The sequence below is a fragment of the Capsicum annuum genome, chromosome 4 (genome assembly GCF_002878395.1).
Source record: "Capsicum annuum cultivar UCD-10X-F1 chromosome 4, UCD10Xv1.1, whole genome shotgun sequence".
Classification (NCBI taxonomy): Eukaryota; Viridiplantae; Streptophyta; class Magnoliopsida; order Solanales; family Solanaceae; genus Capsicum; species Capsicum annuum.
Window position 1 is genome coordinate 80,195,171 of NC_061114.1, and position 144,179 is coordinate 80,339,349.

Genomic DNA, 144,179 nt, shown 5'->3' on the forward strand with positions numbered 1-144,179 from the left:
ACTGACACAACTTCCTTATATCTTAGCCTTCAGACCTGCCTGTCAAGTATCTTTACTAGAATTTCATCATACCACAAGTTATCTTTGACCTCAATACTCTCTATGGGAACTACTAAGGACGGATTTCCAATTTACTTCTTGAGCATTGAAATATAAAACACTAGATGAACCACAACTAACTCTTATGTAATATTTAATTTGTAAGCAACCTGTCCGACATACTTCACTATGTCATATGGACCTACAAATCGAGGACTCAACTTTTCCTTATTTTTGAGTATCATAATTCCTTTCATAGGAGACACCTTTAAGAATACCCAATCGTCTACTTCAAACTTAAGCTCTCCCCTTCTTACACCAATATATGATTTACGATGGCTCTGAGTAGTTTTCAGCCTATCACAACTTAGTTGAACCTTTTCCATAGCTTAAAGAATAGAGTCCAGCCCAATCAAATCCATTTCACTAACCTCAAACCATCATATAGGGGATCTATACCTATAACCATTCAACACTTTAAATTGATCTATCTGAATGCTAGCATGATAACTGTTGTTATAAAAAAACTCAATGAAAGATAGATAGTAATCCCAACTTCCATTAGAGTTAAAACACATGACGTCAACATGTCTTCTAATGTTTGAATTATAAATTTAGCCTAACCATTGATCTGTGGATAAAAAGTAGTACTAAGCTAAACCTTTGTACCAAGGACCTTCAAAATAACTACCAAAACTGTGAAGTAAACTTTGATCCTATATTTGAAATAATGGATAAGGGTATCCCATGAGGTCTTACTAACTTGCAAATATACATTTTGGCATAATCCTCTGCGGTATCTGAGGTCTTGATAGGTTCAAAGTAGGCTGATTTATTTATTCGATCTATTATGACCGAAATTTAATAATGTTGTCGTCTTGTACGATGCAACCCTGTGATGAAATCCATATTCACTAACTCCTACTTCAAAGTAGGGATACAAATCCCTTGGAATGTACAACTCGATCTCTAGTGTTCAACCTTAACTTGTTGATAATTAGGACATTAAGAGCAAACTTAGCTATGTCCTTCTTAATACCATTCCACCAATAAATTTCCCGTAAGTCGTGAGATATCTTTGTATCACCCAAATAATAGGAATTCCTCAAACCATGAGCCTTGAATAGTATCCTTTCCATCAACTCGTCTACATTTAAATTAGAGAGTTTACCTTGATAGTGAAGTACACCATCTCCCCTTTCGAAGAAAACTTAACCTTTTGCTGCTAGATTTCTTCTAATATTTAGTTAAGTATGGGATTGTTTCATTGTTTCTCCTTTTGTTCCATTACAAAAGATGATACCGAACCATTCTGAACTACTACTACTCCATCATTAATATCGAGTAAATATTGTCCCAAATGGGATAACCTATGCAATTATTTATCTAACTCTCATTCCTTATTTTTTACATGAGACATACTACCCATAGACAACCTACGTAATGCATTTTCCACTATGTTCTCCTTACTCGGATGATAAAATACATTCATGTCATAATCTTCCAATAACTCCAACCATCTTCTCTAACGAAGATTCAATTCCCACTAAGAAAATACATAGTAATAAATGTTATAGTCAATGAAAACATTAACATGCACATCATAAAGGTAGTGCCTCCAAATTTTTTATTCTTTTTATTAGTTTGGTAATTCTTTTCGTAATCCTTAAGTTTCCTAGAGGCATACGCTATCACTCTCACGTTGTGCATTAACATGCAGCCTAACCTAATTATTGAGTCATCACAATATACCGAAAATCCATTTAATTCTTCTAGCAGTACAAACACTGGTGTTGGCATCAATCTATCCTACAACTCTAGAAACTCTTCTCACACTTATTTGACCATATAAACTTAACTTTCATTTTAGTCAACATAGTTAACGGCGTATCTATATAAGAGAAACCTTTGACGTATCTTCTATAATATCAAGCCAAACCTAAAAAGCTCGTGACATCAGATGGAGTGATGGGTCTAGGCCAGTGCTTCACTGCATTAGACTTTTGAAGATCTACATAAATACCAGCCCCTGAAATAACGTGCCCTAAAAAGGTAACAGATTCCATCTACAATTCACATTTACAAAACTTTGCATACAATTGATGGACCTTGAGGGTCTACAACACTATTCACAAGTGGTTCGCGTGTTTTTCGTCACTCTTGGAATACACTAGCACGCCATCTATAAACACTACGACAAACATGTCCAAGTACTTCTTGAAGACCCTATTCATCAAATCCATAAAGGCTGTAGGGGCATATGTTAGTAGAAATGACATAACCACAAAATCTAAATGGTTGTACCTTGTTTGAAAAGCTATTTTTGGAGTGTTTTGCTACTTGACTTTCAACTAATGGTATCCTGACCTAAGGTCAATCTTGAAGAACCACCGGGCACCCTAAAGTTTATCAAATAAATTATTGATTCTCATAATAGAATACTTATTCTTGATGGTAACCTTGTTAAGTTGTCTATAACTTATATATATTCTGAAAGTACCATCTTTCTTGCACACGAAAAGAACTGGAGCACCCTATGGATAAATACTAGGTCTAATGAAATATTTATCTAAGAGGTCCTTAAGTTTCTCCTTTAACTCTTTAAGTTTGGCTGGAGCCATATGACATGGAGCAATAGGGATGGGATGAGTATCATGAAGAAGATCAATATCAAATTCTATTTCTCTAACCAGAGGTATCCCTAGTAGATCTTTGGGTGAAACCTTAGAAAACTTATTTACTATACAGACTGGTTGAACTTTTGAGGCTTCAAAAATAGTATCTTTGACTCAAACAAAATGTTAAATACATCCATTTTTTATTAACTTTCTGGCCCTAATATAAGTGATGAAGTAAGCTTTGGGAGACATAGAACTACCCTCCCACTCAACAACTGACGCATCAGGAAACTAAAACTTTACTACATGGGTGCGACAATCTATTGATGCATTGCATGAATGGAGCAAATTCATCCCCATAATGACATTGAAATATACCATCCCTAACTCTATTAGGTTCACTAGTGCAATCTTATGAAGGATGGTGATAGAAAACTTTCTATAGACTCGTCTAGCAACAAATTGACTCACCCACTGGAGTGGAGACTGAGAAGGTCTTAGAAAGATTTTCAGGACCTACCCAATAATTTATAGCAACAAATGGAGTTACATAATAGGGATTCGATCCCGAGTCTAAAAATGCATATACATCAAGATCAAAGGCACAGAGCATACCATTCACAACATATGGTGAACTCTTCTACTCCTGGCGAGATGGTAAAGCATAGTATAGATTCTCGCACTAATCACTATCGGTGCTTGATAAAACTAATCGACCTGGATAAGATGCTGCATTAGTAACTTAAGTTTGAGGATGAACATCCCTACTTCCCTAGACCTCACATGGTTCTTAAGACTATGAATAGACCTAAGCTAATCCATGACATCTATTTAGCTTAAAACTTTTAAAAAAAGTGACTAACATATATAGAAACAGAAGATAAACTATTTTGTATCTTAATGGAAATCTTTAACTTGGAAATCATTAAACAAATTCTTTAAGCTGGAAACTTAATTAGTCTGACAAGCCTCTACTAATGTCTAGAGAGCCACTAAGACAAACTCAATTGACCCAAACATAAATGGAAAGCAAATATTTGAAACACTATTATCAACGAGCAAAAGTCTGATAAACTGGGTCCTCGGACAATGAGGACTCACCAAAAGTCAGGATGTAGGTAATTATTCCCACAGTCAATCATGCTATTGGAAATGAGCACTCAAACCTACATTATAAGACTATGTAGCACATAGACATATGTATGGGTCAGTATCTTGAACGTACTGAACATGTGGGGGTGAATGCATAAGTAAAACAATAACTAAATATATAAGTAAACTTTCTAATAATGCATGCTGAGCGTAAATAACTGTCTTTGAATCTAAATAAAATAAAAGACTGCAAGATCATAAACACAAATGATGAATCATAAGGATAAACTTTGTGAGCCATGACACTTAGTTTCTAAAATCTTTACTTTTCATTCTTTCTTATGGGGGATTGTTCTAACCGACCTAAACCATGTGAGCTACTAGGGATTCCAATGTCTTACCCATATAGGGGCGAGCTGTTCTATCCTTTCGATTAAAATAGAACATTAGCTTAAGTGATCATTGAACTACATCTATATTAGGGAAAAAGCTTAACCTATGGTGGCTCATAGTTTCTAGGAATTTAGGTATGTTGATCTGCATTACCTTCTCAGTTCTAAATACTAGCCCCAAAATACTTATAACCTCATACTTTGAGAAACTCATATTAAAATAACATAAAGTCTTATAGAATGAAAACCAGTCATGCTTTTTTTTCCTTCAAAATCATAATCAAGTTAAATTGTTGTGGATTTCATATCTTATCCTTATATCAAAAGTTTAATCTTTCTTGAATCATGCTATAATGTATGTGAATGAAGTTTCAAAAGCTTAAAATTCCTTGTAAACTTAATGCTTGTACTTGGGACTTGGAATTCATCTTTTATTTCATAGGATTTCATAATAAAACATCATGAGAAATTTGTGTAAGAAACCCTAATCTTGATATTCTTGGTGTTGGGAGGAGGTAAGTGTTGTTAATTAATGGGATGTATGAGAAAAATAATACATATTTGAGGGTTATAGGTCATGGGTTGGAGTTATATGAGGGAAAAGAGCGAAAATCCCTTCAAATGAATATTATAGAAATTGATCAACAGTCTTTATGACCTAACCATAAGACTCATATAATGTGGGTATGACTAGGCTTATCAACTCGTAATCTTGGAAGAATCAAGGATGCTATACACTGATCATTATACGAGTGGTAACATACGACTAGTATCATCTCCATACAACATGTAACCCCTACTCGTATCTTGGACAAAATCTTAGGGAGCCTACACTAATAAACTTTTAACTTACTTTTATACGACTCGTATGGTAGTCTTATGACTATAAGGGTCAATTCATACCTACAATAGAATATCTACCATACTACACTATCTTGGATATGACTACAACACACTGCTCGTATATTATATGTATGACTCAAGGGAGTGAGTCCTATGATGCATAGAAACTTCCAAACATAGGGCATATCAAGAATAATATTATATATATGCACAAGAGGGACTTGAACCTCCAAACATATACTAAGGTGACTTAATAATCCAATCATGTAATGATTTACAAGGGACTCAAACCTCCCTAATGATGAAATAATAATAAGGGGCACTCAAACTTCCCTGGTTACTTTGAATGTCGTATCAGCCAATGTGAATTCCAATGTTGGTCACCAGAACCTACACTTTCACGACTCAGCTACACAAACCTTATTAGAGCCCAATTAAAACATTTATCACACAATCCCATTCATGAACCATATTTCATATTAAGTCATACATTGTTTTTATCATCATATCAACTACACTTAAAAGGTAAAAACAACATGCTAAGACAGTTTTCCATTAACTTGGGGAGAATAAATCCCTTTGCTCACTAATGCAAGGTGGGGGACACTGACTCCCTTTGTTCATTAAATTAGACTATTGTGTTCCAAATACCTCTTTATATCATGCAATAGTCCAAGACTAGTTGAATTTTACAAATTTTCACCTTTCTCATAATTAAAACTAATTTCACATTGTGGGATTAGGGTCATAACCACTTCAAAATTCACAAGTTTGGGAAAAGCAAAATTTTCTAGTTCATCCACCATACCCATGCACCCACATGTTCAAAACCATATTTAAAGCATGAAAATCGTATGTAAAGTATGAGAAACACTGTTCACTCTATAAGCATTTAAAAACCCCAACCTTTGTTTCCAAACCAACATAACATCTCATGAAACCACACTTTAAAACACATGTTTTTTTATAAATTAAATATGAGAGAGGAGTCATATGCCTAAAATAATAAGATGTACGGAGAGAAATAACCCTTGAAATCCCTAATTGATCAACCTCTTGAAAATCCTAAGTATTCTTGACCTTGAGGAATTTGAGAGCATTAAAAAGTTACCTTGATTTTATAATGAGGGATAATGATACCCTAAAGAGGTTGTAAGATGTTGTTTTTAAGTTTGTTAAGAGGGAAAAAATTTTAGAATGCCCTTAACTTAAAAGCTGAAAAAGGGTTACCTTTGATTATTAGTTAAGTATTGACTCATAACCACTCCTTATGAATCATCACCACGAGTCATAGCCATATTAGTAGCACAAAGGTACACTACACTATTGACCTTATGACTCAGCCACAAGAATCATAAGGGGACCTTACGACACTTAGGGTGCAGTCATAATCAACACAGAACCCAAATTGGGACTTACACTGGAAACCCTACAATTACACCTAACAACTCATAACATATCCTTATGTTTCTTAGTGAGTCACTCATAATTAGAGAAGAATCTATCCACAAACTTACTAATTTAGTTATGACTTATCCCAGTGACTTTTAAGGACACCCTACAACTCACAGGGAGAGTTGTTACCAAGGCAAAGAGCTCAAAACTCAAGAAATTTCAAAGAGTCAATATCTAAGGTGTTTCACCTGATAGAGCATACTCAAATAAAATCACTTAAAAAAACTTTAGCGGCCGTCATTATACTACCATTTTGAATACCAAATTGAGAAGAATAGAAGGACTTAAGAATGGACTACATTTCCAATTCCATAACACACCTCATATTTCCTAAATAATGATTGTTTGTCCCAATAATATTTATTCACAACATAGAGAAATCACTTTATTTGATAATGATCATATCTTTCGGGGGTAAACCATGCAACATAATTTATATACTTCACATACTAAGGTTCCACTCCCCCAAAAATATCCATGAGAAGCACAATGGAAAACATTATTAATGTCGATAAGAATAATTACTTTGGCACCTAATAAATAGGCATATACTTTTTTAATGCGCAAACCACAACTAACAATTCTTGTTTTGTAATTGTGTTATTTCTTTGTGAATATTTGATGGACTAACTTGCATAGAAGACCAGCTAAAGACCTTGTCCTTTCTTTGGTTGAGAACCAAACCTAGTGCCAATCTTCTTGCGTCACACATTATCATGAATAGAAGTGACCAATTTGAGCATGTAATGATCGAAGCCATAATAAGCCTCTCTCTGTGGCAATTGAATGCTCTCACACAATACTCATCAAAATCAAATTGGCTTCTTTTTCAAGAAACTTCTACATAGGAAGTGCTATCTTGGAGAAATCCTTGATAAATAATTACTAGAAGCTGCCATGTCCTAAGAAGAATCACACAGCCTTAATGGAGATCAAAGGAGGCAATTTGGAAATTACTTTAACCTTATCTTGGTCAACTCAAAATCCTCGTTCCAATATCGTTTTCCCAAGTATAATTCCTTCCTTTACCATGAAATGGAATTTTACCTAATTTAGAACAAGGTTTATTTCCACACACCACTGGAGAACTATTGATAAATGATCAGGACATGCTTTAAATATATCATCCACTACCAAGAAGTCATCCATGAATTCTTCCACCATGTTTGAAATTACTGATAATATGGACCTTTGGAAGGTGATAGGATTACTGCATAACCCAAAAGGCATGCATTTGAAAGAAAATGTATCATACAAATATGTGAAAGTATTCTTCTATTGGTTGTTGAGGGAAATGAAGATTTGGTTGTACCTAGAGTACCCATTAACAAAACAATACCAATCACACCTTGCCAAATGACCTAATATTTAATCCATGAAAAGCATAGGAAAATAGTATTTTTCTATCCATGAGTTGAGTTTCTAGTAATCCGTTAATACACTCAAACCCCTAAATGGACTAATTAGGAAAACTACATTATTGTCATTCAGAACCACCATAATTTCTCTATTCTTAGACCTGAATTCTACTTGGCTCACCCAAGTTCTATCTGAGATGGAATGCACTACACCATATTAAGCTACTTAATGATCTATTTCATAAACATCTCTTACATTGAAGGATTCAATCTACTTTGATATTCCACATTATTCACACATTAGGGCTCTAGCTTATTTTTATGAGTACTAGTATTGGGAAAGATCTTGATAATGTTGCAATAGTCCACCCAATAGCCCTTATGAATTTCTTTAATACTAATTTAATGTCTTAAACTTTATACCACAACAAGTCTATTAATATAATGATGGTTAAGGTGCTTTCTTGACAAAAAATACATAAGAAGGATGAGAAGGTAACAACATGAGTTTAAGTTATAGAGGGTCTTTTATTTGTTACTTGGTTGGTGGACTCACTCGATTCTTTAAATTAAGGTCAATCTTATATGTATTCTTTTTTGATAAACCAAGAAAAGTTAAAAAATCTAATACCTCATCATATCCTTTATCATATCCACTCTCATATTTCCATCAGACATCTGTTGATGGATTATTTAAAAGATCTACCTCTAATACATTGTTAAAATTATCATCAATCATATCAATAATTGATATCAAGGTTGATTTATGGACTTGCATAAATTAAAGGTGACTTTTTTACCATTGACCCAAAAGTTATACCCACTATAGTCCATAACAATAAAATCTCTTCTGGTAGCTAGGAAGGGACAACAACAAATGTTGGAGAACTGATAGTAAGTCCAAATATCTAGAATAAAAAAATTTATGGGGAATAATAACAATTTAGAATAAAAAACTTATTAGTAATATAAACCGATCAACTAAACCAAGCATATAACAAAGGTCTCCCACATGTCTCTTTATCAATAGATCCATCATCAATAGCCTTATAGAAGTGACTTTAGGATATTTAGAGCCTAAATCTTGAAAATAGTCAATGTGATCAAATTTATGCTCGCTCCTAGATCAAACAAGGATTTTTCAAATTGATAAATCTAATAGTACAAGGAATGGTAAAATCCCCTAGATCTTTTTCCTTTACAATCATGTTACTAGGCATTATCAGTCTGTAATTGTGCGACACTTTAACCATTTCAAAATCAATTATTCTATTTCTTTACCAAGTCCTTCATAAGCTTGGCATAACCTTGAATTTCAAGAAAGCCTCAATAATGATATATCTACAGATGTATTTTTTAACTTAGAGAGAAACTTCATTAATCTAACATTGACATATTTCTCCTTGAATCTTTGTGGGATTGGAGGAGGTATATTAATTTTTGAATTTAAGGAAATTGAGCTTTTTAGTTTCTCAATATTTAACTCTTCGGGAATAGGAACTTTTTCATTCGGCTTTTTAACCCTTTTTATCTCTATATGCATGCTTGCTCTTCAACTTACTTATCATTGGATTCATTGTCAAGATCAAATATCTCACAACCAAAATTTTTTTAGTCCTACTGACAATGGCCATATAGTGAGCACCATTCTTGGGATTTGTCACAATTACATAAAGGAGCCCCTCTCTTTTTTCCTAGGATTAAGTTGAGCTGAGATTAGGCACAATTAGTTCTGAAGTTATTTAATAAAAGACATATAAGAAATGACCATTTGTTTTAATTAAGAGAAGTAACTTATTATTTCTTTGAGCGTTTGGTCACTTCATTCTACTCTTATGAGAATTCAAGAAAGTACATCTTCATTCTTGTAGTTTTTAGAATCTAAGGAGGTGGATTCTTTATCCTTATACCTATAATAAGATGGGAAATACCTAAAACAATTATGATCATTATTCCTCAAATGATGATCTATCTCTTGTTTCTTATCCCTCCAATCACGATCATGATTATGATCTGTCTAATATCGATCCTTGTCACTCTAATCTCTACCTCTATCCTTTCAACCTTAATTCTTACATTCCCTTTGATATGTATATTAGGAATCACTTCTCCCAATTGATTAAAGAATAAATAGATCTCTTTATCCATTAAATCGGTATCATCATCCTCATGATATTTATTTCCTCATAAATCTAGGACATTAACCATTTTGGGGGTTGACCCTTATGAAATTCTTCATCAAGAGATCCATTTGTGTTATGATTTTTTCTATGTTTTCATCACTCAGTTCATCCTTTATTACTTGTTAATGGATTACATAAGACTTGTAAGGATACCCCATGAACACCTCGACATCCTGTATTTGCCAAGCTCAACTTTTCTTAATAATTTGGTCAAGATAACCCATAGTAATTCTAAATGTTTGGTTCATTATAGATCCATCCGCTAGTTATCTTCTATGGTCTTATTCAAAGAGTCAAAAGATCTATAAAATATTTAGAGCAACATCTTATCTGAAATTTCATTATTGGGGCAACGAAGCAACTTTTTATTAAATCTTAGCCACGTCTCATATAGAGCATAACCTCTTACTTAGTGAGAGTTTACTCAAAGTTGAAGCATAAAAAATAGAGCAAGAAACCTATCAAGAAAGTATTCTATTAGATCGAGCCATGACATAATAAACCATTTGAGAAACTCTCTTAACCAAGTCACCTCATCTACCATCAATAAAAAAGGGAATAATCATAGACGAATAGACCCTTGGGATATTCTTGCTACGTTAAAGTGTGCAAACATTAGTTAAATTATTTAAGTGCATATTTGCAAATTCTTGTGCTTGACCACCAAACACCCCCTTCATTAGATGAAATAAATCATGATGCGAGTGAAATGGAAAGCTATATTTCCCATCTTGGGTTGTAGAAAAATAGAACTAGCACTTTTGGCATTTCCAAATTGGGCCTCACCATTAAATTTCCCTTCCTAAGTCGTGGTATCATTATCATGTTGACTCATATTACTATATTGGCTTATATTCTTATCTACGTAAAATTTAAAAAATAAATGAAGTAAATTCAAACAAAAGAAAACAAAAGTGATTCGATATACTAAAAAAACAAATGATAATTTTTATTCACTAGAAATAAAAACAATTTTAATGATGCTCAATTACATTGTATGATGTATACCATAGCTAGCAATATATTTATCCAACTCTTGAGTCAGGATCGATCCTACAGGGAATGAATTAGAGAGATTCACCTTTGAGTGTAATAAGAAAATAAAAAATTGTTTGTAAAATTTAAAATGCAATAAAATGTAAAATGAGAGTTGTTTCAATGCTTTTGTATTCAAATAATCAATTGTGAGTTTGGTTCGTAGAAACAAGCATTAGAAAGTTGTAACCAATTAACAAGATATCTTATGGTTAATCTATCATGAGTGTGAATGCCTAAATAGGTACATGAATGTGTGCTTTAATTTAACTAACATCATTGGTAGGCTAGATTTAGACTTTCAATGTTTGCTTTTAATAAAACACTAAATTTCACATGTGCGTTCTTTTGAACACCTCACATATGTTTCTTCATAACCAATCAAATACCGTCATTTGTATATACTCATATCTACTAATCATAAAATAATAAGAACCATATGCTTATGATCTATTATTATATTGATAAGAATTAAGCCATTGCTAACAAGTACACCTCCCTTTATCCTCTTTGTCAAGGATGATGAGGATATAATCTCAATTAGAGTTTGTAACCTCTAATTTTAGGTTGATAACATAGACTAATGGCTATAATTATAACAACTAATCAATTAGAAAAGAAAATAAACACTATCCATGCAATAATCACTTCTTAATCATAATACAACCCAATATTGGAGAAATTAGCCAAGCATGGTACGAGAAAGAGAATTTACACCTCTTTGCTCATTCAACTACTCTATAAAATCCAAATATACACAAGTAATAATCTGAAATCAGTGTAAAAATAGAAGAAAAGACTAATATTAAATCTAGGGTTTCAATTGGAATTTTCTATATCTTAATTTTTTGCAAATGATAGGCTTGAATGTTGCTAAAAAGCCTTTTATAGTTAATGAAAAAATGGAGTCAAGAGTTAATGAGACTGCTACTATACTCATGTCGACGAAAGAGAGACAACATTGCCAAACTCAGTGACGACACGTTGAAGTGAGTCTTGATCATCTAATTGACATTTAAAATGAACTTATGTGGTTAGAAACTATTGACTTTAGAGATGCATTTCTACCATCAATGAACTATGTAATAATTTGTCCAATATTCAACATAATTGCTGAACTACTTCTTTTTGAATTTGAATGAAATGTTAACAAAAGCGAAGAACCTTTAGGTTGGAGATTATCATGATGTTTGGCAATTTGACAAGCTATTTAGGTGATGCCGTCTTTGTTTTTTACTTCTTTATGCTCTATTAACCACTTCTTAGATTCAAGAAAGAAAACTAAACTTACTCACATTAAAACTAACTGAAAGTGGCATTGAGGACTTGATTTCTCATCAATTTTAGGTAAAATGAGTCATATATTGTCAACTCATCACGCCTGGACCTTTTATGATTCAAGAAATACAAGAAATAGGCATATAATACATAAACTCCTCAGAAAAGAGTCAGGGTACATCTCAACTAGCCTTAAGTACAACTTGCAAAGTCAAAACATAGCTTGAAGGACTAATGGGAGCTCTACTCCCATGAATCACCACCAAACACATCTAATCTAATCAAATATTAGACGTACACATAAATACAAACCAATGGTACCCATAATGTCATACTATTATTCTTGAAAAAAATCACCTCAAAGTCAACTTCAAATTTCACTGGGTAAAACTAATATTTTACTAAATATTTACTTTACCTATTGTGTAAGGGTTGTAAATCTGAAATTTCATTTAAAATTAAGTTCAAAATTGGGTTTGAAATCATAAAAAACTCATTTTTTTTACTTTATCGAAGAACCCCTAGAAGTTTATGTGCAAAAGTGATTTAACAATGAGAAAACGATAGAGGAATCAGTAATTTTTTCATCACTATCCATTTTTCTATAACATAAGTATCTTAAATATGAAATTTCAACAAAAAACTTAGTTTGAAATTATAGAACACCAATTTTATTTGATAAATTCAAAAATAAAGAAAGAAAACTAGCTGTAGAAATCATGGAAGAATACCAATCTAACCATAAGAGACTTTCCCGTGATTAATTGAGAAGAATTTTGAGCTCTAAAACTCACACTATGATCAAAATACCAAATAAACATAGTCCGAAAGTTAAATACACTATTTAGAAAATTTGCACTAGTTATTTATACACCAGATTATTCACACCAACAACATTATTTCTCACTAAAAAGGTCATAAATTCCTCATGCAATAGTGTAATTCCCCAATTCTTTTTCATGTATTAATAAATAATGATATGGACATACTCATTTTAGCGGAACTCATTTTCATGCATGTTTTACCAGGCAAATATTTATTTTTCTTATTATAAAATTATTTCATATTCTACAATAAGAACTCAATATTAACTAATCGTAATAACACCAAACTTTTTATATCATTCCTATAATTCATTCATGACATTTCAAAATTCTCAAAATAATTTTTTGATCTTTAAAAAATCTTTTTGTAGACAAATTTTACTTAAACAAGGCAAAAACACTCAAAATGTTCTAAGACTCATTTGAAACCTCCTGAACAAAAACCAAAAAAACTAATAGCAAAGAAACAAAAATACTAACACAACAGTGCAGTTTGGATTTTCAATGGAGGTCATTATCAACAAGTTACCCCCCAAAACCAACTCTAGGAAATTTAACCAACTTCTCATCTAAATACTTAAAATCAAATGAAAGCCTCATAATTGGAGCCAATCATCCTACTAACCCAAAATCAATATTATAAATCTAATGGCACTGACAAGATTATCATTTGATGATTGGACCACAGAAAGTTGACCAAAGTAAAGTATATAACTTTGAAGTATACTCAAAATGATAAAGTCGCATAAATTACTCTAAAACATTTTAGGGACCATGTCAATCATCCTTGCAACTCATAAATGACATAATAAAAATATAGGAAGAGCAAAATATTCTAAACATAGATAAATCTAAATATCCTCACAATGATAATTACATCGTAAAGTTCATGTTTAAGTGTGTCATCCCTGATTAGAAGCTCCCTAATCAGATAAAGAAGGACTCGATGAAATATCCTTCTTTAGTGAAATAGAAGAAGAATGCTCTGATTCCTCAAGACTTAATGAAGATGTGGCCTCTATCAAGATCCTTGAACATGTACATTAGACTAGCTCCTCTTACTATTTTTATTACTTTTCTGTATTTGGGTTGCCCCTACGGGGCATCTAATAAACAATTTTTAATTTCCCACACTCTTAGATTTATTATATTTATATTTATGACCGTGTGCATAATTTTTATCATGCTTCATACTTGATAAACTAATTTTATTTAGTATAGCGACTTATAAATATTCTCAAACATATTGAGAACAAAACACAAAAATAGGAGAAATAAGGCAAGGTTACTATCCAGGTCCCTACTATAGCGACCTGCATGCCGCTAATGCGGCACCACTATAATAGGGTCACAACAGAGGTATTCGTCCTTCTATGGTGGACTTTTCCCTGTTGTCCATTTCTCCATATTTTCTTCTCACAAGACTTTATTTAATCATGGAAATACTTGAAACATAAATACAGGATCAAAACTCAGCTATACTTAAGGTTAATAAATAATTGAAGTACCAATTACACAATCCTAATTACTATTATGAATCCAACATTAATGTACAATTTAGGATTCCATAATCATTTAAGAATTATTGCACTTCAGTATTTGCATAACAACAACATAATGGAAAGCAAGGTCCTAACAATTATTCAGTTTCATTTACTACCTTTACTCGTACCATATATAGTGACTAACACCCAAGCATATAAACTTTATTTAACTACATATTAAATAGCTTCCTTTTGAACAACACATGGTCAATTTACAACTACTTAATTTATCACAAATTTCTCTAAACTTAAAAAAAATTAAAGCTTATACTAACATCAAATATAGAGAAATTCAACTACACAATCAAATCAACCTAGCTTTTCGTATACACATTCAATGCTAAGTTCTTGATGACCTCATGTTGATCATCTATATTTTAGTCATGCCCCTTATAGCTGAGTAGAACTTAGAGCCTTCTATGTTCTAATTTGATGCTAGCATTTCCCAATGGAATTTGGTAGTCATAATTAGACTAGTTGAGATAACAATTAGAATCATGGATACCAGTTGGACTCAACCCATACAAACACTCATTGGAATGGCACAGGAGAAAATAAAGAACGGAAAAATTCCTAGAATGCCTCATTGCTTCTTGAATATTTAATCTAGATTCCTACATACCAATCAACAAGAATTTATTCAACATTTTCTCATGTACTTTTGAGATTAGTAACCTATGCTTGGACACCAACTATCATAACCCAACTAACCCAATCAAGTGGGCCCTACTCTAGTCCCCTATTTAGGAGAACGTTTTCCACCCAATTAAAATTATGAAGAAGACATAAAATAAAATCATTAGTCTATTCAAAATTCTTTAAACACATTACAATGTCCTTCAAATATAATAAGGAAATCTATTACCCAAATGATCTAGTTTATACATGCATAAGAGCTTCTACAAAAGACCAAAATAATATAAGACTTAGGTTTTACCATAAGGATTAAAGGATAGAAGCTGCTGGAGATCTCTAACTATAGCAACCAAGAAACATCAACTGATCTTACAATCAGCTATACCTCAAAAAGGGTATAGCAAGAGTAGAATTAGTAATACAATGCCCCACATATTTGAACACCATTATAGATCTTAAAAAAACCTTTAATACCTTACAAGTGAGTAGAAATCTATTGAGAATGAGTTGGAAAAGATAGAAGAGTTTTTAGTGAGAAAATATAGAGTGGTTGCATGAAGACAATAATGCATTGGCCCTACATAACACATGCCACCATAAAGGACTACTACATCGACACATATGGTGTAGTCACACCTCACAAGGCATGGAATATAATAGGGCTCATACTTAATGAACCAAGATTTGTATTGAGACTCATGCCACATAGAGAGAGGTCATACATTACAGAGTGTATCGCACTTTACCTCCTCTTTACCTGACGAGATTTAAAAATTGTAAGGTATTTTTCAGGGAATTTTAGTCCTTATGCATCTAAAATCATCCTATAATATCCTATCACATTTTTGCTAAGTCTCATTCACCCTAAATCAATATCATAACTCTCTCCTCTTCATTTCTAAGTCAATAAGTAAGCTAATTCTATAAGAGAGCCCAAACTCAAGATTTTCTCAATGTTTCTCTATTAAAACAACATATTCAACACTCCCTATTTCTAATTACTATTTAAATTATGAATTTAAACTATTGTTCATGTATTATTTCATTTGGTAGTATGAAATTAGGGTTACAAATTCCTTTGATAAAAGTTTATGGTAGTTTCTTCTCTGTACTGAAGTGGTGAATGTTTAAATATGTCTACAAATAATAAAACCAAATTGACTAATTGAAAAATAGTGGCCTATTTTGTGTTTCTAAAGTTATATGTTCAAGGTAACACTTTTAAGCAATAGATATGGAAATTTATTGGGATCTTGAATTTAAGAAGAAAATTATTATTTTTCCCATCCATTGTAGTTATTAAATATACTATATTTTGAATTTTATTCAAATTTTTAAGATGAATTAAATAAAAATTACACTTATGTTTTCAAATGAAGGGATAAATAACCTATGATATTTTATAGCAATGATTTTAGGCATGATACTATGAAAATTCATATTATGGTGAAACGGTTAATGGAATGGATGATTTGCAAGTATTGATATAGAGATACAAATATTGGTCCTTATCCTGAATAGAAAGAAAGAATATTTGAATTATGTTTGATAATATAAAAATATAAAATCTGGGCTCAAATAGAATTAGATAGTTAATAGAGAATGCATGAGTTTGAAGGGCTCATTACCTGAAAACATGTTTTGTTGACAAGTGATTGATTTTTTCCTAAAATATGGATAATCATTCTATACTTGCTTTATGCTTTGGTATACCAGAAATGTTAATCTTGATTAATGTGACAAATATGAAGTGGGGCTTATCTAGTTGTGCATTGATTGAACCCGTCCATGGTGTTTAATGGAAGTCGATGATGCTATCTAGTCCAGAACTAATACCCAGACGTGTGGTCATTTAGCTGGAGTCAACAATTTAAGTTTTACATAATGCCTTGGTCATTTCCTACTCCATTGTATGTATATCTTTAAAATCTTTACTTGTCATATTTTTTGTGTTCCATATGTCAATATATTCCACGTATTGACTGCTTCGGTGTCTGCATCATTTAATGATCTAGTTTTGGAGATAAATTTCCATAATATTCCCAGTAATAGATATTTCCCAATCAGATAGTAGCTAGTGGTAAGCTACTTATCATCCAAAAGGTGTAAATTATTTTTCGCTAGTACTTATACATTTTTTATTGTATTGCTTAGGCCATGTTTTGTCTTAGAACCTATCTTTAATTTTGTTAGAGTCTTTGCAAACTACCATAGGCAGAAGTTACATTTCCAAAAACTGTTTAACTCTTATGTCATTGAGTTTAACTCCTTTTGCATGGGTTTATTTCTGTTGTTTAATAATGACTATGCTTATGATATAATGCTAAGGGGCCTTTCTGGGCATTTATTAGTTTGAGATGCCTATTATTTCCATGGACTCAGCTTGGGCCATGACAATATTCATATTAGAGAAACGTTTAGGGTCTCAATGTATATGAAAAGCCATGTCGGGTAAAGTTCCATTTTATGAGTGGGCATCATGCCACACTTATAAAAAAGGGAGGCTGCATGATATTTAGGAGTGTTTTTTTCTTCATTTTCTAGTTTGTTCAATAGATTCTAGTTTCGATTGAATTCTCCTAACTTCTAATTTTATTGTATTTTAGATCATGCCACCAAGAAAATTAGATAGTTAATGAGCTTCGACTGGAACCTCTTTCCCTAGTAGGTCTTACGCTGAAAAGGTTTACCCTACTTATGGAAAGAGGACACATAATAGAGCCTATATTATTAAGCCCCCTATTTCTATTAGGGTTTCTCCAGCATCGGCTAGTCCCTACCGAGCTCCTAAGATACGTGTCTCTTTTACCCAAAACTCTTAAGGTATGATTTCCAATGTAGAGTTTTGATAGTCCATTTATATGTTTACTTAGATTATGTCATCGTAGTCACATCAGTCTAGAAATGAGTGGTGCTATTTTGGTTCATAGAAAGTCACTCGATTTGGTCAATTTATGTGACTAAATCCATTAAATTTTATGGGTTCCAAGGTTGACTAAGATCCTTAAGAGTTTATTGATGAGATGGAGAAGATATTAAGAGTTATTCATGCTAGTGAAATGGAGGAGGGTAGAATTAGTGGCCTATTAAATAAAAGAAGTGGCTTGCTTATGTTATAATGAGTGGGAAGAAATGGGAGGTGTTAATGATGAGTCTATTATGTGTGAAGAGATCTTTGATGCTTTACTTGAGCACTTCTTCCCTCGAGAGTTTAGGGAAAACTAAGGCTGAGGAGTTTTTTAATCTAAAAGAAGGTAGGATGAGTGCTATAGATTATGCTCTGAAGTTTACTCAGTTGTCCTATTATTCTCCAGAGTTAGTATCTACTATGATATCCCATAAAAGTTAATTATTCTCTATGGTTGGTGTGTAATATAAGATATCATTTGAAGAAATATCCATCTAGTCTTTCTAATCATTTGGTGTTGAAATATAAAGGGGTAATGATAAATAGTGACATGGACATATCCAAGTTGGTAGTGTATAAGAAATAGGTGGAGGATGAGAAGAAAAAATTAGCAGATTTAGAAGAGAATCAGACCTAGAGGGCTAGGCCAGTGCATCATGACACTAGTTAGAAATAGAGTGGTAAATGAGGCAATAAATAGTTCAAGAAGAGATCTCAAGGTAATGAAAGATATTTAAATAGTACACGTGTTCTCAAGACATCAGGTGACAAATAAGTTTATCATATCAACAACCCCAAAATGCAGGGTACTCACTATCAAGCTAGCATGACTCACTTGACACCATCTTTTGCTCTTTCCCAACTTGTGGAAAAACTCACTATGGTAGATGTCTTATGTGTAATAGTTTTGGACAACCTTGTTACTTACATAAGAAATATACTAACGTGAAAGTCATTTTTGGTGGCAATAAATCCCTAGTTACTACTTTTTCAATCCTATCTATAAAGGGCCCCAATTCCAGTACAGGCGAAGGTTGCAATCATTTATATGCCTTGTCTACTCACTAGTATTTAGAGGGTTTACTAGATGTTTTCATGGGTATATTACAAGTTTTTTCTACTAATGTTTATGCACTTCTTTACCCCTATTCCGATCTATCTGTTTTGACCCTTATGTGGCTGTAAGTTTTGGTTTTGGAACAAAAAAGTTTTTTGATCCCTTCTCAGTTTCTACTTCTGTTGGTGATTCTATAGTTTCAAAGGGTGTATAAGAATTATGTGGTATTTTTTTATCAAGATACTATAGTTGATCTGGTAGATCTTGAAATGATAGATTATGATATCATACTAGGTATGGATTAGCTCCACTCCTGTTATGCCACATTGCAGAAGTAGAAAAATTAGTTTGCATTTTCTGAGTGAGATAGTCTTAGAATGAGAGTGTAGTTCCCTAACATCAAAGGAAAAAACTATTTCTTATATCAGAGCCTGGAGATTGATGTCTAAAGTATGTTTTTATCATCTAGTACGAGTCAAGGATTCTTATTCTGATGGTCCATCCTTGCAGTCTATTCATGTAGGTTAATGTGTTTCCCAAATTTTTTCCCAATGATCTTCCTAGAATTCCTCGTGATAAGGAAATAGACTTTAGGATTGACCTCTTTCTTAATACCCAGCCCTTTTTATTTTTTATAGTCCATCACTGCAGCCTGTTCCTATAGTTAATAAGTTTCCCAATGATCTTCCTGGAATTCCTCCTAATAGGGAAATAGACTTTGGGATTAATTCTCACCTGATTCCCGACCTATTTTAATTCCTTCATATATACTGGCTCCGTCTAATCTAAAAGAATTGAAATAGCAGTTAAAAGTTCTCCTTGATAAGGGATCTATCAATCTTAGTGACTCTCTTTCATATTCTCCCAAACACTTTGTGTGAAAGAAAGATGGTTCCCTTTCTATGTACATATACTACCGTCAATTGAATAAGGTTACAATGAAGAATAAGTATACTCTTCCCAGAATTGATGATCTCTTTGACTAGCTTTAAGGTGCTAGATGTTTCTCTAAAATAGACCTTTGTTTAGGCTATCAGCAGTTGAAGGTTAGGGGAGATGACATTTATAAGATCCCATTTCAAACCCGATATGGTTAGTACGAATTTTTGCTTATGTACTTTGGATTGACTAATGCACCTGCAGCTTTCATGGGTCTTATGGACATGGTGTTCATGCGATTTTTTGATTTATTTGTCATATTATTTATTGATGATATTTTGGTGTACTCCAAAAGTGAGGAGGACCATGCCAATCACCTTGTATTAAAAAATTTTCAAGTGAGAATTCTAGCTTAGTGTTGTGACTTTTCATGGACATATTGTCTCCAATGAAAGGATTATGGTTTATCCACAAAATATTGAAGCAACAAAGAAATGGCCTAGATTGATGACTAAAACCGACATTTGGATCTTCTTGGGTTAGGTAGGATATTATAAGAGATTTTTGGAAAGTTTTTCATCAATGCTGCTTAATAAACTAGACTAACTTAGAAGAAGGTGATGTTTTTGTGGTCTGATGCTTGTGAAAATAGTTTTGAGTGGTTGAAGGATCAATTAACTATGGATGGTCCTATTTTGACTCTTCTCGTGGGTATTGAGGGATTTGTGGTCTACTGCAAGGAATCTTGTGTAGGACTTGGTTGTGAGCTTACACAACATAGAAAAATTGTAGCTTATGCATCCAGACAACTTAAAGTTCATGAGAAGAATTATCCCACCCATGATATAGATTTGGCAGTTGTGGTATATGCGCTTAAGATCTGGTGCCACTACCTATATGGGGTTCATGTAGACATTTTCACATATCATAAGAGTCTGAAGTATGTATTCACTCCGAAAGAGCTAAATCTTAGACAGAGGCGGTGGCTTGAGCTATCGAAAGATTATGACATGACTTTGCACTACCACCCAGGTAAGGCTAATGTTGTTGCGGATGCTTATAGATTGTTATCCATGGGTAGTATTTCCCATATTGAGAATTCACAATACACTATTAATAAATATAGAAAATAAAGATGTCAAGAACTAATAAATACCTTAATCACGATTTCCTAGAATAAAAAATAGGAATGGATACTTGTACTAAATGTCCTCCTCGTCTTCCTATATAGCTTCTTCGAACTTTTTGTTATTCCGTAGAACCTTCACCAAAGCCATATCTTTCGTTCGCAATCGACGAACTTGCCGATCCAAGATCCTTACCAGGATCTCCTCATAGGACAAGGAATCCTAAATACCAATGTTCTCCAAAGGAACAACCAAACAAGTATCACCCACGTATTTCCACAAAATAGATACATGGAATACTAGAAGAATGAAAGTGATGCTAGAGGTCAATTCCAACTTAGATGCAACAATACCATCCCTTATCAAAACTACATACGGTATAACATACCAGGGACTGAGCTTCCCCTACTTCAAAAACCGTATTACACCCTTCATGGGTGATACCTTCAAGAATACCCAGTGTCCAACCTCAAACTGTAAATCCCTTCGCCTTACGTCCTAATAGGAATTTTTGAGACTATGGACAGTTTTAAGCCTATCCTGAATTACCTTCACCTTCTCCATAGATTAGTTAACCTAATCCGGGACAGATATTGTTACTTCACCAATCTCGAACCACCTAATAGGAGATCTACACCTCCTACCACACTATGCCTCCAATGGGGCTATACTAATGCTAGAAGGATAACTATTGTAATAAGTATACCCATCAAAGGCAAATGGTCTAACCAACAACTACCAAAGTCGATTACATAAGCTCAAAACATATATTCTAGAGTATGAATAGTCTTTTCGGCTTGCCCATCCGACTGCGGGTAAATGGCCGTACTAAACTCAGTTTAGACCCCAAACCACGCTGAAAAAAGTGTCAAAAATACCACAAGAACTAAGTACCATGAGCTAAAATAATCAAGACAAGAACACCCTACAACTTTATAACTTCCTGAAGGAACAACTATGCATTGTCATCAACAAAATAATTAGTCCTCAATGGAAATAAATAAGCGAACTTAGTCATTTTATCCACGATGACGTAAATGGAGCCACACTTATCCAGCAAATGCAGAACGCCTGTAACGAAATCCATATTGATTATATCCTACTTCCAAACCGACAATTTAATCTTTTGAAGTCGGCCACTGTGCCTCATGTGCTCCACCTTCACTTTTTGACATACCATATACTTAGCCACAAAGTTGATTATATCTCACTTCATATTATTTCACTAGTACATCTCTTTGAGATTATGATACATCTTTGTAAAACTTGAATGAACCATGTACCATAATTTGTAGGCCTCGGCTAAATTCTACATCATAAAACATCCACATAGGGAACATACAACCTCTCTTGGTACCTCAAGTACCATCACCACTAATTTCGAAAGCCATCACCTTCTACTTACCCATATCATCCTTGATCTTTATCAAAAGAGGATCCAATACTTGTTTCTCCTTTATTTTTGAACCAAGTGATGATTGATTTACCTGGTGTAAAAACACACCACCATCGTTATAGTCTAAGAGATGAACACCAAGGTTAGCCAATGGTGAATGTCCTTCACCTATTCCCTCTTATCCTCATCTACACGAGCTAAACTCCCCATGGATAACCTACTAAGAGCATCGTCAACTAGATTAGATTTACTTGGATAGTAGTGAAGACTCCTATCATAGTCTTTCAGCAACTCAATCCACCTCCCTTTCATAACATTAAGCTCTATCAGAATGAATACATACTTCAAGCTCTTATGATAAGGAAAGATATAAACATGCACTCTATACAAATAATGACACCAAATTTTCAATGCGAACACCACAACCAAAAGCTCAAATTCATGAGTCAAATAATTATTCTTATGAACCTTCAACTATCTAGAGGCATAAGAAACCACCATACTATGTTGCATCAATACATAACCCAATCCCACCCAGGACGCATCATAATAGACAACAAAACCTTCGATACCCTCAGGTAGAGTCAAGACTAGGGCTGAAGTCATCTTATCTTTCATCTTCTTAAAACTACCCTAGAAAGCATCAAACTATAAAAATTTCACCTTCTTCCAAGTCGACTTGGTCAATGGAGCAGCGATAGAAGAAAAACTTTTCATGAACTTCCTATAATAACCAGCTAAACTCAAGAAGCTCTAAATATCAATTGGATTCATGGGTCTAGGCCACTTCTTAACCACAAAACTTTTCTGAGGATCCACCATGATCCCTTTACTAGACACAACTTGAGTAAAAAATGTAACAGCGTTCAACAAAAATCCATATTTAGAGAACTTAGCATACAACTGCTCCTCTTACAAAGTCTGCAACACAATGCAGAGGTTATTAGCATGATCCTCCTCACTCTAAAAGTACACCAAATAACCTCAATGAAGACAATCAAAAACAAATTCCTATAGCAAGAACAAGAAACTGCCTTAAGGATATGCACCTCCATAATCTTAAACTAATGATACCCAAAACAAGGATCAGTCTTTGAGAAGACTTATCATCCTGGAGTTGATCGAATATATCATCTATCCTCTAAAGAGGGTACTTATTTTTATTATTACCTTATTCAGTTATCATTAATCATTACATATTCAAAGGGAATAATCCTTCTTACCTACAAATAGCACGGGTGCATCCCATGGAGGCATATTAGGATGTATGAAACCCTTATTTAAAAATCCCTTTAATTACTCCTTAAGCTCCTTTAACTTAGACAGAGCCATTCTATATAGTGGAATAGGTATAGGACGAGTATCCTAAATAAGATCAATACATAAATCAATCTCCCTATCGGTAGGAATATAGGAAGTTTATCTAGGAAGACCTCATAAAATTCGTTCACCTGCAAGACGGTATGCATAAAAGAACCCTCTGAATTAGAATCTTTATACTAGATCATATAATAAGACACCCCTTAGAGATCAATCTATGAGCTTTAATATATGATATGAATTTCCCCTTAGGAGCTAGGGAACCACTCTCCAACTTAATAACCAGCTCGTTAGGGAATTTAAAGATGACCTCATGAGTCCGATAGTATAACGAAGCATTGCACGAGTGTAACAATTCCATCCCTAAAATAACATCAAAGTCAACTATGTCTAACTCTATCAAGTCTAGAAAAGTTTATCTACTACCAATAGATACCACACTCCCTCTATAGACTCTTATGATAACCACAGAATCTCCAACCAGGGTAGAAATAAAAAAAGGTCTGACAGATACTCAGGACCAAAATCAAAATGAACTACCACAAATAGGTTAACATAAGAGAGAGAGGAACCTAGATCAAGTAAATAGTATACATCACAGGAAAAAGATTTCAACATACTAGTAACAACATCAGGAGATGCCTCAGAGTCATGACAAGAAAAGAGGTCATACAAGGAATTTGGCCAGTGTCGTAGCCAAAAACAGTAGCAAAAGAACGGAATACACCCTTTAGTGTAGGATATAATGACGTAGTAATAGGGACCTTGTCGGTCCTAGAATCAACCCTAGAAGGAAAATCACCCTGCATATGGCGAAGCTGACCACAATTTAAATATCAGTTTCTCCCCTTCTCATACTGACCACAGTGCAACTGACCATAAAATCTGCAAGTAGGATATGATAAATTATATTGAGCCACACTATTCTGAGATTGGGCAACCTCTGCCCTGTACCCTCCACCATGCTGAGATAAATGATAACTTGACTACTTCAGATAAGAAGTACTAGCTGATGAGATAGAACCAAAACTCCTTCACTTATTCTTAGGACACTTCCCCCATCTCTACCTATTTATTGCTGGCCTTCACCCTGATTAAAAAATCTAAACTTCTTACTCTTCCTCTCACTAATCTCAGCTTTCTTCTTCTTTTCTTTATCAAATTATTGCATATAAACTACAAGTCAACAAAAATCCATATCCTAGTTCAACAAGGTAGTCTTGCTCTCCAGAATCAAGTCATGGGTTAGTCTAGAAGCAAACTTATGCATTTTAGCTCTCATGCTAAACACAACCTTAGGATAATACCTGGACAAACTAATAGAATTTCAATGCATACTTCTTGACTGTCATTCTATCTTATCCTAGATTCACAAATTCCTCTGCTTTCTCTTCCCAGCTCATTAGAAAAGAAGTAGTCTACAAAGGCACTAAAAAAGTCAAACCACAATGCAATGTTAGTATCACTTCCCCAAGACTACTCCAATTCTTTGTACCACTGGTGCACCATATCCGTTAATTAGTAGGCAGCAAACTCTATAGCTTTAATATCTGACACATGCATAATCTGAAAGATCACCTCCATCTCATCAATAAATGCTTAAGGATCCTTCTCTACCTTAACACCAGTAAAAGTTTAAGGAATCAACTTCAATAATTATTCAATCCTTGTGGCCTTGAAAAATGGAGTAACAGAAATGCCACGCTCAGACTAAAAATTAGGAACTAGACCCCTGATTGTGTCTGTACCCCATAAATAGGCTGTGTCCTATCAATAGTGTCCCCAAGTGGAATAGAGGCGTCCTTATGATCTTCAGTTAGTCAAGGAGGCATAATATAAAAAAATGAACAAATGGGAGTTAGAGGAATCAACGACCTTAAAATCTATAACTTCAAGTAAGACAATAAGAAAGGTAAACATTCCTAGGTGTCTCATCGACTCTCTTTTATATGTGTGGTACACTACGCACTTATAAAAGAGACTCTACTTAACATATATTTGTGGACACCTAATTGTCCAGGAACCTCTCTTTGATACCAACATTGTCACGACTTGAACCAGGGCTTGGCCGCAATAGGTATCTCAAGTCCCACGTGGATAAGATAACACCCCTTTCACCTAACCTAACAAGTATAACAACCAAAAGTGTCGAATGACTTCGGAAATATAACAAGATAATGAAGGATAAGACTGATCATAACTCATGAAATATCTAAACCAATCCGCTATAAACAACAAACCCAAGTACACATTAATCCAATAAATTCTCTATGATTTGAAGTAAGTAAAATGTCAGGGCCTGCCCCCGATAAAAGCCAAAATTGAAGTCTAAGTGTAACGCCTCGATTTTCTAAACCAAAATGCTAAACAATGCTCATGACCCTAAAGGACCACAAGCTAACCCATGACTGATATCTGTACCTGTAAACTGTATAATATCTCATAAAATATATGCAAATATGAACTGTAAGGCCTTAAGGTTCAATACTAATACATATTTGAAAAATATGGTATAACAATACCAAAAAGGAACATAAATACTGAAGTCTTAACATCTAATCTGACATCTAGTCTGAAATCCTCTAACTGAACTGAATAAGGAGTTGATGGGACATGTCCCCAACTAACTCTAACTACTGAAATAAACTAAAATCATCATGTCCTCGAAGGATGAGGACTCACATCTAACTCTGACTGCTGATCCTGGAATCTACTATTGATTTAGAGCTCAGGCCTCTGAACGTATGGTGTAACATAAAAGAAAGCACCATAGCATAAATGCATCAGTACGTCTGAATATACTGAGTATATGAGTGAGGTAGGCTAAATGCAAAGGGTTATATGCATAAAAAATACTAACTGATATGAACGTGAGAGTACATACATGCATATGTAATTGTAACTAAACTCGTGGAGATACTGACTACTGAGTCTAAATACTAACAACATGAGTGTACTGATAATGAGATTCTAAAAAATTGAGTTTACTGATATTGATATGTAAATCACTAATAAGTGATGGATCTGATATTGTATTACTGAATACTGAGAGACTGATACTATATTACTGATAAAGGAATGATTGTTTGTGACAGTTCGAATTATGAAGAACTGGTCTGATTGACTGTATCTGATGGTCCTAAAGCTGAGTACTGATACCATGAGTTCTGATAACTATTGTGATTGATAGCATAAGTGACTATATCTCACAGTCCATAAATCTGAAGAAAACTATCTGAGTTCTATTCTATTTTTGAGTTGATGTATCTGACAGCCCTGATGTACTAAAATCTTAAGAGCTATCTGAGTTCTTTACTGAGACTGGGTAGCTATAGCTGACAGTCCTAAAATTTGTAACTGAAATTGTGGGAAGTAGTGTTTAACCGACATGCCCCTTATATGCCGTTATGTCTAAGCTGGGGTCCAATCTCTGCCCCGACGGGAGGGGTGTTAATATCTTGCCACGGGTAAAGACAGCCTGTGAGTGACCCTTATCTGGCGGGTACTCAATAAGAATGGTGGGAATCCTAAACTGATGGGTTAAGCCACCTCATCAACCCTAATCTAACGGGTTAAGATGTCTCAACCTACGCTGGCTACATAGTTCTGTAACACAAGGATGACTACTAAGAATCACACCCTGAACTGTCGGGTGAGTTCCCATCCTTGGGTTCACTCAGTGCTAACTTCTACTTCCATCTAAAGGACACTGAACTGAATAACTAAGTTGAACTGAATAACTGAATTGAACTGATTAGTTGAACTGATACTGATTTACTGGATTGATACTAGTGGTATTGTTTAGTAGAGCTAAACTAAGTTTACTGGATTCCAATGACTGACGAAACGTACTGAGTTCTGAGGACTGGTTGAGAGTACTGAAGTTACTGAGATTGACTGTGAATACTGAGGTTGCTGAGGTTACTGAGCACTGAGATTACTGAGATTACTATACTACTGAGATTACTGAGATTTCTGAGTTTTCCTGAGTCACATGACTGACTGAATTCTATAGATCATGGCTTAACTGAGAGTATCGTGAAAACATGACATGGCTCTAGGCACATAGTTATATTTTTTGGGTACAAGTACCCCCAGGACTCAATGGAAGGAAAATGACACAACTTGAATTTCTTGAGTACACGACCATCAACAAAAATCCATAATACATGAGTGGGGGATTTCATGAAGTACATGGTCATCATAATATCTATCATGAATAAGAATGCTTATAATCAAGTCATAAATCTCATATTCTAATATCATGGGTATTCCGACAACATATACTATTCATAGCAATCGCATGGAAACCATTCAAGTCTAAAGGAACGGCAACCTGTAACGTTTAGTTCATATTGTGATGATTTGGGGATATTATACTTCATGTATTTATTCAACATCTCAAACATGGTAGGGAAAGCATGGATATATTTTGTGTACATAATTTATATCTCCATTATCATACATGCTTTATACCACAACAATAACAACACATAATTTGCATGGAAATTCATATTGGAGTGTATCACTAACATGAACTTGTTATTTAGATATCATGAAATCATGTAAATATGAAGTTCTAGCATACTAGGCCTTTTATCGAACGCCTTGCATGCCTTCTTTAAGGCATAGGTGGATTTCATACTTTCATTCTATCAATCCATCTAAAGATCATGTTTTTCAACTAACAACATAACTTTCATGAGATATACAGTCACGATACTATTATATAGAAAAACAAACAAGAATCAACATGGGTATGATTATATCACCACAATCAACCAAGCTTTTGTCTTTTAAAGATTGATTCTTGAACCCCACGAACAAAAGAAATCCGTGGATGAACATTACACATACCTTGGAAGGGAGGTTCTTGATGATTGACGGAGGAATTTCCTTGAAATTTGATCTTCAAGCTTGATTGTGCAACCCTAGCTGTTTTTCTCCTATGGAGCTCTTGGATGATGAGCTTTGAGATGTTAATAGGGTTGTAATGTGTTTACAAGCTATATATTTCGTAGGGTTAAGTTTAGGGACGTGTAAGGAGTGTTAAAAGACATAATTACCCTCAAAATAACTCAAAACGGAGTGTTTTTGGCATTGGAACTGACTTAGGCGGTGCCTAACCAATCGCCTAAGTTTGGTTGGGCGGCGCCTAACCAATCGTCTATCCTTACTGTCTCTCACGAAAAAGGGCATAACTTTTCATTCGGGTATTGGATTAAGACAAAATTGGTATCGTTGGAAAGCTAATTCAATTCTCTACAATTCAATGGTTCTAAATCAACCAAAATAACACTTTATACTCATTCAAATATGACCCTTGCAAAATCAAACACTAAAACTTGATGGATTCAAAAACTCTTAGCTTGTATTACCTTAAGTGACTCATATAAACATGCTTAATGTATCATAAGCTATCTTATTTCTAGGATACTCATTGTAAGTCATGCACTAAAATGCCACTCATAGGATAGGAGGTTTCATACGTAGGGAAAAATGGTTCATCTCCTAGCTTAGAAACATACGGGGTATTACACTAAGACATAGAATATAAAAACTAAAAATGAAGCCTTCCAAAGTATCGAAGATCACCACTTCAATGTCAACTCATGAACCACTCAAATACCTGATCGCTACTTACGTAAAGTATAAGAAGTTTTGGAACCTCCATCGCAGGGGGATACAATCTTCAGAGATAGTTAGTGATTTGATTTCTAGCATATAACTTATGGATAAAGGAATAAAATAATGTCATTATTCCAAACCAAGTCAAATCATCATATGCAATCATATATATATATCATGAAAGGATAGGGAACAAGGCTTAGCATGCACTTTGAAAACCACAACCTGGGATACATAACATAACCAACATATAACTAGGCACCCACAGTCTATATAGGCTTATCCCCCTAGCTTAAAGGGCCCTAGTGTATGTAGCTACATGAACTAGAGAATATCCACAATTATACATGCCATTATGGGGAACTCAAACCTCCCGACATAATCAAGGTGACTTAAGAACATATGTATACAATATGGGGGACTCAAACCTCCAATTTATATATCCATTTGAGGGACTCAAACCTCCCAGTCATATAGATATCTACACCGGCTAGGGCATTTTTTCTAGTATTAGTCCGTTGGACTCCACTTTCACGGCCTAGCTAGACATCCTGCTTTAAATCCCAATTTAAAACATTCATAACACATATACACAACCATTAATCCAATTACTTACCAAAGGCATCCCGTTAGTATATTCATACAAACCTCAATTGCAAGCGTATAACATGCCATGACCATTATCATTCAACATTAGGACTCGAACTCATTGTCTATGCAAGATATCAATTCAATTAAACATTTAGGCACTCTAACCCATTTTTCTATTTAAACCATAGAGGATACAATTCAAATCTATTTATTGCAGACAAGCCCCTTATGAAACTATTTACCAACCATTTACATTATAAGGCCAATGCTTTGTTCAAATCACAATTCAGTTTAATTTATGTCATCAAGACTTTACAAAACCATTCATCCTTCATAAACATTCTTATGCCAAGAATTAGTTCAAAACACAATTCATTATATGACAAGATTCTTTTTATAGACATTTTCACAAACAGGTTGAAGGAATTTCATTATCAAACAACAATTTAAGTCAAAAACATCATGTTAAGGTTAACCATGACCCATTAATCAAACCGCAACTCCCATGCACCTACATGTCCCAAACCATCATAAAAACATGCATGAACATAAGTGAACTCATGAGAGAATGATACTCAAAAATAAGCATTCAAACCCTCAACTGTGGATTTCAAAACCACAATTTATGATTCAATAACAATGTTTAAAACACATGATTTTTGCGAGCTAATAATTAAGAAAGAGTCATATGACTAAGTTACGAAGATTCACGAAGTGATTTTGACCCTTAAGGCTCTAGATGAACACTTTAAAGAAACCGTAGCCCAATCTCCTTGTGAGGTTTTTAGGGAGTTTTAAGAGAGTATTTGATATTTTAAAGTGTAGGATAAAGGGCCAAATAGTGTTAAAAGGTGTGGGGTCTTAAGGGCTTGGGGTGAGAAATGTCTAAAATACCATTAGCTTATAAGTTGTAAAAAGGACGTAGGAGGGTACGGCTGACCCCTCACTCATATCCACATCATATGACTGGTACCCTCTACTCATAACTTGATAAGAAAGTTAGACATCATATTTTGTCCAACATATGAATCCTTAGTCTAACTAATACCCTAACCATACAACTACTATCCTTCAATTCGTACCCTAAGCAGAATATCAAAGGCTATACACTGGACAACATATGGTTTGGACCCTACCTCTCATATCATATACATACGACTCGTATGATGTCTTCTCATACCAAGAACATAACTTGGACAATATGACACAGAACAACATATGACTAAGGTCCTAGACCTGTACCCATACTATATGAGTCAAGGGTGTTAGTAGTATAATGATAAGAGAGTTCAAGACACAAGAAGTTTGTAAGGGCCAAAGTTTGGAGTGTTTCAGTCTCCACCATTTAGGATCATTTATCCTCGAATGATGGTACGGGGAAATACAAGCACCATTAGACCCTTAAACATCCCTACTCTAACTTTTAGGATAGAAAACAACGTGCTAAAGAATTCAAGATCCACCATTAACCAAGATAGAAAACAATGATATCAAGAACTGACACATACCTCAAGCATAATTTCTGAAAATTTAAAATAGGAACGGACACTTTGACTTTATATCCTTCTCGGATTCCCAAGTAACTTTATTAAACATTTAGTTCCACCATTGATCTTCACCACAGCCACATCTTTTGTTTGCAACTGATGAACTTGTCGACCCAAGATCATTACCGGGACCTCCTCATAGGAAGAGGAATCTGAAATACTAATGTTCTCTAAAGGAACAACTAATAAAGGATCACCCACATATTTCCACAACATAACCACATGGAATATAGGAGAAATATAACTTATGCTAAAGGTGAATTCCAACTCATATGCAACATTACCAACCCTTCTCAAAACCACATAAGGGCTAACATACCGAGGACTGAGCTTTCTATTCTTCCAAAACCGCATTACTCCTTTCATGGGAGATACCTTTAAGAACACGTAATTTCTAACCTTAAATTACCTTCACCTTTTTCATAGCCTTGTAAACCAAATCCTTGCCAAACATTTCTACTTCGCCAACCTCAAGCCCCCAATATGAGATCTACACCCCCTACATACAATGCCTCAAATGGGGCAATATCAATGCACGAATGGTAACTATTATTGTAAGAAAACTCAATCAAATAAAAATGGTCAAACAAACTACCACCAAAGTAGATTACATAAGATGAAATCATATCTTCCAAATTTTAAATACTTCTTTCATCTTGTCCATCTGATTGTGGGTGAACGGTCATACTAAGACTCACTGTAGTCCCTAAAAATACTGAAAAAGTGCTAGAAATGTGATGAGAACTGAGTACCACGATCTAAAATAATCGAGGCAGGCGCAACATGTAACTTTACAAATTCTTAAAGTAACAACTTTGCACAGTCCTTGGAAGAATAATTAGTCCTCATTGGTAACAAATGAGCGAACTTAATTATCCTATCCACGATCACCCAAATAAAGTCACACTGATTCCGCGACCGTGTAAGGCCAATAATGAAATCTATATTGATTATCTTCCACCTCCACATAGGCAATTCATTCTCTTTAAGTAGCCTGCTGGGACTCATATTCTCCACCTTCACTTGCAGACACACCATACATAGAGCCATAAAGTCGGCTACATCCTACTTTATATTATTCCACAAATACATCTCTTTGAGATCATGATACATCTTAGTCTAACCAATATGAATAGCGTACCATGATTTTTAGGCCTCAGTGAAAATCCTTCCTCACAATTCACACACATCAATAACACACAACCTCCCTTGGTACCTCAAGATATTATCATTGCTAATATCAAAAGCCATTACCTTTTACTAACCAACGTAATCCTTATTTCTATTAGAAGAGGATCCTATACTTGCTTCTTCTTTATTTCAACCAAGATATGATTGAGCCAACTGGTGTACAAACACACCACCATCCTTAGAGTCTAAGAGTTGAATTCCAAGGTTAGCCAAATGGTGAATATCCTTTACCTATTCCAACTTATCATTATCTACATGAGCTAAACTCCCTATGAAGAACCTACTAAGAGAATCAACAATTATATTAGCTTTAACTAGATGGTAGTGAAGACTCATATCATAGTCCTTTAGCAACTCAAACCACCTCCTTTGCCTAAGATTTGGCTCTTTCTGAGTGAACACATACTGCAGGATCTTATAATTAGAAAAGTTATTAATATATATATTATACAATTAATGATGCCAAATTTTCAATGCAAACACTACATCCAAAATCTCTATGTCATAAGTTGAATAATTATTCTTATGAACTTTAAACTGTCAAGAGGTATGGGCAACTACCTTACAATGTTTCATCAACACACAACCCAAACCAACTCGGGAGACATCATAATAGATGAAAAACCCTTCAGTACCTTCAAGTAGAGTCAAGACTGAGGTTAAAGTCAACTTATCTTTCAGCTTCTCAAAACTACCCTCTCAAGCATTAGACCACAAGAACTTCACCTTTTTCTGAGTCAAATTGGTCAATAGAGAAGTGATAGAAGAAAAAATTTCCATGAACTTCCTACATTGAAAAGCTAAACCCAAGAAGCTCTGAATATAAATTGGAGTTGTGGGTCTTAGCCATTTCTTGACCACAAAACTTTTTGAGAATCCACCATGACCCTTCACTAGACACAACATGACCCAAAAATGTAACAACGTTCAACCAAAATTCACATTTAGAGAACTTAGCATACAACTACTGATCTTTCAAAATCTAAAAAATAATGCAGAGGTGGTCAACATGGTCCTTCTTACTCTAAGAGTACACCAAGATATCATCAATGAAGACAATCATAAGTTGATCAAGAAACTGATAAAAAAACCTAATTCGTCAAGTCCCTAAACATCATTAGGGCATTATTAAAACCACACAGCATAAACAAGAACTCAAAATGCCCATATCGGGTATGGAAAGCTATCTTAGGGATATCCACCTCTATAATATTCCACTGATGATACCTGGACCAAAGATCAATCTTAGAAAAGAACTTAGCATCCTGAAGCTGATTAAATAAATCATCTATCCTCAGAAGAGGGTACTTATTCTTTACTATTACCTTATTCAGTTGTTGGTAATCATTATATATCCAAAGGGAACCATCCTTCTTATTTATTAATAAAACTAGTGCACCCCATGGAGACACACTAGGATCAGATCCCGAGATCACCCGTCAGATAGGCTTGATCTCAGTCTCCATTTTAGTTGATTATTCTTTCTATCAGATCTAGAGATCACCCATCAGGTAGGCTTGATCCCAATTTTAGATTCAGTTGAGTATTCTTGCTATAAGATCTAGAAATCACCTGTAAGATAGGCTTGATCTCAGTCTTAGATTCAGTTGAGTATTCTTGCCAGATCTAGAGATCACACGTTAGATAGGCTTGATCTCAGTCTTAGATTAAGTTGAGTATTCTTGCTTTTAGATCTAGAGATCACTCATCAGATAGGCTTGATCTTAGTCTCAAATTCAATTAGGTATTGTTGTTGTCAGATTCAGATATGATCATTTCTTATCATTGATAGTAGATTCTAGAATCATCCGTTAGAGAGGTTTAATCTCTGATGCATTCAGCAAAGAGTAGAATGCACAGAATTCAATCATTGATATGAGTAGATTAAATTAATCATTTTTAGTATTTTGAGTCATGATGATTTTAGTTATGGTGCATGCATTCATACATGTGTTCTCATTCAGTACTCTCATGATTATTCAGTTAAGTAATTGTTCATGCATAATCCCTTTTATTTAGCCTTACCTCATCTTCATACTCAGTATATTCCCATACTAACACATTTGCACTATGGTGTTTTATTTGACACAATAGGTTCAGAGGCATGAGGTCCAGAGTACCCTTAGCAGCTCAGTCCCAGTTAGCAGCAGTAGACATAGCAGTGAGTCCTCTTCTGTTGAGAATGATACTTATGTTTATTATCATCATATTAGATATGGTTTAAATTTAGTAGACAAAGTTAGTTACAGACATGTCCCATCAACTCCAGAGTTCAGATAGTTTAGAGGCTTTGTAGACAGATGTATTAGTATTGTGTTTTCAATATTAAGTATTTTTAGGTGTTTTGAACCTTATAGCCAGTTTTCGCATTTATTATCTATATTATGCAGTGTTCAGGTACAGATATCAGTAGAGGATTGGCTTGTGGTCCTTCGAGAACATAAGCATCATGTGATGTTTTGGTTCTAGAAAATTGGGTCTTTATATGCTCATAGATGTGGCACGCTACACACCGATGATCAAGACTCTACTTAACATGGCTTGTTAGATTCCCTAGGACTCCTTAAAACTTAGGCTCATATACCAAGTTTGTAAAGTCCCAAAATCCTATCCTGAGATATCACACGGTGCTTAAGGCTACAAGCAGCCCTATGCTAACCCTTTGAGCCTGTTACTACTTCTAATACTTTATTTAGGATAAATAAGGTAAACAATAATACTTTATTTTGTCAAATATAATCTAAAATAACTAGAAATAATGTCTGAATAGAAAAAATACAAATAGTCTGGAATACAACTTAAACTGACAGTCTAGTCTGACAAAGCCTCTACTACTCAAATTGGAGAGCCATTTGGACAGACCCCCAACTGACTCTCAATGATATGAAAGTAAAACTCAAAACACTATGAAAGAGAAAAAACTGAAAATATAGGTCCAAGAATCCTAAGGACTCACCAAGGATATGTATGTAGATAAGATGCTTGGAGATCACTATCACTGCTGGGACTGAGCACCTGAACCTATATTATGAGACAATGAATCAAACAGATGTATATATTGATTAGTACTTTTATGATGTACTTAGTATATGGGGGTGTATGCATTAATTAATACAATAGTATCAATCTTAGTAGAAATCATACATACAGCAATAAATGACATGAATAACTTGAATAAAACTGAAAATTAAATATCATAAATCATGTATAGTAAGGCATAAATCATCAATCTCGTGAGTCATTATATTAGTTCTAAAACCCATATTCTCTATCTTATTCTCCAAAAAGGTAAGCAAGAGAAATCTTAAAACATTAGTTCTCAAAACTTAAACTTTGATCTCATGGAGAATAAATCACTTATTTAAAACTTAGAGCTTATAGAACTTTAGGACTTAGGAAACTTTTATCTTAATTAGAGTAGGGGAATACTTTGGGAGTTTCTCTTAACCGACATAAACCATATGAGCCACATGGAGTCCCACGCCTTACCCACGTTGGGGAGAACTATTCTATCCTTCCCATCAGAGTTGAACCTTAACTTTAGTAATACTTATCTTAACCTACTTGGGGTAAATCAGAAACCTATAGGGGCACATAGTTCTTGGGTATGAAACCTTGGAACCATACCCAACTCGATGCTAAATACTACTCCCATACTTAAGCTCAAAACTTTTAGGAAATCCATCTTCAAATAATTCAAGGGTCCATAATAAAGACCAAATACACTTCTCTTGTCTTTAAAGCATAACTAGTATGGACTCCTATCTTAACTTAGACCTAAAAGGGTAAAATCTTTACTTAAAATCAGAAAAATATCTTCGCTATGGGGTACTTATGACCCAAACAATCTTGAACAACAATCTTAAAAAGGGGGTCTATTGACCCAAATAGTAATTCTCAAGTTAACATCTAAAAATTTATGTTTAAGAATGCAATTACTCATAAAGTATCTTGAAATCTAAAATTTTTATCAATAGGAATGGAATACAATTAAAATCATGTAATTCAACTCTCAATTCATGGTAAATATCAAAATCTTGCAATTAATGGAAATGGGTGTAAACCCTGAATTGATTTTCATGGAAAAATCTCATAAATCATAGAAATTTTTAATTTAAAGTAAGCTTTTACACATAAGAGTGAAAGTGTTACACCTGTTCAAACCCCACATACATTAGATTTTAACCTTAGATGAATAAGCTTGCTTGTGGCTCTTTTTTGAACTCTTGAGTGAGGTTTCTTGAAGATTTTGACTAGGTAACTTTGAATCTTAGCTCAATTTGCAGAAATTATGGTGGAATATTGAAGTTATTGGATAAGGAATTGATTTTGCTCTTGATGGAGAAAACCCTAGGTCTTGATGTTTTTGATGAAAATGAAGTTATTTCCTTTGTTCTGAATATATCTAAGTGTTAAAAGGGTGGGAAAACACCAAAAATTCCTTTTAAAAATGACTTAAAAATACTGAATGGGATCTGCAACAGTTGTTCCGATGGTCCGCCGCTGGGTCGATGGTTCGTCGGACTGACCGTCGCACCTGGACAAGAATAGAGGTTCACTTTCTTGTCAGTGATGGCTTGGATGATGGTCTATTACACTTAGCTAGAGAGTGTACTCACTCCCTCAACTACGATGGTCTAGGAAATGGTCCATCGCTAGCTCGGCGGTCGGTCAGACCTCTCCGTCACAACTGGGCAGTTCAGACTGCTCTTTGTAAAACAGCCATATCTTTCTCTTCTGATGTCAGATTTTTATTAAAAGGGTATCATTGGAAAGATAATTCAATTTCCCACATAATAAAAAATCATTTTTTAGGAAAAATCTATATGGTTTAAACACTAATCATTTTGGAAGTCATTCCTAAATTTTTTAGAGATAGAATGAGGCTTCACTTGTCATGTTCTAAAGGCTTAGACTATGAGGGAACTTTACTGGGTTTTACAGGTAATCTGTACAATTTTCCACTTAACCACATAAGGACCCACGACTTATAACTCTATTAGGACATCACTTACCTTATTATTCTACTCTTAAATACTTAAAAATTCTCTCTAATTCTTTCTAAGGCTCTTGGGTAAATAAAGGCTAGGATTTCATTTAGAGGGGTAATTTTGGGTGATTTCATTCCACCATCTTCATAATCTAAGGAATTTAATCCTCCCTCATTGTTAGTTACAACTATAGGAATGTTTTATACAATGTTTTCATGGCTTGATTATTTTACGGTTTTGGGGTTTTCAAATATATGTTGGGGTTTTGGTAATAAATGCTTAGTTATGGGTTTTCCATATTTTAATTATATTATTACATACTTTAATGGTGGTTTAGTAAATTTCTTGCATGGGAATGGTTAATTGGTAATTGGAATTTGTTTTAGAAATACTATGGCCCACCACGTTTGATAAAATGCCTATGAGAATGCTTTTACTATATTATTGGACTTTTAATGAAACTATTGCATGGTATGGTTTTGTAATGGACTCCTAAATGGTAAAATAGTTTAGAATGGCTAAATAGTAAGGTTTGATGTTCGTGTTTAAGGTTGATTAAACATCCTTCTAGGGTACAAGGGTATCCCCCAAGTAAAAATGTTAATGAAAAACTTGTGGGGTATACGAGTTTCCCCCTAATTATCATAATAATGTAATCTATGTGTACATGGGAATCCCTCTTCATCAAAAGGTTGTCAAGTTATATTGCTTGCAAGCTATAGTCAGTATGTCGATACTACAACTCATACTTTTCATTAATAATAATAATAATGGAATAAAGGTTGGTTGGATGGTAATAGTTTTAATTAGGCAATAATGGCGGGGTGTGACAGCTAACTGTGAAGGTGTGAGTCCAATAAACTAACACTAGAAACTCATGTTTGCCTTTATGAAGGGTTAGTCATAGATATCATATATGATACTATGAGGTACATAGGTATTCTCTTATTACACTATACATATATATCATGGAACGGGAAGGGTACTTGGGAATCCCTTACTCTTATAGTATCATTGGTTCATGCGGTCACATTCTTTGGGGCACGTTTAGGGTGTTCCATTAGAATTATATATCCCATAGGTTGTTTTAGAATAGTAAAGCTATACATACCCATGTTAATTATTTATAAGGCATGCTAAACTCGATCCCTTTCCCGGCATGGTTATATAGATATATGTATGGTTTGCATGTATATGGTTGGTTTACTTAGTTTTACAAGATGGATTTATTTTATACTTATCGTGGGTTTGTTCTAGCATTCACTTGCTAATCCATGTTCAGGCAGATGTATCCCCATGCAATGCAAGAACCAACCATTCTACTACTCCTATGTATTGATTGGATCTTGGGTTCTGCTCACTTGAATTGAAGTAGTGATCTTTCATATTCTAAAAGTCTCCATACCATATGATAGATATATTTGCATACTTTGGATAATTTATGGATATTAGTTTTTGCTATGGTTGGGGGTATGTCCCAACCGAATATTATTTTCTTTTGGTTAGAGGCTTGTGTGACTACTATGGGTTAGAATGGGCGGGATCGATATTGGTTTCAACCATAGTATTGGCATTAGTATTAGGGAAACTATCGTTGAACTATATTTATGATTCTTCCATAATCTTATATTATGTTATGGACAAAAACTTGGTTATTATTTTGGTTGTTCGCTTATGGTTTTGGTTAAGTACTTTGATCATTGATTGGGTTTTTATGGTTGGACTCCTTTAGTTCGATCCCAGTTATAGACCTATCCTAGAGTCTAGAAATTGAATAAATTATGCTGATTTATTATATGTTTGGAATTTAGTTGACACAAGATATGCATATTGGATGGTTGGGTTGGGTATCTGGGGTAGTTTCTAGTCCTGGTTGAACTTTGGATGCCTATTATGACAAGTCTCTAGGTCGGGTCATGTAAAGTTAGTATTAAAGATTTACGTTCATTGTCAATTGGGAGTCCACAAGTGATGTTGAGTAGAGTCTCTTTTAAGGGCGTGTATCATGCTACACCTATAAGGCAAAGGATACAAGACATTTTGGAATGTTTCACTTTCTTGGTATTCTATTTTTAAGGTTGGAGTCTAAGTCTTGGAATCTTCTATAGTCCTAGTTCGTTAACTTTTCAGGTCATGCCTCGATGATCTGAGATGTAAGATAACTCTAATGTCTAAATAAGGGACAATATTGAAGGGACATATACTACTCAGGGGATCCATACTCGGTCTAAGGGATTAGTCCCTAGTATTTTTGGAGTTCCATAGGGTAAGGTGACTAATGTGGCATTTCATCACTTGATTCATATTATTTCTTAGTTGGTTATTTCTTAGGTTGACTGGGATGCATCTAGTGTTTCATCTACTGGGTCTACAAGGGTTAGCCAATTTATAAAGATAAATCATACTACTTTTATTGGTTTCAAGTTGGAAGAGGAACCCCAGGGCTTCTTGGATGAAATGGAAAAAATCTTCAAAGTGATATAGGCCACGAATGTGGAAAGGGCAAATTGTACTGCCTACCAGCTTAGGAATATGGCATACCAATGGTACAAGGAGTTGGATAGGGTGATAGGTGATATTGAGGAGTCAACTTTATGGGAGACTTTCTATAACATTTTTACAAGGCTATTTCTTTCCCCAGGAGTTAAGGGAAGCGAAGGCAGAGGAATTCGTCAATATGAGATAAGGGGAAAATATTTGTCAAGAAATATTCCTTGAATTTTCATCAGTTGTCAAGGTATGCTCTAGAACTAGTGCTTGATATCAGGGTAAGAATGAAAATGCTTGATTTTGCACTGTCTCAAAACTTGATCCTTCAAAATAAGGCTACATTACTGAGCAATGATATGGATATGTCTAGGTTGTTAGTTAATATGCAACAAGTGGAGTAAGAATGAAGATGCAGGCCAAATTTATGGAAGGCAAGGTAAGAAGTTTAGGTCTTCTGAGCAAGGTGGTGGGAAATAGCAAGGTTTTCAAGATGGCGGTAAGTGCCCAAAGCACTAGTGGGGTAGTTTTGGTTCCTTCTTTACAACTAGTGCTCCTTACTCAAAATAGTTAGGTGATAGATGTCAGCAAGGCGATGATAATTTTAGGGCACAGAGTGCTAAATCTTAGGAATATGGGGCTCAGTTTGCCTTATTATGCCCTTTTTTTTGGTTCTGTGGTAGGTTGCATAGGGGTTCCTATGATGAGGGGAGGGACAGGTATTTCAAATATGGCTAGCCAATCCATATGCTTAGAAACTGTTTGGTCGGTAAGGGTGCTTCAGGAGCGAGTAAGGCTTTGGTTGCTTTATCTTCTGCTCCTATACCAAAGGGTGCTACTTCTGTATTTTTCTCTACTTCTTATACTGGCGTAGGTTAAAATAGGTTATATATTTTTGATACTTGGTAGGAATTTAAAGCATCACCTAATACCATTACTTGTACGTTACAACTTTTTTCTCATGACTTGTATTGTTTTCTTGATCAGGGTACCACTCTTTTTATATGAACCTATTTTTGTCTTTGTACTTTGGTTTTGATCTTGAGGTTATTTCAGATCCTTTTTCTATTTCTACCCAAGTAGGAGACTCTATTGCTGCTAAAAGAGTCTATAGGGGGTGTGGATTTGTTTGAACTGGATATGGTGGATTTTGATGCCATTCTCGGTATGGATTAGTTATATTCGTGCTACATATCCTTTAGATTTTCTGACCCATAAAGTTATCTTTAGGTTCCCTGGTGAATCGATTATTAAATAGGAGGGTGGTTACCTACCTCCTAGGGAGAGGTTTATTTCGTATATTAGAACTCAAAGGTTAATCTCTAAAGGGTGTCTCTATCATGTAGTTTGGATTAAACTTTCTAACTCAAGGTCCTTATTTTCATATGGTTTTGGTCGTAAATATGTTTCTTGAAATCTTTTCGGATGATCATCATGGTGTTCCTCTTGATAGAAAGATTAAGTTTGGTATCGATTTGGTTTTGGACACTCGTCCAATATCTATTCCTCCTTATAGAATTTCCCCGACAAAGATGATGAAGGAGAAAATTAAGGATATTTTGGATAAGGGTTTTATTCATCCTAGTTTATCCCTGTGAGGTGCGCCGGTATTATTCGTGTGAAAGAAGGATGGTTCCTTTTGAATGTGCATTGACTATCAGCAATTCAATAAGGTAACGCTGAATAACAAGTATCCTCTTCTAAGGATAGATGACTTGTTTGATAAGCTTCAAGGTTCCAAAATTCTTTTATAAGATAGATCTTAGATCTGGGTATCATCAACTTAAGATTAGGGAGGAGGATATCCATACAGCTTTTCATACTCTGTACTGGCTTTTTGAATTCTTGGTTATGTCATTTGGTTTGACTAATGCCCCAATTGCATTTATGGATTAAATAATAGGGGTTTTAGGTAGTTTTTTATATCTTTTTGTCATTGTATGTACTGATGACATCTTTATGTATTCTAAGAGTGAGATGGATCATTTCAATCACCTCAACGTGGTGTTGTAGACCTAAAAGGAGAAACAGTTATATGTTAAATTCTCCAAGTATGAGTTTTGGCTAAACATTGCAACATTTCTAGGTCATATTATTTCTAATGAGGGGATAGTGATGGATCTACAAAAGGTGGTTATTGTTAAAAGGTGGCCTAGACCCACGACTCTAACCAACATTTGAAGCTTCTTGAGTATGGCAGGGTATTATAGGCAGTTCATGGAAAGTTTCTCAATAATAGTTGCCCCATTGATTGAGTTGACTCAGAAGAAGGTAAAATTTTCTTGGTCGGATTATTTTGAGGGGAGTTCTGAGAAGTTAAAGAATAAGCTAGCTTCGGCTTAGGTTTTGACTTTTCCTGAAGGCACCAAGTGATTTGTAGTTTATTATGATGCATCTTGAGTGGGACTTGGTTGCATTTTAATGCATCATGGGAAGGTGATAGGCTATGCTGCCTGGAAATTAAAGGTGCTTGAGAGGAATTATCCTACTCATGATTTGGAGTTTTAACGGTGATCTTTTTTTTAAAATATGGTGATATTAGTTTTATAGAGTACACATCAACATCTTTTTTTATCACAAAAAGTCAACAGTATATGTTCACTCAAAAGTAGCTAAATCTCAGGCAGAGTAGATAGTTGGAGCTTCTCAAGAACTATGATATAAGTCTTCACTACTACCCAAGTAAAGCTAACATAGTAGCTGATGCTCTTAACAAGTTGTCAATGGGGAGTTTAGCTCATGTGGATAAGGAGAATCAGGAATTATTAATGGATATTCAACGCTTATCCAATCTAGGAGTTTGACTCTTTGGCTCCAATAATGGTGGTGTGATGGTACAGGAAGTGGTTGAGTCATCTCTTTTTATAGATATCAAGGATAAACAAATGTTAGATCCTATCTTGATAAAAATTAAGCATGATATAGGTGGGAAAATGGTGATGATGTTTTAGATCAGTGATGGTGGTACCTTGAGGTACTAAGGGAGGCTATGCATTCCTAACATCAATGGTTTGCGACAAAGAGTTTTTATGAGCTGCATGAATGGAGCTATGTTGTTCATCCTGGGTTCGACAAAAATGTATCATAATTTCAAGAAGATATTTGGTGGAATGGTATGACGAGGGATATGGCTAATTTTGTGGCAAAATGCATGGTGTTCCAACAAGACCAAGTTGAGCATATGAGGCCTGGAGGTTTGTATCAAGAAATTGAGTTACCTGAATGGAAATGGGAGGTAATCAATAATGATTTTTTAACGGCTTTCCTCAGTCTCATAACCAATTTTATTCTTTTTAAGTCATCATGTATAGGATGATAAAGTTCACTCACTTCTTTCCACTATGGACTAACCTTTCGACAGAGGATTATGTGAGGTTATATCTTCAAGAGATTGTAAAGATGCAAAGGGTACCTATTTTGATTATCTCTGATCGTGGAACACAGTTTTCTTCTCACTTTTGGTGGTTTTTTCAGAAGGGGTTTGGTACTAAGGCTAGTCTGAGTACTACTTTTCATCCACAGATGGATAGGCAAGCAGAGAGGCATATTCTAACACTAGAGGACATATTTCGAGCATGTGTGATTGATTATGGTAGAAATTGGATTATGTATCTACCTTTGGTAGAGTTTGCTTACTATAATAGTTACCATTCTAGTATTGGAATAGACCCTTTTAAGGCATCGTATAGTATAAGGTGTAGATCTCCTATTAGGTGGTTTATGCTTTGTGAGGCAGATATATTCGATCTAGGTTTGGTTTATCAGGCTATGAAAAAGGTAAAGGTGATTTATAATAGGCCTAAGGATGCCCAAATTCAAAAAAATTCCAATGTAGATGAAAGGCATAGAGACTTGGAGTTCAAGTTTGGGGATAAGGTATTCCTAGAGGTATCTCCCATGAAGGAAGTGATGCGGTTTGGTAAAAAGAGGAAGCTCAGTCCCCAGTTTGTTAGTCCTTATGCATTTTTATGGAGGGTTTGTAATGGGGCATATGAATTGGAGTTGCCTTCAAGTTTGAGCTCTATTCATCCGGTATTTCATGTCTTTATATTGAGAAAGTGTCTTGGTGATCCTTCTTTGGTGGTTCCTTCAGAAGAAATGGATAACTCAGATTTTTTATCTTATGAAAAGGTCCCGATTGAGATATTAGATCGGCAGGTTATCATTTACGTACCAAGAATATGGCCTCGATTAAGGTTCTATTGTGGAACCACAAGGTGGAAGAGGCTACATGGGAAGTAAAAGTAGACATAAAGTTCAAGTATCCACATTTGTTTTCTTCTTTAGATATTCGTGCGGAAGGATATGATCTTGATCACATCTTTATTTTCTAACTTAGTTAAGGGTTAGAATAGATCCTTTTATCTTTATTTTCTAACTTGGTTAAAGGTTGGATTGATATTTAATAATAAAAATGAATTATGCTTCTGTTTGACCAACCTTTTCTGTCATTTGGTGATGAATGATCCTAGTAAGGGACACTGAAATACCTTGGGCTTGCCCTTAGAAAAAAATTTTAGATTTTTGGTTTCTAGATAATATACGACTAGGGGGTACAGGTTGTATGATGGTGTAAAGTTGGTAAGGCTTGGTCATAGACTAACCTATCTTGGTTGTTGGGTTGAATTGGGTTCTAAAATAGGTACGACTTGGAGGGTATGGGTCATACAGTTTGGTTTTTTACTTCACTTAATCTAAGTACGAGTGGCTCACCATGAGTTGTGAGATAGGGTACAAGTTGTATTGTCCCACTCATATGTTAGGCAGTGTTAACTTGTCTTAGTTTTGTTATGGGTACGAGTTAAGGGTGCTAGTATTATCCTTAGATGCAGTTTGGCTTGCATATTTCTATGTTGACCAGTATGGGGCTCTAAGGAAAGACCTAGGGTACGAGTGGTGGGTACCACTCGTATTGGTTGATACGACTGGTATGAGATGGTCATACCTAATGGCAGGGATTTTAAGCAGTTTAAGTAAGGGTAATTTGGACATTTACCCACTTAACCACATAAGACCTCGCAACTTATAACTCTATTGGACATCATTTACCTTATTATTCTAATCTTAAATACTTAGAAACTCTTTATAATTTTCTCTAAGTCTCCTAGTTAAAGAAAGGAAATAGTTTCATCTAAAGGAGCAATTTAGGGCTTGTTTGGGCGATTTCTCTCCATCACCTTCATAATCTACGGCCTATACTCCTCCCTCGTTATTAGTTCTAACTAAAGGCATGTTTTCTAAAATGTTTTCATGGCTTAATATTGTATGGTTTTGGTTTTTTCAAAAACATGTTGGGGTTTTTGTATTAAATGCTTAGTTATGGTTTTCCCATGTTTTAATTATGTTTTTACATGCTTAAATGGTGGTTTGGGCAATTGATTGCATTTAAATGGTTGATTGTTAATTGGAATTGTTTTTTGAGGACTATCCCTTCAACATATTTCATAAAATCTTTATGAGAATGCTTGTACTATATTTATAGAATTTTAATGGAACTATTGCATGGTATGGTTTGGTAATGGAACACTAAATGGTATAAATGGATGAGAATGTCTAATTCGTAAGGTTTGGTGGTCATAGCTATATTTGTTTAAATATCATTTTGGTGTACAAGGGAACCCCCCAAGTAAACATGTTAATGAACAACTTGTTGGGTACATGGTATTCCCCCAAGTTAACTTGTTAATGTAATCTATGGGTACATAGGTATCTCTTTACATAAAATGGTTGGATAAGGACATTGCTTGCAAACTATCGTGTGTATACTGATACCATTACTCAAAGCCTTGGTTATAATAATAAAGAAATAGAGGTTTGGTTGGATGGTAATGGTTTTAATTGGGAAATAATAACAGGGTTTGATAGCTAACCGTGAAGGTGAAAGTCCAACGGATGGACACTAGAAACTCATGATTGATGACATAAGAGGTTGGTCATAGTGACAATATATAATACTTTATGGTACACATAAGTCTTCTAAGTGCACTGTACATATGTATCATGGAGAGCTTAGGGTACTTAGGAATCCCCTACTCTTATGGTATCTCCGGTTCATGTAACTACACATATCGGGGCTTGTTTAGGAGGTTACACTCGACCCATATAGCCCGCAGGTCGTTATTTGACAGTTAAGATACACATACCTAGGTTAATGATTTTAAAGGCATACTAAACCTAGTTCTATTTTCCTGTATAGTTTTATAGATATATGTATGGTGTGTATGCAGATGGTTGGTTTACTTAGTTTTACTGGATGGCATTATTTTATCCTTATCCTTGGTTAATGCTAGAGTTCACCCTCTAACCAATCTTTGGGTGGCTGTATCCCCATACGATGCCGGAATCCGCTATTCTACTCCTCTTGCATAGTGACTGGATCTCGGTATCAACTCAATTGGATTGAAGTGGTGAGATTTCATATTCTGAAAGGATCCATTTTATATCATGGATGTCTTTACATATTTTTGATATTTTATAGATATTGATTTTGACTATGGATGGGGGTATGTCCAAATGAGATATTATTTTTCATTTTGTTAGAGGCTTGTGTGACTATGATAGGTTGGAATGGTTGGGATCAATATTGGTGTCAGCATTAGTATTGGCATTGGTATTGAGGAAAATATCGTTGAACAATATTTATGATTGTTCCTTCCTCTTATATTTTGTTATGGACAGTTACTTAGTTATTGTTTTGGTTGTTGCCTTATGGTTTTAGTTCGGTAATTTTATTATTGATTGGGTTTGGACGGCTGGACTCGTTTGGGTCGATCACGGTCATAGACCTAACAAAGAGTCTGGAAATTGAATATATTATGCTATTATATTATATGCTCAGAATTCATTTGACTCAAGGTTTGCATACTAGATTGTTGGGATAGGTATCAGGGGTAGTATTTGGTCCTGGTTAGACTTGGGATACCCATTACAACAAAGCCCCAGGTCAGGTCGTGTCAAGGATCCAGAAATAGAAGCAGAAGTAGGAACAACACCCTTCAATGCAGGAGTTGATGAAGTAGCTATAGGGGCCCCATTGGCCCCATAAGCAACCCTAGAAGGATAATTACACTGCATATGACCAATCCGACCACAATGTAAATATCTGTTTCTCCCCATCTAAAACTGACCACTGTGTGGCTGACCATAAAATCTACAAGGATGATATGATGGAGCGTAATGAGCCCTATTAGTAAGAGATAAGGCACCCTATGAACTTTACCCTCAACCATGCTAAGAGAAATGATCACATGTTGGCTTCAGGTAAGGAGTACTGGCCATAGTGAAAGAACCAGAATTCTCCCACTTTTTCTTAGGCCACATTCCCCCCCTCTCTACCACTTTGTTGCTGGTCTCCGCCCTAATAAGAAAATATGAACTTCTTACTGTGCCTCTTACAAATCTTATCCTGCTTCTTCTTTTCTTCCTCAACCCGTTGCATAAAAAATACAAGTGTAGAAATATCCATATCCTTGTTTTGGCCTATTGAGTGAACAATATTATTAAAATTATTTAAAACTGTGTAGTGAATTTCCCTTATTTTCATTCTTGTAACTTTTTGAAATCCTCGGACATTTGGTTTTCAAATCTTTTACATAATTCATTGGGATTAAAAGGATTATAGTAGATCAACAACATGGAAAATAATTTCCTTATATTGGAAGGCATTTGATATTTTGCAACTTTAAACATTCATTCTATCATATTATTATAACAAAGTAAAAGTTCTCATTTTTCTACTGCTTCTATAAATGTGTTATAATGTACTTAATTTATAGTTCATAATCTTCATATGATTTTATTCCTCTTACATATATTAATACTAGTGTAAGTGTAACGCCTCAGGTTTTTTGGTCCTTGAAAATTTTCTAAAATTTTATCCTTATTGGTTTGACTCCGACTTACCCTATGAGTCATAGGGTGTCTTGATGGATCATATGACCCTGGTTGTATGGTGCCTAGGGAATGCTGTTTGAGTGATGGTCCTAAGTACGACTTGGAACATGAGTCGTAGGGAATCTTGATGGGCTCTAGGGACCCAAGTCGTAACCAAATTATTACTTTAATTACTATATTTTGTTTTGAGTATAAGTGGCTCACTAAGAGTCGTAAGGACTTATTATGCATCATTGGGTACAAATCATAGAATATCAGTGTTTACCCAATTGAGTTCTGTGTTGACTATGACTGGACCTTACAATTCATAGGATCCTATTACGAGTGGTACTAGTTGAGTCATAGTGTAAGACCCTACAAAATTTTAATCTTGATTCAGTCCTGTAAAAGCTAGTAAGGGGTCCCAGACTTAGAAAAAAAATTAGCTAAGTGTTCATACTTAGAGTTATTTTAGACTTCGTAAGTTGACGATCCTTTTTCATGACCCTTATGATGATCCTTTTTCACGACCCTTCGTAAGCTTGATTCAGATTTTTTGAACTTTGTTTGAAATACATTTGAAAGCTCAAATCAGTGGATCAACACAATCTTAATGTGCCACATCTCCCATCACGTTGGTGAGTATTTTTCCCCATCTCCTAGTGCAAATTCCAGTAAAATAACGTAGATTCGACACAGCGCGTTGGCTATCGCATCGATGCCAACGACGCGGTGCATCGATAAATCAATTTTCAGTCATTAAAAAGCCTCATCCTCAGTGGTAATTGGGTCTTTTCCCACCTTATGTCAGCCTTTAAAACACGAATTAAGCCCCTGTAGAGGCAAAATTCATTCATCTTTCTCATAATTTCTCAAGAAGCAAACCCTAGGATCACTAATTCAAGATTCAGCCTTCAAGAACACTCCATCATTCTTCACAAATTTAAATACCAAGGTATGTCAAGTGTTCATCCAAGGGTTCCATGCATCCTTAGAGTTCAAGAAACTACTTTTAAAACTTTAGTTGTATTCATTTCATGAATTTTAAGTTGGTATTAATTATATTAATGATTATAATGATTAATTGGGTTTGTAATCCATGTTTGATACAAGTTTCATGTGGATTTATTTGATATATGTATAGAATCGTGTGAATCCAAGCTAAACCCTTAAAATTGTAAATGGGGATTTGAATTAAGATGCCTATGTGTTTGTTAGTGACATGTTCATGGATAATGTTCTCCAAGTGTTTGATAAATTGCTTACGAGAACAAACAAAAAGGAAAAACAATCATGTCTAGTTAGCTTATGTGCAAGTTATATCATGCACGTGTTTGATGGAATGTCTCTATGAATGAGTTATGATCCGGTGCATATGGTTATGCCTTTCAAGTCTATGCTATGATTTATTTTTCATGCTATCGAGTCATGGGGGTATTTAATACCCGATAATTTAGATATTTACTTAGAGCCAATGACCGTTACAGAATAATCTCTGTCATTTTAGGATCAGTAGTACTCTCAATCAGTTACAGAACTCAGGAAAAACTTAGTAGACTCACTATCAGTCTAGTCCAGTTCAATATCTAGTTCAGACCTAAATAAATTTAGTCAGTTAACAGAATTTAGTAGTATTCCATTAGTGAACATAACTCAGTGAACTCAATTCATTCTAGTTAGATAGTATAATCAGTAATTGTTCAATCAATCGTAGTATGAACTAGAAATCAGTTCAGTGTCTATTCAGTTGGGAGAAGGATTTTGCACTAAGTGAATCAACGGATGGGTACATTTCTGCCGGTAGAGGCTTTGACCCTTATTATTAATCCCTGTATTACAGCACTACGTAGCCAGCGTTGGTTGATATATCTTTCTGCTAGACTAGGGTTGATATATCTCATACGAGTTTTTCGGCTAGCAAGGGTTGACGAAAGAGCTTCCTGTCAAAGAGGGTTAACTCATAGTTGTCTTTCCCCATGGCACGGTACTGACACTCTTCCAACTGGGGTTACAGGTTGGACCCTAATCTATTTAGAAAGGGGGATTTCAGTTAGATGATTACCTCTTATAGTTTCAATTTCAGTCTTCAGAATAAAACTTAGTTCAGTTCTACAGAATTTAGGACTTTCAGGCACAGTCACTCAATTCAGTATGTAACTCAACATAGTTTCACAAAATCAGTACTGTCAGCTATAGTTACCCAGTTAGCAATAATACAGTATCAGTAAACTAAGATATCAGTAATTAGTAAATTAAAACTCAGTATCCAGTGTTATCATGACCTCAGTTATAGTTTATGTATTTATCCATGTACTTTCATTCTGTTATACTCATGTTATTCAATCAGTATTGTTCATGCATATGAACCCATGCATCTTAGCGTACCTCAATAAGCATATCAGTACATTCAAAGTATTGACTCATACCTTTATTTTGCACTATGATGTCTTATATCATAGGTTCCGACACATGGGCTCCTAATCATACTTAGAAGCCCGATCCATCAGCAGCAGACTAGTGGTAAGTCCTTATAGTTCAAGGACCTGATTATTACTTTAGTATTTTAGTTTATTAGTTTTCAGTAGTCGGGGTTAGTTGGGACTTTGTCCCATCAATCCCTTATTCAGACAGTAGAGCCTTATCATACTAGAGTATTTTAGACAGATGTATCAGTATTCAGTTTTTATTACTTAGTATATATTTATTGTTTTGAACCTTATGGCAAGTTTCCACCTAATTTTCAAATAATACAGTATTATTATTCAATTATTGTAGGAGGTACCAGTCATGGGTTAACTTGTGGTCCCTCGAGATTATAAGCACAGTGTAGCATCCAGGGTTCAAACACGAGGTGTTAAAAACTTGGTATAGAGCCTATGGTTCAATAGAGTCCTAGGAAGTCTAAAATTTGTGTTTAGTAGAGTCTTGTGAATGGGTGTGTAGCGCTCCACACTTACGGATAGGAGGCTATTAGGTGTTTTAGAAAAAGTTTCCATTCTTTAAGTATTCATGTCATGTGAGTGAGAATGAGTTTAAGTTAAACTTTCAGTCTAATCTGTTCTCTCCTTTTAATTTATAGAACATGCCTCCCAAAAAGACTAACGAAAGGTTAACTGAAAATCAGTCAGCACCTCAGGCCATCCAGCCAGATCCCTTGGACAAACATGTCTCCCATGCTGAATTTAGAGCATCTTTCACCACCCTATCTCATTCTATGGCAGCCTAGATTGAATGCCCAACTGTCGTTCAAGCCAACCTAGTGGCCAATACTGCTATATCCAGGATTCGGGACTTCATCCGAATGAACCCTCCATCTTTTACCAGGTCAAAGTCAGATGAGAACCCACATGAAGTTCTTGATCAGGTAAGGAAGGTTATAGATATTATTTGGGTGATAGCTAGGGAGAGTGTCGAATTAGCTGCATATCAGTTGTAAGATGTGGCTCACTCATGGTTTAAATAATGGAAAGTAGAGAGGGCCGCAGATGCAGGGCCCATAGAATGGGAGGAATTTTCTATTGCTTTTCTGGATAGGTTCTTCCTGCTAGAGTTAAGGGAAATGAAGGTTTTGGAATTTATAAATTTGAAGCAGGGTAAGATGACGGTACAAGAGTATTCTCTAAAAATTACTCAATTATCCAGATACGCTCGTCATGTGGTAGTAGATAGTAGATCTAAGATAAGTAAATTTATGTTTGGCATGTCTAATAGTATGGTCAAGGAGTGTAGGACCGTAATGTTGATTAAGGAGATAGACATATCCAGGCTCATGGTCCGTGCTCAGTAGATAGAGGAGTCTTATAATAGGGAGAAAGAGAGGGAGAACAAGAAAGAGAGAATAGGTAGTTTCAACTTTGCTCAACCTAAGTCAGAGGGTGGGAATCATTCTCAGTTCTATCAAAAACTATCAGGTCCAGCTCCATCCTTAACTAGTGCTCATATGCCAAAATTTAAAGACGACAGTAGAGATTGGCCGTCAGGCTTTAAACCTTAGGGTAGTGTTAGAAGTGGCTGAACAAATCCCCTCAGCCAAAAGTTTGGCAGAAACCATTAGGGTGTCTGTAGAGCTGGCAGTGACGTATGTTTCAAATGTAGCAAGCCTGGCCACAGAGTCAGATAGTGTCCTCAGGTGGGTTCATAGAGTTAGCATAATCATCCATCAGCCCAGTCTAGTTGCCTGAATCAGTATAGTACCACCTCCAGTGCCACCAGTGTGCAATGCCCAAACAGACTCTATGCACTTCAGTCCCGACAGGATCAGTAATGTTCTACTGATGTGGTCACTTGTATGTTACAAGTTTATCATTTGCATATCTATGCTTTACTGGATCCAGGAGCTTCTTTGTCTTTTGTAAATCACTCTATAGTTGTTGACTTCAAAGTCAGTCCTAAAATTTTAGTAGAGCCTTTCTCAGTCTCTACCCCTGTAGGTAAATCTATCATATCCCGGCAGGTATACAGGATCTGTCCAATTATTGTATCTCAAAAAGTCACTTCAACAGGCTTAGTCAAATTAGAGATCAGTGATTTTAATGTCATTCTCAGCGTGGATTGGCTTCATTCCTTTTATGCCTCATTGAACTAAAGAAATAAAGTTGTCCAGTTTTAGTTTCCTAATAAGCCTATCCTTGAGTGGAGAGGTAGTACTTCAGCACTTAGGGGTTAGCTTATTTCCTACCTTAGGGTAAGGAAAATAATATCTAAGGGATATGTCTACCATGTCATTTGAGTCCAGGACTCTAGATCAGAAACCTCTACTCTTAAGTCAATATCCGTAGCATGTGAGTTCTCAGATGTATTTCCCAAAAATCTTCTCGGAGTTCCTCTCGAAAGGAAAATCGACTTCGGAATAGAACTTCTTGTAGATACTCAACCCATATTTATTTCGCCATAAAGAATGGCTCCAATAGAAATCAAAGAATTAAAAGAACAACTAAAATATCTCCTAGATAAAGAATTCATCAGACCTAGTGTGTCCCTATGGGGTACAACAGTTCTATTCATGCATAAGAAAGACGGTACTCTCACAATGTGTATTGACTACAGACAATTAAATAAAGTCACGGTCAAGAACAAGTATCCACTTCTCGGAATCAATGACTTATTTAACCAATTTTAGGGTGCCAGCTACTTTTCTAAGATAGACCTCAGATCAGGCTATCATCAGCTTAGAGTTAGAGAATGTGACATTCCAAAAACAACTTTCAGAACTCGGTATGGTCACTTCAAATTCTTAGTCATGTCCTTTGGTCTTACCAATGCCCCAGTAGCTTTCATGGACTTGATGAATCATATGTTCAAGTAGTACTTGGACATGTTCATCATAGTCTTCATAGATAACATCCTTGTCTACTCTCGCAGTGAATATGATCATGCAGACCATCTCTAAATAGTATTACAGACTCTTAAAAACCACCAGCCATTCGCCAAATTCAGTAAGTGTGAATTTTGGCTAAGGTCAGTAACTTTCCTCGACCATATCATTTCCGGCGATGGCATTAGAGTTGATCCCCAAAAGACCAAAGTAGTAAGAAACTTTCCTAAGACCTATCTCTCCATCAGATATCAGGAGTTTCTTGGGCTTGGCCGTCTATTACTGATAGTTGTTTGAGGTATTTTTGTCTATTGCATCCCTCATGTCCAGATTGACTCATAAGAAAATCAAGTTTCAGTGGTTAGATTCTTGCGAGAAGAGTTTTTAGGAGTTGAAGATTCGACTCACCTCAGCACCAGTTCATACCTTGCCAGATGGTTCAAATAGATTTTTTGTGTATTATGATGCTCTCAAGATTAGTTTGAGGTATGTTATGATGAAGATAGGTAAGGTCATAGCCTACGCCTCTAGATAGCTCAAACCCTATGAAAAAAACTATCGTACTCATGATCTTAAGTTAGCAGCAGTAGTATTTGCCTTAAAGATTTGGAGGCACTATTTGTATGGAGTGCACATTGATGTATTCATTGACTATAAGAGCCTACAGTATGTGTTCTCTTAGAAAGACCTAAACCTCCATCAGAGAAGGTGGTTGGAGTCTTTGAAGGACTACGACATGAGCGTCCTGTATTATTCGGGTAAAGCCAATTTAGTGACAAATGCTCATAGTAGAATGTCTGTGGGTAGTATTGTTCACGTGGATGATGGTAGAAAGAAGGTAGCTTAAGAAGTTCATTAGCTTACCCGACTAGGTGTCCGCTTATTCAATTCAGCAGAATGTAATGTAAGGGTACAGAGTAGTTCAGAATCATCCCTGGTTTATGAAGTGAAAGAAAAGCAAGATATGGATCCCAGCCTAGTTAAGTTGAAAAAATCAATCAAAGATCAAAAGATAGAGGTTTTCTCCCAAGGGAGAGATGGTGTATTACATTGTCAGGGTCGTCTATGTGTGCCAGGTGTAGATGACCTGACAAAGTTGATTCTTACAGAAGCACATGGTGCGCATTACTCTATTTATCCAGGGACCACTAAGATGCACCGTGATTTGCAAGAGATCTATTGGTGGATTGGGGTGAAGAGAGATATTACAGAGTTTGTAGCTAAGTGGTCGACATGTGAGTAGGTTAATATTTAGCACCAAAAACCTAGTGAGTCTATGTAGGAGTACAGTATTCCTACTTGGAAGTAGAAAGAGGTGAACATGGATTTTATGATGGGTTTGCCTCGTACTCATCATTAGCATGACTTAGTTTGTGTCATTGTTGATAGGATGACCAAATTGGCTCATTTCCTACTAGTGCATACCTCTTATTCAGCTGAGGACTATGCCAAAATCTTTGTTTCAGAGTTGTTCAGATTACACAAAGTTCCATTATCTATTATCTCATACAGAGGTATACAGTTTACCTCTTATTTTTGGAAGGTGTTCCCAAAGGGTCTTAGTATCCAAGTCCTCCTTAGTACAACTTTTAACCCTTAGACAGATGGTCAAGAAGAAAGGACCATTCAAACTTTAGAGAATATGTTGTGAGCGTGTGCGATAGGATTTAAAGGTAGTTGGGATGACCACTTACCTTTGATTGAGTTTGTATATAACAACAACTATCATTCTAGCATTCAAATGGCTCCATTTGAGGTGATCTATGGGAGTAGATGTAGATATCCCATTGGCTAGGTTAAAGTGGGTGAGGCCGTAGTGGTGGGGCCTGACTTGGTATTTTATACCTTAGAAAAAGTTCATTTGATAAGGGAAAGGCTTAAGATAGCTCAGAGTCGACAGAATCATATGGAGATATGCATAGAAAGGATCTTGAGTTCGAGATTAGTGATTATGTGTATTTAAAAATTTCTCCTATGAAATGAGTGAAGAGGTTTGGCAAGAAGGGGAAGCTTAGTCCTCGATATATCGGTCCTTACCAAATTCTCAGCTGTTTTAGAAAGGTAGCATATGAGTTTGAGTTGCCTTCATACTTAGGTTTAATCTATCCAGTGTTCCATGTCTCCTTGCTAAATAAATGCATAGGAGACCTAGCAGTTTTAGTCCATGTAGGGAGTATAGACGTTCAGAAAAGCCTCTCTTATGAGGAGATCCCAGTCAAAATCCTTGATTATCAAATTCGCAGACCGGGGAACTAAGAGGTCCCTCTAGTTAATGTTCTTTGGGGGAATCAGTCCATTGAGGGAGCTACTTGGGAAGTAGAAGTAGATATGCGGACCAAGTATCGTCACCTCTTCTCCACAAACTTAGACTCATCCTAAGGTAACAGTTTTTACTTTAACTTACTCAGTTCCATGCTCAGATTTTACTTTATAAACTTGGTACCAGTTACCATTGCATATTTATTTGTGACTTCATGCATCACATATGCATATTCAACATGAGAAACTCAGCTTATTAGCAATCCCAGTCATACATTCATGAATTATGCTTAGTTATGTACCCATGCATCAGATATGCATGTTCAATATGAAATTTCAGAATATCAGTAATGTCAGTTATGAAATCATGTTGCAGTTGTGCATATCCAGTATCTAAATTTTGTCTATCAGTATTACCAGCTTAGTCAGTCTCATTTAAGGAAGAATGATTCCAACGGGGAGATGTTGTAAGACCCCCCAAAATTCTAAGCTTGATTAAGTCCTATAAAAGCTAGTAAGGGGTCCCAAAATTAGAAAAAAAGAAGCTAAGTGTTCATACTTAGAGTTATTTTAGCCTTCGTAAGTTTGTGATCCTTTTTCACGCCCCTTATGACCTTAAAGTAATAATTTTTAGGTTGAATCATGATCAAGAATGTCAATAAATGTTCTCGGACTTCATTTGAAACACATTTGAAAGCTTAAACCAATGGATCAATGCAATCTTAACACGCTGCATATCCTATTTCGTCGATGAGTATTTTTCCCTAGCTCCCAGTGCAAATTCTAGTGAACCAATGTGGACTCAACGCGACACGTTGGCTATCGCATCAATGCCAACGACACGGCGCATCGGTTTGTGCATCACTAAATAACAATTTAGTCATTAAAAAGTCATATCCTAAGGGGTAATTGGGTCTTTTCCTACCTTATGTGTGCCCCCAAAACACAAATTACGCCTCTTTAGAGGCAAAATCCATTCAGCTTTCTCAGAATTTCTCAAGATGCAAACCCGAGGATCTCTAATTCAAGATTCAACCTTCAAGAACACTCCATCATTCTTCGTAAATTTGAATACCAAGGTATACCAAGTGTTCATCCAAGGGTCCTTTCAACCCTTGGAGTTCAAGAAACTACTTTTAAAACCTCAAGTGTATTGATTTCATTAATTTTATGTTGGGATTGATTATATTCATGGTTATATTGATTAATTAGGTTTTTAATCAATGTTTGTTACATGTTTGAATTATGGGGATTTGAATTATGATGCCTATATATTGTTTAGTGACATGTGCATGGATTTTGTTCTCAAAGTGTTTGATAAATTACTAATGAGAACAAAGGAAAAGGGAAAACAATCATGTCATGTTAGCTTATGTGAAAGTTATATCATGCAAGTATTTGATGGAATGTCTCTATGAATGAGTTATGATCCGGTGCATATGGTTATGCCTTGCAAGTCTATGCTATGATTTATTTTTCACACTATTGAGTCCTTGGGGTATTTAATATCCAACAATTTAGTTGTTTACCTAGAGTCAGTGTCAGTTACAAAATAATCTCAGTCATGTCACGATCAATAGTACTCTCAATCAGTTACAGAACTCAGGAAAAACTTAGTAGACTCAGTATCTGTCTAGTCCATTTTAGTATCCAGTTCAGACCTCAGTAAATTCAGTCAGTTAATAGAATTTAGTAGTATTCCATCAGTCAATGGAACTCAGTGAACTCAGTTCAGTCCGGTTAGATAGTATAATCAGTAACTGTTCAGTCAAGCCTAGTATGAACTAGGAAATAGTTCAGTGTCTATTCAGTTGGGAGTAGGATTCAGCACCAAGAAAACTCAGGGATGATGACATTCCTGCCAGCAGAGGGTTTGACCCTTAATAGCAATCCCTACATTACAGAACTACGTGCCCAGCGTATGCTGAGATATCTTCCTACCATACTAGGGTTGATACATCTCATATGAGTTTTCCTACTAGCGAGGGTTGATGAAAGAGCTTTCTGTTAGAGAGAGTTGACTCACATTTTTCCTTATCCATGGCACGGTACTGACACCCTTCCAACTGGTATTATAGGTTGGACCCCAATCTATTATGAAAGGGGCATGCCGATTAAATGATTACCTCTCCCAGTTTTAGTTTCATTCTTCAAAATAGAACTCAGTTCAGTTCTACAAAAATCAGGTCTGTCAGACATAGTCACTCAGTTCAGTATGGAACTCATAATAGTTCCACGAAATTAGAATTATCAGATATAATCACCTAGTTAACAGTACTACTGTATCAATAAACTTAAATATTAGTAAATCAGTAATTCAGAACTCAGTATCCAGTGTTATCACGACCTTAATTAAAGTTTATGTATTCATGCATGTACCTTTATTTAGTTATACTTATGTTATTTAGTCAGTATTGTTCATGCATATGAATCCATGCATCTCATCCTACCTCACTTAGCATACCAGTACATTCAAAGTACTGATGTATACCTTTCTTTTATGCTATGATGTCTTATATCATATATTCAGATGCACGGGCTTCCGATCACACTTAGCAGCCCGATCCATCAGTAGCAGACTAGTGGTGAGTCCTCATAATTTGAGGACATAATTATTACTTCAGTATCTCAGTTTATCAATTTTTAGTAGTTGGGGTTAGTTGGGTGTTTGTCCCATCATTCCCTTATTCAAACAGTAGAGGCTTAACAGACTAGAGTATTTCAGACAGATATATCAGTATTCATTTTTTAGTAATCAGTATTTATTTATATTTTTGAACCACATGGCAAGTTTTCGACTAATTTTCACATAATACAGTATTATTATTCATTTAATACAGCAGGTACCAGTCATGGGCTAGCTTGTGGTCCCTCGAGATTATGAGCACCGTGCAGCATCCAGAGTACATACTCAGGGTTTTACACGTAGGGTCAAAAGTATGTGTGTGTCCTAGAATCTACCTTGGCTATGACTCATGGTGAATAGTCATAAAGATATTATATGAGTCGTATAGTGACCTATAGTCATTGACGAGTAAAATTTAATTTTTAATTTGAGTGCAGTTTGGACAATTCACTTCTTACCCAATTCAAACCCCATATCCATAAATTACTTAAGAGGGTTATATTATATCCTTAACATTCTAAAACACTTCTAAAGCTCTCTCAAATTCTCTTAAGCAGCCATATGTCAGGTTTCCAAGAAGAAGGTCATTCAAGGGCTCAAGGGTTGAATTCCTTCCATGAAACTTGGTATTTCAGGCATGTTTCTCTTCCTTCATTGTTAATTTGTTAAAATAAAGTATTGTTCATAAGATGTTAATGTTTGTTTTGAAATAAGAATTGAGGGTTTTGATTGTTTATGAATTGAACAATGTTTCTCATGGTTACAGGAGATAATTCATGCTTTAATTAAGGTTTTTAACTTGTTGGTATATTGGTATGGCGAATGAACTAGGGAATTGTGTTTACCCCAAAATTTTGACGTTTGAAGGGGTTATTATCCCAACCCCATATTGTGAAATTTCTTTTTAATTATGAGAAATATGGGAATTTGAATTATCCTTGAACTATTGCATTATTATTTTGAATTGAACCTTATAGGGTTCTATAACCCCCTAAGCTAATGTAAAACTGAACCAATTGGGTTGTAAATTTACCCAAGTGATGATGATTGGTTTGGTATGTTGATGTTACATTGGAAGTATAGTTAGTATAAAAATGCCAACAATGTATGCCTTATGTGTAATGTGGTTCAATGAATGGGAATATATGATAATCATTTTAATTGGGCTTTAATGAGGGTTGTGTAGCTAAGTCATGAAAGTGGAGGTCCCAAGGGACCAATACTAGAAACTGTGGTTGCCGACATGGGGGTCTATATGATCGAGATATTCGAGACCCCCTTATTATTATCATCAAATAGTTAGGAGGTTTAAGGCCCTCTATTATATATTACATGATTTGGTACTCGTTGCACCTTGATATGAAGTGAGGTTCAAGTCCCCCAAAGTGAATATGTATACGTTCTGGTTTATGTGGCTACAAGTACAAGGGCCTTTCTAGCTGGGGAAGAGTTAGGCCTATATAGCCCCTAGGTACCTTCTTATGTTATGATGGTTGAGCTATAAAATTTAGGATAAACTTTCAAAGTTCATACTAAGTGTTGTTCCCTATCCCAGCATATGATATATATATACATATATATATATATGTGTATGTATGTATATGCATTTGCTTATGTGCATTGGAAATGATTTTTAACTACTCATCATAGTATTATGTTATCCTTATCATTGAGTTTCATGAAAGAGTTCACCCCACTAACTGTCTTTTGATATTGTATCCCCATGCGATGTAGGGTCCGAAGGCAAGTGTACTTTTCTTGCACAGAGTTTGGTGGATCGGCTCTAAAATACCCCAGATTTTGTCTCTTTAAAACTTCTTGAGCTTTGAGCTAACTATCTTTTTTATGACTTGACCCCACGAGTCTTAAGGTGTCTTGATGTGCCAGGTGAACCTTGTTATAAGGTGACCAGTGTGTTGTATTAATTTTTTGTCCTAGATATAACTTAAGGGCATAAGTTATAAGGACTCATGATGAGTCGTTAGGAGAAATCATATCCAAAACATACAAGTTTATGGCATGATTCTGTTGTGAGTACGAGTGGCTCACTAAGAGCCATAAGGATTTGTTATGAGTCCTGGGATGAAATTATATGAATTCCAGTAGTTAACCCATTTGGGTTCTAAGTTGACTACAACTAGAACCTATGATCCGTAAGGTCTCATTATGGGTTTGTTGGTCGATTTAAAGGGATAGCATCTTGTGTGCTTCATAAGGCTATCCTGGTGACGACTTATGGTGATGAGTTATAAGGAGTGGTTATGAGTCAATGGTAGACTCGTAGTCAAAGGCAATATTTTTTCCACCTTTTATGTTATTGGCATTATGGACATTTTCATTTTTGCCCAACTTAAAACCCACATCTTATAACCTCTTTAGGTTATCCTTAGAACTCATTAACCCATCAAAGAGACTCTCCAACACTCTCAAATCCATAAGGTCAAGGGTTTTTCATGAGATCAATCAATTGAGGTTTACAAGGGTGATTTCTCATCATACTTCTTGATGTTTAAGGCATGCTACTCTTCCTCATTGTTAGATTTTGAAAACCATGTGATTTAAAGTGCTACTCATGAACTATTGATGTTGATGTTTGAACTATGGGTTGAGGTTTTGTAATTTAAACTGCTTAAATGCTTTTTTTCATAATATCATGAAACTATTATTCATAAATTGATGATTGGTAAATGCTTTGGGGTGCATAGGAATGGTGGATGGACATGGGTACAATGGAATCCCTAAACTTGGAAACCACAGAAACAGAGTTATACAAGAATCCCCAAATTGATTGTTTTTGTTTGTAAATTTGAAATAAACTCAAGCAATTTGCATAACTTATTTTATTTGTGCATTACCATTTGCCTTGGCTTGTTTCTTAAATCTAATGCATGGTATAAATTGTTAAATGGTTAAGGATGGTTTTAAAAATCTTATGAGAGACCATGGAATCCCCTAAGTGAATGATTTATGAAAACCTTGTGGGGTACATGGGAATCTCCAAAGTGATTTAAATAATAAAGTCTATGTTGTACACGGGAATTCCCTAAATCTTTGCTAAATGACATTGTTTGAAATCTATAATAGGTATGATGATAATTCTTAATAATTGACCCCAGGAATTGGTGGTTTGGTTATGTGTTAAATATTTTAATTAGGCGATAATAGGGGATATAAAGCAGCGGTAAAGGTGTGAGTCTGAAGGACGAACACTGAAAGCACATATTTACTGACATGAGGGTTGGTCTTGATGGCCATGTTCTTGTGTGGTACAAGGGAATCCCTTAAGTTTATACATGTATATATGTATCATGGAAGACGAACGATACAAGGGAATCCCGACCATTTATGATATCTTTGGTTCATGCGACTAAGACATACAGGGTCCCATTTAGGGGTAACACTGGTCCCATATAGCCTATGTGTAGACTTATAATGGTAAAGCTACATAACCTAGGTTAAGGTTTTAAAATTCATGCTAAACATTACTCCCTATCTCGACATAGTATATATGTATTTGCAATGGTTATATGCATTGGTTATATTGGTTTTGGATTAATGGCATTACTATATCGTTATCCCTAATATTCTAGAGTTCACTCCGCTAATTGTATTCAAATATTATATTCTTACACGATATAGGAATTGACCGTACCTGCATTCCTTCTAATTAATGACTAGGTGATTTGGGGATAAATTTTAAGTCAGACTAAAGTGGTGATCTTCCATACTTTGTATGACCCCATTATATGCTATGGATTTCTATATGAATTCACTATTTCTTTGGTTTTAGTTTTGGATATAGTAGGGCATATCCAAACTTATTATTATTTGGTCTTGATTAGAGGCTTTATCATACTACTATGGGCATGGAGGGTGTCAGTATTGGCATTGGTATTGGTATTGGTATTGGTATTGGTTAGATATTTGGTTATGAATGTTTGGTTTTGGTTATACACTTATTTTAATTGTTTTTTAATGAATGTCCTCTTATCTTGTTATATGTTCAAAATTCATTTAATGTAGGTGTAAGGTGGGTGATGTTTGGGTATTCAGGGTGGTCTCCAATCTTGGTTGGACTTGAGATACCTGACACATCCAGGTTCGGGTTTGAGTCATGTCATATTTGTAGTAGAGCCCTAGGTTCATGGTCAATTAGGTGTCCATAAATCTGTGCCAAGTAGAGTCTCTTTAATGGGTGCGTAGCGCACCACACTTATAAGGGAGAGGCTACGAGGCATTTAGGAATATTTCTCTTTCTTGTGTTCAATTTTTAGGCCATAGAGTCTAAGGTCTTGGATCTCTCAAAGTTTTGTTTGTTTTCCTTTCAAATCATGACTTTGAAAAGATCTGATGTTCATGGAAACCCTTCTTTTATGTTTAAGGACAATATAATTGGAGCTCATCCTATACAAAGGGCTCAGATACGGTCTAGGGTCACTATTTCTGATAGTCCTAATAGAGCTCTACATTTCCTTCTATACCTCTTTACACAAATCAAGATGACGTGTCTAATGTTGAGTTTTCCCATTGAATCAATTTTCTCACTCAGTTGGTTGCCTCTTAGACTATGCATATGGATTTTGTTGCTCTATTATTTAAGGCCACAAGAGTTATCCAATTTATGAAGTTGAACCCTTCTATTTTTGTAGGTACAATAGTTGAGAAAGATCCTCAATATTTTATAGATAAAATAGAAAAAAACTTTAATGGATGCATGTTACTGAGGTGGAAGGTGTGGATTTTGAAGCATATCAGTTGAAAGATATAGCACATCAACGGTAAGAAGAGTGGGAGCAGCTCATGGCGGTGGATGTTGAGTCTTCCTTGTGGGAGGACTTTTCTAGAGATTTTCTTAATTTGTTCTTTCCTCATGAGTTGATGGAGGCAAAGGCCAAAAAATCATAAATTTGAGGTAAGGCAGGATGACAGTTAAGCATTATGCCTTAAAGTTTCATCAGTTGTCCTAGTATGCTCGTGAGTTGGTGTCTAGCATTAGGGCTAGAATGAGAAAATTTGCTTCTAGGTTGTCTTGTGATTTAATTCTAGAAAGTAAGCTTACCTTGTTTAACAAAGATATAGATATTTCTAGACTGGTTTTATATATATAGTAGGTTAAGGAAGAGAAGAACAAGAAGGTGGAGATAGGGGAAAGGCATAATAAGAAGTTTTAATTTTTTAATCTGAGTGGAGGTCAGCAGCAAAGTAGAAAGGATGTGAAAAGTGGTCTAAGAAAAGAAAGGGAAATTCTGTTTCCTACTCAACAGCTAGTGCTCCTTACCAGAAGTTGTCTAGTGAATGATGTTTTTAGGGTGGCAATAGTTTAGGTCATTGGGTGCCTAATCTCAGGCCAGTGAGGCCCAATTAACTCTACCATATCCTCTCTGCAGATTTTGTGGTCGATTGCATCGAGGTTTCTGTGATGGGAGAAGGGACAAGTATTTCCAATATGGTTACCAAGGCATATTTTTAGAAACTATTCCTTAGTTAAGGTTGTTTCTAGGGGAAACAAGGTTCTAGTTGACTCTACATTAGCTCTTATACCAAAGGGAGCACCATCTGGCTCTGATACTAGTCAGAACTTTCTCTATGCTCTCACTGTCCATCAAGTATCTAAGGCATCTCTAGATGTCTTTACTAGTATGTTGAAACTCTTTTTCTGTAATGTGTACGATTTACTTGATCTGGGTTCACTATTTCTTATATGACCTTTTTTGTGGCTGTTCATTTTGGTTTTAATCCTGAGTGTATTTCGAACCCTTTTTCTATTTCTACCCTAGTGGGTAATTCTATAGTGGCTAGCGAGTCTAGTAGGGTTATGCATCTGTAGGTGGTAGGGACACTTTGGTGGATCTTTTTGAATTAGACGTGGTTGATTTTTATGTCATATTAGGGATGGACTAGTTTTACTCATGCTATGACTCATTATATTGTCGGACCTGTAAGGCTATTTTTAAATTCCCAAATGAGCTAGTTATTGAGTAGGAAGGGGGCTATCTAGTGCCTAAGGGAAGGATCATATCATATCATAGAGCCAAAACTTAATTTCCAAGATGTGACTCTATCATTTGGTCTGGGTTAAAGATTCTAACTCAGAGTAAACTTTTTTACATTCCATCCTATTGGTAAAAGAATTCCCTAGTGTCCTTCCTGATGATCATCCTAGTGTCCCTGCTGATAGAGAGATTGATTTTGGTATTGCTCTTGTTCCAGCCACTCATCCTATCTTTATTCCACCAAATAGAATGGCTCCAACGGAGTTGAAGGAGCTTAACTAGAAATTAAAGGACCTTTTAGATAAGAGTTTTATCTATCCTAGTGTGTCCCTATAGGGTACACCGGTATTGTTCATGGATAAAAAAATGTTTCCCTTCGGATGTGTATTGATTACCAATAATTGAATAATGTGATGGTAAAGAATGAGCATCCTCTTCCAAGGATAGATTATTTATTTTATCAGCTTAAGGGTTCTAAATTTTTCTCAAAGATCGATCTTCGATCAAGGTATCATCATTTAAAGATTAAGGAGGTGGATATCTTTAAGACTACCTTCTGTACCCGATATGGGCATTTTGAGATCTTGGTTATGTCTTTTGGGTTGACTAGTGCCCCGACGACATTCATAGACATGATTAATAGGGTCTTTTATTAGATTCAAGATTTATTCATCATTGTATTTATAAATTATGTTTTGGTGTACTCTAAGAGTTAAGTGGATCATGTCGATCACCTTTACATTGTGTTGTAGACCTTTAAGGATCCACAGTTGTTTGACAAATTTTTGAAATGTGAATTCTGGTTGAACGTTGTTACTTTTCGGGGTCATACCATATCCAGTGAAGGGATCATGGTGGATCCACAGAAGATTGCAGTGGTTAAGAAATGGCTTAGACCCATGACTCTAACTGATATTCAGAGCTTCCATGGTATAGCCAATTACTAAAAGAGATTTGTCGATAGTTTCTCTTCTATAGTTTCCCCATTAACTAAGTTAATGCAGAAAAAGTTGTAGTTCTTGTAGTCTGATACTTGTGATGGTAGTTTTGAGAATTTGAAGGATAATCTAACTTTGGCTCCATTTTTGACTTTTCCTAATGGAATTGATGGTTTTGTGGTCTATTGTGATGAATCTCGTGTGTAAAACACTTAAGCTTTGAACCATGAGAAAAACTTCACCATTTGATGTCTCTGAGTTTGGTACGACTAGGCACTTGAGTTGTACCCATGGATATAAGTTGTACCATATTTCCCTCCCCCATGTACTTTGATCAGTCCATGAGGATAACATATATTCTACTACACAACATGGCCTCACTTTGGTCAAAACCATTGATTAGGAGTCATATACTACTCAATCGTATGGAGTAAGGTTTGAACTTCAGTGGACTATTTTCTATATGGATGAATCTTATGAGTAAAGGGTCTAGTCTTACCATTTGTTAGGACTTAAGAGTGACGACTCATACCCTTAATAATATAGATGATCGATGAGGATCCTAGGGTATCAGTAAGGGTTCAACATATACCCTAGGGTACGATTACTTACGGAGAAACCCTTGGATGAGGTCCTTTTATAGATTTTAATTAAGGGCCTTGTGGTCATTTCCCATTCCTAAAACCCTAAGTCCCTTCACTATATAATGCACTGAATCCTCCTAAGCCGTCATTTTACAAGACTCAAACACTCCAAAACACTCTAAGAATTTCTTGAAACAAGATTGAAGGCTAAGGTTTTGAGGGTGTGCATCTAGTGGAAAGAACAGTCATGTCTTCTTAGTGGAATATCTTGTTTATGGCATGTAACACTTCCCCTTTTTAAATAAATCTAAAACCCATGAATTTTACATTTGGATTAGTAAGTGTAAATGGTGATTTTGAAATTAGATGAAAAGGGTTTTGTTGCCTAATAATGAATAATGTTGATACTTAGTTAGACTTATGTTTATACCTATTATTGACGATGATATGCATGTGTAGGTACCTTTTGTATGTGGTCTAACATAAGGGTCTCGAGTAACCCTAATCTTGATTATTTCTACCATGGAAATAGCCTTATTAAAGGTATGCACATAAGGTCTTTAAGAAAATATCTAAGTAGATTCACCTCTTACATATTGGTGATGTTTTAAATTAGGTAAATGACCCAATATGCATGAATGATTCATAAATAGTAGAGTGAAGGTATTGTGAGCCATTTGTTGTATAATTAATGACCTTGATGGGATAATGACTAATAAGGCGTTAGAGCCCCTAAACATGAAAATGAACTTCGATGTTTGTGTTGAGCCTAAATGTGGTGAGAATGTGGTATAATCTTGCTAATGAAATAGGAATTGTTATGTGAGTATTTATGATGGTAAATATAATTAATGATAATTTGAAGCAAGAAATTTAGTCAATTGAGGTGATTATGGTTAAATGGTTTTATGAAGGGCATATGTGTATTTATGGAATTAGTCTAGTCAACATGAATGAGTCATAATAAGGACTAAATGAATGTTAATGATTGTAGATTCTTGGTAAAGGCCTTGCTGGACATGTATTGGATTATAATGATTGTGAATGCTTGTAAATGGTCGATAAGAACCTTGTCAATAATGCAATGGATTAGCTTATGGCTTTAAATAGAGAGATGGTCCTATAAGTATGAATGGTTAATAATTGGCAATGTGTTAATGTTGTTATCCATGTAATTAATTGAATTATGACCATGTTGATTTGATTTCTAAGAAAAAGGGTTCAATTACCTATGTTTGAACTTGAAATTGTGTATGGAACTAAGGTGTGGTATACAAATGTTAATGAATAATGAATGAGTTAGTAGGGGCCTTGAGGACCACCGATTGAATTGAATGACGATTTGAATTAAGTCATTGGCCTAATAAAGTGTTTAGTAGATTAATATTTCCATGAAGACCTTATGGTCTTATGTGGGTCTTTATGACCATAAATTGAATTGTATAATGAAATGAGTTAAGCCATCGGTCTATTTTAATGGTTGAGCAATAAAGGCTCCCATGAGGACCATGTGGTCATGTGTAGTATTGAGTTGGCTAAATGAGCTTAAGTCCTTAAATATGAAATGAATTGTATGGATGTTAATGTATGAACTAATAGTTCAAGATTTCAAATGTTGACTAATAATAGTGATGAAATAACTAGTGCTTCGAGTCCTTAGTCCGATAAGATGGCTTGTGGTTCGAGTCCCTTGCCTAATGAAATGACTAGTAGTTCCAGTCCCTAGTCCGATATGATGGCTTGTGGTTTGATTACATCTCCCAATGAAATGACAAGTGGTTAAAGTCCCTATTCCGTTAAAGTAGCTTATTATTTGAGTCCCTTCCCTAAAGAGAACTCTAGAGATTCAAATACCTCTTCTAATGAAACGACTTATGGTTCGAGTCCCTGGTCCGATAAGATGACTAGTGGTTTGAGTCCCTAGTCTGATGAGATGGCTTGTTGTTTGAGTCTCTTACCTACTGAATAGATTGAATTGGTTAGATAAGTTAATTGGTTGGCTTGATTAAATTGGTTCGATTGGTTGAGTTGTTTTCGGGTTTGGATCCCAACTAACATAAGGTAACACAGAAGTTTAAGGTTATAAAACTGCTAATATGGAAGATTGAAAGTTCTTCACTCCATGACTAATGAATTAATGATTTGAGAATGCATGTTATAACCTGTTCCATAGTTTGGCCTATTGTGCAACTATATGTATAGGTAACTTCATATATGCCTACACTTGTGTAAATATGGTAGTATATAATGATTTGACTTGGATTGAATAAATGTGCTATTTTATCCTTATTTTTGTGTTACATGATATCTTTACAACCACTAACCATCTCTGGATGCTATGTCCCCACATGATATAGGGGCTAGAGCATCTTCTTCTTCTTTTCTTCTTCTTCTTCTTCTTCTTCTTCTTCTTCTTCTTCTTTTATGTAGTTATTAGGCATACGAGCAATTCGGTCATTGACCTTTAAGTTATGAGTTTCCATACTCCGGAAGACTTACCTTTCCTAGTCACATTATTCTATGCCTTAAACTTGCATAGATTTTGTACTTGGCTATTGTTGAGGGCATGACCCGACATATTATTGACTTCGTTTCAGTAGAGGCATTTGTTGATGATTTTGGACTTAGATGTATTGGCTAGATTGTTGACATCAATAAAATATTAGATATTTTCTAAGTATTGACTATTGGCCTCATATTTTGCTATCTTATTATAAGGTCGAGATTCGCTCGAACCTTGTGGCTGTTGTGATGACAATTAGGTTGGGTTATTAGAAGGGACCTCCGATTTATGCGAGCTTGGGGTTCCATAATACATAGACCATGTTTGGGGTGTATTAAGTTAGTATAAGATCTTAGGTTCATGGTCAGTTGGGAGTCCAAAAAATTATGTTGAGTCTTTTTTATGGGTAGGAAGCGCACCACTCTTAGAGGGGCTATAAGACATTTAGGAATGTTTCCCTTTATTGTGTTTAAATCACAGGCTATAGAGAGTCGAAGGTGTTGGATTCCCCTGATTTCTGCATGATCATCTTTTAGATTATGTATCCAAGAAGATCTTACGTACAAGCAAGCTCTTTTATCCCAATTGGGGGCCATATGGATAAATTTCATCCAATTTCTGGGATTTAGACCTGGTCAAGGGTCATGTCATCTGACTGTCCTCATAAGGTTCCACATGTTCTCACTAACCCCACTATTAGAGTTGACACTTCCTTTCAGTTACCTCAGAATACTAGGTGTTGTCGCTCTTTTGCTCAGTTGGATCAAATTGGTGGAAAGAGGTCTAGGAGGAATTATTGGGTAGGTCCTCGTTTTCTCTCATGGCTAGTGCCCCCTACCCGTATCAATTGGGAGGTGGGCGTCTTCGGGTTGATAAAGCTCATGGGGCACCAAGTGCCTAACATCAGGTCAGCGAGGCCCAATCCTCATTCACCTATCCTCCTTTTCAATTTTATGGTTGACCACACTGTGGTTGTTACAAAGAAGGAAAGAACTGGTGTTTTAATTTTGGCCAATTGGGTCACATGCAATGGGAATATCCTATAGTGGTTGCTGTTTGGAAAAGAAAAGGATGTCGATTTCTACCTCTCTAGCTCTTGCACCCAGGGATTCCATTCTAACTCTTACAATGGTGAGGTCTATCTCAATGATCTTACTATTTCTCACGAGCCTGAGGTATTTTTTAATGCTGATGCGGGTATGGTGAAACTTTTGTCTCGTGATATGTATTATTCGCTTAACTCGAGGTCTACCTTTCTTATATGACCCTAAATGTGACTATGCACCTTAGTTTTTGTCCTACTAGTCTGTCAATTCTTTTTCTGTTTCTACCCTAGTAGGAGACTCTGTTGTTAATTAGAGGGTCTATAGGGGGTGTGGTATATGTTGGTGGTAGTAAGACTTTGTATACTTAATAGAGTTAGATATGATTGGTTTTGGTGTTATTCTTGAGAGTCGGATTACTTGAACTCTTGTTATGTTTCCTTAGATTGTCAAACCCATAGGGTCATTTGTGGTTGATCATGTTTGAAACACTCATCAAATTTTTGTACCTCCTTATAGGTTGGCTGCAGCAGAGCTAAAAGAGATTAAGGAAAAATTGAAATACCTCTTTGATAAAGGTTTCATCCATCCTAGTGTGTCTCCATTGGGGTGATCCCGTGTTGGTTGTGTGAATGAAGAATGGTTTCCTTCGCAAGTGCATTGACTATCATCAGTTGAACTAAGGACCATAAAGGATAAGTATTTTTCTAAAATTAATTCTAGATCGAGTTTTTATCAGCCTATGGTTAGGGATGTGAATATCCCTAAGACTGCCTTTAGAACCCAATATGGTCACTATGAGTTTCTTGTCATGTTTTTTTGTTGGATTGACCGATGCCTTAGCGGCATTCATGAACTTGATAAATAGGGTCTTTCGTCTATTCTTGGACAAGTTTTTCATTGTCTATAGTAATGATATCTTCGTTTACTCTAAGAGTGAGGTGGATCATGCCAATCACCTCCGTGTGGTATTGCAACTTTGAAGGATCCCAGTTTGTAAGCCAAGTTCTCCAAGTGTGAGTTTTGGTTTTAAGTCATAGTTTTCAGGGTCATGTCATATGTCTCTAATAAATGGGCCGTGGTAGATCCCTAAAAGGTGTGTGGTAGTGTGTCTTTTGGTGTCTGTACCTAAGGACTCCTCCATTGGTATGTTGTGTTAGGATAGGTCTTGTTTATGACCTACGAGGTTGCTATGGTTCACTTTGTAACTATAGTGTGATATCTCTACAAAGGGTATTTCCTTAAGTGGCGTGAGTGGTTTTTGTGCTTTAGTTCCCTCATGACCTTCTTGTGTTAAATAGTGGCTCGGGGAGCATAATTATTTTTTGATATGGGGAAATGTAAAAGTCCCTAAGTGAGGGTGATTCTAGGGCACCTTTTAAGGCATTCAATGGCATGAGATGTCGTCCTCGTATTTGATGGTACGAAGTTAGCAAGGGTTAGTTGCATGGCCCCAATTTTGTTCACCAAACCTTAGTTAAGTTAAAACTGATTCATAATAGATTAAAAACCACTAAAAGTCACAAAATGTCCTATGCGGACATGTGGCGTGAGAGTTTAGAGTTTAGTGTTGGAAAGTGGGTATTCTTGAAGGTGTCTCCTATGAAAAGAGTGATGCAACTTGGTATAAAGGGATAGCTTAGTTCCCTTTATTTGGTCCCATTCGGTCTTTAAAGGGGTTGAAAATATTCCCTATCTGTTGGAGTTTCCTTTTTGTATGAACTCCATTCTCCTAGTTTTTCCATGTCTCTATGTTGTAAAAATGTATGGGTGATACTTTGTCGGTTGTTCCCTTGAGGAATATTGATACTTTGGACTTTTTGTGCTTTGAGGAGATCCCTGTAAGGATCATGTATTGGATGTTCACCGGTTGTAAATAATAGAAGTGGTTTAGGTAAAGGTTCGAAGGGGAAACCAATAGTTTGAGAAAGGTACTTGGGAGGCAGACAAGGACATGAAGTCCAAGTACCCGCATCTGTCCTCCATCCCGGAAGCTCAGGATTAAAGTATGTGTTGATCTGCTTGATTTGACTTATGCCTTGGTTTGATAATGGGATTGATTCCCTAGAACTTGAAGGATCCAAGTGGCCTTGATATATATAATGGGTTTGAATCCCCTAGTGAATGAAATGAATGATTGATTGATAATGATCATGTTATGTGTTGTGTTTTATCCTTGTTGAATACTTACTTTAACATTGTGTAAAGATTAAATTGAGGTGTGTAAATGTGAACTTGTGTCTATAGTGCCCTACCCCCCTTATTTGTGGACTAATGACCCAAGTTGGTGAGAACTGAAACACCTAGGCTTTGAATAATGAGAAAAACTTCACCATTTAATGTCTCTAAGTTGAGTACGAGTAGGGACTTGAGTTGAACCCATGGATACAGTTTGTACCCACCTTGCCCTCCCCCTCTCATACCTTGATCAGTCCATAAGGGTAACACACTTCCCACTATAAGACATGGCCTCTCCTTGGTCGTAACTATGCATACGACTTATATACAACTCAATTATATGGAGTAAAATTTCAATTTGAGTGGACTATTTTCTATATGGATAAAGCTTACGAGTTAGGGGTTGATTCATACCCTTTGGTTATGACTTAAGGGGATCCACTCATACCCTTAACAGTATAGATGGACTAGTAGGAGTCGAGGGTATGAATAAGGGTACCACTCATACCCTAGGGTACAATTACTTAGGGAGTAGTACTGGGGAGTCATACCCCTGGACGAGGTCATTTTACAGCTCTTAACTAAGGTCCTTGTGGTCATTTCCCATGCCTAAAAGCCTAAGTCCCTTTACTATATAAGGCATTTTAGCCTTATAAGCCCTAATTTTAGAAGATTAAAACACTCTAAAATTTTTTTGAAACAAGATTGGAGGATAGGGTTTGGAGTATGTACATCTGGAGACAAGAAGAGTCAAGTATTCTTGGATGAACATCTTGTTTAAGGCATGTAACTCTTAACCTTGTTAAATAACTCTCAAGCCAATGGATTTTACACTTCGATTAGTAAGTATAGTACATGGTGGTTTTAAAATCAAATGAAAAGGGTTTTGCTGCCTAATGATGAATAATGTTGATACTTGCTTAGACTTGTGTTTATATATGTTATTGATGATGATTTGCATGTTTGGGTCCTTGTTGAATATGGTCTAACATGAGGGTCTTTAGTAACCCTATTCTTGTTGATTTCTACCATAAAAATAGCCTTGTTAAGGGTATGCACATAAGGTGTTTAAGAAAATATCTAAGTGGATTGTCTAGTTACATATTGGTGATGTTTTAAATTAGGGTAATGGCCCAACAAGCATGAATGATTGATAAATAGTAGTGTAGAGGCATTGTGAGTCAGGTGTAGTATAATTTATGACCTTGTTGGGCTAATGACTAATAAGGGGTTGGAACCCCTAAACATAAAAATGAACTTGATATGTGTTTTGAGCCTAAATATTGTGAAAATGTGGTGTAAGAGTGCTAATGAAATATTAATGGTTAGATGGGTCTTGATGACCATAAATGTAATTAATGATGGGTTAAATTAAGGCATTTATTCTATTTAAGTGATTAGTGGTTAAATGGTTTTGTAAAGGACAACTATGTATCTATGGAATTGGTCTAGTGAACATAAATGAGACATAATTAGGACTAAATAAATGTGAATAATTGTAGATAGTTGGTAAAGTCCTTGTTTGCCATGCATTGAGTTAAAATGATTGTTAATACTTGTAAATGGTTGATAAGAACCTTATTAATCATGTAATGGATTGGCTTATGGCTTTAAATGGGTTGATGGCCCTACGAATATGAATATTAGATAATTGACATTGTGTTAATATTATTAGCCATGTAATTAATTGAATTATGACCATTTTGGTCTGATGGCTAAGAAAAAGTATTCAATTCCCTAAGTTTGAACTTATAATTGTGTATGGAACAAAGGTGTCGTATAGAAATGTTTATGAATAATGAATGAGTTAGTAGGGGTCTTGAGGACAACCAATTGAATTGAATGACGATTTAAATTGAGGCATTGGTCTGATAAAGTGTTTAATCAGTCAATATTTTGGTTAAGACCTTATGGTCTCATGTGGGTCTTTATGACCATAAATTTAATTGTATGATGAAATAAGTTAAGGCATCAGGCTATTGAAATGGTTGATAAATGAAGGCTCTCATAAGGACCATGTGGTCATATGTATTGTTGAGTTGGCTAAATAAACTGAAGTCCTTAAATATGAAATGAATTGTATGGATGTTAATGTATGAACTAATTAGTCATGAGTTTAAATATCGACTAATAATGGTGGTAAAATGACTAGTGGTTTGAGTACCTAGTTTGATGAGATGGATTGTGGTTTGAGTCACTTGCCTAATGAAATGACTAGTGGTTTGAGTCCCTAGTCTGATGGGATAGCTTGTGGTTTGAGTCCCTCACCTAATGAAATGACTAGTGGTTCAAGTCCCTACACCAATAAAGTGCATTATGGTTTAAGTCCCTCGCCTAAATAGATTTCTTAAGGTTAAAATACTACATCTAATGAAATGACTAGTGGTTTGAGTCCCTAGTCTAATAAGATGACTAATGGTTTGAGTCCCTAGTCCGATAAGATGGCTTGTGGTTTGAATCACTTGCCTAATGAAATGACTAGTGGTTAGAGTCCCTAGTCTGATGGGATAGCTTGTGGTTTGAGTCCCTAGTCTGATGGGATAGCTTGTGGTTTGAGACCCTCACCTAATGAAATGACTAGTGGTTCAAGTCCCTACACCAATGAAGTGCATTGTGGTTTAAGTCCCTCACCTAAATAGATTTCTTAAGGTTAAAATACTACATCTAATTAAATGACTAGTGGTTTGAGTCCCTAGTCTAATAAGATAACTAGTGGTTCGAGTCCCTAGTCTGATAACATGGCTTGTGGTTTTATTCCCTTGCCTAATGAATTTATTGAATTTGTTAAATCGGTTAATTGGTTGACTTGGTTAAGTAGGTTGGATTGGTTGAGTTGGTTTGGGGGTCAGATCCCCATTGAATAAGGTAAAGGAGAAGTTTAAGGTTATAAAATTGGTAAGGTGGAAGATTGAAAGTTCTTAACTCCATGATTCATGAATGAATGATTTGAGAATGCATGTTATAACTTGTTCCATGGTTTCGCATATTGTAGAACTATATGTACATGTATCTTTATATTTTCCTATACTAGTGTTAATATGATTGTACAAAATGATTTTACAAATACTGAACAAATATGCTATTTTATCCTTATCCTTGGGTTCCATGATAGTGCTCCAACTTCTAATTGTGTTTGGATGTTATGTCCCCTTGCAACATAAGAGCTGAAGGATCTTCTTTTTCTTTTTATACATAGTGATCAGGCGTTCGAGCGATTCGGTCATTAACATTGAAGTGGTGAACTTGCATACTCTGAAAGACCTACCTTTCCAAGTCATGTTATTCTATCTCGTAGATTGGTATAGATTTAATAGTTGGATATTGTTGGGGGCATGTCCCAATATATTATTGGCTTTGGTTTGGTAGAGGCTTTTGTGGATGACTGTGGACTTTGGTGTATATGCTAGATTGCTTAGATTAATAAAATGTTAGATATTTTTAAGTATTGACTATTGGCCTCGTATTTCTTCTATCTTATTATAAGGTTGGGATCCACCCAACCCTTGTGGCTGTTATGATGACAATTGGGATAGTTATTAGAGCGACCTCAGATTTATGTGGGCTTGAGGTGCTCGTATGACATAGCCTAATTTTTGGGCATGTTAGTGTGGGACTTAAATGCATTTCATGCAGATGACAAGGTTTTAGCTTTTCCCTCTAGACAATTGAAAGTACATAAGTAGAATTATAAGACTCATGTCTTGGAGTTGTTGGTTGTAGTGTTTGCATTAAAAATCTGGCTTCTCTATTTGTATAGAGTGTACATAGATATCCTTTTTGATCATAAGTGCCTGGAATATGTGTTCTATTAGAAGGAGTTGAATCTAAGGCAAAGGAGATGGTTCGAATTATTAAAAGACTACGACATGAGTCTACAATACCATTCAGGAAAAACAAATATGGTTGTTGATGCTCTTAGAAGATTTCATCCATGGGAAGTTTAGTTCATGTGGATGTGAATAAGAGGGAGTTGGTGAAAGATGTTATCCATTTGGATAACCTTGGAATTCGCCTCTTGGACTCTTAGGATAGTGGTATGTTTGTTCACATGATGGAAAAGTACCAAGTGAGGTTGTGTGTTCCCGATATAGATGGCCAGCGAGAGAGGATCTTGGCTGAGGCTCCTCAGTCGCATTACGCCATTCATCCTAGTTCGATGAAGATTTACCATGATCTTAAGGACATCTATTGGTGGAACAATATGAAGCAAGATGTGTCCAATTTTGTGGCTAAATGCATGGTGTGCCAACAAGTGAAGGTTGAACATTTATGGCTCGAAGGGTTATATCAAGAAATTGAGTTACCTGTGTAGAAATGGGAAGTGATTAATATAGATTTTGTTATTGGTCTTTCTCGATCTTGGAAATAGTTTAATTCGATTTGGGTCATCATGGATAAAATACTAAGTCTACTAACTTTTTGCCAGTGAGGACTAACTTTTCGGCAGTGGATTATGTCAAATTGTCCATTAAGGAAATTCTGAAGTTTCATAGGGAGCCTATTTCCATAATGTCAAATCATGGTGCTCAGTTCTCATCACACTTTTGGCATTTGTTTTAGAAAGGTTTGGGGACTAGGGTGATCCATTGTACTGCTTTTCACCCACAGTCGAATGGGCAAGTGGAAAGGACTATTCAAATATTGGAAAATATGCTTCAAGCTTGAGTGATTGACTGTATTGGTAGTTGGGTTGATCATTTTCCCCTTACAGAGTTTGCATATAATAATAACTACCACTCTAGTATTGGGATGGCTCCCTTTAAGGCCTTGTATGAAGGAGGCGTAGGTCTTCTATTGGATGGTTTGAAGTGTGTGAGGTAGAGATGTTAGCCCTTGATATGGTTCACAAAACCATAGAGTAGGTAAAGATGATTTGGGATGGCATTAAAGCCGCCTAAAGTCGCCAAAAATCCTATAAAGATGTGAGGCATAAGGAGATAGAGTTTGAAATTAACTATTAGGTGTTCTTGAAGGTATCTCCCATTAATGGATTGATGCGGTTTAGAAATAAGGGAAGCTCAGTCCCTATATGTTTTCCCGTACTTGGCCTTGCAGAGGGTCAGTAGTGTTGTGTATGAATTGGAGTTGCCTCTAGTTTGAGTTCCAATCACTTGGTGTTCCACGTGTCGATGGTAAGGAAGGGTGTGGGTGATCCATCACTGATTATGCCTTTCAAGGATATTGGTATTTTGATTTCTTGTATTATGAGAAAGTCCCAGTTGAAGTGTTGGATCTACAAGTTCGTCAATAGCGGACTGAAGTTGGGCATTTTATGTGCTCTAGCAGTTTCATTCTTACTTAGTTTGCCTTGTTTTGAGGATAGCTTGTGTGTTTTATGTGTTATAATGATATAAATAAACATCTAAGTGTTCAAGGACGTGATTTTAATAGTTAAAAGTGAATTCCAAAAAAGTTTGTACTTAATTGAGTCATTTACAATTCAATCGAGAAAACTAGCTTCACTAGCTTGAGCTAGTTGCTTGTCTAGTCGATCCAGTTGGGTTCTATTGTTTTTAAAGGGTTCCAAATGGTTTAAATGTGTATTTATAAGTGAAACAACTTGTTGGTAATTTGCAAAGTTCAATTTGATAAAGTGTAGAGGTGGAACAAAAAGTTCAAGATTAACATGAACTAGCCTAGTCTTAGCTCTTGTTTTGATTCATCGTCATGGATATTGTGTTGTGATTGTCTCTAATTAGTGGTGTGTGGTTATGTAGGAAACATTGTGGGCTGAATATGATGATATTTTGATGTTGAATAATATGGAAATTAAAGGGAAACAACATCACAAGACAAAGGATGGAATGAGGCACTCAACACTTAGCCAAAATTTTGAAAGCAACTTTTAGAGAGGCCATATAGATGAGCCCAAGGCGCCCTAGCTGGAGCAGGGATCTAGAGAAGGCACAGCCCTGTCTGGAGAGACGCTCTACAACAGGATCAACCTTGGATGGAGTGGGGCTCTAGAGAAGGCAGTGCCCCCTCCACTCCCATGCTCAATTTTAACGTGAAATCCAACTCCTACACAGCTAAGGCTTGGCTAACTATACATCTACACATTGTAAACATTTTTTAGGGATCCTTGGAAATATTTTTGAGATTGAGTCCTAATACAACTTCATCTTTTATGTTTTTATTATTTTAATTTAGTTCATTCATGTTCTTAGCTGTTAATTACAATCTTGTGATTATGATTATGACTATGCGTGGCTAAACGCCATCTCTTTGGGGTTAAAGCCAAGAACATGAGTACTATTATTTTGAATTGATTTAGTAAAATTTTTCTTAGCATTATTGGTTATTTGGTTTTTCCTTATTTAATTATTTTGAGGCTTAATCACCCTTAGAATACGTCAATTGCAAACCTTGTGATCTCGGGAGAGAGAATAGGGAGATAGAACATGGGAATAAACAATGTGTGGTTTGTAATCTTATGAAATAAGAAATTCAAATTACCATCAAGGACAGGGATGTACTTAGATGCCTTACTTGATTCACATGTAGGATCCTTCAATTAACAAATAAAGTTCAATAATATAGTATGATTTTTCAAAGCGCTTTAACCCTGGGATTTTCTCCATTGATTGTTTCAAGACTTTACTTTACGCGTTTGTTACTTTACTTTCAGTTACAATTTCCAAACTTTCTTTTTGGTTACTCTTGCACTAAATTAATCTAAACTGTGAATTAGAATTAAATGGTTATTTAACCAAGTCCCTGTGGGATCAACACATGTCTTTTATTAGGACACTTTACTACTTGATAGACCACGTACACTTCTGTGTGTACTTGGGCACTATCATGTTTTTGGCCCCGTTATTGGGGATGTGAAATTTGGAAATGGTTTAATTTAGTTTTATTTTTAGATTTATTTGGTGTTTTTACGCTTGGTCTTGGTTTTGTTGTTTTCAAGAAATAGGTTTTAAAAGTAAGAAGCTTGCAAATGCTCAGGAATTGGTTAAACCTAGCCCCGAACCTGAATAACTTTTCCATCAATGAAGGAGAGAAGAAATCCTTCTCCCTTAAATTCTTTAAATCCAAGAAGACAATGAGAATCCTGCTCAAATGGCTCAGGAACAACATGCTCGCAAGACTATTCGATAAGTGGTAGTCCCACTTTTAATGAACTTAACATCCCCAATTCAAAGACTGGCTGCTGAGGGAACTTAGATTTAAAGCATTACATGGTCCAGCTTTTAATCAACAGTGGACAGTTTGCAGGGGTTACACACAAGGATCCACAAGTCCACTTGCAGAATTTCATTGAGCTTAAAGACATATTTATTCTAACGGGAGTGCCCAGAGATTATGTGAGTCTGATACTCTTTCCCATTGACTATTGGGGGAAGCGAAGAGGTGGTTAAATACGGAGCCAACATATTCAATCAATACATGGGATGACTTGGCTCAAAAATTCCTAATCCAGCTCTTTCCATCTGGCAAGACTGTGAAACTTCATAGTGAGAGAGAGTGAGCTTCAAGAAAAGGCCAGATAAAATTTATATTATGCTTGGGAATGCTTCAATGCTCTTCTTTGGAACCGTTCACATCACCAACAGTCCAATAAGGTACGTGATCACACTTTTGTAGAAGCACTTGATCACAATACATAGATTTTGCTAGATTCAATTGCAGGTGTTCAAGCACTGGAATTGACTTATGATGAGTTGTATACCTTATCGAACTGCATAGGATAAGGAAATCCTGAGTTGAATTCAAATGCTAGAAGTTTCAAGAAAAGAATTGCAAGGGTATTAGAGTTTGATCAATTCACGGCCATATCTGCTCAGATCTCTGCATTACAAAATCAACTTAGCAGTCTAAAGTTGGGAGTAGCACAACCTGTAGCCACAGTCAATGCAATCCAACAAGTTGAAGATTGGTATGAAGTTTATGGTAATAGTAGCCATCCTACGGCTATGTGTGCTTCCAATCCAGAATCGGTGATGTATGTGGGTAATGCTCAAATGCCAAATTATGGTAATACCTATAACATAAAGTGGAAGGCTCAGCCATTAAATCATCCTTGGAACGTAGAATAGCAACCAAATTCAGCAACCATAGGCACAAGTGAATTAGTCAAAGAGAAACATGGAAGAGCTTTTAAATCAGGTTCTAGAAAATCAAACAAAGTTGGTTGCAGATGTAAAAAATCAACAAGAGGCCCAGAGAGCTTAGAGTTTCAGTTGGGGCAGTTACGGCAAACACTGAATACTAGGTCTCAAGGTAGTTGGCTAGGAGATATAGAAAATCCTAAACAATTCATGGCAATCACTTTATGGAGTGGTAAGAGCTTCATGGAGAACCATTAAAGGAAAATAAGGAGGAAGATGCAGATTTGACTCCCCTATAGGTATCTTTTTATAGTTGCTCAAAAATTAAGGAAGTTTGAGCACTCAAAAACTAAATATTTTGAACCAGAGAAGAAGCAGATGATGCCATTTCCCTACCCTTAGAGGCAGATAAAAGCGAAGGCTGCTAATAAGGTAAAATTTCAGGATGTAGAGGCAATAACACTCACTGAGGAGTGTATTCCAATGGTAACACAAAAACTACCTAAAAAGTTTATGGATCCGGGGAATTTTACTCTCCCTATTATAATTGGGAGTAGAAGAGTGGTCCACGCATTGAGTGATTTTGGGGCCAGCGTCAACACGATGCCTCTCTTTTTATTTGAAACATTTGGCTTGGGAAATCCTACACCGAGATCTACGCTAGTGCAGTTGGCATACGGGAGCATAGACTATTCGTATGGAATTATTGAGGATGTTCTCATAAAGGTTGGTAAATTTTTTATACCTGCTAACTTTATTATTTTAGATTTTTAGATAGACAAATAGGTACCAATTATCTTGGGGTGTCTGTTCCTTACAACTGGAGGAGCTTTGATTAATGTTAGAGAAGTCACACTCAAAATGAGGTTGGATGATGACGAGGAGTAATTTAAAGTTTACAAGGCATTAAACACACTATCGCACTATAAGGACTTATGAATGATTACTGTTACTGAAGGGGATAAGTGTGGGGTTATTAGTCTACAAAAGACCTCTTTGGACACCCTTATTGAGAACCATAAGTTGAAACCACTACTTCCTAACAAGATGAAAATTGATAAGCCATAGAAGGCTAAAGTTTAAAAAGTTATTGACCTTGGGAGTACAAACTCAAGAGATCAAAAAACAATGAGAAGATGGCCTCCAAGTGTGAGGAAATTGATGAAGGAATTTGGTTGAGTTGAGCTGGGTTGTGCCGTGACACTAAATCAGGCTCTGCTTGGGAGGCAACCCAAGTAATGTAAGTATGTTTTATTTTTAGTTTTTAGTTTTTACTTCACATAGTTTTTGATTTTGTTGTGTCACGGGTTTATAGAAAGTCTAAGTACTGGAAACCTGAGCTAATAAGCATGCCAAACAACTAGGTGTGGGGTCCCCAGACATTTCTTGATGAAAAAAAATGCTACTAGCTAGGCCTAGAGGCCTTAGGGAGAATTTCTATCTCTTACTTTTAAGTCCACTTTTGGGACAGTGTAGAAGTTTAAGTGTGGGGTGTGAAATTCCATATTTTGGCTCAATTTAAGATTTTTTGTGTAAGATATTCTTGTTGGTGCTATTTTTGACTACATAATGCAAGTATTTTATTTGGTATAAGCATGCAGATTGAGGGAATTACTATTTTTTTGACTCCTAGGCTCTTGTTAGGACTCTTGTACTTGTTGGCTTAAATTTGAATTCATGTTATTATTTGGTTAAGATTCTATGATGATCCTATGCGAGTTGAGCATATGCCATATGCGTGAGAGGTTATTGTATATTACCTGTTGCATGTGATGTCTAGAACTTTTTTGGTGTGTGTGCAAAGTAAAATAAAGAACATGAGTTTAGAAGATAATTTAGGCATATCTTTGATAGCCATGTTTTATACCTTCCTTTGACCTACCCTTTGTGCTTAATCCTAGTCAACCCTATTGAGCCTTTAGCTTTTTCTTTAGCAGCCTCATGAGTAGCCTAATCCCTTCTTTGATAGACCAAAATTTGATCAAAAAGCTCCTACATGCTTTAGTATAAATTAAGTCAGTAAGGGGTTGAGAAATAAAAGGAGAAAAGGTGAAATTAAAACCCCAAAGTGATAGTTATTAGTGTCCAAAAGAAATACTGTAATGTATTGTGGTTGGGAGTTGAGTAATGAAAAGAATAAAAATTTATTCAAATTGAATAAGTTATGCATAAGATGCTGCCACCATAATGTATGTGAATGAGCTTAAAAACATAAGGTGAAAAATAAAAGAATTGGGTAGACAAAATGATATAATTTGGTTATTAGAGGTTGGTTTTAACTGTAAAGATTAGTGTATTAAAATTCTTAGGGAAGATAGTTACAATTAAGTCAAAATAGTTCCTACCCATCCCTTAGCCTACATTACAACCCATAAAAGACCTAATTGATCTTACGTTTAGCATTCTGATATTAGTGGAATACTACAATAAGGGAAAGCCTATGGTTCATTGTGTGTAACTTGTGAATTCTTTGTGAGAATGAGAGTAATTTTATTCTTGTACCCATTTTGTTATAAATTGCATAATTATGAGTGATTATGGGTAACTCTCTTGTTGTGAGGGGCACATGTTTGACTAAAGTGGGTGATTTGTATAATTTCCTTGATTGAGAAATATGCATGAGTTTGCCAAAGGTGAGTCCATCCTTGAGGCTAGGATGTTTTGGAGTAGTGTTCATGAGCTTTCAATTGTATACATAATATTCTTAGTGTAGAAACTTGCATTCCATGTAGTAATTATAGTACTAGCTTGAGTGTCTTTCATTTTTTGGAAATGTAGAACCTCCTCAGCTTATGATGCTTAGAGTAAAGAGTTGTTCAAGGACGAACAAGGCTTTAAGTGTGGGCTGGTGATGTTGGGTGTATTTATGCACTCTAGCGTTACTATTCTAGCTTAGTTTGCCTTGTTTTGAGGATAACTTGTGTGATTTATGTGCGATAATGATATAAGTGAGCATCTAAGTGTTTGAGTATGTGATTTTAATGGTTAAAGTGAATTCCTAACAAGTTTGTACTTAATTGAGTCACTTAGAATTCAATCTAGAAAATTAGTTTTACTATCTTGAACTAGTTGGTTGTCTAGTAAATCTCGTTGGCTTATATTATGGTTAAAGGGTTCCAAATAGATTAAATGTGTAATTATGAGTGGAACAACTTCTTGGTAATGTGAAAATATCAATTTGATAAATTGTAGAGGCGGAACAACAGGTTGAAGATTAACATGAACTAGCCTAGTCTTAGCTCTTGTTTTCATTCATTGTCATGATATTGTGCTGTGATTATCTCTAATTAGTGGTGTCTGATTAGGTAGGAAACTTTGTGAGCTGAATATGATGATATTTTGATGTTGAATAAGCTGAAAATTAAAGGGAAACAACACCATAAGACAAGGTATGGAAGGAGGCACACAACACTTAGCCAAAATTTCAGAAGCAACTTCCAGAGAGACCATGTAGATGAGCCTGCGGCACCCTAGATGGAGCAAGGATAAGAGCAGTCTAAGCCTTTATAGGAGCGACACTCTACATTAGGCTCAACTTTGGCTAGAGCATAGCTTAAGAGAAGGTGGTGCCCCCTCTACTCCCATGCTCAATATCAACGTGAAATCGAACTCCTACACAGCTAAGGCTTGGTTAACTATATATTTACACATTGTACATGTTTTATAGGGATAATTGGACATATATTGAAGATTGAAGGATGCTAAAACTTTATATTTTTGGTTTTTATTATTTTAATTTATTCTATTAATGTTCTTAGTTGTCTATTATAATCATGTGATTAAGATTATGACTATGCGTGGCTAAACACCTTATTTTCGGGGTTAAAGCCAAGAAAAAGAGTCCTATTTTTATGAATTGATTGTATTAAATTTTTCTTATCATTATTGGTTGTTTTTTATTCTTGATTTGATTATTTTGAGGCTTGATCACCCTTAAAATACATCAATTGTAAACCTTTTTATCGTGAGAGAGGGAATAGGGAGATAGAAGGTGGAAATAAACAAAGTATCGTTTGTAATCTTTTATGAAATAAGGAATTCAAATTTTCTTCTAGGATAGGGATGAACATAAATTCCTTACTTAATTCACATGTAGTATGATAGCTTAAAGAACTTAATTGGATTATTACATCCCCACTCAACGATGTAGTTGTAAGGTCTAAATTAGGTAAATGATTAGAGGTCCGGAGACTATGATCATGCAATTATCCTACGAATCAAAAATCAAGATAAGCAAGTTAACGAATGAAGTTCAATAATATTGTATGATTGTTCAAAGTGGTTTAACCCTGGGCATTACTTCGTTGATTGTTTCAAATATTACTTTACACGTTTGTTACTTTACTTTCAGTTAAAATTTCCAAAATATATTTTGGTTACTTTTACACTAAATTAATCTAAACTTTTAACTAGAATTAAATTATTTTTTAACCAAGTCCTTGTGGGATTAGTACTTGGAATTTATTAAGCCACTTTACGACTTGATAGACCACGTACACTTGCATGTGTGCTTAGGTGCTATCACGGGCTAAGGATGCAGCTTCTATAAAGTTCCAATGGAGGAAACATATGGTTTAAAAGGATAATCAGGAAGATGAAGAGGACATGATGTCCTAGTATCCATTCCAAATCCTTGTTCTAGAAAATCGTGCATAAGGTATGCGTTGTTCTTAACTGCTTTGTTTTCTGTCTTTTCTAAAGAGGAAATGTAAATTTCTTAGTATTGTTGTTGTCTGTATTAATGGTAAGATTAGTGATGTTTGTGGTCTAATCGTGCTGGTAAATACCTTGTCTAGTCATTTGAATATGAATGATCCATAAGCGGGAGAATTTAAACACCCCAAATTTTGGACCTTGAAAACTACTTGCATTTTTAGCTTACTGTCTTGGTTAAGACCTGATCCCATAAGTCTAGAGTGTCCTAAATTATAAAGTAACCCTAGTTGTAAGTTAACCAGTGTGTGGTGTTGAGTTTCTATCCTGGGTCTGACTTGACGGTATAAATCATAAATACTGGTAACGAGTCATTAAGAGAAGTCATAACTAAATCATGTAAGTTTGTTGCTTGATACTACTCTATGTACAAGTGTCTCACAAATATACGTAGGGATATGTTACAAGTCATGGGATGAAATAGTATGAAGTCCAGTGTTTAACCCATTTAGGTTCTATAATGACTACGACTAGACCCTACAAATTGTAGGGTCTCATTACAACTCGGTTAGTTGAGTCGTAGTAGGGTCTCATTAAAATTCGGTTGGTTGAGTCGTAGGTATAACATTGTGTGCTTGGTAATACTATAATACCCCGCATATTTCTAAGCTCAGAAGTGAATAAGTATTTCTAAGTATGAAATCTCCTATCCTGTGATTCATACTTGAGTACATGACTTAGAATGAATATCCTAGTGATAGGATAGCTTATGATGCATTAAGTATGTTCATATGAGTCACTTAAGGGAATACAAGCTAAGAGTTTTTGAATCCATCAAGTTTTTGTGTTCAATTTTGCAAGGGTCATCTTTGAACGAGTATAACTCGATGTTAATGTGGTAGTTTGGCTGATTTAGACCTACCAAATTGTAGAGAATCGAATTAGCTTTCCAATGATACCAATTTCGTGTTAATCCAATACCCTAGCGAAAAGTTATGCCCATTTTCGTGAGAGACAGTAAGGATAGGCGATTGGTTAGGCACCGCCCAACCCAAGCATAGGGGATTGGTTAGGCGCCGCCTAACCTAGCTTAGGCAATCATGTGGGCACCGCCTAAATCAGTTCCAGGTACGAAAAACCCTCCGTTTTGAGTTATTTTAAGTGTAATTAAGTCTTTTAACACTCCTTTACACGTCCCTAAACTTAACCCTACGAAATATATAGCTTCTATACATATTACAACCCTATTATCATCTCAAAGCTCATCATCCAAGAGCACTAAAAGAGAAAAATAACTAGGGTTGCATAACTAAGCTTGAAGATCCGATTTCAAGGAAATTCCTCCGTCAATCATCAAGAATCTTCCTTCTAAGGTATGCGTGAGTTAATTTATGGATCCCTTTCATCCATAAAGTTCAAAAACCCTCTTTTTCATTATAAAGTATGATTTCTATATTGTTGGGTGTTGATGATCATGTTGTTGATATTGGGTGATTCCCAAGATGGAATCTTTATATGTTTTTTTGAATTTCATGATATCATATGAGTTGGAAAAATGTAAATTTGGTTGTTCATGATGTATAATTTGATGATTTCACCTCTGCTTAAGATGTGCATGTAAGGTGTTTGATAAAATGCCTTAGAAACTAGAAATCATGCAATATAGCTAAATTGTGACTAAGTGAAGGATTCATGATATGCCCTTACGTTCCAATGACTTCTATGTTGATAATGTGCCTTGTAAATGTTGTTGTAATACTCATGAACTATTCTTATGAGATTATGCTATGTTTACTTGCAAATCCTACTTATGAACAAGATGTATTATAACCATGCAATCCATATGAACTTCCATGCTATTGGTATGTGTTGCCAATATGATTATGCAATGAACATGATATTAAGATTGTGTAAGTACTTCCATGTGATATGAAATCCTTTCCATGCAATACATTGTTGATAACCATGCTTAGTATGAGATCCCTACTTATGATATTATAAATTATGGACTCTACTTTTATGATCAAGTCAGTCATGTGTGTCAGTTTTCTTCCATCGAGTCCTGGGGTACTCGAAAACTATAGCTGTGTACCTAGAGCCATGTCATGTTTCACGATATCCGAATTCAAACTATGATTCCATAGACTTCAGTCAGTCATGTGACTCAGGAAAACCTCATGATCTTAGTCAATTGTCAGATATCAGTAACATTCCGCCAGTCAATGGCATTCAGTAAAATTAAGTCATACACAGTCAGTTATTCATGTCCAGTCCCTCTAGATAGGAGTAGAGGTTAGCTCCGAGTGAACCCAAGGATGGGAACTCACCCACCAGTTCAGGGTGTGATTTCTAGTAGTCATCCTTGTGTTCCAGACCTATGTAGCCAGCGTAGGTTGAGACATCTTAACCCATCAGATTAGGGTTGATGATGTGGCTTAACCCGTTAGTTTAGGTTTCCCACCATTCTCATTGAGTACCCGCCAGATAAGGGTCACTCACAGGCTGTCCTTACCCGTGGAACGGTATTAATACCCCTCTAGTCATGGCAAAAATTGGACCCCAGCTTAGCCATAACGGCATACATGGGGCATGTCGGTTAAACACTACTTCCCATAGTTTTAGTATAAGTCTCAGTAAAAGAACTTAGGGCGTTCTTTTGATTTTAGTATATATAGGACTGTCAGATATAGTCGTCCATATTATCAGTTTTAGTATCAGTCATGACAGTTATCAGTAAACCATGTATTAGCTTACAGGTCATGCTATCACGTATTCACGGTCCCAGTTTCTATATATGTCTGTTTGCACTCCCACATTCATATTAGTCAGTCAGTATTGTTCATGCATGAAACCCTTTATGTTCAGCCTACCTTCCTTGTATACTCAGTACTCCAGTTGTACTGACGCATTTGCGCTATGGTGCTTTCTTTTCATATTACACCATAGGTTCTGAGACATGAGCTCTAACACAGCAGTAGCGGTAGCATTCCAGTCGCAGAGACACAGTGAGTCCTCATAGATTCGAGGACAATATGATTTGATTCATTTATTTATTTCTTCAGTTCAATTTTACGGAGTTAGTTAGAGACATGTTCCTTTAACTCCTTATTTAGATAGTTTAGAGGCTTTCAGATTTATGTTTAGATTTACGTTCAGATTAAGTTGTTTTGGGTATTTTCACCCACATGATTGTATTCAGTTGAACCTTATGGCCTTACAGTTCTATGTATTCCGCATTATTATATCATGATTTACAGTATAAGGTACAGATATCAGTCATGGGTTAGCTTATGGTCCTTCGAGTTCATGAGCACCGTGTAGCATTCTGGTTCAGCGAATCGGGGTGTTACAAATACTTTCTTGGTTATGACTCATGGTGACTAGTCTAAGGAGTGGTTATGAGTCCATGGTTGACTCGTACTCAAAGGTCGCATTTTTTCTAGCTTTTAAGTTAAGGGCATTCTTGAAATTTCCCTTTTTTCCAAACATGAAACCCACATCTTATAACCTCTTTAGGTTATACTTAGCCCTCATAAATACATAAAATAGACTCTTAAACACTCTCAAATCCTCAAGGTCAAAGATACTTAGTGTTTCCAAGAGATTAATTAATTGAGGCTTCTAAGGATGTTTTCTCTCCGTACTTCTTGGTTTTTAAGGCATGTAATCTTCCCTAATTGTCAATTTTGTAAAATCATGTTATTTAAAGTGTTATTCAAGAAATATTGATGTTGGGTTTTGAATGATGGGTTGAGGATTTTTTGATATAAATTATTTAAATGCTTTTTCCATGATATTCATGAAACTATTATCCTTAAATTAATGATTGGTAAATGCTTTAGGTGCATGGGAATGAAGGATGGACATGGATATAATAGAATCCCTAAACTTTGTAAATCATGGAAACAAAGCCACAAAGTATCACCAAATTGATTGTTTAGGTATGGAAATCGGTAATAAACTCAACCCACATGCCAAATTGATTTTAATTCATGAAAATAATGCATGATATAAATGGTTAAATATTTAAGGATGGTTTTAAAAACCTTATGGGGTACAATGGAATCCCCTAAGTGAATGATTTATGAAAACCTTGTAGGATCCACAGTAATCCCCCAAGCGATTTTTATAATGGAGTCTGCCAAGTACACAAGAATCCCTTAAGGCTGGGCTTAATGACATTGTTTACAAGATACATTCAGTATGATGATACCACTTAGTACTGTCTTAATAATTGACTCCCAAAAATGGTGGTTTACTCATGTGTTAAAGGTTTTATTTGGGTAATAATGGGGGTTGTGATAGGTAGTCGTGATGATGTGAGTCTAAAGGACTGATAGTGGAAACTCATGTTTGCCGACATAAGGATTGGTCTTGATGATAATGTGTTGTTGTCTAAGGGCCTTGTGGTTATTTCCCATGCCTAAAATCCTAAGTCCCTTAACTATATAAGTCATTGTAGCCTTATAAGCCCTCATTTTAGAAGACTCAAACACTCCAAAACACTCTAAAAGTTTCTTGAAACAAGGTTAGAAGCTAGGGTTTTGATGGTGTGTATCAAGAGGAATGAAGAATCAATTCATCTTAGTGGAACATCTTGTTTAAGGCATGTTAATATTCCACTTATTAAATAACTCTAAAACCCATGCATTTCACACTTGAATTAGTTAGTGTACATGGTGGTTTTCAAATCAAATAAAAAGGGTTTTGTTGCCTAATGATGAATAATGTTGATACGTGCTTAGACTTTTTTTTATACATTTTATTGATTATGATTTGCAAATGTGGGTACTTGTTATATATGGTCTAACATGAGGGTCTTGAGTAACCCTAATCTTTATGTTTTCTACCATGAAAATAGCCTTGTTAAAAGTATGCACATAAGGTGTTTGAAAATATATCTAAGTGGATTGTCTAGTTGCATGATGGTAATGTTTTGAATTAGGGCAATGGCCCAATAAGCATGAATTATATATAAATAGTAGTGTGAAGGTATTGTGAGACATGGGTTGTATAATTTTCACCTTCTTAGGCTAATAACTAATAAGGGGTTGAAGCCCTTAAACATAAGAATGAACTTGATGTGTTTTGAGCCTAAATATGGTGATAATGTGGTGTAAAATTTCTAATGTAATATGAATGGTTATGTGGGAATTATGATCGTAAATATAATTAATGATGAGTTAAATCAGGGCATTTAGTCTATTGAAGTGATTAGTGGTTAAACGGTTTTGTGAATGTCAAATGTGTATCTATGGAATTGGTCTAGGGAATATAAATGAGTTAGATAAGGAGTAAATGAATGTGAATAGTTGTATATGTTTGGTAAAGGCCTTGTTGTCCATGTATTGAGTTATAATGATTGTTAATACTTTGATATGGTTGATAAGAACATTGTTAATCATGTAATGGATTAGTTTATGGCTTTAAATATGGTGATGTACCTATAAGTATGAATGGTTTATAATTGGCATTGTGTTAATAATTGTAGCCATGTAATTAATTAAATTATTACCGTGTTGGTTTGTTGGCTATGAAAAGGGGTTCAATTACCTAAGTTTGAACTTAAAATTGTGTATGGAACTAAGGAGTTTTATTGAAATATTAATAAATAATGAATGAGATAGTAGGTGATATGAGTCAAGGGGGTATCATACGTAAATACTGAAGCTTGGTATTCCTAACCCAAGAGCAATCATTGAAGTGTGAAGTAGGGCTTCAAACACTCCAAAGATGCCCTAGTCTACACTCCAAGGCTTCCTCTTTTGTTAGTCTCATTAAGGGCCTTTGGGTCATTTTATGTAATAAGTTTAGCCAAGAATATAAGTAGATTCATTTTAGTTTTTTTTTAACTTTGATGATATTTTGAGATACATCTCTTCGAGAGTGTTTATACAAGTGTGGATTCACTTTTTCCCAAATGTGGATACGTTTGGTATTGGTTACCCATTTAGAAATGAGGGTTGCTTTGGTATTCTGGTTTCCATGAGCTCTTCATAAGACTGTGGTGTTATTATTATGAGTATTTAGGGGTTTAATGTTTGATACACACTTTAGTTCCTAATTCTTTTAATAATCTATGTCTCACTATCTGTCTATCTTTACATATTGTTGTCTTTGATATCTGATATCGGCTTATTGTTGTTTCTTTAGTTTGGTAGTTGGTTGCTTTGTACCTTTTGTTGGTTGGTTTGTATCATTTGATAAATGAGCAAGTCTTGATTTTGTTCCAACAAAATCACTCTTGGGATTGTTACTTAAAAAATCTCATAAAAAAATAGTTGTTCTTGTTGTTGTGTCTGGCTGAAACTATATTGTTCTTGTTGTAGTGTCTTGGCCGAAACTATAGTTGTTCATGTGTTGTTTCTTGGTAAAAAGTTTGAACTTAGATATAGGAGTTTTTTGTGTGTTTTAATTGTTTCTAGTGTTCAGTTCTTTCTCACTAACACTATTTGAGTCTAGATCTATATCTTGAGCTTGAAAAACGTGTTGTTGATGTTTGTTGTTGAGGATTGGTGGCTGGAAAAATGCTTTATTGATGTTTGTTGTAGAGGATATTGAGCTTGAACATGTGTTATTGATGTTTGGGGGTCCAACGTACACCTCAAATTTCAAATTTACAAGGTGGAGTTCTTGGTATTCTCCACCGTCTTCATGTTTTGTTGAAGAAAAAGACTTTCAAAGATGGTTGTTTGATCTAAGTGAGTGAAGAAAGAGAGTGAGGTCTTGTTAGTCTGGAAACATTTTCCAATAAAATTACAAAAGATGAAAAGGGACCAAAAGACTTTCAAAAAGTCTGAGTACTAAAAGGGAGAAAGGGGTTTTCCCAAGACTTACCAAAGAAGAAAGAGGGACAAAGGCTTTAAAAAGGAGTTTGGCCACAAAGGTGAAAGAAAAGTAAAGTTTATTTTTTAAAAAATTGAAAAAGGCTCTTAGTCTTGTATTTCCCTCCCAAATCGATTTTGCAATCTTTCAATTTGAAGATTGACCACCTCTAAATTGAAGACAAGAAAAATTTTAAACTTTTAACAATTTTAAACAACCAATGATAGGTTGCCATGTCATCACCCTACCCAATTGCTTAAGCTCAAAATTTTAGATTCTAAGTTTCTTTTCTTTGTTTCCTTAGTTTCATTCCTTGATTTTAGTACTAATTATCAACTAGTAATCTTCTACTTATTTGTGAGTTAGTTTTTTTCATCTATTTCTTTTGTGCTACCTTTCTTTGTGTGCTTTTTATTTTTTTGATTCGATGTAATTCTTGGTTCAAGTTCATGCATATTTTCTTTGAGTCGTTTCAAAAAACTATCTATTCCGACATCAAGCCACAATATGTACCAAGTAAACTCATTGGAGTATAAACGAGATACCAATATTTGCGATACCTATTGAGTGACATTTCAAAGGTGTGAGCTTAAGAGATTGTGAGGTTGATTTATTAACTTATTTTTTGTTTTTTGTTTTTTAGGCTTTCTTGTTAGGTACAATGACACCAGCAGATGAGGATTAAGTTATTTTGGGAGAGATAACCATGCACTCTTTGATGGCAGCCATAATAGGTGTTGGTAGTCGATTGGAGAGAATGGAAGGGAGAATGGATAAAATAGAGGGAAGAATGGAAGGCGTGGAAGGTTCTCTTTTAAGAGGATTGGACCCCTTGATAGATCATCCAATCCTTCCTAATAGAAATTTCATGAGTGGAGGTCAACCTAATCATGTTGAGGCCGTAAGGGATGAGGAAATTAAGATAGGAAGAAGAACTTGGCTCAATAAGGAGAGTTGTGTGATATTATGGAGCCATAGGTTGAACCGAATGAGCGTGACAAGGAACACCTAGTTGTGGAACTTGTCAAGCCTAATCCTTTATAACATACTAACCATGGATATATTATTTTGCCTAGGACCAATACTTCCTTCGTGCAGGTTCATAAGCTAATTCTTCCAAAGAAGACCTCTCATGAGCATAAGTTTGATGACCTATATGAGTTCTTATTCAAGGACTCCAAGGTTTATGCAAGCTTGACTCAAAAGGAGGATCGTAACAAAACTCCTATGGTCTGATGGGTACTTTGTTCCAAGGAGTGAAGCATATAACCCCATGGATTAAAGGATGGAGTTCCCTACAAAAGAAATTCCTACAAAGTGGCAAAATGATCAAACTTATTGGTCCAAGTTAATTCATAAAAGGAAAAGTCCTTGTAAAGCACCTATGTAGGACAAGAGAACAAATTCAAGGCGTTACTTCCAAGGTATGTTCCTATCCCCTCTTATTCCTAGTGATCCTTAGAGCTATGATGATATTTTCTTTATATTGAATAGACCCTTAAAATTGATTGAAATCATATCACACCGTGAGAGTATTAGTGTCTTCATGACTCCTTTGTGGTATTTACCTTTAATGCTTGAATTGTGTTGGCCTTACAATCTTAATCCCTAATCTATTATTTGCCTTAAGAATAGTCCTTGGTGTGTACTTGATGTACGATTTTATTTTCCTAATCATTGTCACAATTATGTGGTTGTACAAGTTGAAATAATAGGAAGGACTTTTAGGAACATGCTAAGTTCCATGAAAATAAGTCACCTAACTTCTTGGGTATACATTTTGGCTTGGAGTATTACAATTTGTCATGGATTCTCTAATTACTATAATAGCATGATTCCATTGGTGAATGTGCTTCTCGAGGGATGTTGCTTGGAGAAAAAAGATTTATTGTGCTTCAAATGTCCTGTCTCATCTTAATGTGAACTCATATTTGATGGCAATTTTTATGAGAATGGTGTCCTTAACTCTTTTTGTTTCTATCATTTTACTTATGATGATGACTATGTTTGTGTTAACAATGCATTTTGTTAAATATGGGATATTATGATTGGAATAGTATGTTACTCCCTAAGACCCCTCGGCATGTGAAGTGTGTGCAACTTTGGTTTGATGTTTTGTTTGGCTGTGCTAACCTTAACCCTTATTCCATAAGAAAAGTGTGTTTTTTTATGTCTTCTACTATTATGAAGGGTTCAAATTCGAGGTCTAATCCTTTTCAAGAAGGGAAGAATAAAGCAAGTCAAGGGGGCATCACATAGAAAGACTTAAGCGTAGGATACCTAAACTGAGAGCAAGCATTGAAGTGTGAAAAAAGGGCTTCAAATACTCTAAAGCCTCCCCAAGTCTACACTTCAAGGCTTCCCCTTTTATTGGTCTCATTAAGGGCCTTTTGGTCATTTTATGTAATAAGCTTAGCCAAAACTATAAGTAGCTTCATTTTAGGTTTGTTGTCTTTAAACTTGGAGGATATTTTTAGAGACATCTCTTAGAGAGTGTTTATAAAAGTGTGAATTTACTTGTCGTTGAATGTGGATTCATTTGGTGTCGGTTACCCATTTAGAAATGAGTGTTGCTTGGGGATTTTTTTTACCTTGAGGTCTTTGTAAGAGTATGTTATTGTTGTTGTTAGTATTTAGGGGTTTTAGTATTTGATACACACTTTAGTTTGTAATTCTTATAATAATCAATGTCTTACTATCTATTAATCTTTACATATTAATGTTTCTGATATCTTGTCTCGACTTTTTGGTGTTTTCTTAGTTTGGTAGTAGGTTGTTTTGTACCTTTTGTTGGCTAGTTTGTCTCAGCAGGGGGCTTGAGAACCGCCGATTGAATTGAATGACAATTTTAATTGAGGCACTGCCCTAATAAAGTTTTTAATCGATGAATATTTTTGTGAAGACCTTATGGTCTCATCTGGGTCTTTATGACCATAAATTAAACTGTATGATGAAATGAGTTAAGGAGTCATCCTTTTGTTAGTAAACAGGGATCCATGACTCAAGAATGAATGATTTAAGAATGCATGTTATAACTTATTTTGTGGTTTGGCATGTTGTGGAACTATATCGACATATATCTTTATATATGTCTATAATTTTCTAAATATGATTGTATATAATGATTGTAGATAGATTGAACAAATGTGTGATTTTATCCTTACCCTTAGGTTACATGCTGGCGCTCTAACTGCTAACAGCCTTCAGACGCTATGTCCCCAACGTGACATAAGGGCTAGAGCTTCTTGTTCTTCTTCTTTTATGTAGTGATCAGGCATTCAAGCATTTTAGGCATTGACCTTAAAGTGGTGAGTTTCATACTCCGGAACACCTACCTTTCCTAGTTACATTATTCTATGCCTTAGACCTGTATAGATTTTGAACTTAGCTATTGTTTAGGGAATGTCTTGACATATTATTGACTTCAGTTTGGTAGAGGCTTTTGTGGATGACTGTAGACTAGGAGTATTGTATAGATTGTTGACATTAATAAAATGTTAGATATTTTCTGATTATTAACTATTGGCCTCATATATGCACTATCTTATTATAAGGTCGGGATCTACCCGACCCTTGTGGTTGTTATGATGATGATTGGGTTGGGTTATTGGGGCGACCACTATTTCATATGGGCTTGAGGTGTCTATATGACATGGGTCAATTGTGGTGCATGTTAGTATGGGACATGATTGTATTTTGATGCAGCATAGCAAGGTTGTAGTATATGCCTCTAGGCAATCAAAAGTACATGAGAAGAATTATAAAACTCATGACTTGGAGTTATTGGCCATGGTGTTCGCATTGAAAATCTAGCTTAACTATTTGTACAGAGTGAGTGTATGTAGATATCTTTTTTGATCATAAGTGCCTGCAATATGTATTCAATCAGAAGGAGCTAAATCTTAGGCAAAGGAGGTGGATTGAATTGCTGAAATATTACGACATGAGTCTATAATACCATCCAGGTAAAGCTAATGTCAATAGTGATAGACTTAGCAGGCTATCCATGGGAATTCTAACTCATGTGGATGTGAATAAGAGGGAGTTGGTGAAAGATGTTCACCATTTGGCTAACCATAGAGTTTTCCTCTTTGACTTTGAGGATAGTGGTGTGTTTGTTCAAAAGATGGCAAAGTCATCTTTTGGTGCAGAGGTGAAAAACAAAAAAGTGATGTATTATATCTTGATACAAATATAGAATGATGTAGGTGGGCAGAAAGTGATGGCCTTTGAGGTTAGTGGTGATGGTACCTTATGGTACGAAGAGAGGTTGTGTGTTCCCAATATAGATGGGTAGCGAGAAAGGAACTTAGCTGAGGTTCATGATTCCATTATGCCATTCATCTTTATTTGACAAAGATGTACCATGATCTTATGGAGATCTATTGGTGGAATAATATGAAGCAAGATGTGTCTAGTTTTGCGGTTAAATACATGGTGTGCCAACAATTGAAGGTTGAACATTTGTGGCCCAAAAGATTGTATCAAGAAATTGAGTTGCCCATGTAGAAGTAAGAAGTGATTAATTTGGGAAAGCAGAAAGGACTATACAAATATTGGATATTCTTCGAGCTTGAGTGATTGACTATGGTGGTAGTTGGGTTGATCATTTGCCTCTTAAAGATTTTGCATATAATAATAGCTACCACTCTAGTATTAAGATGTCTCCCTTTGAGGCCTTGTATGGTAGGAGTTGCTAGTCTCCTATTGGGTGGTTTGAAGTCGGTGAGGGGGAGATGTTAGGCCCATATTTGTTTTAACAAGACATGGAGAAGGTGAAGATGATTCAGGATGGGCTTAAAGCCTTCCAAAGTCGCCAAAAGTCCTATGCGTAGTGAGTCATAGGGAGTTAGAGTTTAGGATTAGAGATTGGGTGTTCTTGAAGGTATATTACATGAAAGGATTGATGCAGATTGAGAAGAAGGGAAGCGCAGTCCCTATATGTTGGCCCATACTTGGTCTTAAAAAGGTCAGTAGTGTTGTATATGAATTGGAGTTTCTCTCTAGTTTGAGTTCCATACACCCGCTATTCCACCTGTCGATATTGAGAAAGTGTATGGGTGATCTATTACTGATTGTTCCTATCAAGGATATTGGTATTTGATTCCTATATTATGAGGAAGTCCCAGTTGACATCTTGGATTGGTATGTTCGTCGGTTGCAGACTAAGGATGTAGCTTCTGTAAATGTCCAAAGGAGGAACCGTTTGGTTGAAAAGGCTACTTGGGAAGATGAAGAGGATATGAAGTCCTGATATCCGTCCCTAATCCCTATTCTTGAAAATCATGCTTAAGGTATGCGTTGTTCTTAACATCATTGATTTCTATCATTGTTAATTGGAAAAAATGAAAATTTTTTGGTATTCTTGTTTTCAGTCTCAATGGTAAGATTAGTGATGTTTGTGGTCTAATCATGTTGGTAAATACCTTGTCCCGTCATTTAGGTATAAATGATCCAAGAGGCAAAGAATTGAAACACCGTGGATTTTGGCCCTTGAAAACTTTTTGAGCTTTGAGCTCATTGTCTTGGTTACGACTTGATCGCACGAGTCTTAGAGTGTCTAGAAGGGTCTGGTAACCATAGTCATAAGGTGACTAGTATGTGGTGTTGAGTTTCTTCCCTTGTTACGACTTGAGGGCATGAGTTGCAAAGGCTTGTGAAGAGTCATTCAGAGAAATCGTAACCAAATAAAGTAAGTTTATGGCTTAATTCTACAGTAAGTATGAGTGGCTCACATAGAGCCATAGGGATATGCTACAAGTCATTGGATAACATAGTAGGAAGTCAGGTGTTTAACCCATTTGGGTTCTATGTAGACTACATCTAGACCTTTTGAGATGTAGGGTCTCATTACGGGTTGATTGGTTGAGTCATAGGGATAGCAGCTTATGTGCTTTGTAATACTGTCATGGTTACAACTCATGGTGACTAGTCATAAGGAGTGGTTATGAGTCAATGGTTGACTCATAGTCAAAGGTGACTTTTTTCTAGCTTTTAAGTTAAGGGAATTTTGGACATTTCCCTCTTTTCCAAACTTGAAACCCACATCTTATAACCTCTTTAGGTTATCCTTAGCCCTCATAAACACATCGAATAGACTCTTAAACTCTCTCAAATCCTCAGGGTCAAGGACACTTAAGGTTTATAAGAGATTAATCAATTGAGGCTTCTCAGAGTGATTTCTCTCCGTACTTTATTTTGTTTAAGGCATGTTACTCTTCCATCATTGCCAATTTTATAAAAGGATGTAATTTAATGTGCTATTCATGAAATATTGATGTTGGGTTTCGAACTATGGGTTGAGGATTTTTAATAAATATTTCTTAAATGCTTTTTCCATGATATTCATGAAACTATTTTCCTTAAATTAATGACTAATAAATGCTTTAGGGTGCATGGGAATGGCTGATGGACATGGTAACAATAGAATCCCTAAACTTGGTAAATCATGGAAACAAGGGTACATAGTAATCACCAAATTCATTGTTTTGGTATGGAAATTGGTAATTAACTCAACCCACTCGCAGAATTGATTTTGATTTATGCATTACCATTTTTCTTTGCTTGTTTCTTGAAACTAATGCATGGCATAAATGGTTAAATGTGTAAGTATGGATTTAAAAACCTTATGGGGGTACAATGGAATCCCCTGAGTGAATGATTTTTGAAAACCTTTTAGGGTACACGGGAATCCCCCAAGTAATTTTAAAAATGGAGTTTGTTGGGTACACGGGAACCCCCTAAGTCTTGGATTAATGACATTACTTGAAAGATACAGTCGGTATAATGATACCACTAAATAATGCCTTAATAATTGACTCTTGGGATTGGTGGTTTGGTTATGTGATAAATGTTTTAATTGGGCAATAAAAGGGGTTGTGATGCCTAGCAGTTAAGGTATGAGTCCAAAGAACTGACACTTGAAACTCATGTTTGCCGACATGAGGGCTGGTCTTGATGACCGTGTGCTTGTTGGCTACAAGGGAATCCCCTAAGTCTATACATGTATATATGTATCATGGAGGTTAAAGGGTACAAGGGAATCTTTGGCCATTTATGATATCTCCGGTTCATGTGGCTAACACGCACTTGGGCCCGTTCAAGTGGTAACATTGGTCCCATATAGCCTATGGGTAGAATTATGACGGTAAGGCTACACAATACAAGTTAAGGTTTTAAAAGTCATGCTAAACCTTGTTCCCTATCCTGGCATGGTATATATGTATATATGTATTTTCATATGATTATGTACATTGATTTTAATGGTTTTCGATTAATGGCATTACTTTATATTTATCGCTGACTTACATGATAGCATTCACCTTGCTGTCTTCAGGCGTTGTATCCCCTCGCAATGCAGGAACCATCCATACTTACATTCCTCCTGCTCAGTGACTAGGTGACTCAAGGACAACTTTTGAGTCAGACTGGAGTGGTGATCTTCCATACTTCGGAAGAACCAATTTTATGCTATGGATTTCTTTATGTCTTTACTATTCCTTTAGTCTTGGTTTTGTCTATGGTCGGGGGCATGTCCCAACTTGTTATTCTTTTTTCTTGATAGAGGCTTTTTTGAACTACAATAGGGATGGGCGGTATCGGTATTAGTGTTGGCATTAATGTTGGTACTAGTATTGGTTGGATGTTTGGTTGTGGATGGTTGGTTTTGGTTATAGATTTATTATTATGATTTTAAATTAATATCCTTTTATTAGTTTATATGTCCATAATTTATCCTATACGGGGTGTAGGATGGGTAATGGTTTAGGTATTAGGGGTGGTCTCCGATCCTAGTAGGACTTGAGATACCTGACACAGCCAGGCCCGGGTTCGAGTCATTTCTAGCTTAGTTAGTAGGTTTATTATGGTGAAGTGGTGAGCTTCCATACTTTGGATGACTTGGACATTTCATCAGTTCTTATCATAGACAAGAGTTAGGATTTTTGTTATCATTAACATTATCATTTTCATTCTCACTGTCATCTGTCAGAGTCGATGACATGTCACGACCAAGGCTGACTTTGGTTCTTTGTTAAAAGGCTTTGTTGGGATTACTATGGATATTGGGTGATGTTGGTTGGTTGTTTGGCTGCTCATGGGTCTTTAATTATTGACATTTCTTGAATTTCCTTAAGTTTGATGTATTCAATTTTGTTATATATTCAAAATTCATCTGAATATAAGGGATGTTGTGTTTGGTTTGGTTAGATATAAGGGGTGATCTCTAGTCCACGTGGTACTTAAGTTACCAATTATGGCTAGGCCCTGGTTTGGGACATGACAGAGATGGTATCAGAGTCTAGGTTTGTTGTCCAACATGCCACACTTATAAGGGAGAGTCTACATGGAAATTGGGAATGTTCCCTTTCTAGTTCTATTTACGAGCTATAGAGTCTAAGTTCTTGAATCTCCCCAATTCTCGTATGTTTTATTTTCAGATCATGCCTCCCAGAAGATCTTATGCTTATGGGAACTCTTCTGTCACGTCAGAGGATAATATGAATAGAGCTTATCCTACTCTACGAGCTTAGACCTAGTCTAGAGTCACTGCTTCTGCTTGCCCCAATGGAACTCATCTGTTTCACCCTATCCTTCCTCAGGTACCTAGGCTGGTATGTGTAATGTTTAGTTTCTCTGGTTGATTCATTTGCTTACCCAGTTGGTGGACTCACAAACTAAGTGTATGGCTCTATTACTCCATCATCTGAGGCTTCTAAAGTTATCTAATTATGAGGTTGAGTCCTCTTATTTTCACTGGTTCTAATGTTGAGGAAGATCCTCAAAATTTCATTGATGAAATGAAAAAGATACTTCGTGCCATACATGCTACTGAGATGGAGGGTTTAGAGTTTGTTGCCTATCAATTGAAGGATGTAGCATACCAGTTATATGAAGAGTGGATGAAGATTAGAGGTGATGATGCTGAGTCAGCTTTATGGGATGACTTCTTTAGTACTTTTCTTGATTGTACTTTACTCAAGAATTGAGGGAGGCAAAAACTGAGGAGTTCTTAAACCTAAAGCAAGGCATGATATTAGTGAAAGAGTATGCCTGGAAGTTTTATCAGTTATCATATTATGCTCCAGAATTGATGTCAATCATGAAGGCTAGAATGAGGAAGTTTGCTTTTGGGTTGTCCCATGAGTTGATCATGGAAAGTAAGGTTGCCTTGTTGAACAAGGATATGGATATCTCTAGACTTATGGTATATATGCAACAAGTAGAAGAGGAAAAGAAGAAGCAAGTGGAGATAAGGGGACGGTAGAGTGAGAAATTTTGCTATTTGAATTAGGGTAGAGGTCAGCAACAAAGTGATAGAGATGGTGGAAAATGGTCTAAAAAGAAGTTGGGAAATTTTGTTTCCTACTCTATAGCTAGTTCTCCTTATCCAAGCCATCGGGTGATCATTATTCTCAGTCATTCGGTTTAGAGCACCAGGATCCCATCCTTAGGCTAGTGGGGCATTGTCAACTCCATCGTCTCCTTCTTGTATATTTTGTGGTCAGGTACACCGTGGTGTTTGTGAAGATGGGGGCAACAAGTTCTTTAAATATGTCCAGATTAGTCATATGCAGAGGGACTGTCTTTCTAAGGTTGCTTTTAAGAAAAATTAGAATCTTGTTACTACTTCATTAGTTTCCGCACCAAAAGGTGATACTTTTTCTTCTGGCTTCGACACTAAATTGAAATGTTTTTATGATCTTGTCACTTCCCTGGATTTTAAGGCATCCCTCTATGTTGTTACTGGTATGATTAAACTCTTGTCTTGTGATATATATTATCTACTCGATCTTGTGTCTACTCTCCCTTATGAGACCCCTTATATGGCTATCTATTTTGGCTTTGATCCTGAATGTATTTTAGACCCCTTATTTGAGTAAACATCAGTGGATAACTCCATTATTAATAGAAGGGTCTATAGGGGTTATGTGATGTCAGTATATGATAGTGAGACCTTCGTGGATCAAATAGAGTTGGACATGTTAGACTTTTATATGATTTTAGGGATGGATTGGTTACATTCGTGCTATGCATCTCTATATTGTCGTACCCAAAGGATCAATTTCCTTTTCCCAAATAAGTTGATGATTGAGTGGGAAGGTAGTTCTCTATTGCCTAAGAAAAGATTTATCTCATAGTTTAGAGCCCTAAAATTAGTTTCTAAAGGTTGCCTCTATCACTTAGTGCAAGTTAAGGATTATAGATTTGAAGGTCCTTCTATGAAAACTGTTGGTGTATTCTGTGAATTTTTGAGGTGTTCCTTGATGATCTTCTTAGTATTCCTGTTGATAGGAAAATTGACTTTGGAATCGGTCTTCTTTCGGACACATCCTAACTCCATCTCTCCTTAAAGAATGGCTCTAACTAAGTTGAAAGAACTCAATGAGAAGGTGAAAGATCTTCTTCACAAGGGTTTTATCCGCCCTAGTGTGTCTCTGTGGGGTTCTCCTATTCTTTTCGTGCATAAGAAGGATGGGTCCATTTGCATGTGTATTGATTATGTCCAACTGAATAAGGTTACCGTGAATAATAAGTATCCACTTCTAAGGACTGATGATCTTTTTGATCAACTTAAGAGCACTAAGTTTTTTTCTAAGATTGATCTTCGGTCGGGGTACCATCAGTTGAATATTAGGGAGGCGGATATCCCTAAGACTGCCTTCCAAACCCGGTATGGTTATTTTGAGTTTTTGGTAATGTCCTTTGATTTGACTAATTCCCCAACAACATTTACAGATATTATGAATTTGGTTTTTCATCAGTTCTTGAATTTATTCATGATTGACTTTATTGATGATATTTTGTTATATTCTAAGAGCGAGAAGGATCATGCAGATCACCTCTGCCTTGTTTTCCAGACCCTAAGTGATTAGCGTTTGTATTCAATGTTCTCTAAGTGTGAGTTCTGGTTAAATGTTGTGACTTATCTGGGACATGTTGTTTCTAGTGTAGGGATAGTGGTGGATCTAAAAAGTTTACAGTGGTTAAGGAGTGGACTAGTCCTATGACTCTATTCGATATTCGGAGCTTCTTGGGCTTATCCGGCTACTATAGAAAAATTGTGAAAAGTTTCTCTTCTATTGTTGCCCCATTGACTAAATTAACTCAAAAGAACGTAAAATTCTTGTGTTCTAATTCTTGCTAGGGTGGTTTTTATAAGTTGAAGGATAAGTTTACTTCGGCTCTAATCTTGACTCTATCTAAGGGTACTAAGGGTTTCATTGTATATTGTGATGCTTCCCAGGTATAGCTGGTTTACGTGTTAATGTAACATGGCAAGGATGTTGCATATGCCTCTAGACAATTGAAAGATCATGAGAGGAATTACCCAACTCATGATTTGGAATTATTAACTGTGGTGTTTGCATTAAAGTTCTGGTGGAATTATTTGTATGGGACCCATGTTGAAATATATTCTGATCATAACAGCTTGAAGTACGTACTCACTCAGAAGGAAATGATTCTCAAGAAAAGGAGATGTCTTGAGTTGCTCAAGGACTATGACATCAGTCTTTTTTATTATCCAGGTAAAGCTAACGTGGTTTCTGATGCTCTTAAAAAGTTGTCCATGGGAAGCTTATCTCATGTGGATGAGGCAAAGAGGGCTTTGGTAAAGGATACTCACCGTTTGGCTATTATAGGAGTTTGTCTCTTGGATTTTGAGAATGGAGGCATGATTGTTCAAGAGGTGGCAAAGTCATATCTTGGTGTTAAAGTGAAGAAGACGCAAATATTGGATCTTATTTAGATGCAAATTAAGAATGATTTAGGTACGCAAAAAGTGATGATTTTTGAGATATGGTGGTGATGGTATTTTGAGATACCAAGGTAGATTATATGTTCTTGATGTTGATGGGTTGTAAAGAAAAAATTTTGTTGAAGCGCATGAGTCGTGTTATACTATTCGTCCTGGTTTGACGCAAATGGATCATGATCTTAAGGAGATTTATTTGTGGAATAATATAAAGCAATATATGGCAAATTTAGTGGCGAAGTGCATGGTGTGTCATCAAGCGAAGATAGAGAACTTCAGGCCCTGCAGGTTGACTCAGGAAATTGAGTAGTCATTGTGGAAATGGGAGATAAGTAAAATTTATTTTGGTATGGGTCTTCCGCAGTCTCGCCAACAGTTTGATTCAATTAGGTTCATCATGGATAGGATGACTAAGTCTTCTCACTTCTTTCCCGTGAGGACTAATTACTCTTCTGCGGATTATGCTAAGTTGTTCATTGAGGAAATCATGAAGTTTCGTTGTACTCCAGTCTCCATCATATCTTATTGGGGCACTCAGTTCTCATCTCACTTTTGGAGGTCATTCCAGTGATGTTTGGGGATAAAGGTAGCACTTAGTACCATTTGCCCACGAAGACGGATGGGCAAGTGGAAAGGACAATTTAAGTTTTGAAAGATATGATTTGGGCTTGCTCTTTTTTATTCTTGTGGTAGTTGGGTTGAACACTTGTCTCCCATAGAATTTGCCTACAACAACAGTTATCACTCTAGCATTAGTATGGCTCCATTCTAGGACTTATATGAGAAGAGGTGTAGATCTCCTATTGGGTTGTTTAAAGTTGGTGAGAATAAATTGTTTGGCCTTTATTTCGTTCACCAAGTCATGAAGAAGGTGAAGGTGATTCGGGATAGAGTTTAGGCCACCCAAAGTCATTAGAAGTCCTACACAGATGTAAGGCGAAGGGAATTGGAGTTCAGTGTTGGTGATTGGATGTTCTAAAAGGCATCTCTCATGAAAAGAGAGATGTGGTTTGGTAATAAGGGGAAACTTAATTCCCATTACGTCACAGAATAATTAGTTTTAAAGAGGGTTGGTAATGTTGCATATGAATTGGAATTTACTTCCAGCTCAAACTCTATTCATTTAGTATTTCACGTTTTGATGTTGAGGAAGTGTGTAAGTGATCATTCAACAGTTGTTCCTTTGTAGGAGGTGGGTATTTCAGATTTCTTGTCCTACGAGGAGATAATGGTTGAAATTTTGGAACGACAATTATTGTTAGCCTCCTATGTTTACGTTTTAATAATGACAAACTAACGTGGTACAAATTGGAGGTAACCTATAAAGGAACCACCAAAGTTAAAAAGTCAAAGATTGTTGCCCTGGTCAATGAATACGAGCTGTTCAAAATGGATGAGAATGAGAAGATTGAAACAATGTTTGCAAGATTTAGCATGATTGTATGCGAACTGAAATCACTGGGGATGATCTATCCCCATAGCTTGCAAGTCCAGAAGCTGGTTCAAAGTCTCTAAAAATTTTGGGAAACCAAAGTTGCCATTCTGGAAGATAGAGATCTTCACACATGACATATGACGAACTGCAAGGTAACCTCATTGCATTTGAAGGAAATTATATCAACAGGCAATACTAGGAGGAAAACAAGAAATCATTTGCCTTCAACGCTGCTTCAACTAAAAAAAGGACATTCTGGAAGATGCCAATAGAAAAAAATGTCCCTCATTAACTGTGGAGTAAGGCAGATCATGAGACAAAGACAACAAAGATCCCAAGGAGCCAAAAATAATGAATCCACTAGAAACGATGATCGTTGTTATCACAGTGGAAAGCCTGGCCACTTTAAACAAAAATGTCCAGGATTAAGAAAATGAACATTCAAGAAGAATAAAAATTTTGGAGCCTTGAGTGATGAAGATAAAACTGAAGAAGAAATAGAAGTCGCCAATATGTGTTTCATGGCAACAGGTGAATCTAGCATGGTAAGATTACATGGTTGTCATAATTGTAATATTCTTGAATCTAATATAGATATGATAACTAACGAGTTTCAAAATGTAATATATAAATAAAACAAACTCGCACAAAAGAAGAAAAGTTTAGAAGCTTGATTTAAATTAAAACTCAAAGAGGATCAAAGAAGTCATCAATTAGAAATCAAAGCATGTCAAATTGAAATTGACTTCCTTTATGAAGATTTTGATGATGTAAAAATAAAATTAAACAGTATTAAGAGATCACCAAGTCACAGTTTCTTTGAATCAAATTCTTTTAAAAAAATTCAAGTTCCTTATCAGAATCGTTTAAATCAGCCAAGACCTCTTTCTACTTTCAAGGACTGACATTGCCAAAGCGCACATGCAAGTGTACGTGGTCTATGAAGTAGTAAAGCTGCCTAATGAAATCCAATTATCGATCCCACAGGGACTCAGTTAAACAACGGTTCTACTCTAGTTCACAGTTTATATTCAATTGGTGCAAACGTAATAAAAAGAGAGTTTGAAGTTTGTCAATTTCTTATTGAGTAAATAGTGCGTAAAGTAAAGTTATTTTTCAATCAATAGGAGTAAAACCCAAGTTTGAAGAACCTTGAACAATCATACTATATTATTGAATTTCATTCATTAAATTTTTTATCTTGGTTGTCGATTTGTAGGGTTAATCGCATGATCATGGTCTTCCGACCTCTAACCAATTACCTAATGTGGGCAATACAACTACATCATTGAGCGGGGATGTAATAATCAAATTAAGTTCTTTAAGCTATCTTCCTACGTGTGAATCAAGTAAGGCATCTAATTACATTCCTATCCGAGACATTAATACATATTCCTTGTTACATAAAAGACTATGAACCATACTTTGTTCAATCCCACGTTCTATCTCCCTATTCCCTCTCCTGAATTCATAAGGTTTACAATGGATGTATTCTAAGTATGATAAAGCCTCAAAATAGTTAAAATAAGATTGAACACACAACCAAAAATGATAAGAAAATCAACAAACTTAAGTAAAAACAATAGAACTCATGTATTTGGCTTCAACCCCGGAAAGGGAGTTCTTAGCCACTTATATTCATAATCATGATTCAAAATATTAAATACATGATATAATCTAAAATAAAAATAAAGAAATAACTAAAACCTAACTAGATGAAGTTGTATCATCCTTTTAATACTCCAAGATATTCCAGAATCATTAAAAACATTTATGAAGATGTATATATAGCAACAGGGTAATCCCAAGCCGTATTGGACAAGGAATCTACATGAAAGTCTAGGAGTGGAAAGCATATGATGCACTCTGTATTCCATAGTAATAGAGCATGTGATGCATGATTTATTCCATATAAATGGAGCATGCGACACACGTATATCGCATAGTGCTACTGGAATTTATGTCCCGCATTTTGGTTAGGTGTTGGTCTTTCCTCCTTTCATCCCTTATCTTTTGGGGTCTTTTCAATGATTTTACAACCTCTAAAATCATCCATATATCATCAAAAACAGATAATAAAATATCCTACATAATTAAACCACACAAATATGAGATTCAAACAACACTATATCCATCACGACAAATCAAAAAAAAAACCTTAGACTAGATTGTTTCCATGATCCTTAACTTCAAGTTTCAACACTTTACTTGACTCACTTGAACTTTTTACACTACTAACAAGTTATTCGACATATAATAACATCATAAAAATCATTTTCAGCACATTAAACACAATAGAATCTAACAAGATAGACTGGACGAGTACCTAGCTCAAGCTAGTAACACTAGAGTTCATAAATACACCCAACATCAAGGACCTGTTTGTTTTATCTATGAATAGAGAGGGAAAAAATCCTATATTTTCAGGCATAATACTAAAAGTGTGTGGGTTTGGAATCCCAAAGAAAGCACATCTAACTCGCAAGGACCCAAGACCACTTGGGTTACCTAAATAAAACTAATTGTCTTATGTTGCAGGAATAGATTTGCAAGAGTTTTAAGTAGGGAATATGGTTTAGTGATAGATTATGTTCCATGCACATAATCAAGAAGAAATATAACCTTCCTACTATAAAGAAACTAGATTGGGGATCAGTCAGATTTAGTGAGAATGCTATAGAAAACGTCATCGGTGTCGTCTCAGTAAAACACAAATCATCATGTGAATTCACAGAAGTGGATGACCTTAAATTAATTTTCTTAGCATCATTCACCTATGTAATGTCGGTTTTGAAGTCTTCTTTAAGGCAAAAAATTGCTCAATTAAACACGACTAAAGAGACATCTCTCTCATTGATGAACGTGTTGATAATATTTATGTCCTAAATAGTGCTGAATTTTCTACCTTAACTTATATCAATTTACAAACCAATGACATTTTGTGGTGGCATAGAAAGCTTAGGCATGCTGACGTTGGGTGTATTTTTGCATTCTAGTGTTTCTATTCTAGCTTATTTAGCCTTATTTTGAGGATGATTCATGTGCTATATGTGTTGATAATGATATAAATAAGCATATAAGTGTCCAAGTATGTTTTTACAATGTTTAATGGTGTTTTCACATAATTTTTTATTCAAACTGTTCATTTAGAGTTCAACCGAGAAAACTAGTGTGACGAACTTGAGCTAGGCATTTGTCTAGTCTATCATGTTGGGTTATAGTGTATTTAATGATTCCTAAGATTTTTATTATGTATTTATATGTGAAACAACACGTTTATAATGTTCAAGGATCAATTGGATCAAGACAAGAGTCAAAACAATAAGCTTATGCTTAGTGTGTATTTAGTCTATGCTTAGCTCGTTTCTAGTTCACCATCTTGAGTGTTGTATTGTTTTGAGCTCTAAATTGTTGTTTTTAATACTATATAATTCATTATTACTGGATTATGATGATATATTAAGGATATACAAGCTTGAAATCAAGTGTAAACAACTCAGAAAGGCTCGGAATGGCATAACGAAAGTATAATACATAACTTGGACAATGTCCAGGGCAATTGTTAGCGTATGGGAAGATATCTAGTCTCGTTCTACATACAAAAATACTTATAAGGCACCCAAAATAGTGGACCCTCTTTATGAGGCCGCATCGTGACCCCTACTTAAGTCAAATTTCACCAACGATGCGACCTTATTTCAATTACTGGCAAAACTATAGATTTTAATCCTACACGACTTGGGACTTGTTATTTACTATAAATACATCTTTGTACTCATTATTATTCACTTTTTGAAGTCTTGGAGGATTATGGAGGCTACCAGAACTTCTTTTTAGGGTTTATGTCTCTTTAATATTAGTTTCTTACATGGTTTGAATCATCAATCCAAGGGATTGGATGATGAATATTTTCGTCAAAGGCTAAAACTCCCTTTCTGGGGTTAAGGCTAACATCATGACTACTTTCATTTTTAATTAAGTTTATTAATTTTCTTAACATTATTGGTTTTTAATTTATTCTTGTTTTAACTATTTAAGGAGTAGCTACCCTTAGAATACATTAATTATTAAACTTTTGATTTCGGGAGAGGGAATAGGAAGATAGAACATGGGGATAAGCAAGGTAAGGTTCGTAGTCTTTTATAAAATAAGAATTTGAAATTAGCATCTACGATAGGGATGTACCTAGAAGTATTACTTGATTTAAACGTAGGAAGATAGCTTTAAAACAATTAATTAGATTATTACATCCTCGCTCAATGATGTAGTCGTAAGATCCAAACTAGGTAAAATATTAGAGGTCTGGAGACCATGATCATGTGATTAACCCTTCGTATCAACAACCAAGATAATTAATTTAACGAATGAAGTTCAATAACGTAGTATGATTGTTTGTAAGCCTTAACTTTGGGTTTCTCTCCTTTGATCGTCCAGAGTCATTTACTTTTCCACACTAGTTTAGTTTACTTTTAGTTTATAACTCTAAAACTTTATTTGGTACCCTCCTCAATTTGTTAAAATATAATTGGTTAGTTGTTTAACACAAATCCATGTGGGATTGATACTTGGATTCTTGAAGGCCACATTACTACTTGGTAAACCACATACAGTTGCGTGTGCGCTTGGACGCTGTCAAGTTTTTGAAGCCATTGTTGGAGACTAGTAACTAGGCAACTATCTTATTTTTAGTTTTTCTATATTAAGTTGTAATAGTTTTTGTTCATTTTTTTTACTTTTCTTTTATTTCTCTTTTTATCATACTTTTTGATATGTTAGCCTAGGATAGATGGTTTTTGAGTGATGACGACTCTTATTATTTTTGCGGGGGACCACATCAAGTAAATTTTTGTCCTGATTTTGATGGAAGTGCATGGACGGGCCCTGTACAAGATGAGGTGGATGCTATTCTATATGTGTAGCAAGCTGTAATGTGGTGTATAATTTACAGCAATAGTGGTCATTCGACAGCTATGTGTGCTATCAATCCCGATTCAAAATTTTTTGTGGGCAATTATCAAAGGCAATATTATGTGAACACCTACAATTAAACATTGGTAACTTAGCCACAAATACACCCATGGAATAACCAGCAGTAACAGTTTCAATAGGCCCAAGAATCAGTCAACTAGCAATTTAAAAGAGATAATGAAATAACTTTTAGCTTCACAAGTACAGATGTTAACAGATAAGAAGAACTTTCGGGAGGCTGTAAAGAAATTGGGTAATAAGCTCGACGTAGATACAGATTTGATTCCCCAATAGGTTGCAGACAAAGTTGCTAATAATTCGGGGAAGTCTAAGTACTCATAAACTAAAGTTGTTGAACATATTGAGGAGGTACCACCAACACCATGTCCACAAATACTAAGCAAAGAAAAATATGAAGAGGATACTAGTCAATCTATGGAATAAACACGAGAATCATAGCCATTCAGTAGTCATCTTTCTTTAAAGACTAAAATTAAGAAGGTGAACGAGAGTGAGTGTGTTATTGATAGGGTAAATTTAGAAGTGGGATTGGTTGGGACTCAGTTAAAGAACTTTTATACATTATGTTTAGATGATATCTTGTCTGTGGAATCATTTAAAATAGTGGAAGAGTGTGAAGATAAGGAACAAGAATCCTATATTCTTGATTTTACACCGGATAAGCAACATAAAAACACACCTCACCTAAAGGTGAGTGGTTTATCATGCACATTCCATTACTCGATTCCTTAATCTTTGTACCACCTCTCTATGAGCGAGGAATAAAGATTGATGCGATGTTGGGGGTGAAATTCATATCCTCAAGGTGGAGGAAAAAGTTGATTGGGTCATGCTGCGACACTAAATTATGCTCTTTGGGAGGTAATCCAATCTAAGATATTTTTTATTTTTAGTATTTTTAGTTTCTAATCACGTATTTTTTTTGTATTTGACTGAGTCACAAGTTTATGGGAAGTCTGAGTACCGAAAACTACGCTAAGAAGTATAGAAAAGACTGATTGTGGGGTCCCACAAACCTATTTTATGAAAAATAATGCCACTAGCTAGGCCTAGAGGCTTCATAGAGTATTTCTATCTCTTACTTTTTAAGTTACTTTGGGGACAAAGTAGATTTTTAAGTATGGAGTGAGAAAAATTCCTAATTTTTGGCTCAATTTAAAAAATTTTAGGATAGGAATAAGTGAGATATTCTTGTTGGTGCTTATTTTGATTAAATGATGCAAGTGTTTTGTTTGGTAAAATCATGTTCATTGAGGGAATTTCTACTATTGAGACTCTTAGGCTCATGTTTATGACTCTTGTACTTGTTGGCTTAGTTTTGAATTTATGCTATTATTTTGTTGGGAGTGTATGATGATCCCATATCAGTTAAGCATTTGACATGTGTGATGTGAAATTTTTGTATATTCCTTGTTGCATATGATGTCTAGAACTTGCCCAATGTGTGTGTAAAGCAAAATAAAGAATATTGGTTCAGGATATTATTTATGCATTTCTTTTACCTACCGTTGTGCTTTATCCTATTTAACCCCCATTTAGCCTTTAGATTTTTTTTTGGAAACCACATATATAGCCTAATAACTTCTTTTATAGACCATAATTTGATCTAAAAAGTTCTTTAGTGCTTTAATGAAAAATTGATTTAGTAAGGAGTTTAAGAAATTGAAGAAGAAAAAGGTGACATTGATGCCCCAAGGTAATAGTTGTTAGTGTTTATATTTGATGTGTTGTGGACTAGTGTGATATAATTTATGATAGAAATATTTCCATGGTTGTGAAAAAGGAGAAAAATTGATTCATGTGGTAGTAAACTATACGTCTACTAAGTGTTTGTGAAAATACATAAAAGAGATGGGGCAAAACAAAAGATATGGGTGGATGAAAAAGAGTAATTTGTTTGTTGGAGATTGGTTTTAAATGTATAATATAGTGTATTAAAGCTCTTAGAGAGGTTAGTCGCTATTCTTGTCCAAAATAGTTCCTACCCGTCCTATAGCCTATTTTACAATCTGGAAAAGACCTATTTGATCCTAAATTTCACATTCTAATACTAGTGGAGTATGACACTAAAGGAAAGCCTATGGTTCATTATGTGTAACTTGTGAGTTCTTTGTGAGAGTGAGCATAATTTTATTTATATACCCATTGTTATAAATTATATTATTGTGAGTGATTATGGGTAGCTCTCTTGTAGTGAGGGAACATGTTTGATGAATATGGGTAATTTGCATTATATCCTTGATTGAACAATCATCATGAGTTTTCCAACTTGGTGAGTCAATTCTTGAGGCTAGGTTGTTTTGAAGTAGTGTTCTTGAGCTTTCAATTTTGTTGTAACATGCTTAGTATTGTAAGTTGCATTCTATATAGTCATTGTAGTTCTATATTGAGTGTCATGCATGTAGTATAAATGTGGACTCTCCTAAGCTCATTACACTTCGAGTTAAGAGTTGTTCAAGGACGAACAAGGCTTTAAGTGTGAGGTGGTGATGTTGTGTGTATTTATACATTCTAGCATTGCTATTCTAGCTTATTTAGCCTTGTTTTTAGGATGATTCATGTTCTATATGTGTTGAAAATTATAAAAATAAGAATATAAGTGTCCAAGTATTTGTTTACAATGGTTAATGTTGTTTTCACATAAGTTTTGATTCCAATTTTTCATTTAGAGTTCAACCGAGAAAACTAGTGTGACTAGCTTGAGCTAGGTGTTTATCTAGTCAATCGTGTTGGGTTAAAATGCGTTTAATGAGTTACTAATGTTGTTATCATGTATTTATAAGTTAAAAAACTTGTTTACAATGTTCAAGGGTCAATTGGATCAATAAAAAGTCAAAACAATAAGCTTAAGCTCTGTGTGAATTTAGCTTATGCTTAGCTCGTGTTTGTAGTTCACCATTTTGAATGTTGTGTTGTTTTGAGCAATAAATTGTTGTGTTTAATGCAATAGTATTATTTTTTAATGGATTACGATGATATATTAATCATATACAACATTCAATTAAAGTTAAAACAACTCAAAAAGGTTTGGAATGGCTTAACGAAAGCACAATACACAACTTGGACTTAATTTGGATACCTGGAATGTCTAGGGCGAGTGTTGGAGCGTGAAAATTTCTCTATGAATTTGATACATACAAAAATACTAATAATATACCCAAAATAGTGTACCCTAATGATGAGGCCGTGTAGCGACCCCTTCTTAAGCCAAATGGCCCTCACGACGTGACCCTATTTCAAATACGGGCAAAAGTGCAGATTTGAATCCTACATGGCGTGGGACTTGTGTTTTACTATAAATACATCTTTGTAATCATTATTATTCACTTTTTGAATGTCTTGGAGGATTAAGGAGGCTACCACAACTTCTTTTTTGGGTTTATATCTCTTTAATTTTAGTTTCTTTCATGGTTTGTATCATCAATACAAGGGATTAGATAATGAATATTTCCATTAAAGGCTAAAACTCACTTTCCAAGGTTAAGACCAAGATCATGACTACTTTCACTTTGAATTTAGTTTGTTGATTTGCTTAACATTATTGGATCTTTATTTATTCTTGTTTTAACTATTTTAAGGAGTAGCTACCCTTGGAATACATAAATTGTCAACCTTTGATCTCGGGAGGGGAAATAGGAAGTTAGAACATGGGGATAAGCAAGATAAGGTCCATATTCTTTTATAAAATAAGGATTTCTAATTAGCATCTTTGACAGGGATGTACCTAGAAGCCTTACTTGATTCAAACATATAAAGATAGCTTTAAAACATTTAATTTTATTATTACATCCCCGCTCAACGATGTAGTTGTAATGTCCAAATAGGGTAAGATATTAGAGGTCGGGAGACCATGATCATGCGATTAACCCTACGAAGCAACAACCAAGATAAGATATTTAATGAATGATGTTCAATAATGTAGTATGATTGCTCATAAGCCTTAACTCTGGCTTTCTTTCCTTTTATTGTCTAGCTTTTACTTTCCTGCATTAGTTTAGTTTACATTTAGTTTATAATTCTAAAACTTTATTTGTTACTCTCCTCAATTTGTTAAACTAGAATTGGATAGTTGTTTAAAACAAGTCCCTATGGGATCGATACTTGGCTCTTTGAAGGCCACTTTACTACTTGGCAGACCACGTACACTTGCGTGTGCATGCGGGCGCCGTGACATGCTAGTACGCATATCATTGAAAAGTTGTCCAAACTGAATTGGTGAAACATCTACCAAAACTCAAGTTTTAAAAGGATCACATTTGTGATGCTTGCTAATTGGGTAAACAGACCCGGGCATCATTCAAAGTAAATTCATTGTCTCTACTACCAAATCTCTTCAAACAATCCACTTGGATTTGTTTAGCCCCACCAAGACAGCAAACATTAGAGGAAAGAGGTATTTTTTCATTATAGCTTATGATTACTAACATTTTACTTGGGTAATGTTTCTTGCTCATAAACATAAGGCTTTCACAAACTTTGATATTTTTTTGTAGAAAGGTATAGATAGAAGTTAGACACCTCATCACTTACATTCACCATGATTACGGAGGAGAATTTGAAAATAAGGTATTTGAGGAGTATTGTCCTCACAACGAATACTCTCAAAAATTCTCTTCAACTCAGCCTCCTCATCAAAATGGTGCAGTAGAGCAAAAGAATCTATCTCTCCAGGAAACTGCCAGGACAATGTTGTTAGAACTTAATCTCCCAAATTATTTTTGGGTAGAAGTAGTGAGCATAGCATGTTACATTATCAATATAAGTCTGATAAGACCCATTCTAAATAAGACGCCTTATGAATTCTGGAGAGGATAAAAGCCCAACATTAGCTATTTCCATACTTTTGGTTGCAAATATTTTATTCACAATATTGGAAAGAATAACTTGGGAAAATTCAATCAATGAAGTCACGAAGGTATTTTCCTTGGTTATTCTCCCACTAGTCATGCTTACATGGCCTTTAATAAAAGAACTTTATGTGTTGAGGAATCTATGAATATTGTATTTGATGAATCTAATCACCCCCGATTAGTTTAAGGGTTGAAGATGAACATTTAAGTAATCTACAATCTAGAGAAAATGACAACACAACCTCTGAGATAGCATAAGACAAGTCGAATACACCCCTTTAGAGTGGACTCTCTCAGCAGAAATAGTGAAACCAAGTGATCCAAGAGAGTGAAAACACAATGCTTGTTATCCAAATGAACTCATCATTGAAAATCCAGTAGATAGAGTGCAAACACGAGCATTATAAAGAATAAAACCATTTTATGCCCTTGTATCATAAATTGAACCAAATAAAACTGATGAGGCCCTCAAAGATGAATCCTAAGTCGAAGCTATAAAGGAAGAAGTAGATTAGTTTGAATGAAATCAAGTTTGGACCTTCGTTGAAAAACCAAAAAATACTCAGTAATTGGAACTATATGGTCTATAGAAACAAATTAAAATAAAAAGCTAAAGTTATTAGAAATAAAGCCAGACTTGTAGATCAAGGCTATTCCCAACAAAAAGGTATTAATTATGACAAGACCTTTTCCCCCATAGCCAGGTTAGAGTCAATTTAGATTTTATTAGCATTGTTTTCTTTCAAGTGTTTTAAGTTGTATCAAATAGATGTATAAAGAACCTTTTTCAATGGTTTATTCATGAAGAATTTGTTTTAAAATGACCACCAGGGTTCAAAAATCCATCGTATCCAAATTGTGTTTTCACATTATCAAAAGCACTCTACCCCCTCAAACAAGCTCCAAAGGCTTGGTTATGAGATATTGAGTATTTTCTTACTAAGTAATAAGTCTCAAAAATGTAAAATTAATACAACTTTGTTCATGTGCAATCTTGATTCAAATCTTCTAATTGTACAAATTTATGTTGATAACATCATTTTTGGTAGATCTAACATCTCTCTATGTGAGAATTTTGATAACTTGATGAAAGGAGAATTCGAAATGAGTCTTTTGGGTGAGATCACGTTCTTCTTGGGATTAAAAAATAAATAATCTCCCAAAGGTACTTTCATCATCAGGCTAAGTACATGAAGTAACTCATCAAAAAATTTAGTATGGAGAAAAGAAAGGCCTATGTAACTCCAATGAGTCCATCCACAATCTTTGATTTAGACTCGTCTAGTAAGGATGTTGATGAGAAAATGTACAAAGGAATGATAGGATCAGTTCTCTATCGGAAAGCCAGCCGATCAGACATCATGTTAAGCATATGTAAGTATGACAAGATCGAATTGACTCCCAAAGAGTCTCACTCACTACCATCAAAAGGATCATACGATACCTTATAGGAACATAGGATATTGGACTACGATACCCTTGCTCTTCCCATTTTTACTTAATTTGATATTTAGATGTTGATTTTGCAGCTGATAAAAGTAATAAAAAAAATCACCAGTAAAACTTGTCAAATTCTTGGTGATGCCTTGATTTCATGGCACAACAAGAAGCAAACTTCAGTTTCTCTTTAAACAACTGAAGTTGAATGCATAACCTTTGGGAGTTATGGTACTCAAAATTTATGGAATTTGTCTTTTGAATCTGTTCCCATAATATGCGATAGAAAAAGTGATATTGGTCTACCTAAATATAGTGTGTCTTATTCTAACGCGAAACACATTGATATCAAGAATCATTTTATTCGTGATCACATAGAAAATTGTGATTTTTTATTAACATTTGGTAATTCCAAAAATCAACTAGAGGATTTTTTTACAGAACCCCTGTTAGAAGAAAGATTTTGACACCTTAGCAAAAGACTTTGAATTCTTAGTATTAATGACTTATGAGCCTTATTTTTGGAAAAAGAAATTAATATATTTTTCTTCATTCATTTAAATTTTTATTTTTAAATGGGAATTCGCCATTAGCCTCAGCGCGTTTGATGCCTCTTTTGCCACTTCTGCATCTCTTAACTTTCTCAATACCCCTTCGACTGCCAGCCTTTCACTTTCATCAGTATTTTTTTCCTTGTACCTCTTTGGCTTCCTCTTACTGATCTTTTCCAATTGTCTCATACTTACCCCCATTCCTCATAAATTTCTCATAGTTATCCTCTCCTCTTCCTATCCCCCACTTTTAAAATTCACCTTTCCTCCTCTCTCATGACCATAACCTGTTCAATGATGACCTCTTCCAAATCTTTTCCTAAATCCCTCCTTGACAGCCCTATTCTTCTCTCTAAGATATTTGATGAATCTTCAATGAGCTCTCAATCAATTCTCACCAAGATACGTCATCCTAATTCTAGTTCAACTCCCTTCACGAAGAAACCTCATCCCAACTCTCTCCACACCCTCCATATTAAGGACATTCACAAGTTCTGGACATGCTTACACAAAGAAAAGTTCACCACTTTTAAGGGTCTATCTGTGGTATGCGACTACATTATTAATATCCTCAGTTAATAGACTTCTTCTATAATGTCAAACACTTCTATAAGTTTCAATATTTGTCCCTAGCATACACGTCTTGTTTATGCAAATCTTCCACCCTCCCTAATCGTGGTTAACTCGAGACTCTTATTCTTGGCACTAGAATTATTATGAATATTTTTCCATTTGAGAATGCCTTTGATACTAAGTTCTTCGATAACATCTATTTTATTAATGGTAACTTGCCTGATGATTTTGAGGCTAGCTTTGAAGAAGCTAGGAAGTTTCTATCAGATATTGACTACGCTTTGACCAACTTTTGTCCCCTGTCCCTCTATTTTATGTTTTGCATTTTGGCCTACATAATTGCTACTACACTGATCCCCTAAAAAGAATCTCTAGGAAATATAACCGATCATGACATTTTTATACTCTACTATTTGGTTAAGAAAATCAAAATAAATTCAGCAACATGGATCCGTTAATACATGCTAGAAAGTATAGCCGATGTCCATGGCTCTGCATTCTACCGTATGGCATTCTCATTACTCAAGTTCTTTAATATTACTCTATTTATATATCTTCTTACACACTAGTGGAGGTTGTTGCCACTTATGGTTCCAATATGTTTGAAAGATGGGGCATGTCTTGGTTGAAAAGGCATGGTGCAAGAAGGAGTCTGCTCGAGCAAGGCCAGAACTTCCAAAGGTAAAAAAATTTGCCTCTGACCCTATGATTCCTATTTTGAAGGAACTGGAAGAGATTAAGGATCAGTTCAAGGACATAGAGAAAAGTTTACGTTGTTGCAGTAGTCAACTTCAAAACCTCTAGACCATGGGAAAAGTACCAACACAGTCATATGAATGGTTAGGTTGGCTCTTGATAGGTTCAAGTAGGAGGGTATAGAACAATTTACTCGGGTGTTCACCAAAATGGATTCCCCCAAGAACCCAGTCCATTCCTCTAATGATGATCAAACTATTTTCATCTAGAACTCTTATTCCTCCTTATTAAAAAACATTGAAAAATCATATGACACCTTCTATCATAACATGCATAATACTCTTACCTACTTTCTCAAGAAGTGGTGAACATTGATGAATCTTTTTTTATTATTCAAAAGAGGGTCCTGTTCCTTATGTTGATTGGTTGTAAGATGATTTGTTACACACTATCCACTACACTATTTCACTATTCTAGTTAATAGATTATATATATCTACTACTTATCTAATATTTTGTTTTGCATTTTTTTATTATGCCAAATAGGGGAGAAAGACAAGAACATCAAAAATTTCCTACTAGTTAGGGGGATCAACTCGACTGATGTCAAATGGAAGTCGACTAATTCTCAAGAAATGGGTACAAGTCAGGGGGAGCTAGCTGACCTATAGGGAAGTGAACTGATTTTTACACTCATTTGTCATTATGAAAAAAGGGGAGATTGTTTGCCTCCTAAGCTTACGTTTATATAATGACAAACTAATAAATGAATTTTATCATGATATTGGAAAACTGCTAATGATTGAAGAATTAAGGAAGGAAGGAAGCCATCTTCAGGAATGGAAGGACATAAAATCATGATCTGCGACATCCAATTGAATCAACTAAAATGAAAACAAACATAAGAAATCCCAGTCCCAGAATTTCGGTAGATCAAATCAATCACAACAAACTAAAAGAAAAAAAAGATCACAAACAAACTTGAAAAAAGAATTACTTATAATGACACCAAAATGAAGAAAAAATCATGGATATATTTGATATGGAAGAGAGTGAAAGTTTTATATAGACATATCTAATATTTACATATCATACATCTACATTTCTCAATCAAGAAAGCAATTAAAATCCATGATTAAAAAGAACTATCTTGGGTCTCCTCATGAAGAGTAGCAGCCAAAAACTATAAAAGAAGGAGACTAAAGATAGACAAAGCTTACGCAACTTCAAAGAGAATATCAATGTATCACAATCATAGTCTCACGATATTTTGTAGCTCTAAGTTTACAATTATTATATAAAGGTTGGGATCAAGTCAACTTTGTACAACAAATTAAAGATGTTCACAAGATCTGAAGAAAAAAGTAAGTATTCAAAACTTATTTCCCATAATTGTACTCGAGCCCGACATTGAACGATCTAAGGAAACATTATAACCTAAGGGGACTAGATAGGAACCATATTGGTGTTCTGAACCAGGATAAATCTTTGTGTCTTTACTTTAAATTCTATTATTTATTTGCTTGATTATTTTAAACCTAATATGTTTTGTGAAGTATACTGATCTATAGGAAAGTCGACTGTGAGGAGCCAATAGTCGACTCACAGAAAATTTTCAATTTAGCCCCCTCTTGAATTTCACGTCCATTAATTTTGGACAAAGGATGTGGCTTTGGTAAAGGTTCTTTGAAAGAACCAAAAGGGTGAGAATGATACTTGGGAACCTAAGGAGGACATAAAGTCCAAATTTCTGTTCTTGTTATTTCTTGTTTTCTAACTTTGTTAAAGAAAATTATGAATTCCTTGGAATTTTTATTTTCTATATTTGTTAAAGGTATGTGTGGTTGTGTTTGGAGTCAAATTGTGATAATAAATATTGTGTCCTATCATTAAAGGATGAATAATCCTAAGGGGGGATTATGTAACACCCTAGGATTTCTGGTCCATGAAATTTTTTTGAAATTTTATCCTCACGGTCTTGACAACTAATCACCGTACGAGTTGTAAGATGTCATGACGGGTCATGTGACCCTAGTCATTAGGTGTCTAGTGAATGGTTCTTGAGTTATTATCATCCGTACGTGTAATACCCCGTATTTCCATAGCCAAGATTAACCCTCAGTACATGCGTTATCCTAGATAAAAAAATTTAATGCTTAGTAATTTTCAAATTTAAGTCTATCATTGCGTAGGAAATTCAATTAGCTTTTCAACGATATAAAATTTGCCTAGATCCGACAACCAGGTAAAAAGTTATGGATATTTTAAGTTTCAGTCGTTAAATTGTCATTCAGGCCAGTAGCGCATCGGGGAGTGTGTCAAAATAGCATTTATCAATTTCCAGTGTTTCTCCATGATATTGGCACATTATGCCATACACCCAGTTCATAATTGTCTTTAGGGTCCAGATCAGGAAAATTTCATGAAAAATTAAATTGTACCCAGGGTTAAAACACTCTTTTCCCATGATTCTATTCTTCCCAGATATGGTATTTAAGCCTTAAAAAACGTGTAAAACCCTTCATTATTCACTTTTTCCCAAAATCAAAAGGTAGTTCTCTCTCAAGAAAACAAACCCTAGTCTAAGAATAAAGGTTCTTCTTCAAGAATCTCCCCACGAACCTTCAAGAACTCTTCTTCTATGGTATGCTAGCTATTCATCCATGGATCATTACCCTCCATGGAGCCCAAGAATCCTTTTTCAATAGACAAGAATTATGATTTATGATTTTCATGTTTTAATTAGATAGAATTCATGTTCATGATGTTATTTAAGTTTTAATCAATGATTTAAATTACAAGTTAGAAGAATTGATTCTAGTATGTGTTGAATTAAATGATATTCATGATAAATCCTTCAATTTTCAAGTTGATTTTTGTAACCATATTAACCATAAGTGTTTGTGATTTAATGAACCAAGTATGCTTCTTATGTATTTGATAAATTATCTTTGAGAATGAAATAATGTCATTATAGCATTCAAACATATATTCCCCATTAATGTAAAAGTTAATGAATTACAAGTGTTTGATGGAATGTCTCTATGAATCAATTATGACCAAGTGAACATTGTTATGTTATTCAAGATTATGCTTTTCTTTACTTTTGATGCAATCGAGTCCTGGGGGTATTTAATACCCGATAATTTAGTTGTTTACCTAGAGCTAGTGTCAGTCACAGAGTAGTATCAGTCATGTCATGATCAGTAATACTCTCTGTCCATTACAAAACTTAGTAGATATTCAGTAAGTTACAAAACTTAGGAAAAATCAGTAATCTCACTGAATTTAGTCCAGTTCAGTTCAGTATAAAAGTTTAGTGTCCTTCAGTGAGGAGTAGGATTTATCAACGAGTGAACCCAAGGATGGGGGCTCACCGACCAGCAGAGGGAATAGTCCTTAGAAGCAATCCTTGCATTCTAGAACTACATAGCCAGCATAGGTGGAGACATCACACCTGCCAGTTGAGGGTTGATGAGGTACTCTACCAGCCAGTAAAGAGTACTACCATTCTCATTTATGGAACATACCAATAGAGGATTATTCTTCAGTTTGTCTTTACCCATGGCACGGTTCAGACACCCTTCAAATTAGGGTTGCAAATTGGACCCCATTTCAGTTATCTGTTCAGATTTGGGGCATATCAGCTAGATGATTACCTCTCATAATTTTCGTTTTGTTCTCAGTCTTCAGAATAGAACTCAATTCAGTTCTACAGAATTAGGACTATCAAATATAGTCAATCAGTTATCAGTAATTTAGATTATCAGTGATCTCAGATTATCAGTATGTTCAATTATCAGTTATCAGATTCAGTTCTAGTATACTCAGTCACAGTATACACAGTATATTGAGTAGTTACAGATCCTCCATGTATGTTATCCAGCTCTTGTATATCATTCAGTTAGTTATTCTTCATGCATATGAACCCATGCATTCAGCTTTGCCTAACTTATCATACCAGTACATTCCCACGTGCTGACTCCATACTCATTTCTTGTGCTATGATGTTTCATATTATAGGAATCAATGCTCAGGTTCCTGACTGCGCTTAGCCAGATTCAGTCAGCAGTAGCAGATTTAACAGTGAGTCCTCATCTATCAAGGATATACTTTTATTTCAGTACTTTAGGTTAGTAGTATTTTAGTAAATAGATTTAGCTGGGGGATTATCCCATCAAATCCACTTTCAGACAGATTTAGTTAGATGTTTTTTTAGACTAGATTTTCAGATAGTATTTCAGATTCAGATGTTATATTTTATCAGTATTTAAGATGTTTTGAACCTTATGGCATTTTAGCCCATTATTCTGCATTTATTTTAGTATTATTGTTCAATTCTCATAGTCAATATCATTCATGGTTTAGGTCATAGTCCTTTGGGGTTGTAAGCATCGTGTAGTATCCAGGGTGCTAACTTGAGGTATTATAGTACAACTTGGGGACACGAGTCATCGAGTGTCTTGATGTGTCCTAGGTACCCAAGTTGCAACCAAATTAGTAATTTAGTAGCTATGTTCTGCTCTGATACGAGTGGTTCATAAATATTTGTAAGGACTTGTTATGAGTTGTTGGGTGCATATTGTAGGATGTCCAGTGTTTACCCAATTAGGTTTTGTGTTGACTAAGACTGTACCCTATGATTCTTAGGGTCCTATTACTACTGGTACTAGTTGAGTCGTAGGGTCAACACTGTGTGGGTGTCCTGGGAACTACCTGGGCTACGACTCATAGTGAAGATTCGTAATGAGACTATACCAGTCGTCTAGTGACCTGTAGTAATTTGCGACTAAAATCCATCTTTTAATTTGAGGGCAATTTGGTTAATTTCCTTCTTACCCAATTAAAACCCATGTCCATAAGGCTCTTAAAGGGTTATATTTCATCCTTAACATACTCAAACACTTCCAAAGCTCTCCCAAATTCTCTCAAGTAGCCATACTTAGGGTTTCCAAGAAGTAGGTCATAAAAGGTCTCAAGGATTGAATTCTTTCCATAAAATTTTATATTTTAGGCATGTTTCTCTTCCCTTATTATTAATTTATTAAAAACATATGTTTTAAAGTATTGTTTATGAGATATTGATGTTTGTTTTGAAACAAGGGTTGAGGGTTTTTATTGTTTATGAATTAAAAAATGTTTCTTATGTTTTACATATGATGACTCATGCTTTAATTAAGGTTTTGAACTTGTGGGTAAATGGGTATGGTGAATGAACTTGGGAATTGTCATTTTCCCCAAACTTGTGACTTTTGAAGTGGTTATGACCCTAATTCCATATTGTGAAATTGGTTTTTATTAATGAGATATGTGGGAATTTGAATTATCATTGAACTATTGCATTGTTATTTTGAATTAAACCTTATGGTGTTGTGTATTCCACCAAGATAATGTAAAATTAAACCAAGGGGTTGTGAATTTCCCCAAGTGATGATAATTAGTTTGATATGTTGATATTACCTTATAAGTGTAGTTGGTATGATAATGCCAACAATGTATGCCTTAATGTATAATATTGCTCAACGAATCAGAATGTGTGACACTTGTTTTAATCAGTCTTAATGAGGGTTTTGTAGTTCAGTCGTAAGAGTAGAGGCCCCGAGGAACCAATACTAGAATCCGCGATTGTAGACACGGGGATCTATATGATTGAGAGGTATGAGTACCCCTTATTATTATCTTATGATTGGGAGGTTTGAGTCTCCCTCATAATATTACATAATTTAATGCTCTTATCACCTTAATATTCAGGGATGTTCGAGTCCCCCATAGTGCATATGTATACCCACTGGTTCGTGCAGCAACACACACTGAGCCCTTCCAGCTGGGGAAGTGATGGGCCCATATAGCCCGTGGGTGACTTTTTATATTATGACTGTTTAGCTACATAATGTAGGATACATTTTCAATGTGCATGATAAGCCTTGTTCCCTATATCGATTTTTGATATGTCTATATAAGTGTGTGTGTGTGTGTATGTATATGTATTTGCTTATGTGCATTTGTTTTGAATGATTTTGAACTGTTGATCACAACAATATGTTATCCTTATCCTTGAGTTTCATGAGGGTTCTCACCTCACTAACTATCTCCAGATATTATATAACAACATGATATAGGGTCCGAAGGGAAGTGTACTTTTCTTGTGCAGAGTTAGGTCAATCGACTCGATTCATTGGTTTGTTGTTGTGATATGGTGAGCTTTCATACTTCAAAAGACTTATACATTTCATCAATTCTTATCATAGAATAGAGTTGTGATTTTTATTATCATCAACATTGTTATTTTCATTATCATTGACATCTGTCAAAGTCAGGGACGTGTCCTGACCAAGACTAGTTTTGGTTCTTTATTAGAAGTTTTGTTTGGATTATTGTGAATACTGGGTGATGTTGGTCGATTTTTTGGCCGGTTAACGGCCTTCGATTATAGACATGTATTGAATTTCCTTAAGTTTGATACATGTTATCTTGCTATATGTTTGGAATTCATCAGACAGTAGAGGGTGTTATGTTTGGATTGGTTAAAAGCAGGGGGTGATCTCCTGTCCATGTAGGACTTGGGATACCTATCATAGCCAGGCCCTTGTTTGGGTTGTGACAGTAAAATAGTTTCTTTCTCCTTAAGCTGGATGACATGTCACAACATGATCAATAATGCGACCTTGTTTACAATATGTCCATGTTTTATCTGATGTTGACTATACAAAATGTTCTGTTAATTCATGATATAACAAATTTAAGTTCATAGCATCTTTGTTTAATCTATTTATTAAAAAAATCAGTTAATATTGCTTTTTTAATCACAAGATTATTAATAATTTTTTAATATTATTTATATTTTTGAACGAAATGAATTGTTTCCCTTCAAGATGCAGTTGAAAATGATATGCACGTGGATTCATTTCACTAATAAGAAAAGCAAATATTCTAAACACAGCCTCAGATGGTGATACCGACCTAACTGTTTGATATTCTTTTATTTCATATATATCTATGTATGTATCATTATAATCTATATGAAAGGCTATTTAATCTTGTCCATTGCAAATGTCCTTATAAATGTACTTCACAACTTTATTGTCTGAGCAAATTTCTGCATTCATATAACAATAGAATTTATAGAGTAAAATTGAATTATAAGGAACACCCTATGTATTATCAAAAAAGTGTCCTCTAATTTAAAATTGAATTATAAGGAACAACCCATTTATAATCATGAAATTGTCCTCTAATTTTCTCATTTTTAATGTATTTCATCATCTATATATTTGATATGAATTTTTTCCTTTAGTTTTTTCTTCTTCAAAATCTCTTGGATACTTATACTTACCATAATCCTGTTTATTCAAACAAGAATTTGTTGGATTAAAACTACCACATGGACCATGCATTATAAGTTGTGTAACAAGGGAGTACAGATAGGGGTTTGATTTATCATCACTCAACTTAGCACACACAAATAAATCATAAGCTTCAGGAGTTAGTAATTTCTAATTCTCATCAAGTATAATAAGAAAATGAGCATGTGGAAGTCCTGTTTTTTGAAATTGTATACATAAATGCTGCAACTTTTTCAAATAAATGTCTTTTCAGTATATCAATTTTAAATTCCTCTAACTTTGCTCTAAACACTTAACTAATCAGATCAGGTATATTTGTGCTTCATCAGTTGAAAAAATATTTTATTCTATTTTAGGATAAGGAGGATTACATGTCATATTTAAAATATATCTGATTTTCCAAAATATTGTACTAATGCAATAGAATCCATATATCACCTACGCATATCCCTTGGGCCTCTTGTAAAGCTAAGAGGAAGAATGCGCTGCATTTTATTTTTTATGCTTCTATTTCTCCACGTTGTACAATATCTAAGATTTCTTCTAATATATTTACAATAAATAAATTTTGATTATAAGAAGCAAAGTCTAATCTTTAACTTTTAATCTTTATCCATTCATCTACTATGTATTACTGGAATAATCTTCCTAAATATAAGATTATATTTACATCATGTCTTATTTGTAGTTTGTAAAAATAATATTCATGACAAGAAACAATGTCTCTTTTTCATTTTTCTTTTTGTATTACTTCAGCTTCCATATTAAGAAGGCCATGCATCGAAGACCTATTCATTATATTTGGTAATTGTTCTAGCTCACAGTATATTTGTGTAGATGTGCTAGAAATGTGCTTAATTTTTGTAATACCGCATAGCCAATCATTTTGACGTATGAAAATAATAAAGGATATTATAATAGATCATAACAATCATAATAATAATTAACCAACTGACTTTAATCACTTTTTGTATATTCGGATATGTGGCATAGAAATGTAATTATTAATAGCTTGTTCAACCCATATGTCTGCAACTTTAGTTACAGTCAGTAAGTTATACATTTGTGGATCTAAACCATAATCACAGTCAAGTATAATATAAAAATCAGATAGTAGTTGAACATCAATCAAAGATTTTTAAAAAATTGAGTATGAATTATTTTTTTTAACGTGTCCATCAAATTTTTAATGATACATTTATTTAGTTTATTTGAACATGCCATTTTATTTCTTACATCATTTTCAATATCAAGGAAGTATTATTGCACCAAAAATATGGTGCGTGGGAAGCTCACTGGGTGCGTGCTACATACCAAATACTCAGAAAGCACCCAAAATAGTGTACCCTCATGATGAGGCCGTGTCGTGACCCCAACTTAAGTCAAATGGCCCTCGCGATGAGACCCTATTTAAAATTTGGGTAAAAGGGCATATTTGAATCCTACAAGGATTAAAACTTGTTCTTTACTATAAATACATATTTGTACTCATTATTATTCATTTTTGGATGTCTTGTAGGATTAAGGAGTCTACCACAACTTTTTTCTAGGGTTATATCTTTTTAATTTTAGTTTCTTTCATGGTATCATCAATCCAAGGGATTGGATGATGAATATTTCCATTAAAGGCTAAAACTCCCTTTCCATGGTTAAGGCCAAGATCATGACTACTTTCACTTTCAATTAAGATTGTTGATTTGATTAATATTATTGGTTGTTTGTTTACTCTTGTTTTAACTATTTTAATGAGTATCTACCCTTAGAATACATCAATTGTCAACCCTTTAATTTTGGGAGGGGGAATAGGAAGATAAAACATAGGGATAAGCAAGGTAAGGTTCGTAGGCATTTATAAAATAAGGATTTTAAATTAGCAGCAAGGACAGGGATGTACCTAGAAGAATTACTTGATTCAAACATAGGAAAATAGCTTTAAAACACTTAATTGGATTATTACATCCTCGCTCAATGATGTAGTTGTAAGATCTAAATTGGGTAAAAGATTAGAGGTCGGGAGACCATGATCATGCGATTAACCCTATGAATCAGCAACTAAGATAAGAGATTTAAAGAATTAAGTTCAATAATATAGTATGATTGTTTGTAAGGCTTAACCCGGGGTTTCTATCCTTTGATTGTCCAGAGTCATTTATTTTTTCGTATTATTTTAGTTTATTTTAGTTTACAATTCTAAAACTTTATTTGTTACTCTCCTCAATTTTTTAAACTAGAATTGGTTATATGTTTAACACATGTCCCTATGGGATCGATACTTGACTTCTTGAAGGCCACTTTACTACTTGGTAGACCATGTACACTTGCGTATGCACTAGGGCACAGTCAAGTTTTTATGCCGTTGTCGGGGATTTGTAACTTGACAATTATCTTATTTTTAGTTTATATATATTGAGTTGTAAATAGTTTTTTTTAGTTTCTTTTTATTTTCTTTTATTTCTCTTTTTATCACACTTTTTGATATGTTGCCCTGGGATATATGGTTTTCAAGTGATGATTTTTCTTGTTATTTTTGTAGAGGACCACATCAAGCGGCTTTTTATCCTTATTTTGATGGAAGTGCATGGACGGGCCCTCTATAAGATGAGGTAGATGCTATTCTATATATGGAGAAAACTACAACATGGTGTAGGTTTGTGGTAACAGTGGTCATTCTGCAGCTATGTGTGTTGTCAATCCCGATTTAGAGTTGTTTGTGGGCTATGATCAAAGGTAATATTATGTGAACACCTAAAATAAAACATTGTAGACTCATCCATAAATACTACCATGGAATAACCAGCAGCAACAATTTTAACATGCCTAAACAAATTAGTGAACTAGCAATTTTGAAGAGATGATAAAACAACTTTTAGTGTCTCAAGTACAGATGTTAGCTGATATGAAAAACTATCAAAAGGCTGTAAAGAATTTAGGTAATAAGCTGGATGTAGAAACAAATTGGACTCCCCAATAGGTTGCAGATAAAGTTGTTGATAATTTGAGAAAGGTTGAGTACTCGAAAACTAAAGTTGTTGAACAGGTTGAGGAGGTACCACCGACACCATGTCCACAAATGCTGAGCAAAGAAAAATATCAAGAGGATACTAGTCAATCTATGGAACAAAGCCATTCAGTAGTCATCTTTCTCTTGAGACTGAAATTGAGAAGGTGTATGAGAGTTCGTGTGTTATTGATCGTGTAAATTTAGAAGTGGGATTAGTTGGGCCTTAGTCAAAGAACTTTTGTACATTATGTTTAGATGATATCTTGTCTGTAGAATCATTTAAAATAGTGGAAAAGTGTGAAGATGAGGAAAAAGAATCATATATTCTTGATTTTACACTGGATAAGCAACATATAAACACATCTCACCTAAAGGACGAGTGGTATATCATGCAAATTCTATTACTCAGTTCCTTAATCTTTTTACCACCTCCCTGTGGGATGCGATATTGGGGTTGAATTTTATATCCTCAAGGTGGAGGAAAAAGTTGATTAGGTCGTGCCACGACACTAAATTAGGCGCTTCTTGGGAGGAAACCCAAGATAAAGATTATATTATTTTTAGTATGTTTAGTTTTTCAGTCATGTTGTTTTTGTTTTTGATTGAGTTACCGGTTTATAGGAAGTCTAAGTACCAAAAATGTGAGCTAAGAAGCATAGGAAAGACTGAGTATGGGGTACCACAGACGTCCTTTATGCAAAATGATGCTACTACCTAGGGCTAGAGGCCTCAGGGAGTATTTGCATCTCTTACTTTCTAAGTTACTTTGGGGACAAAGTAAATTTTTATTTGTGGAGTGGGAAAAATTCCCAAATTTTGGATTAATTTAAAATTTTTAAGGATAGGAATAAGTGAGATATTCATGTTGCTGCTGTTTTTTATTACATGATGCAAGTGTTTTGTTTGGTAAAAGCATATTGATTGAGGGAATTTCTGCTGTTGAGACTCTTAGGCTCATGTTTATGACTCTTGTACTTGTTGGCTTAATTTTAAATTTATGCTATTGTTTGGTTGGGAGTGGATGATGATCCTATATGAGTTGAGCATGTTCTATGTATGATGTAAAGTTTTTGTATATTCCTTGTTCCATATGATGTCTAGAACTTACCCAGTATGTGTGTGAAGCGAAATAAAGAATGTTGGTTCAGGAGATGATTTATGCATTTCTTTGATAGCCTTATTTTATACCTTCTTTTACCTACCCTTCTGCTTTATCCTAGTTAACCCCCATTAAGCCTTTTGATTTTTTTGGCAACCTCATACATAGCATAATCCTTTCTTTGATAGACCATAATTAAATCTAAAAAGTTCTTAAGTGCTTTAACAAAAAATTAATTTAGTAAGGAGTTTGAGAAATTGAAGAAGAAAAAGCTGAAATTGATGTCCTAAGGTAATAGTTATTGGTGTTTATATTTGATGTGTGGTAGATTAGTGTGATATAATTTATTCTAGGAATATTGCCATGGTTGTGAAGAAAGGGTAAAATTGATTCATATGGTAGTTAACTATACGTCCACCAAGTGTTTATGAAAATGCTTAAAGGAGATGGGGCAAAACAAAAGAAAGTGGATGTAAAAGAGTAATTTGGTTGTTAGAGATTGGTTGTAAATGTATAATGTAGTGTATTAAAGCGCTTAGAGAGGTTAGTCACTATTCTTGGCCAAAATAGTTCCTACCCATCCCTTAGCCTACATTACAATCTCAAAAATACCTATTTGATCCTAAATTTCACATTTTAATATTAGTGGAATATGACACTAATTGAAAGCCTATGGTTCATTATGTGTAACTTGTGAATTATTTGTGAGAGTAAGCGTAATTTGATTTATATACCTATTGTTATAAATTGCAATATTATGAGTGATTATGCATAACTCTCTTGTAGTGAGGGCACATGTTTGATGAATATGGGTAATTTTCATTATATCCTTGATTGAACAATCAGCATGAGTTTTCCAACTAGGTGAGTAAATTCTTGAGGCTAGGTTGTTTGGAGTAGTGTTCTTGAGCTTTCAATTGTGTTGTAACATGATTAGTATAGTAGCTTGCATTCTATATAGTCATTGTAGTACTAGATTGAATGTCTTGCATGTAGTAGAAGTGTGGACTCTCCTCAGCTCATGATTCTTATAGTTAATAGTTGTTCGAGGACGATCAAGGCTTTAAGTGTGAGGTGGTGATGTTGGATGTATTTATGAATTCTAGCGTTGCTATTCTAGCTAATTTAGCCTTGTTTTTAGGATGATTCATGTTATATATGTGTTGATAATGATATAAATAAGAATATAAGTGTCCAAGTATGTGGTTACAATGTTTAATTTTGTTTTCACATGTGTTTTGATTCAAATTGTTCATTTAGAGTTCAACCGAGAAAACTAGTGTGACTAGCTTGAGCTAGGTTTTTATCTAGTCTATCGTGTTGGATTCTAATGTGTTTAATGAGCTCCTAGTATTTTTATTATGTATTTATATGTGAAAAACTTGGTTATAATGTTCAAGGGTCAATTGGATCAAGACAAGAGTCAAAACAATAAGCTAAAGCTCTGTGTGAATTTTGTCTATGCTTAGCTCGTGTTTCTAGTTCACCGTCTTGAGTGTTGTGTTGTTGTGAGATCTAAATTGTTGTGTTTAATTCTATAGTATTCTTGGTGGATGTATTTTATGATATATTAAGGATATATAAGCTTCAAATCAAGTGGAAACAACTCAAAAAGGCCACGTCGCAACCCCTACTTAAGTCAAATGGCCCTCGCGACGCGACCCTATTTGAAATACGGGCAAAAGTGCAGATTTGAATTATACATGGCTTGGTACTTGTTTTTACCATAAATACATCTTTGTACTTATTATTATTCACTTTTAAATATCTTGGAGGATTAAGGAGGCTACCATAACTTTTTTAGAGGGTTTATATCTCTTTAATTTTAGTTTCTTTCTTGGTTTGTATCATCAATCCAAGGGATTGGATGATGAATATTCCCATTAAAGGCTAAAATTCCCTTTCCGGGGTCAAGTACAAGATCATGACTAATTTAACTTTTAATTAAGTTTGTTGATTTGCTTAAATTTATTGGTTGTTAGTTTATTCTTGTCTTAACTATTTTAAGGAGTAGCTACCCTTAGAATACATCAATTCTCAACCTTTTGATCTCGGGAGGAGGAATAGAATGATCGAACATGGAGATAAGTGAGGTAAGGTCCATAATCTTTTATAAAATAAGGAATTCGAATTGGCATCTAGGATAGGGATGGACCTAGAAGCCTTACTTGATTCAAACGTAGGAAGACAGCTTTAAAACACTTAATTAAGATTATTACATCCCCGCTCAACGATGTAGTTGCAAGGTCTAAATTGGGTAAAAGATTCAAAGTCGGGAGACCATGATCATGCGATTAACTGTATGAATCAACAACCAAGAAAAGTGATTTAACAAATGAAGTTCAATGACGTAGTATGATTGTTCGTAAGCCTTAACCCTGGGTTTCTATCCTTTGATTGTCCAGAGTCATTTAATTATCCGCATTACTTTAGTTTACTTTTAGTTTACATTTCTAAAACTTTATTTGTTACTCTCCTCAATTTTTTAAACTAGAGTTGGATAGTTGTTTAATACAAGTCCCTCTGGGATCAATATTTAGCTTCTTGAAGGCCACTTTACTACTTGGTAGACCACGTACTCTTACGTGTGCGCCGTAACATGCTAGTATTCATAGTATTGAGAAGTTGTCCAAACTGAAATTGGTGAAATGTCTGCCAAAACTCAATTTTGAAAAGGATTACATTTGTGATGCTTGCTAATTGGGTAAACAGTCCCGGACAACATTCAAAGTAAATTCATTGTCTTTATTACCAAATCTCTTCAAATAATCCACATGGATTTGTTTGGCCCCACCAAGACCGCAAGCATTGGTAGAAAGAGATATTATTTCGTTATAGCTTATGATTACTAACATTTTACTTGGGTAATGTTTCTTGATCATAAACATGAGGCTTTCCAAAACTTTGATATTTTTTGTAGAATGTTATAGAGAAAAGTTGGACACCTCATGACTAATGTTCACAGTGATCACAGAGGAGAATTTGAAAATAAGGCATTTGAGGAGTGTTGTGCTTAGAATAGATACTCTCAGAAATTCTATTCACCTCGGCCTCCTCATCAAAATGGTGCAGTAGAGCAAAAGAATCTATCTCTCCAGGAAACTGCCAGGGCCATGTTATGAGAACTTAATCTCCTAGATTATTTTTGGGTAGAAGCAGTGAGTATAGCATGTCATATCATCAACAGAAGTCTAATCAGACCCATTCAAAATAAGACGCCTTATGAACTCTGGAGAGGATAGAATCCCAACATTAGCTATTTCCATACTTTTGGCTGCAAATGTTTTATTCACAACAATAGTAAGAATAACTTGGTAAAATTCAATCCACGAAGTCACAAAGTTATTTTCCTTGGTTATTCTCCCACTAGTCGTGCTTACATGGCCTTTAATAAAAGAACTTTGTATGTTGAGGAATCTATACATATTGTATTTGATGAATCTAATCACCTCCGATTAGTTTAAGTGTTGATGAAGAAAATTTAAGTAATCTATAATCTAGAGAAAATGACAACTCAATCTCTGAGATAGCACAAGACAAGTCGACTATACCCCATTTAGAGTGGACTCCCTTAGCAGAAATAGTGAAACCAAGTGATAGAAGAGAGTGGAAACACAATGCTAGCTATCCAAACAAACTCATCATAGAAAATCCAGTAGATAGAGTGCAAACATGAGCATCATAAAGAAGATAAGAATCCGATGCCCTAGTATCATAAATTGAACCAAAGAAAACTGATGAGGCCCTAAAAAATGAATCATAGGTCGAAGCTATGAAGGAAGAATTAGATTAGTTTGAATGAAATTAAGTTTCTAGATGGGTCTATAGAAACAAATTGAATGATAAAGGTAAAGTTATCAGAAATAAAGCCATACTTGTAGCTCAAGGCTATTCCCAACAAGATGGTATTAATTATGACGAGACCTTTGGCCCCATGGCCAGGTTAGAGTCAATTTAGATTTTATTAGCATTTGCTACTTTCAAGTGTTTTAACCTGTATCAAATGGATGTAAAAAAAACCTCTTTCAATGGTTTTACTCATGAAAAATTTGTTGTAAAACAACGCCCAGGGTTTGAGAATCCATCGTATCCAAATTGTGTTTTCACATTATCAAAAGCACTCTACCAACTCAAACAAGCTCCAAAGGCTTTGTTATGAGATGTTGAGTATTTTTTACTCAGTAATAATTTTCAAAAATGTAAAATTGATACAATTCTGTTCATGTAGAAGCTTGATTCAAATCTTCTTATTGTACAAATTTATTTTGATGATATCATTTTTTGTTGTTCTAACATGTCTATGTATGAGAATTTTATAACTTGATGAAAGGAGAATCCGAAATGAGTCTTTTAGGTGAGATCACGTTTTTCTTGGAATTAAAAATCAAACAATCTCCCAAAGGAACTTTCATTATCAGGTTAAGTACATGAAGTAACTCATCAAAAAATTCAGTATGGTGAAAGAAAAGGCCTTTGTAACTCCAATGAGTCTATCCACAAGCCTTGATTCAGGCTCGTCTAGCGAAGATGTTGATGAGAAAAGGTATAGAGGAATGATAGGATCACTGCTTTATCTTACTGCCAGATGACTAGACATCATGTTCAGTGTATGTAAGTGTGACAAGATCCAATCGACTCCCAGAGAGTCTCATCTCACTACCGTCAAAAGGATCATCCGATACCTTATAGAAATGTAAGATATTATACCATGGTAACCTTGCTCTTCCTATTGTTCCTTAATTAGATATTTAGATGCTTATTTTGTAGCTGATAAAAGTGATAAGAAAAATCACCAGTGAAGCTTGTCAAATTCTTGGCGATGCCCTTATTTCATGGCACAGCAAGAAGCAAACTTTAGTTTCTCTTTCAACAACTGAAGTTGAATGCATAGGTTTTGGGAGTTGTGGTACTCAGATTTTATGGAATTTTCCTTTTGAATTTGTTCCCATAAAGTGCGATAACAACAATGCTATTGGCCTACCTAAATATAGTGTGTGTCATTCTAGCGCAAAACACATTGATATCAAGCATCATTTTATTTGATGTAGAAAATGGTGATTTTTCATCAACATTTGTTAATTCCAAAAATCAACTAGAACATATTTTTACAGAACCCCTGTTAGAAGAAAGATTTTGTTACCTTAGCAAAAGACTTTGAATTTTTAGTATTAATGACTTATGAGCCTTATTTTTGGACCAAAAAAAATAATTTTTTTCATTCATTTAAAATTTTATTTTTAAATGGGAATTCGCCACTACCCTCACTATTTTTCATGCCTCTTTTCCCACTTCTGCACCTCCTTAGCTTCCCAGTACCCCTTCGACCACCACCCTTTCACTTTCATTAGTCTTTTTTTCCCTTGCACCTCTTTTGCTTCCCCTTACTGATCTTTTCAAATAGTCTCATACTTTTCCCCATTCCTAATCAAGTTCTCATAGTCATTATCTCCTCTCCCTATCCTCCACTTTTAAAATTTACCTTTCCTCATCTCTCATGACTATAACCTATTCAATGATAACATTTTCCAAATCTCTTTCTAAATTCTTCCTTGACAACCCTATTCTTCTCTTCAAGTTATCTAATAAATGCTAAATGACCTGTCAATCAATTCTCACCAAGATACATCATCCTAATTCCAGTTCAACTCCCTTCACCAAGAAACCTCATCCCAACCCTCTCCACACCCTTTATCAGTTAAGAAACTCCTTCTATAATGTCAATCACTTCAATAAGTTGTAAGATTTCTCCCTTGCATTCACTTTTTATTTATGCAAATCTTCTACTCCCCCTAATAGTGGTAAACTCAAGACTCTTGTGCTTGGTAGGAGAATCATTATGAATATTTTTCTGTTGGAGAATGCCTTTGATACTAAGTTCTTTGATAACATCTACTTTATTAATGGTTACTTGTCTGATGATTTTGAGGCCAACTTTGAAAAAGCCAGGAAATTTCTATCAGACGTTGACTCTACTTCGACCAACTTTTGTCCCCTGTCCCTCTACTTTAAGTTTTACATTATGGCCCATATAATTGCTGCTGCACTGATCCCCTGAAAAGAATCTCTAGGAAATATAATCGATCGTGACATTTTTGTACACAACTATTTGGTTAAGAAAATCAAAATAAATTCGGCAACGTGGATCCGCGAGTATATGCTTGAAAGTGCAGTCGATGATTATAGCTCTGCAGTTTACTATATGGCCCTCTTATTAGTCGAATTCTTTAATATTACTCTATTGATTTGTCTTCTTACACAATAGTGGAGGTTTTTGCCACTTATGGTTCTAAGACGTTTGAAAGTATGGGGCATATCTTGGTTTAAGAGGCATGGTGTAAGAAGGAGTTTGCTCGAGCAAGGTCGGAACTTCCTAAGGTAAGAAAATTTATCTTTGGCCTTATGATTCCTATTTTGAAGGAACTGGAAGAGATTAAGGATCGGTTCAAGGACATAGAGGAAAGTTTTGTGCTGCTGTAGGAGTCGACTTCAAAACTTTTGGACCTTGCAAAATGCACCAGCACAGACATAGGCATGGTTAGGTTGGCTCTTGATGGGTTCAATCAGGAGGGTATAAACCTGTTTACTCAGGTGGTCACCCAAATAGATTCCCCCAAGAACCAAGTCCATTCCTCCAATGATGATCTAGCTATTTTCATCTATAACTTCTATTCATCTTTATTCAAAAGAATTATAAAATCATATAATACCTTCTGTCATAACTGTATAATACTCTTACCTACTTTCTTAAGAAGCAGTGAACACTGATGAATCTTTTTTTATTATTCGAAATGAGGTCTTGTCCCTTGTGTTGATTGGTTGTAAGATGATTTGTTACACACTATCTGCTACACTATTTTGCTCTGTATAGTTAATATATTATATATATCTGCTACTTATCTAATATTTTGTTTTACATTTTTTTTACTATGCCAAATGGGGAAGATAAGAACATCAAAAATCACCTACCAGTCAGGGGGAGCAAGTCGACTGATGTCAAATGGAAGTCGACTAATTCTCAAAAAATAGGTACAAGTCAGGGGGAGCAAGCTGACCTATAGAGAAGTGAATTGATATTTACACTCATTTGTCATTATGAAAAAGAGGGAGATTGTTTGCCTCCTATGTTTACATTTAAACAATTACAAACTAATGAATGGATTTTATCAGGTTATTGGAAAACTGCTAATGATTGAAGGATGAAGAAAGGAAGTAAGGAAGCTGGCTTCAGGAATGGAAGGACATAAACTCATGATCCGCAATATCCAATAGAATCAATCAAAATAAGTACAACCGTAAGGAGAATCCTAGTCCCAGAATCATGGCAAATCATATCAATCACAACAAACTATAAGAAAGAAAATTTCACAAACAAACTTGGAAAAGCATCAATCACTACAAGACCAAAATAAAGAAAAAATATAGACATATCTGATATGGATGTGAGTGAAAGTCTTATATGGACATATCATACCACTATATTTCTCAATCAAGAAAGCAATTAAAATCCATGATTGAAAAAAAATATCTTGGGTTTCCTCATGAAGAGTAGCAGCCAAGAACTATAAAAGAAGGAGACTAAAGATAGACAAAGGTTAGGAACTTCAAATAAGAATCTCAATGTATCTCAATTATAGTCTCACGATGTTCTGTAACTCTAAGTTTACAATTTTTGTATAAAAAGTAGGATTGAGTCAAATTTTTAAAACAAATTGAAGATGTTCACAAGATCTGAAGAAAAAAACAAGTATTCAAAACTTATTTCACATAATTGTACTTGAGCCTGACATTGAACGATCTAAGGAAATATTAAAACCTAAGGGGACTGGATAGGCACCATATTAGTGTTCTGAACAAGGATAAATCTCCGTGTCTTTACTTTAAATTCCATTATTTATTTTCTTGATTATTTTGAACTTAATCTATTTTGTGAAGTGTACTGGTCTGTAGGAAAGTCGACTGTGAGGAGACAATAGTCGACTCACAAAAAATTTTTAATTTATCCCACTCTTGAATTTCAACTCCATCAGTTTTGAAAAAAGGATGTGTCTTCGGTAAAGGTTCTTTGGAAGAACCAAAAGTGTGAGGAAGATACTTGGGAACCTAAGGAGGACATAAAGTCCAAATATCTATTCTTGTTCCCTAATCCAGATAATTAAGCATAAGGTATGAATATTCCATAATATTTTTATTTTCTAACTTTGTTAAAGGAAATTGTGAATTCCTTATCATTTTTATTTTCTATATTTATTAAAGGTATGTGTGGTTGTGTTTGGAGTCAAATCAAGCTAATAACTATCGTGTCCTATCATTCGAGGATGAACAATCCTAAGGGAGGAGTATGTAACGCCCCAGGATTTTGGGTCCTTGAAATTTTTTTGAAATTTTATCCTTACTGTCTTGACTACAAATCACCCTACGATTCATAAGTTGTCCTGACGGGTCATGTGACCCTAGTCATTAGGTGTCCAGTGAATAGTTCTTGAGTTATTGTCCTGCGTACGACTTGGGGACACGAGTCATAGGGTGTCTTGACATGTCCAAGGGACCCAAGTTGCAACCAAATCTGTAATTTAGTGGCTATGTTCTGCTCTGAGTAGGAGAGTCTCACAAAGAGTCGTAAGGACTTGTTACAAGTGGTTGGGTGCAAATTGTAGGATGTCCAGTGTTTACCTAATTGGATTTTGTATCTACTAAGATTGTACCCTATGATTCGTAGGGTCTTATTATCAGTAGTACTAGTTGAGTAGTAGGGTCAACAGTGTGTGGGTGTCCTGGGAACTACCTTGGCTATGACTCATAGCGAAGATTCGTAATGAGACTATATGAGTGGTATAGTGACCTGTAGTCATTGGTGACTAAAATCCATCTTTTAATTTGAGGGAACTTTTGTTAATTTCCTTCTTACCCACTTAAAACCCACATCCGTAAAGCTCTTAAAAGGGTTATATTTCATCCGTAACATACTCAAACACTTCCAACGATCTCTCAAATTCTCTCAAGAAGCCATACTTAGGGTTTCTAAGAAACAGATCATCCAAGGGCTCAAGGATTGAATTCTTTCCATAAAACTTTGTATTCCAAGTATGTTTCTCTTCCCTCATTATTAATTTGTTAGAAACATATGTTTTAAAGTATTGTTTCTGAGATATTGATGTTCGTTTTGAAACGATGGTTGAGGGTTATTATTGTTTATGAATTGAACAATGTTTCTTATGGTTTACATGTGATGATTCATGCTTTAATTAAGGTTTTAAACATTTGGGTGCATGGGTACGGTGCATGAACAAGGGAATTATCATTTTTCTAAAACTTGTGACTTTTGAAGTAGTTATGACCCTAATTCCATTTTTGTGAAATTGGTTTTTATTTATGAGAAATGTGGGAATTTGAATTATCATTGAACTATTGCACTGTGATTTTGAATTGAACCTTATGGTGTTGTGTAATCCTCCAAGCTAATGTAAAATTAAACCAAGGGGTTGTGAATTCACCCAAGTGAGGATAATTGGTTTGATATGTTGATATTACCTTATAAGTATAGTTGGTATGACAATGCCAACAATGTATGCCTTAGTTTTTAATGTGGTTAAACGAATCAGAATATGTGACACTTGTTTTAATCGGGTGTAATACCTCAAATCTAGTACCCAGAATGCTACACGGCGATCATGACCACAAAGAACCACAAGCTAACCCATGACTGATATCCGTAACTGGGTACTGCATAATATACTGTATAAATATAGAAAAAGGCTAAAAGGCCATAAGGTTCAAATATCTGATAAAACATAACATCTGGAAATACGGTAATCAATACAAAAATAAAACTGAAATAAATTCTGAACATGCTATAGTCTGGAAGCCTCTAAACTATCTAAAAACGGTAGAGTTGATGGGACATATCCCCAACTAACTCCGAACTACTGAAATAATAAAGTAATAAAATAATCATGCTATCCTCGAATGATGAAGACTTACTACTAGTCTAGCTACTGAATGTTTGATCTATAAAGGATTCTCTGGAGCTCGTGCTTCTGAACCTATAGTATAAAAACCCCATAGTGCAAATGCACCAGAACGATTAAATGTACTAGCATGAAAGTAAGGTAGGCTTAATACAAGGGGTTTATATGCATAAACAATACTAACTGACTGAATAACATAAACGTAAGAATACATGCATGAATATATGAACTGTAACTGAGATCATGACGTCACTGAATCTGAATACTGATTACATAAGTTTCATATAACTGATATACTATTATTTGAATGACTGTGTCTGACAGTCCTATTTCTGATAGAACTAGCTGAGTTCTGTACTGAACTTGGTGACTATATTTGACAGTACTGAATTCTGTAGAACTATCTAAATTCTATTACGGAGACTGAGACTAAGACTGTAAGTGTGGGAAGTAGTCATCTAATCGACATGCCCTAAATGAGATAATATAATTGAGTTGGGGTCCAATCTGTAAACCCAATTGGAATACTGTCAATACCGCGCCACTGGTAAGGACAAGCTGTGAGTAATCCCTCATCTAACAGGTACTCTAAGAAGAGTGGTGAGACCCTTATCTAACATACCCTCATCTAACAGGTTAAGTCACCTCATCAACCCTCATCTAATAGGTTAAATGTCTCAACCTACGCTAGCTACATAGTTCTGGAGTGCAAGGATTGCTTCTAAAAATCACACCTTGTACTCGCCGGTGAGTTCCCATCCTTGGGCTCACTCGATGATGAATCCTACTCCCATCTGATTAGATACTGAACTAATTATACCAAACTGACTGAACTGATTTAACTAAGTTTCATTGACTAATAAAATATTACTGAGATCTGATAACTGACTGAGATTACTAAGATTACTTAATTTTTCCTGAGTCATGAGACTGACTGAATTCTACTTAACATAGCTTGACTAAGAGTATCTTGAAAACTAACACTGGCTTTAGGCACACAGCTAAATTATCGGGCACAAGTACCCCTAAGACTCGATAGCATGAAACTGATAAGACCTGACACTTTCTAAACTCACGACCATAATCAACATTCCATAATACAATCATTAGGGAATTTCATGAGGCACTTGATTATCATGGTTTGGTACATGATTAGGAATGCATATAAAGATTTCATAATTTCATAGGGCTAATCTCATGAACAATCCATCAAGCATTTTCAATGTATAACAATAATGTGAAAGCCATTTTAAACATAAGGGTAAAGCATGGGTTCACCAATTTGGTCATAATTGAGTCCTAAAGCATAATTATTATTCTCTTGGGCATTTTATCAAACACATTGCATGTACAACCTTAGGGTAAGGCATATACACTAGCTCATAATCATGGTTACTTTAATCAACTCAATTTAAAAGTTTCCAACCCACATACTAGCATAATTTCATGAAAAGTACATAAAGACTCCAACTTGGGATTCATACAACCACATCAACATAATTAAAATCAACTTACCACGTGAAAATCATAATTCATGAGTTTAAAATGGGATTCTTGAGCTTCATGGGTGAAAGAAACTCATGAATCAATACTTTACATACCTGGGTGGATGATTTCTTGAAGATAGGTAGAGGAAAGCTTGAATTCTTGACTTGGGATTAAACACCTAGGGTTTCTTGTTCTTGGAGATTGCTCTTTGAGAGAAACCCTAAATTGGTATTGTGGATGAATAATGAAGTTATGATCTCGGGTCCAGTATAATTAGGGGTTAAAACAGATGGAAAAAAACCCAAATACCCTTTTAAAAATGGCTTAAAATTACTAATTAGAAGTGGTGACGGTTTGGGTAACAGCCAGTCGCTAGCTCGATGGTCCATCAGTCCTAACCGTCGCACTTGGCTAGAAGATGAGTTTACTGCCTTAGTCACAATGGCTTATACGATGGTCCATCGCTAGCTCGATAGTCCATCTGCCTAACCGTTGCTTCAGGGCAGTTTTGATAGTTTTTTGTAAAGCATCTATAACTTTTTACTCCGATATCGAATTTGGATGAAATTTGTATCGTTGAAAATATAATCCAATTTACCAAATGATAAAAATTCAAAATTGGGGAAATTCTATCTGATTCAAACATAAATCATTTAGGAAGTCATAACTAACTCTTCAGGAGACAAGATTTGACTTAAAGAAAGTTAGAGGCATTACATCGGGATTTAATGAGGGTTGTGTAGTTCAGTTGTTAAAATGGAGGCCCCGAGGGACCAATACTAGAATCCTTGGTTGCGGACACAAGGATTTATATGATTGATAGGTTCGAGTCCCTATTAGTATTATTATTATATATGATTGGGAGGTTTGAGTCCCCCTCGTAACATTAATTGATTTGATGCTCATGTCACCTTAATACTCTGGAACTTTTGAGTCCCCCATAGTGCATATGTATACCCACTGGTTCGTGCAGCAACACGTACTGAGGCCTTTCCAGCTGGGGAAGAGATAGGCACATATAGCCCGTGGGTGCCTTCTTATATTTTAAGGGTTCATCTACATAATGTAGGATACATTTTAATGGTGAATGCTAAGCCTTGTTCCCTATAACGGTCTATGATATGTATATATGTGTGTGTGTGTATGTACATGTATTTATTTATGTGCATTTGTTTTGAATAATTTTAAACTGTTGATCACGACATTATGTTATCCTTATCCTTGAGTTTTATGCTAGTGCTCACCCCAGTAACTATGTCCGAACGTTGTATACCAACACGATATAGGGTCCGAAAGAAAGAGTACTTTTTTTGTGCGGAGTTAGGTCAATCGGCTTGATTCATTGGTTCGTTATGGTGATGTAGTGAGCTTTCATACGTTTGAAGACTTATACATTTCATCAATTCTTATCATAGAATAGAGTTGTGACTTTCATTATCATCAACATTGTCATTTTCATTCTCATTGACATCTGTCAGAGTTGGGGACGTGTCCTGACCAAGACCGGTTTTGGTTCTTTATTTAGAAGTTTTTGTTTTGCTTATTGTGAATATTGGGTGTTGTTGGTCAATTTTTTGGCCGGTCACTGGCTTTCAGTTATAAATATGACTTGAATTTCCTTAATCTTGATGCATGTTATCTTGTTAAATTCATCCGACAGTGGAGGATATTGTGTTTGGTTTGGTTAGATATAGGGGGCGATCACTTATCCATGTGGGACTTGGGATACCTATTATGGCCAGGCCTTGGTTTGGGTTATGACACTAAAATAGTATCTTTCTTCTTCAGCTGGATGACATGTCACAACATGATCAATAACGTGACCTTGTTTACAATGTGTCCAAGTTTTATCTGATGTTGACTATACAAAATATTTTGTTAATTCATGATATAACAAGTTCAAGTTCATAGAATCTTTGTTTAATCTATTCTTAAAAAAATTAGTTGACGTTGTCTTTTTAATAATGGAATTATTAATAATTTTTAATATTGTCTATACTTTTGAACGAAATGAATTGTTTCCCTTCAAGATGCAGTTGAAAATGATATGCACGTGATTAATTTCACTAATAAGAAAAGCAAATATTCTATACGCAGCCTCAGCTGGTGATACCGATCTAGCTGTTTGATATTCTTTTATTTCATCTATATATTTGTTCATATCATTATAACGTATATGAAAGGCTATTTTATCATATCCATTACAAATGTCCTTATAAATGTACTTCACAACTTTAATGTCTGAGCAAATTTCTACATTCATATGATAATTGAATTTACAGAGTAAAATTGAATTATAAGAAACAACCCATGTATTATCAGGAAAGTGTCCTCTAATTTAAAATTGAACTATAAGGAACAACCCATGTTTAATCAAGCAAGTTTCCTTTAGTTTTATTATTTTTTCATGTATTTCATCATCTGTATATTTGATGTGAATTTTTTCCTTTAGTTGTTTCCTTTGTAAAATCTCTTGGATACTTATACTTACTATAACCCTTTTTCTTCATACAAGAATTTCTTGGATTAAAACTACCACATGAACCATGCATTATGTGTTGTGTAACAGGGGAGTACAGATAGGGTTTTGATTTATCATCAGGCAACTTAGCACACACAAATCAATCATAAGGTTTGGGAGTTAGTAATTTCTAATTCTCATCAAGTATAATAAGAAAATAAGCATGTGGAAGTCCTCTTTTATGAAATTCCACAATAAACATAAATGTTGTAACTTTTTCAAATATATGTCTTTTCAGAATATCATTTTTAAATTCTTCTAACTTTGCTCTAAACAATCAACTAATCAGATCAGGTCTATTTTGTGCTTCATCAGTTGGAAAAATATTTTCTTCTATTTTAGGATAAGAAGGATTACATGTCATAGTCAAAAATATATATAATTTTCCAAAACATTGTACTAATGCAATAGAATCCATATATCACCTTCGCATATCCCTTGGGCCTCCTGTAAATCTTAGAGGAAGTATCCGCTATTTTTTTATTTTTGATGCTTCTATTTATCCACTTCGTACAATATCTAAGATTTCTTCTAATATATTTACTATAAATAAATTTTGATTAAAAGAAGCGAAATGTAATCTTTGACTTTTAATTTTTATCCATTCATCAACTATGTATTGCTGGAATAATCTCCCTAAATGTAAGATTATATTTACATCATCTCTTATTTGTAGTCTGTAACAATAATATTCACGACAACAAACAATATCTCTTTTTCATTTTTCTTTTTGTATTACTTCAGCTTCCATATTAAGAAGGCCATCCATCGAAGACCTATTCATTACATTTGGTAATTGTTCTAGCTCACAGTATATTTGTGTAGATGTGCTAGAAATGTGCTTAATTTTTTTAATACCGCAATGCCAATCATTTTAACGTATGAAAATAATAAAGGATATTGTAATGGATCATAACAACCATAATAATAATTTACCAACTGACTTTAATCACTTTTTGTATATTCAGATATGTGGCATAGAAATAGAATTATTAATATCTTGTTCAACCCATATGTCTGCAACTTCAGTTACAGTCAGTAAGTTATACATTTCTTGATCTAAACTAGAATCACACTTAAGTTCTACATAAAAATTAGATAGTTGTTGAACATCAATCAAAGATTTTAAAAACATTTGAGTATAAATTATTTTTTTAACATGTCCAGCAAATTTTTAACGATACATTTATTTAGTTTATTTGAACATGTCATTCTA